Source organism: Oncorhynchus kisutch, unplaced genomic scaffold (genome assembly GCF_002021735.2).
Source record: "Oncorhynchus kisutch isolate 150728-3 unplaced genomic scaffold, Okis_V2 Okis05a-Okis16b_hom, whole genome shotgun sequence".
Taxonomy (NCBI): Eukaryota; Metazoa; Chordata; class Actinopteri; order Salmoniformes; family Salmonidae; genus Oncorhynchus; species Oncorhynchus kisutch.
The window spans coordinates 5885664-6016480 of record NW_022261982.1 but is presented as its reverse complement, the minus strand read 5'-3'; the positions used below and the strand labels follow the sequence as shown (position 1 = coordinate 6016480).

Genomic DNA, 130817 nt, shown 5'->3' with positions numbered 1-130817 from the left:
GGAGGGAGTTAGAGGAGAGGGTTAGAGTTAGAGGAGAGGAGAGGGTTAGAGGAGAGGAGAGGGTTAGAGGAGAGGAGATGGTTAGAGTTAGAGGAGAGTGTTAGAGTTAGAGGAGAGGGTTAGAGTTAGAGGAGAGGAGAGGGTTAGAGTTAGAGGAGAGGAGAGGAGAGGGGGGAGAGGGTTAGAATTAGAGGAGAGGAGAGGAGAGGGGGAGAGGGTTAGAGTTAGAGTTAGAGGAGAGGAGAGGAGAGGAGAGGAGAGGAGAGGAGAGGAGAGGAGAGGAGAGGAGAGGAGAGGAGAGGAGAGGAGAGGAGAGGAGAGGAGAGGAGAGGAGAGGAGAGGGTTAGAGTTAGAGGAGAGGAGAGGGTTAGAGGAGAGGAGAGGGTTAGAGTTAGAGGAGAGGGTTAGAGTTAGAGGAGAGGGGAGGAGAGGGTTAGAGGAGAGGAGAGGGTTAGAGTTAGAGGAGAGGGTTAGAGTTAGAGGAGAGGGGAGGAGAGGGTTAGAGGAGAGGAGAGAGTTAGAGGAGAGGAGAGGGTTAGAGGAGAGGAGAGGGTTAGAGGAGAGAGTTAGAAGAGAGTTAGAGGAGAGGAGAGGGTTAGAGGAGAGGAGAGGGTTAGAGTTAGAGGAGAGGGGAGGAGAGGGTTAGAGGAGAGGAGAGAGTTAGAGGAGAGGAGAGGGTTAGAGGAGAGGAGGGAGTTAGAGGAGAGGAGAGGGTTAGAGGAGAGGAGAGAGTTAGAGGAGAGGAGAGGGTTAGAGGAGAGGAGGGAGTTAGAGGAGAGGAGAGGGTTAGAGGAGAGGAGAGGGTTAGAGGAGAGGAGAGGGTTAGAGGAGAGGAGAGAGTTAGAGGAGAGGAGAGGGTTAGAGGAGAGGAGATGGTTAGAGTTAGAGGAGAGGAGAGGGTTAGAGGAGAGGACAGGGGAGGAGAGGTGAACACCTGGAGACAGTGTGAGGTGGGTTAACATGTCTCCAGGGCTTTACCATGATGGAGAACACCTGGAGACAGTGTGAGGTGGGTTAACATGTCTTCAGGGCTTTATCATGATGGAGAACACCTGGAGACAGGGCTTTCCCATGATGGAGAACACCTGGACACAGTGTGAGGTGGGTTAACATGTCTTCAGGGCTTTACCGTGATGGATAACACCTGGAGACAGTGTGAGGTGGGTTAACATGTCATCAGGGCTTTACCATGATGGAGAACACCTGGAGACAGGGCTTTCCCATGATGGAGAACACCTGGAGACAGTGTGAGGTGGGTTAATATGTCTTCAGGGCTTTACCATGATGGAGAACACCTGGAGACAGGGCTTTCCCATGATGGAGAACACCTGGAGACAGTGTGAGGTGGGTTAATATGTCTTCAGGGCTTTACCATGATGGAGAACACCTGGAGACAGTGTGAGGTGGGTTAATATGTCTTCAGGGCTTTACCATGATGGAGAACACCTGGAGACAGTGTGAGGTGGGTTAACATGTCTTCAGGGCTTTACCATGATGGAGAACACCTGGAGACAGGGCTTTCCCATGATGGAGAACACCTGGAGACAGTGTGGGGTGGGTTAACATGTCTTCAGGGCTTTACCATGATGGAGAACACCTGGAGACAGGGCTTTCCCATGATGGAGAACACCTGGAGACAGTGTGGGGTGGGTTAACATGTCTTCAGGGTGGTCGTCAGTAAAGGGCTCTTCATTTAATATAACAGGCTTGTAGAATAAATACACTTTTGACTTATCAAAGGGATGCAAAGGGCACTCATTTCCTGGAACAACCCAGGTGCAAGCAACCTCAGATCAGTGTAACTAACTACCTCTGTGAACACACAGAGCCCTGACTAACTACCTACCTTTGTGAACACACAGAGATCCCTGTGAACCCTGACTAACTACCTACCTTTGTGAACACACAGAGATCCCTGTGAACCCTGACTAACTACCTACCTCTGTGAACACACAGAGATCCCTGTGAACCCTGACTAACTACCTACCTTTGTGAACACACATACGTCCCTGTGAGCTCTGACCAAGTTCCTACCTCTGTGAACACACAGAGATCCCTGTGAGCCCTGACTAACTACCTCCATAAACAGATCCCTGACTGTTTCACATCAGTGTGTAGTCGTCACACAGCCTGCCTGTTTCCCCTGATTACAGTGGAGTTCAGCAAGGCCTGCTGCTGCCCCAGGAAGCTGCTGTAGCACGGCTCTTATTGTTTCACTGATGTTTTATAGCTGTTTCTGTGGAATAGTAAAGTCCTCTGGGAAACACACACACACACACAACAATGTCCTCTGGGAGACACACACACACACAACAATGTCCTCTGGGAGACACACACACACACAACCAAGTCCTCTGGGAGACACACACACACACACAACCAAGTCCTCTGGGAGACACACACACACACACAACCAAGTCCTCTGGGAGACACACACACACACAACCAAGTCCTCTGGGAGACACACACACACACACAACCAAGTCCTCTGGGAGACACACACACACACAACCAAGTCCTCTGGGAGACACACACACACACACACAACCAAGTCCTCTGGGAGACACACACACACAACCAAGTCCTCTGGGAGACACACACACACAACCAAGTCCTCTGGGAGACACACACACAACCACGTCCTCTGGGAGACACACACACACACAACCAAGTCCTCTGGGAGACACGCACACACAACAAAGTCCTCTGGGAGACACACACACACACACAACCAAGTCCTCTGGGAGACACACACACACAACCAAGTCCTCTGGGAGACACACACACACAACCAAGTCCTCTGGGAGACACACACACACACAACCAAGTCCTCTGGGAGACACACACACACACACAACCACGTCCTCTGGGAGACACACACACACAACAATGTCCTCTGGGAGACACACACACACAACAATGTCCTCTGGGAGACACACACACACAACAAAGTCCTCTGGGAGACACACACACACACAACAATGTCCTCTGGGAGACACACACACACACAACCAAGTCCTCTGGGAGACACACACACACAACAATGTCCTCTGGGAGACACACACACACAACAAAGTCCTCTGGGAGACACACACACACACAACAATGTCCTCTGGGAGACACACACACACACAACAAAGTCCTCTGGGAGACACACACACACAACCAAGTCCTCTGGGAGACACACACACACACACACACACACAACAAAGTCCTCTGGGAGACACACACACACACACACAACCACGTCCTCTGGGAGACACACACACACACACAACCACGTCCTCTGGGAGACACACACACACACACACACAACCAAGTCATCTGGGAGACACACACACACAACCACGTCCTCTGGGAGACACACACACACACACAACCACGTCCTCTGGGAGGTACACACATACACAACCACGTCCTCTGGGAGGTACACACACACAACCAAGTCCTCTGGGAGACACACACACACAACCAAGTCCTCTGGGAGACACACACACAACCAAGTCCTCTGGGAGACACACACACACACAACAAAGTCCTCTGGGAGACACACACACAACAAAGTCCTCTGGGAGACACACACACACACACACAACAATGTCCTCTGGGAGACACACACACACACACAACCAAGTCCTCTGGGAGACACACACACAACCAAGTCCTCTGGGAGGTACACACACACACACACACACACAACCAAGTCCTCTGGGGGGTACACACACACACACAACAAAGTCCTCTGGGAGGTACACACACACACACACACACACACACAACCAAGTCCTCTGGGAGACACACACACAACCAAGTCCTCTGGGAGGTACACACACACACACACACACACAACCAAGTCCTCTGGGGGGTACACACACACACACAACAAAGTCCTCTGGGAGGTACACACACACACACACAACCACGTCCTCTGGGAGGTACACACACACACAACCACGTCCTCTGGGAGGTACACACACACAACAAAGTCCTCTGGGAGACACACACACAACAAAGTCCTCTGGGAGACACACACACACACAACCAAGTCCTCTGGGAGACACACACACACACAACAAAGTCCTCTGGGAGACACACACACACACACACAACAAAGTCCTCTGGGAGGTACACACACACAACCAAGTCCTCTGGGAGACACACACACACACAACAAAGTCCTCTGGGAGACACACACACACACACACAACAATGTCCTCTGGGAGACACACACACAGACACAACAAAGTCCTCTGGGAGACACACACACACACAACAAAGTCCTCTGGGACACACACACACACACACACACACAACAATGTCCTCTGGGAGACACACACACACAACAAAGTCCTCTGGGAGACACACACACACACAACAAAGTCCTCTGGGAGGTACACACACACACAACCAAGTCCTCTGGGAGACACACACACAACCAAGTCCTCTGGGAGACACACACACAACCAAGTCCTCTGGGAGGTACACACACACACACACAACCAAGTCCTCTGGGAGGTACACACACACACACACACAACCACGTCCTCTGGGAGACACACACACACACACACACAACCACGTCCTCTGGGAGGTACACACACACACAACCACGTCCTCTGGGAGGTACACACACACAACCAAGTCCTCTGGGAGACACACACACACAACAAAGTCCTCTGGGAGACACACACACAACAAAGTCCTCTGGGAGACACACACACAACCAAGTCCTCTGGGAGACACACACACACAACAAAGTCCTCTGGGAGACACACACACACAACAAAGTCCTCTGGGACACACACACAACAAAGTCCTCTGGGAGACACACACACACAACAAAGTCCTCTGGGACACACACACAACAAAGTCCTCTGGGAGACACACAACAAAGTCCTCTGGGAGACACACACACACACAACAAAGTCCTCTGGGACACACACACAACAATGTCCTCTGGGAGACACACACACACAACAAAGTCCTCTGGGAGACACACAACAAAGTCCTCTGGGAGACACACACACACACAACAAAGTCCTCTGGGACACACACACAACAATGTCCTCTGGGAGACACACACACACAACAAAGTCCTCTGGGAGACACACACACAACCACGTCCTCTGGGAGGTACACATACACAACCAAGTCCTCTGGGAGACACACACACAACAAAGTCCTCTGGGAGACACACACACAACAAAGTCCTCTGGGAGACACACACACACACAACAATGTCCTCTGGGAGACACACACACACACAACAAAGTCCTCTGGGAGGTACACACACACACAACCAAGTCCTCTGGGAGACACACACACAACCAAGTCCTCTGGGAGACACACACACAACCAAGTCCTCTGGGAGGTACACACACACACACACAACCAAGTCCTCTGGGAGGTACACACACACACACACACACACACAACCACGTCCTCTGGGAGACACACACACACACACACAACCACGTCCTCTGGGAGGTACACACACACACAACCACGTCCTCTGGGAGGTACACACACACAACCAAGTCCTCTGGGAGACACACACACACAACAAAGTCCTCTGGGAGACACACACACAACAAAGTCCTCTGGGAGACACACACACAACCAAGTCCTCTGGGAGACACACACACACAACAAAGTCCTCTGGGAGACACACACACACAACAAAGTCCTCTGGGACACACACACAACAAAGTCCTCTGGGAGACACACACACACAACAAAGTCCTCTGGGACACACACACAACAAAGTCCTCTGGGAGACACACAACAAAGTCCTCTGGGAGACACACACACACACACAACAAAGTCCTCTGGGACACACACACAACAATGTCCTCTGGGAGACACACACACACAACAAAGTCCTCTGGGAGACACACAACAAAGTCCTCTGGGAGACACACACACACACAACAAAGTCCTCTGGGACACACACACAACAATGTCCTCTGGGAGACACACACACACAACAAAGTCCTCTGGGAGACACACACACAACCACGTCCTCTGGGAGGTACACATACACAACCAAGTCCTCTGGGAGACACACACACAACAAAGTCCTCTGGGAGACACACACACAACAAAGTCCTCTGGGAGACACACACACACACAACAATGTCCTCTGGGAGACACACACACACACAACAAAGTCCTCTGGGAGGTACACACACACACAACCAAGTCCTCTGGGAGACACACACACAACCAAGTCCTCTGGGAGACACACACACAACCAAGTCCTCTGGGAGGTACACACACACACACACAACCAAGTCCTCTGGGAGGTACACACACACACACACACACACACAACCACGTCCTCTGGGAGACACACACACACACACACAACCACGTCCTCTGGGAGGTACACACACACACAACCACGTCCTCTGGGAGGTACACACACACAACCAAGTCCTCTGGGAGACACACACACACACACAACAAAGTCCTCTGGGAGACACACACACAACAAAGTCCTCTGGGAGACACACACACAACCAAGTCCTCTGGGAGACACACACACACAACAAAGTCCTCTGGGAGACACACACACACAACAAAGTCCTCTGGGACACACACACAACAAAGTCCTCTGGGAGACACACACACACAACAAAGTCCTCTGGGACACACACACAACAAAGTCCTCTGGGAGACACACAACAAAGACCTCTGGGAGACACACACACACACAACAAAGTCCTCTGGGACACACACACAACAATGTCCTCTGGGAGACACACACACACAACAAAGTCCTCTGGGAGACACACACACAACAAAGTCCTCTGGGACACACACACAACAATGTCCTCTGGGAGACACACACACAACCACGTCCTCTGGGAGACACACACACACACACACACAACCACGTCCTCTGGGAGGTACACACACACACAACCACGTCCTCTGGGAGGTACACATACACAGCCAAGTCCTCTGGGAGACACACACACAACAAAGTCCTCTGGGAGACACACACACAACAAAGTCCTCTGGGAGACACACACACACACACAACAAAGTCCTCTGGGAGACACACACACACACACAACAAAGTCCTCTGGGACACACACACACACAACCACGTCCTCTGGGAGACACACACACAACCAAGTCCTCTGGGAGACACACACACACACAACAAAGTCCTCTGGGAGACACACACACAACAAAGTCCTCTGGGAGACACACACACACACAACAAAGTCCTCTGGGAGACACACACACACAACAAAGTCCTCTGGGAGACACACACAACAAAGTCCTCTGGGAGACACACACACACAACCACGTCCTCTGGGAGACACACACACAACAATGTCCTCTGGGAGACACACACACAACAATGTCCTCTGGTAGACACACACACAACAAAGTCCTCTGGGAGACACACACACAACAATGTCCTCTGGGAGACACACACACAACAAAGTCCTCTGGGAGGTACACACACACACACACACACACAACAAAGTCCTATGGGAGACACAAACACACACAACAAAGTCCTCTGGGACACACACAACAAAGTCCTCTGGGACACACACACACAACAATGTCCTCTGGGAGACACACACACACAACAATGTCCTCTGGGAGACACACACACACAACAAAGTCCTCTGGGAGGTACACACACACAACAAAGTCCTCTGGGAGGTATGGGTCTGACTGGGAGCCTTGTGACGGGGAAGGGGGAAGGTGTGTGTGTGTGTGTGTGTGTGTGTGTGTGTGTGTGTGTGTGTGTGTGTGTGTGTGTGTGTGTGTGTGTGTGTGTGTGTGTGTGTGTGTCCGCCACTGCCTCCTGATGCTGGTGTTTTATAGGAGAAACGTGGAAGCCATTAGGGAGAGGTATTTCTTAACAACATTCATTACCGGCAGAGAGACGGCAGCGTTTCTGTCTTCCACACTCAGATGCAGATTCAATGAGACGCCCGATCCAGGGTCCGACTGGGACCAGAAATCAGCCCAGATATTTATATCACACAGGTCCTAGTTATTCGTGCCCGGCCCGATGGCCAGTCCGTGCGCGGCCCGGTGGCCAGTCCGTGCCCTGCCCGGTGGCCAGTCCGTGCCCGGCCCGGTGGCCAGTCCGTGCCCGGCCCGGTGGCCAGTCCGTGCCCGGCCCGGTGGCCAGTCCGTGCCCGTCCCGGTGGCCTGTCCGTGCCCGGCCCGATTCCTACCAACTTCAGTTGTCATGTCTGGTGTTTATTTGTTTCTGGGGTGTCTTTATCACAATGTCTTTAAGGTTTTGGATAATCCCAAATGAAGACACGAAATCTGACCTGTGGATTACAAGTGTTCCTGGTGTCTCCTTTAAAGAATAAGAGGGTTGAGGGGTCAACTGGGACTGTTCCCACCATTGTTCCTACCATTGTTCCCACCATTGTTCCCACCATTGTTCCCACCATTGTTAACCCCTCTTTCTTTGTTTTCCTCTTCTCTCCATCTCTCTCTCTCTCTGGAGAGGGGGTCATGGTTGGCTTGACTCTGATGGAGGAGCTCTCCTGCTCTCCTCAATCTAAGTATTTCATTCTCCTCTGTGTCTCTCTCTGTGTCTCTCTCTCTGTGTCTCTGTCTCTCTGTGTCTCTGTCTCTCTCTCTCTGTGTCTCTCTCTCTCTGTCTCTCTGTGTCTCTCTCTCTGTCTCTGTGTCTCTGTCTCTCTCTCTCTCTTGTTTTACTGAAGGGTTTATTGACTGATAATAAGCATTAGTCAACCTCCAACACACCCCACCTTCTCCAAATTCTTGCTGAGCAAATCACACACACACACCCCTGAGAAATACTGTGACAGAGCATGAAACATGTCTCTCTCTGAGACGATCTTAGCAAGTTAGATAAACTCAACGTGGATTTATTTTTGATTTAAGTGCTTTCTTGATAATATTTTTGATGAACCTTTGTGATGTAATTAAATCCCAGGTCAGATCAGAGGTACCCAGCAGCACATATTGAAAGGTATTTAACTCCACCGATCCGGAATATCTGAGGCCCCATGGTAACAGGAGTATCTATGGTAACAGGAGTATCTATGGTAACAGGAGTATCTATGGTAACAGGAGAATCTGAGACCATATGGTAACAGGAGTATCTGAGACCCTATGGTAACAGGAGTATCTATGGTAACAGGGGTATCTATGGTAACAGGAGTATCTGAGACCCTATTGTAACAGGAGTATCTATGGTAACAGGAGTATCTATGGTAACAGGAGTATCTATTGTAACAGGAGTATCTGAGACTATGGTAAAATGAGTATCTATGGTAACAGGAATATCTGAGGCCCCATGGTAACAGGAGAATCTATGGTAACAAGAGTATCTGAGACCCTATGGTAACAGGAGTATCTATGGTAACATGAGTATCTTAGGCCCTATGGTAACATGCATATCTGAGGCCCGATTGTAACAGGAGAATCTGAGACCCCATGGCAACAGGAGTATCTGAGGCCCTATGGTAACAGTAGAATCTATGGTAACAGGAGTATCTGAGGCCCCATGGTAACAGGATATCTGAGGCCCCATAGTAACAGGAGTATCTGAGGCTCCATGGTAACAGGAGTATCTATGGTAACAGGAGTATCTGAGGCCCTATGCTAACAGGAGTATCTGATGCACTATGGTATCAGCGGAATCTATGGTAACAAGAGTATCTATGGCAAGAGGAGTATCTTAGGCCCTATGGTAACAGGAGAATCGATTTTGGATAGGGGACTAAAGGACATGCTATGGAGAATGGATAGGGGACTAAAGGACATGCTATGGAGAATGGATAGGGGACTAAAGGACATGCTATTTGATGGAGAATGGATAGGGGACTAAAGGACATGCTATGGAGAATGGATAGGGGACTATAGGACATGCTATTTGATGGAGAATGGATAGGGGACTAAAGGACATGCTATTTGATGGAGAATGGATAGGGGACTAAAGGACATGCTATGGAGAATGGATAGGGGACTAAAGGACATGCTATTTGATGGAGAATGGATAGGGGACTAAAGGTCATGCTATGGAGAATGGATAGGGGACTATAGGACATGCTATTTGATGGAGAATGGATAGGGGACTAAAGGACATGCTATGGAGAATGGATAGGGGACTAAAGGACATGCTATGGAGAATGGATAGGGGACTAAAGGACATGCTATTTGATGGAGAATGGATAGGGGACTAAAGGACATGCTATGGAGAATGGATAGGGGACTAAAGGACATGCTATTTGATGGAGAATGGATAGGGGACTAAAGGACATGCTATGGAGAATGGATAGGGGACTATAGGACATGCTATTTGATGGAGAATGGATAGGGGACTAAAGGACATGCTATTTGATGGAGAATGGATAGGGGACTAAAGGACATGCTATGGAGAATGGATAGGGGACTAAAGGACATGCTATTTGATGGAGAATGGATAGGGGACTAAAGGACATGCTATGGAGAATGGATAGGGGACTAAAGGACATGCTATTTGATGGAGAATGGATAGGGGACTAAAGGACATGCTATGGAGAATGGATAGGGGACTATAGGACATGCTATTTGATGGAGAATGGATAGGGGACTAAAGGACATGCTATTTGATGGAGAATGGATAGGGGACTAAAGGACATGCTATGGAGAATGGATAGGGGACTAAAGGACATGCTATTTGATGGAGAATGGATAGGGGACTAAAGGTCATGCTATGGAGAATGGATAGGGGACTATAGGACATGCTATTTGATGGAGAATGGATAGGGGACTAAAGGACATGCTATGGAGAATGGATAGGGGACTAAAGGACATGCTATGGAGAATGGATAGGGGACTAAAGGACATGCTATTTGATGGAGAATGGATAGGGGACTAAAGGACATGCTATGGAGAATGGATAGGGGACTAAAGGACATGCTATTTGATGGAGAATGGATAGGGGACTAAAGGACATGCTATGGAGAATGGATAGGGGACTATAGGACATGCTATTTGATGGAGAATGGATAGGGGACTAAAGGACATGCTATTTGATGGAGAATGGATAGGGGACTAAAGGACATGCTATGGAGAATGGATAGGGGACTAAAGGACATGCTATTTGATGGAGAATGGATAGGGGACTAAAGGTCATGCTATGGAGAATGGATAGGGGACTAAAGGACATGCTATTTGATGGAGAATGGATAGGGGACTAAAGGACATGCTATTTGATGGAGAATGGATAGGGGACTAAAGGACATGCTATGGAGAATGGATAGGGGACTAAAGGACATGCTATGGAGAATGGATAGGGGACTAAAGGACATGCTATTTGATGGAGAATGGATAGGGGACTAAAGGTCATGCTATGGAGAATGGATAGGGGACTAAAGGACATGCTATTTGATGGAGAATGGATAGGGGACTAAAGGTCATGCTATGGAGAATGGATAGGGGACTAAAGGACATGCTATTTGATGGAGAATGGATAGGGGACTAAAGGACATGCTATGGAGAATGGATAGGGGACTAAAGGACATGCTATGGAGAATGGATAGGGGACTAAAGGACATGCTATTTGATGGAGAATGGATAGGGGACTAAAGGTCATGCTATGGAGAATGGATAGGGGACTAAAGGACATGCTATTTGATGGAGAATGGATAGGGGACTAAAGGTCATGCTATGGAGAATGGATAGGGGACTAAAGGACATGCTATTTGATGGAGAATGGATAGGGGACTAAAGGTCATGCTATGGAGAATGGATAGGGGACTAAAGGACATGCTATGGAGAATGGATAGGGGACTAAAGGACATGCTATGGAGAATGGATAGGGGACTAAAGGACATGCTATTTGATGGAGAATGGATAGGGGACTAAAGGTCATGCTATGGAGAATGAATGCTATTTTTCTCTTTCCCACTTTGCAGGCTGTGGGCTCATCTCAGATGGCCCCCAATCTAGTACACTACTTTCAACCACTCCTATGGGCTGTACAGGGAAGGAGGTGTGATTCAGGATCCAGACTATGTCCACTGAGACAGAGTGGCGTCACCGGGTCTAAGAATGTCCCTTTATCTGCAGTCAGTGTCCCAATCAGCCACATAAGACAATGGGGAAGAAGTGTTGTTATGACAACGGAACGCTGTTCCCCCGGTAGGTTCCATGTTAAAAGCCCTCTCTTACTCATCTCAGCAGTGTTGTTAGGACAACAGAATGCTGTTCCCCCGGTAGGTTCCATGTTAAAAGCCCTCTCAGCAGTGTTGGGACAACAGAACGCTGTTCCCCCGGTAGGTTCCACGTTAAAAGCCCTCTCAGCAGTGTTGGGACAACAGAACGCTGTTCCCCCGGTAGGTTCCATGTTAAAAGCCCTCTCTTACTCATCTCAGCAGTGTTGTTAGGACAACAGAACGCTGTTCCCCCGGTAGGTTCCACGTTAAAAGCCCTCTCAGCAGTGTTGTTAGGACAACAGAACGGTGTTCCCCCGGTAGGTTCCACGTTAAAAGCCCTCTCTTACTCATCTCAGCAGTGTTGGGACAACAGAACGCTGTTCCCCCAGTAGGTTCCACATTAAAAGCCCTCTCTTACTCATCTCAGCAGTGTTGTTAGGACAACAGAACGGTGTTCCCCCGGTAGGTTCCACGTTAAAAGCCCTCTCTTACTCATCTCAGCAGTGTTGTTAGGACAACATCTGGTTGATTCCTACCATTCACAAAGGCACTTCCTGTATATAATGCCAACGAGAAAGTAGCATTTTCAACTTTCAAAGTGAATAGAAACAGAGAAAGACCATTCATGATGCTTCCTAGAACAAAAGAGGAGGCCCCTTATATAGTCAATATAATTCACTTACTGCTTAAAAACAAGCACACAACTTGTTACTTCTGGGGGAAATGATGATTATTTATTATTATTTATACACACAGTTTCTATTCACTTTGACCACATAGAAAACATATTTGTCTGACTGAAATCCGCTGTTATTAGCAGAGATAGAGGAGGAATCTGTTGTGTGGTAATTAACAGCTCACCAATAGACATATCAATGTGGGAATAGGGTTTAATGAGGCACTATGAAAGGCTGAGAAAATAGATTTTAAAACACAATAATAAACCTCGTCGCTGTAAGTCAACACAGCAACGACCACCACACTGATCAGCACAGTCACATGTAAACAGAGTGACTCATCATGAGGTTCTGGCAACATTTCTCACATTCAGAATTCAACGAAACCCCATCACGGTTTTACACCCAAGTCATTAAGTACATCATAACATGGCTTCTATAGGGCCGGAGCTGCTGTCAAGGGAACGTTCACCATTTCTTCCATTGGAAGTAGTCATTAGAGAGTCTATCTGACAGTTATTGAACAGAGCAAACCGTCTCAGAGGTACCTTAATGTTTACATTACTACACCAGACGCTCTGCTTTAGTAGCGTAGCTATACAACCAGACACTCTGCTTTAGTAGCGTAGCTATACAACCAGACGCTCTGCTTCAGTAGCGTAGCTATACAACCAGACGCTCTGCTTCAGTAGCGTAGCTATACAACCAGACACTGCTTTAGTAGCGTAGCTATACAACCAGACACTCTGCTTTAGTAGCGTAGCTATACAACCAGACACTCTGCTTCAGTAGCGTAGCTATACAACCAGACACTCTGCTTTAGTAGCGTAGCTATACAACCAGACACTCTGCTTTAGTAGCGTAGCTATACAACCAGACACTCTGCTTTAGTAGCGTAGCTATACAACCAGACACTCTGCTTCAGTAGCGTAGCTATACAACCAGACACTCTGCTTTAGTAGCGTAGCTATACAACCAGACACTCTGCTTCAGTAGCGTAGCTATACAACCAGACACTCTGCTTTAGTAGCGTAGCTATACAACCAGACACTCTGCTTCAGTAGCGTAGCTATACAACCAGACACTCTGCTTTAGTAGCGTAGCTATACAACCAGACACTCTGCTTTAGTAGCGTAGCTATACAACCAGACACTCTGCTTTAGTAGCGTAGCTATACAACCAGACACTCTGCTTTAGTAGCGTAGCTATACAACCAGACACTCTGCTTTAGTAGCGTAGCTATACAACCAGACACTCTGCTTCAGTAGCGTAGCTATACAACCAGACACTCTGCTTTAGTAGCGTAGCTATACAACCAGACACTCTGCTTTAGTAGCGTAGCTATACAACCAGACACTCTGCTTTAGTAGCGTAGCTATACAACCAGACACTCTGCTTTAGTAGCGTAGCTATACAACCAGACACTCTGCTTCAGTAGCGTAGCTATACAACCAGACACTCTGCTTCAGTAGCGTAGCTATACAACCAGACACTCTGCTTTAGTAGCGTAGCTATACAACCAGACACTCTGCTTTAGTAGCGTAGCTATACAACCAGACACTCTGCTTCAGTAGCGTAGCTATACAACCAGACACTCTGCTTCAGTAGCGTAGCTATACAACCAGACACTCTGCTTCAGTAGCGTAGCTATACAACCAGACACTCTGCTTTAGTAGCGTAGCTATACAACCAGACATGAGTCCATTACATTTGTCAAATACTTGAGATGCGCTTGATTTAGTTTGTCTGGTACCCAGGAACCAATGGACCGATCAGAAAAGTGCCAACTCCATAATTAAGTAAATCAAGCGCAGCTCAAATATCTTTAAGAATCTAACTCGGATCAGGCCCCGTATTTACAAAGCAGTTTTGTCTGTTAAATCCTAGATCATCTAGGATCATCTATCATTCCTACTCTGAGACGCTCTGTGAATACGGGCCCCCGGGTGTCAATCAGAGGGGTGTTGTCTTTAATCTCTTATGGCAATACATTTCATGGCTACGGCTTCTCATTAGATAACACACGGACATCAGGGCCTGTACTCATAAAGCGCCTCAGAGTGCTGATCCTGGATCAGGTCCTCCTTGTCTAATGCTATCTTTTTCAATATGATTTTTAAAAGGCTAAACTGATCCCAGATCAGCACTAGGATCTGGTCCTCTCACTCACTATGATCTAAAAGGCTAACCTGATCCCAGATCAGCACTAGGATCTGGTCCTCTCTAGTATTCATTATTATCTAAAAGGCTAACCTGATCCCAGATCAGCACTAGGATCTGGTCCTCTCTCTAGTATTCATTATGATCTAAAAGGCTAACCTGATCCCAGATCAGCACTCTTACATGGCGCTACATTATGAACACTGGCCCAGACATTCACACATACAGTAAGTCTCCATTACATCTGTCCTTCTCCATATTGACAGGGGAAGTGTGTTGTGCTCATCGCTCCCGAGTGGCGCAGCGGTCTAAGGCACTGCATCTCAGTGCATGGAGTTGTGTCACTACAGTCCCTGGTTCGAATCCAGGCTGTATCATATCCGCCCGTGATTGGGAGTCCCACAATTGTCCCAGTGTCGTCCGGGTTTGGCCGGGGGTAGGCCGTCATTGTAAATAAGAATTTGTCCTTAACTGACTAGCCTCGTTAAATAAAAGGTTAAAATAATAATAATAATAATAAGTGTTTTAAATAATCCCATGGCCATATTGATGTTCTTACAGCCTCTACCCCTGTATTTAGGATCCATTGTAGTGGACACAGTCCCTAATGCTACGTGGGGTTATAATACTCCTCATCAGCACCGCACGGTTCTGACTTGATCTGGTCTGCTGTGAGTTGGAGGTAGTTCTGTCCCTGACCTGTGGTCCTGGTACACACGTACCACTCCTTCATGTTGGACACCGTCGGAGCCAGCGAGAGCCTGGAGGACGAGCAGTTAGTCCGTGAAGCTACGTAATCCCGGGAACTACGTTTCCCAAGAATCCCTGTGAACGACAGGTCTATGGGTTCGGAGGTAGGAGAGGACTTGAGTGCGTTGAGGTGGATCTTCATGTGTTTTCTGAGGGAGCTGGGGTGTGTGTAGGATTTGAAGCAGCCGTGGGACTTGCAGTCGTACGGTTTGGCGCTGGTGTGAACCTGCGAGTGCTTCTTACGGTCACTACTGTTGGCAAATTTCCGCAGGCAGCCGGGGAACTCACACTGAAATGGCTTCTCACCTAGAAAGAGAGGTGAAAGGTGTTATGGGGGAGGAAATAGAATGATGACATCAGTCACAGGACTAAACATCTTCAACACAACATACAAGTTCTACCCTACTGTGTGTACCGTGCTCCATCCTACTGTGTGTACCGCGCTCCATCCTACTGTGTGCTCCATCCTACTGTGTGTACCGCGCTCCATCCTACTGTGTGTACCGCGCTCCATCCTACTGTGTGCTGTACCCTACTGTGTGCTCCATCCTACTGTGTGCTGTACCCTACTGTGTGCTCCATCCTACTGTGTGTACCACGCTCCATCCTACTGTGTGCTCCATCCTACTGTGTGTACCGCGCTCCATCCTACTGTGTGTACCGCGCTCCATCCTACTGTGTGTACCGCGCTCCACCCTACTGTGTGTACCGCGCTCCACCCTACTGTGTGTACCGCGCTCCACCCTACTGTGTGCTCCATCCTACTGTGTGTACCCTGCTCCACCCTACTGTGTGTACCGCGCTCCACCCTACTGTGTGCTCCATCCTACTGTGTGTACCGCGCTCCATCCTACTGTGTGTACCGTGCTCCACCCTACTGTGTGTACCGCGCTCCATCCTACTGTGTGCTCCATCCTACTGTGTGTACCGCGCTCCATCCTACTGTGTGCTCCATCCTACTGTGTGTACCGCGCTCCATCCTACTGTGTGTACCGTGCTCCACCCTACTGTGTGTACCCTACTGTGTGCTGCATCCTACTGTGTGTACCCTACTGTGTGTACCGCGCTCCATCCTACTGTGTGCTCCATCCTACTGTGTGTACCGTGCTCCACCCTACTGTGTGTACCGCGCTCCATCCTACTGTGTGCTCCATCCTACTGTGTGTACCGTGCTCCACCCTACTGTGTGTACCGCTCCATCCTACTGTGTGCTCCATCCTACTGTGTGTACCGCGCTCCATCCTACTGTGTGCTCCATCCTACTGTGTGTACCGTGCTCCATCCTACTGTGTGCTCCACCCTACTGTGTGTACCGCTCCATCCTACTGTGTGCTCCATCCTACTGTGTGTACCGCGCTCCATCTTGCTGTGTGTACCGCGCTCCACCCTACTGTGTGTACCGCGCTCCACCCTACTGTGTGTACCGCTCCATCCTACTGTGTGCTCCATCCTACTGTGTGTAACGCGCTCCACCCTACTGTGTGTACCGCGCTCCACCCTACTGTGTGTACCGCGCTCCACCCTACTGTGTGTACCGCGCTCCATCCTACTGTGTGTACCGCGCTCCACCCTACTGTGTGTACCGCGCTCCATCCTACTGTGTGTACCGCGCTCCACCCTACTGTGTGTACCGCGCTCCACCCTACTGTGTGTACCGCGCTCCATCCTACTGTGTGTACCCTGCTCCATCCTACTGTGTGTACCCTGCTCCATCCTACTGTGTGTACCGCGCTCCATCCTACTGTGTGCACCGCGCTCCATCTGTCAGCCTCGAGTTGATGTAGCTGCATGAAATATGTCAAACAGTGTCACTTCACTGACTGAGAACAATGTCCCTTTTCTACAGCTGGCTTCCCTGGACCTTCCCTTCTTGTCAATGGCCAAACCCCACCACACAGTGTAGTCTACTACTCCACAAACAGGCTACTTCCTGAATAGGACTGTGTGTGGAACATGTAAACATGATGACGTGCTCTGCCTGTCTGGCAAGCAGTGACTAACCTACTGTATATACATCTAGAATGTTGTCCCATTGTTTAGTTGTAGTATAGGCCCAATGACGCCATGTAGAATAACATAACCTTTCACTATGGAACGAAGGAGACGAAAGGGTAGGTTCTTTGTTGGCATTCCCAGTGTCCTTTATGGAACATAATCTACATACCTGTGTGCGTGCGCGTGTGAATCTTGAGGTTTTCCGACCGAGCAAACACTTTCCCGCAGTCTGGGAAAGTGCAGGAGAACGGTTTCTCCCCAGTGTGTACCCTGATGTGGTTTATCAGTTTATATTTGGCTTTAAACGCCTTTCCTTCTCTCAGGCATTCTTCCCACATACAAACATGGCTCAGGGGCTCGAGCCCAGCGACGTGCTCGGTGCTTACGTGGTCCACCAGCTCGTGCATGGAGCTAAAAGTTTGGTCGCATATCCTTTGTTTTGAAGTTCGGTCACGGTGATCGTGGTCCGTCCATTTGCAGACCAGCTCGGGCTTTATCGGCCTGTTGTTGTTGGTGGAGTATTCCGCATAGGCGCCCGTGGTGGAAGCGCGCGGTGAAGGAGAAGAGATGTATGAGATCATGGAATTGTTATTGCGGAGCAGAGAGTGGCCATTGTGGCGATGGCGACCACCCGGCCGCTGCATGGTAGTAGAGACGGGCCTCGGGCTGGCTGTCTCGCCTTTCTCTGTCCTTTATGCTTCCTGCAGCTGCAGATAGAAACCGCGCTGATTTGGGGAAACCACGTTGATCTTAACGCGGTCCGCCCAGGTTTTGGACTACCGAGGAGCATGAGGCATATTCTGTAAATTGGCCGTAAACCCGGTTAGAACCAGGTGGTCCGTCCCCACATAGTTGTAAGAAAAACTGGCAGATCTATGACTGTATCCCAATGGTGTAAAATGGCGTCCTCTCTTCATCACCTATTCCTTCAGCTCAGGCGGCACTGATTTGAAAAACAGAAGAAAGCAATATGGCGGATGAAGGTGATTTATTTCCTCACTCCAGTCTTTTCAGATCAGTGGATTCGAAGGAAAGGAGATGAGAATATACTCGGCATTAATTGAGATGCGCCCCCCAGTGGTAAGCACGAGGACGCTCGCCAAGTGAACATCTGTGGCATCTATAGGCCGGGCCCACATATGCATAATGTCAATGCCCTCTATAGCCTATCATGAGAAGCCAGATTTACTTCAAATTTAATCCATGTTGGCTGATGGGTTTTTTCCTCCCCCGATTAGCAAAAATAAACGTTGTTTTCTTTTGCCACGTTTGATTTTGTTATAAACTATATCATTTCTATCTAAATAATTTGATAGTTGTGGCCACAACCATATATTTACTAAATGTAAAACGTGGAATTGTAAGAAATTAAACTTTTCCTTGGGCATTTGTCACATAATTGAATTGGCAATAGAATATCAAATATTTCGTTTGCAGAATATCCACTTTTCATTCTATATATGGTTTAACACATTCCGTGGATAGTAAGGAACATGGGATGCCATGTCATTCTATATATGGATAGTAAGGAACATGGGATGCCATGTCATTCTATATATGGTTTAACACATTCCGTGGATAGTAAGGAACATGGGATGCCATGTCATTCTATATATGGTTTAACACATTCAGTGGATAGTAAGGAACATGGGATGCCATGTCATTCTATATATGTTTTGTTGCATCTTCCTCTGCGCCTCTAACAGGACAGGGTTAATGTTTTATGCTTCCACAGAGACACTTCATTCTCTCAGACTGAAAGGTTGTTTTTTCCCTCCAACCCCAGAGCTGCAGGGCTGCCTTTGAACTCGACTCACTCCTGTGGTGTTTCCAGCGGGACAAAAGAGGTAGGGCCGTGCGTAACTGTAACCATGGAGCAATGGAACTTTTTTTTTTTGGGGGGGGGGGGTCATTCTTCTCCTTGCTGTAAGTCCATCTTATTCACTTTAAACATAAATCTCCTTCGGGGGTTTATTTAGGCCTAATGAAATTGTATGGCTGAGGTGCATCAGTTAAATCAGATGCTAGCTTTGATCTGACAGCATATGGTTAGCTTGCAAAATCTATTATTAAACGCTTGTGTGTGTGTTGTGTGAGTGAAAATATATACTTTCCACACAACTGAATGTATTTTTTCCCTCCATCACTATTCAGCATTCAAGCAACATAAAGGAAGTGACTGGTTTCACTTTCAGGATTTCACCTAACATTTGTAATTTTCCCGTTAAGACTTTCCAGAGTAATAAAACATGGGCGGAGCAAGCATCGATTAGTCATGAGACGCTTGCCTGTAATTGGTGGAATGGCTGGGCTCGGGATGAGCTGCAGTGGCCAATTAGAGTGCGTTTGGTGAACACCCGGGGTTCTGTAAAAAGGGGAGGTAAGAAGTGCCCTTTGAAGACCCCGGGATAAGCATTTTCACGTTGTAGTGAACAGTCATACTTACAAACAGCATTCTGAACATTTACCACAAGACCTTTATTCATTCCCGGGTAAATGACCTGCCACATTCCTGTTGAGACTCCTGCAAAACTATTCATTCACAGCTTGGGGAAGTTTGGGGTGCTTAGGAATGATCTGTTTTGCGGCAAGATATTGAGTCCTCATTTGAGAAAGAAACATATTTTTATTTAGAGCTTTTGGACACTTTCTTCAACCGCTTTCTACGCACGCCTACAGTTCACATATTTACTTTGCGCGTCGTTCCATTCATCGAGCCCAGGCTCGTGCTGTGATGCTGTTGGAGGGAGGTCACCAGCAATCAGGCTCAGGGGTCAGTGCGAGCGCGTTCCAAAGGCACCACTCAGCGCATTCACCAGTCGAGATGCAGGAGAGAGACCCCAGCTTTATGGAGTCGGTCCACATCGCCAGCCAGGGACCCGGGTATGGCCCATCCTACGCCAACTCCACACGGGACTTTATCCTGCGTAACCGGGGATTCGGAGACTCTTCCCCTGCCAGCGATCAGCACTCTCTCCTCAGGACTATGGCTGGGTCTCTCCATCACTCACACGTAGAGGGCCAGGGCCATGGGCATGGACACCTCCTCTTTCCCGGGATGCACGACCAGCACCACGGCTCTGCTAACGTGCTGGGCGGCCGGTTGGGACTACCAGGGGAGGTATTCGGGAGAGCGGACCAGTATCACCATGTTTCCGGTCCAAGGAACGATCCTTACGGCCAATATGGGGCCATGGGTCACAACATGGGCATGGCAGCTCACCACCATCATCACCCAGCCGCGTTCTTCCGCTTCATGCGGCAGCAGTGCATCAAACAAGAGTTGATCTGCAAGTGGATAGACCCGGACCAGCCCGGTGGGGCGAGCCGGTGCTGTGGCAAGACCTACGGCACCATGCACGAGCTGGTTACGCACGTCTCCGTGGAGCACGTCGGTGGGCCCGAGCAGAGTAGCCACACCTGCTTCTGGGAAGAGTGCCCACGCGAGAACAAATCGTTCAAGGCCAAATACAAGCTGGTGAATCATATTCGGGTGCACACTGGAGAGAAGCCTTTCGCGTGTCCGTTCCCCGCGTGCAGCAAGGTCTTTGCGCGCTCTGAGAACTTGAAGATACACAAGAGAACTCACACAGGTAATTTAAAACGAAATATAGCCTCATTATTGTTATGTTGTGTTACTCTTTCTATATCTTTTTACTTTAGTTTATTTGGTAAATATATTCTTACCTCTTCTTGAACTGCTTGTAATTAAGCATTTCACGGTCAAGTCTACACTTGTTGTATGTGACAAATAAAGTTTGATTTAATTTTGATTTGATGTCTGCAGGTTGAATATCTCATGGATATAAACGTCAGTTTCAGATATCTGATTTGAGTTTTGTATGAAGTGAGGTTGTTTAGAAAGTGTAGAGGTAAGTGTCCCCAGGCTGGTGTACTGCCTGTATCCTAAAAATGATTCATAACTCTCCGGTGTTTTTATTTGTTGATGTGCTTTGGGTTCTATCGGCCTGTAACTAAATCGTATCAGATATTTGAAAACAACTGTGACTGTATTTAAACCTACAAACACATTTAAACTAATCCCCTCATTCTGTTCTCCTCCAGGGGAGAAACCGTTCATGTGTGATTTCTTCGGCTGCGACAGACGCTTCGCCAACAGCAGTGACCGCAAGAAACACCTGCACGTTCACACGTCTGACAAGCCCTATCTGTGCAAGAAGTGTGTCAAGTCCTACACACACCCCAGCTCTCTGAGAAAACATATGAAGGTCCGTTTTCTCTCTTTGCCAAAATATACTTGTCCTGGACAACTTTGTTCTGTGACAAAATTGTGGGGACTTTTGTGCCGAAATTGTGGTCATCTTTGAGGGAGTGTTTTTTGACAGTTGTTTTTATGTATTTTAGGTGCATGATTCTTTGTCAGTAGCAGACACTTCGCCCGGAGCCAGCAGCGGATATGAGTCCTCGACGCCCCCGAGTTTAGTGTCCCCTGCCTCGGAGACCCAGAGCATCATGTCCCCGGACTCTGCGGTCCTCGGTAGCGGACACAGCAACCTCTCGTCCAACTTCAGTGAGTGGTATGTCTGAGGACCACACACAAGACTAACGGGAAAACGACGGCAAAAAAATTAAGGAAAAACAGGCAACAAATACAATGAGCATCTGACTGGCCTAAATGGACGCTTTACGCGCGATTGAAATATGAATCAAGAACGTTGCACTAAAACATTGGAAGCCAAAGAAGAAAATGTCTTTATGTAAAAAACAAACGTTATTTTTCTTTCGATGGTTGTTTAATTATCAGTCTTTCGTTGTCATTTTGAGATCGGTTATTTTTATAGTTGATGGGGAGTTTGAGACTGAAAAGTATTTTAAATAAGTGCCAAAGTTAACCTTAGTTTAATTGTGCACATTTAAAAAAAAATGGAAACAAGTTTTTTGTTGAAGTTGAACAGGTTGAATATGCGTTGTCCTCCATGAACGACCTCTTGAGATGCCCAGTTGAGACATAATTTATATAAAAAGAAAGTTGCTGTGTTGTTTTTCTGTAAGTCTATTATGTTGACAAACGTGTTAGTAAAAATGAATCTGATGTTTAAAATGCCTGTCTTAATTCCTTTTTAAATTCGTGTCTCTCTGTAAATGTTTTGCATTAAAAGAACGTTCCGTTTGAAACACTCCCTGCACCAAGAAGTGTGATATGGAATGTATACACGTCTAAATGGTAATATGAACCCTACTGATGTGTAAGACAATAAGTTACATTTATGCATAAATTATCATGCGTCTATTGTTCAGAATCATCAATTCACATGATTGATTATTTATGTGGAGAAGGGATTACTTCATCCTTCATATGGCTGGACAACTTGGATTGATCGCCACCAAACTATTGTTTATGAGAAATACAACTTGGATTGATCGCCACCAAACTATTGTTTATGAGAAATACAACTTGGATTGATCGCCACCAAACTATTGTTTATGAGAAATACAACTTGGATTGATCGCCACCAAACTATTGTTTATGAGAAATACAACTTGGATTGATCGCCACCAAACTATTGTTTATGAGAAATACAACTTGGATTGATCGCCACCAAACTATTGTTTATGAGAAATACAACTTGGATTGATCGCCACCAAACTATTGTTTATGAGAAATACAACTTGGATTGATCGCCACCAAACTATTGTTTATGAGAAATACAACTTGGATTGATCGCCACCAAACTATTGTTTATGAGAAATACAACTTGGATTGATCGCCACCAAACTATTGTTTATGAGAAATACAACTTGGATTGATCGCCACCAAACTATTGTTTATGAGAAATACAACTTGGATTGTTATTTCAGGTTTGTTCGTTTAAATAAAAAAGGTCATTGAAATGACAACCCCTTTTAGTTTATTAATTCGACCATTTTAAAAACAAAACAAAAAATATTGTACATGACTGTATTTTACACGGGTAATAATCAGCGAGGATAACAAAGTCTGGAGTGGTGTTCGAATACCCACGCTAACATACCGTGTACCTGACACTCAATTTACATCGCAAATAGTATTTTAACACCGCGCCAGTCATTTCTTACAGGTTGGAGTTTACACGGCCTGCTGTGTTCTGTTTTTATTCCTGTCATTGCAGTGGACAATAACGAGAGACAGGAAAGAACGGTTAAAGAGTTGGGGAAAGAAGTCTATGGGCCAACCCAAATAAACCCAGATATAGACCTAATTCCATCATTTCAGTTTTTATAGATTTCTTCCCCATTTCCAGAGAATAATGAAGATACATTGATATTGTACATGACTGTATTCTACTGTGTGACACTAACATTACATTATGAAAATATAGGAATAATGGATTTCTTCTAGGCTTATCTCTGTAAAAGTCCACAAATTCCAAATGTCACTCGAAATGCCTACTATGTTGATAATATTCAACATCATTGTTGTTCATATCATTTGAAAAGGTAGGAAAACAGGCGAGAAGGTGAGAAAACAGATGGACAAAGAAGTAAGACGAGGCTTTGCATTATAAAAGTAGGTTACTGTATGGTCCATTCAATCTAAATACATTGAAACAACTCAAGCTCTACCGACGTACTTCTACGTACGTACTTCTACGTCCGGTTACTCGATTTGATTGGAAGACGGAGCACACTCCCCTGTCATACGTCACTACTACGATCCCCTCACCCGGACAGACATGGCGGCGTACATGATCACTTCAACCCTGCGAAGAGTTTTGCTTGTTGCTAAGGTGAGCTGTCAGTTATTGTAGACTTAATCTTGTAGCTAGTTATTTGACATTCATGAAGAGCTCTTGCAAAACCGAAACACCCGACAATCTATGCTTTTTAATGCAAGTTTCTAGCACCACACAATCGGACATCTGTTCGCTAGCCTGCCAAGCTAGCAAGTCTGTCTGTCACTCACACACCTCTCAAGCCGTCTCTCTTCTTTTGAAGTTTGTAAGATGTAAGCATTCTCTACACTATCTGACATTTAAATGTTTAATTTCGCGGTATAAATGTTTTAAGTTATTCGTATTAGAGAATGTACAGCTTCGTCCGTTCCTCCTCTGTCAATGTCAAAGCGTCCAAACCGTTAGCATTTTGCTAATAAGTTGTTACACTATATAACACAATCCTGAACTGGTTGAACCTTCACCACATGACTAAATGTAACTGTCTTTGAATGAAAAACTGTCCTTGAACGAAAAACTGTCCTTGAATGTAACGTTGTGACCTGAACAGCAATCGTATATCGGGATATGCCTTCGTTCCAGCTCAGCAATACTGGGCGCTGTTGGTGTAATAGAAACGACACAGCTGCCATCACGTTTAACCTTCACCTCTTTGTGATGTTCGGCATGTGTCCATTATAAAGAATAGCGAAGAGTGGTGTTTCTGATGTTTGCGTGTGGTACTATAACGTTCATGTTTCTGAAATGTTTCCCTGCAGCATGCCTCTTTCCAGTCCAGATGCTGTGTGGCGTCCAGTCGAGTCCAGTACTCCACTGTTTATGATTCCAATGAGAAGGTAACATATGATTCACAGGGTGCAGGGCTGTCACAATGATGCATGGAAGGGGGGGGGGGGGGGGGGCGCTATTGGAGCATAATGTAGGCCTACCGACAAAACCAATGGAGCAAATCCCATAACATTTAAACATGCAAATAGCTTTTGATATATATCCTACAGGGGATTGAAAGACAGCTCATGGGCCAATAGAATTCTACTCCTGTTGTGCTCCAGCTCTGCCTACAACATCACAGACTCAATCTTGCAAAGCTAGATTTGTTTTGGCTTGTTGCATTGAAGAGGGGCTGATATAATGTTGATTCCATCACAGAAAAAACCCTTTTTCCTTCGGAAAGTATTGAGACCCCTCGACTTTTTCCACATTTTGTTACATTACAACCATATTCTAAATTGATTAAATCATCACCACCCCCCCATCAATACACACACACAATACCCCATAATGACAAAGCAAAAACAGTATAATTTATTTTGCTAATTTAAAAAATATATAACAAACTGAAATCACATTTACATACACTACTGGTCAAAAGTTGGACAACACCGCCTCATTCAAGGGTTTTTCTTTATTTTTACATTGTAGAGTAATATTGAAGACATCAAAACTATGAAATAACACATATGGAATCATGTAGTAACCAACAAAGTGTTAAACAAATCTAAATATATTTTATATTTGAGATTCTTCAAAGTAGCCACCCTTTGCTTTGATGACAGCTTTGTACACTCTTGGCATTCTCTCAACCAGATTCATGAGGTAGTCACCTGGAATGCATTTCAATGAACAGGTTTGCCTTCTTAAAAGTTAATTTGTGGAATTTCTTTCCTTAATGCGTTTGAGCCAGTCAGTTGTGTTGTGATAAGGTATGGGTGGTATTGTCATTGAGGCAAAAAGGGGATATTTGAAGAATCTCTCAGTCCCTGCCACTGAAAAACATCCCCAAAGCATGATGCTGCCACCTCCATGCTTCACTGTAGGGATGGTGCCAGGTTTCCTCCAGAAGTGATGCTTGATATTCAGGCCAAATACTTCAATCTTGGTTTCATCAGACCAGAGAATCTTGTTTCTCAAAGTCTGAAAGTCTTTAGGTGCCTTTTGGCAAACTCCAAGCGGGCTGTCATGTGCCTTTTACTAAGGAGTAGCTTCTGTCTGGGCACTCTACCATTAAGGCCTGATTGGTGGAGTGCTGCAAAGATGGTTGTCTTTACAGAAGGTTCTCCCATCTCCACAGAGGATCTCTGGAGCTCTGTCAGAGTGACCATCGGGTTCTTGGTCACCTCCCCGACCAAGGCCCTTCTCCCCCGGTTGATCAGTTTGGCCGGGTGGCCAGATCTATGATGGAGGCTAAGAATGATAGAGGCCACTGTGTTCTTGGGGACCTTCAATGCTGCAGGAATGTTTTGGTTCCCTTCCCCAGATCTGTGCCTCGACACAATCCTGTCTCGGAGATCTACGGACAATTCCTTCGACCTCATGGCTTGGTTTTTGCTCTGACATGCACTGTCAACTGTGGGACCTTTATATAGACAGCTGTGTGCCTTTCCAAATCATGTCCAATGCATTGAATTTACCCCAGGTGGACTCTAATCAAGTTGTAGAAACATCTCAAGGATGATCAATGTTAACAGGATGCACCTGAGCTCAATTTCGAGTCTCATAACGAAGGATCTGAATACTACTAAGCTATTTGTTTTTGATTTTTTTAAATAAATTTGCAAACATTTCAAAAACTTTTTTCTCTGCTTCATTATGGGGCAATGCATGTAGATGCTGAGGATTCAAATAAAACATCGTATTTAATCCATTTTAGAATAAGGCTGTAACGTAACAAAATGTGGAAAAAGTGAAGGGGTCTGAATACTTTCCGAAGGCCCTGTAGTGCAAACTAATGGGGTGAACTCAGTGTAGTTAAGTCTCTAAAGGTGGAGTATAGAGGGAACATTGGATAGGAGTAGTATGGCTCACTGGGTGCAGGGTTGTCACATGATGCCAGGATGGATAGGAGTAGTATGGCTCACTGGGTGCAGGGTTGTCACATGATGCCAGGATTGATAGGAGTAGTATGGCTCACTGGGTGCAGGGTTGTCACATGATGCCAGGAAGGATAGGAGTAGTATGGCTCACTGGGTGCAGGGTTGTCACATGATGCCAGGAAGGATAGGAGTAGTATGGCTCACTGGGTGCAGGGTTGTCACATGATGCCAGGAAGGATAGGAGTAGTATGGCTCACTGGGTGCAGGGTTGTCACATGATGCAAGGAAGGATAGGAGTAGTATGGCTCACTGGGTGCAGGGTTGTCACATGATGCAAGGAAGGATAGGAGTAGTATGGCTCACTGGGTGCAGGGTCGTCACATGATGCCAGGAAGGATAGGAGTAGTATGGCTCACTGGGTGCAGGGTCGTCACATGATGCAAGGAAGGATAGGAGTAGTATGGCTCACTGGGTGCAGGGTTGTCACATGATGCCAGGAAGGATAGGAGTAGTATGGCTCACTGGGTGCAGGGTCGTCACATGATGCCAGGAAGGATAGGAGTAGTATGGCTCTCTGGGTGCAGGGTTGTCACATGATGCCAGGAAGGATAGGAGTAGTTCTGTATTGAAATTAAATACAGTACTTTGTGTTGACAGACCTCTGATTAAATACAGTACTTTGTGTTGACAGACCTCTGATTAAATACAGTACTTTGTGTTGACAGACCTGATTAAATACAGTACTTTGTGTTGACAGACCTCTGATTAAATACAGTACTTTGTGTTGACAGACCTGATTAAATACAGTACTTTGTGTTGACAGACCTCTGATTAAATACAGTACTTTGTGTTGACAGACCTCTGATTAAATACACTACTTTGTGTTGACAGACCTCTGATTAAAAACAGTACTTTGTCATGACTTGTGGAGGTTTGTCAACATGAACCTGAGTAACACAGAATGTATTTTATTTGTTGCTAGCAGATTATTATCTTTTCTCTCTAAATGTTACAAGGGGAAACCTTCATTTCCCTCCATCCCCCAATATAAACAACATGTCACATCCTCCTAGCTTTGTTCTTTCATCTTCAAACCGCCAACCTTGCCTCTGGCCATAGTGTTTAGCAGTAGGACAGGCAGGGGGTTGAGGTGTGTGTGTGTGTGTGTGTGGGACAGAGGAAAGACGTTTCATTTAATAAGGTGTTCGGACCAGAGGAACGGAAAGACTGACAGAACCAGACGCTTTCACTTACTGTGCTTGTGTTTACTGGTACACACACACACACACACACACACACAGGAGCAAATGATTTGTTGTGACAATGAGTTCCCACACTAATCTCTTTCTTCCCTTTCACCCTACTAGACCTTTGATAAGATCCTCATTGCAAACAGAGGAGAGATCGCCTGCAGGGTAAGACTGTGTGTTAACGAAGCCTCACTGGTACTCAGGTTAAAAGACAGAGACCGGATGAAAGCCCTCCTAAGCTACACCGTGTCTCATCTCTCTACTGCGCCTATAGCAGGTCTATAGCACCTAGTAAACATTATAGACTATTCTTATTATTGATGTATTGAATAAAAGCTGATCACACGTCTTCTTCATTGCCTTTGGCAGGTGATGAAAACATGTAAGAAGATGGGTATCAAAACAGTGGCGGTGCACAGTGATGTCGACGCCAGCGCGGTAAGTCTGTCTGGTCTGTAGAGGTGGTGTCAGCGCGGTAAGTCTGGTCTCTAGAGGTGGTGTGTAGCGGTAAGTCTGTCTGCTTTGTAGAGGTGGTGTGTAGCGGTAAGTCTGTCTGGTCTGTAGAGGTGGTGTGTAGCGGTAAGTCTGTCTGGTCTGTAGAGGTGGTGTCTAGCGGTAAGTCTGTCTGGTCTGTAGAGGTGGTGTCTAGGGGATGTTGATGTCAGTGGTAAGTCTGTCTGGTCTGTAGAGGTGGTGTCTAGGATATGTTGGTGTCTAGGGAATGTTGGTGTCTAGGGAATGTTGGTGTCTAGGGAATGTTGCTGTCAGTGGTATGTCTGTCTGCTCTAATGACCCCATACAGCCAGAGGTATTGAGGTGGTGTGTTATATTGACCCAATACAGCCAGAGGGATTGTGTTATATTGACCCCATACAGCCAGAGGTATTGTGGTGGTGTGTTATATTGACCCCATACAGCCAGAGGTATTGTGTTATAATGACCCCATACAGCCAGAGGTATTGTGTTATAATGACCCCATACAGCCAGAGGTATTGTGGTGGTGTGTTATGACCCCATACAGCCATAGGTATTGTGTTATATTGACCCCATACAGCCAGAGGTATTGTGTCATATTGACCCCATACAGCCAGAGGTATTGTGTCATATTGACCCCATACAGCCAGAGGTATTGTGTCATATTGACCCCATACAGCCAGAGGTATTGTGTCATATTGACCCCATACAGCCAGAGGTATTGTGTCATATTGACCCCATACAGCCAGAGGTATTGTGTCATATTGACCCCATACAGCCAGAGGTATTGTGTCATATTGACCCCATACAGCCAGAGGTATTGTGTCATATTGACCCCATACAGCCAGAGGTATTGTGTCATATTGACCCCATACAGCCAGAGGTATTGTGTCATATTGACCCCATACAGCCAGAGGTATTGTTTTATATTGACCCCATACAGCCAGAGGTATTGAGGTGGTGTGTTATGACCCCATACAGCCAGTGGTATTGAGTTATAATGACCCCATACAGCCAGAGGTATTGAGGTGTGTTATAATGACCCCATACAGCCAGGGGTATTGTGTTATAATGACCCCATACAGCCAGAGGTATTGAGGTGTGTTATAATGACCGCTACATGAGAAGGTTAGTTGTATTTACAGGCTGGTTTAATGACATAGTAGGCCTTTTACTGGGTGTGAAATTGGCTTTCCAGCACTGAGCTCCCCTATTGGTCAGACGGGTGGGTAGACACAGTTGTTTATTGGGCTCCTCTAGTTGCCAAGGTGACTAACATTCCAAAACGTTGACCATGACACAGGGGGTAGATGGGGGACTGTTGAGTACCCATCAAAATGTTCTCCGGAGGCTCTCCGGTTGATGTTAATATTGATGTCAATGGACCAGATGTAATGGACCAAGTACGGCCCAGATGGAGATGGACCAGGTAATAGTGAGGTCCCATTGACCTGTGGATGTGTTGGACAGGTTTTGAAGTGGTGTTTAGCTGTGGAGCAGACATGATGCCTCCCTTAGCACTTCTTTGTTAAGAGACGCAGGGAACCAACTGGCCTGTAACCCCCTACACACACACACACACACACACACTCCTTCTGCCACCTTGTTGATCCAGATGTTGATGTTAATCCTGTGGAATGTGTCCTGGTGACAGTGTCTGTCACTCAATCTGCTGAGGGTCTGGCTCCGTGGGGGGGGGTGTGAGGACGGGGGCTGGCTCCGTGGGGGGCGGGGAGGACGGGGGCTGGCTCCGTGGGGGGGGGTGAGGACGGGTGCTGGTGAGCCAAAACGTCATCCATTTTGTGTGATACGTTGGGTGCCTCCGGTGTCTGCGGTAGTAGCTGTGTCTGCGGTAGTAGCTGTGTCTGCGGTAGTAGCTGTGTGTCTGCGGTAGTGGCTGTGTCTGCGGTAGTGGCTGTGTCTGCGGTAGTGGCTGTGTCTGCGGTAGTAGCTGTGTGTGCGGTAGTGGCTGTGTCTGCGGTAGTGGCTGTGTCTGCGGTAGTGGCTGTGTCTGCGGTAGTGGCTGTGTCTGCGGTAGTGGCTGTGTCTGCGGTAGTGGCTGAGTCTGCGGTAGTGGCTGAGTCTGCGGTAGTGGCTGTGTCTGCGGTAGTGGCTGTGTCTGCGGTAGTGTCTGCGTCTGCGGTAGTGTCTGCGGTAGTGGCTGTGTCTGCGGTAGTGGCTGTGTCTGCGGTAGTTGCTGTGTCTGCGGTAGTGTCTGCGGTAGTGCCTGTGTCTGCGGTAGTGTCTGCGGTAGTGCCTGTGTCTGCGGTAGTGCCTGTGTCTGCGGTAGTGCCTGTGTCTGCGGTAATGGCTGCGTCTGCGGTGGTGGCTGCGTCTGCGGTGGTGGCTGCGTCTGCGGTGGTGGCTGCGTCTGCGGTGGTGGCTGCGTCTGCGGTGGTGGCTGCGTCTGCGGTGGTGGCTGCGTCTGCGGTAGTGGCTGCATCTGCGGTAGTGGCTGCGTCTGCGGTAGTGGCTGTGGTAGTGGCTGCGTCTGCGGTGGTGGCTGTGTCTGCGGTGGTGGCTGTGTCTGCGGTGGTGGCTGTGTCTGCGGTGGTGGCTGTGTCTGCGGTGGTGGCTGTGTCTGCGGTAGCTACTACCGCAGACACAGCTACTACCGCAGACACAGGCACTACCGCAGCCACTACCGCAGCCACTACCGCAGCCACTACCGCAGACGCAGCCACTAGTGGCTGCATCTGCGGTAGTGGCTGCGTCTGCGGTAGTGGCTGTGGTAGTGGCTGCGTCTGCGGTGGTGGCTGTGTCTGCGGTGGTGGCTGTGTCTGCGGTAGTGGCTGAGTCTGCGGTAGTGGCTGTGTCTGCGGTAGTGGCTGTGTCTGTGGCTGTGTCTGCGGTAGTGGCTGTGTCTGCGGTAGTGTCTGCGGTAGTGGCTGTGTCTGCGGTAGTGTCTGCGGTAGTGGCTGTGTCTGCGGTAGTGTCTGCGGTAGTGGCTGTGTCTGCGGTAGTGGCTGTGTCTGCGGTAGTTGCTGTGTCTGCGGTAGTGTCTGCGGTAGTGCCTGTGTCTGCGGTAGTGTCTGCGGTAGTGCCTGTGTCTGCGGTAGTGCCTGTGTCTGCGGTAGTGCCTGTGTCTGCGGTAATGGCTGCGTCTGCGGTGGTGGCTGCGTCTGCGGTGGTGGCTGCGTCTGCGGTGGTGGCTGCGTCTGCGGTGGTGGCTGCGTCTGCGGTGGTGGCTGCGTCTGCGGTGGTGGCTGCGTCTGCGGTGGTGGCTGCGTCTGCGGTGGTGGCTGCGTCTGCGGTAGTGGCTGCATCTGCGGTAGTGGCTGCGTCTGCGGTAGTGGCTGTGGTAGTGGCTGTGTCTGCGGTGGTGGCTGTGTCTGCGGTGGTGGCTGTGTCTGCGGTGGTGGCTGTGTCTGCGGTGGTGGCTGTGTCTGCGGTAGCTACTACCGCAGACACAGCTACTACCGCAGACACAGGCACTACCGCAGCCACTACCGCAGCCACTACCGCAGACGCAGCCACTAGTGGCTGCATCTGCGGTAGTGGCTGCGTCTGCGGTAGTGGCTGTGGTAGTGGCTGCGTCTGCGGTGGTGGCTGCGTCTGCGGTGGTGGCTGCGTCTGCGGTGGTGGCTGCGTCTGCGGTGGTGGCTGCGTCTGCGGTAGTGGCTGCATCTGCGGTAGTGGCTGCGTCTGCGGTAGTGGCTGTGGTAGTGGCTGTGTCTGCGGTGGTGGCTGTGTCTGCGGTGGTGGCTGTGTCTGCGGTGGTGGCTGTGTCTGCGGTGGTGGCTGTGTCTGCGGTAGCTACTACCGCAGACACAGCTACTACCGCAGACACAGGCACTACCGCAGCCACTACCGCAGCCACTACCGCAGACGCAGCCACTAGTGGCTGCATCTGCGGTAGTGGCTGCGTCTGCGGTAGTGGCTGTGGTAGTGGCTGCGTCTGCGGTGGTGGCTGTGTCTGCGGTGGTGGCTGTGTCTGCGGTAGTGGCTGTGTCTGCGGAAGTGGCTGCGTCTGCGGTAGTGGCTGCGTCTGCGGTAGTGGCTGCGTCTGCGGTAGTGGCTGCGTCTGCGGTAGTGGCTGCGTCTGCGGTAGTGGCTGCGGTAGTGGCTGCGGTAGTAGCTGTGTCTGCGGTAGTAGGTGTGTCTGCGGTAGTACCTGTGTCTGCGGTAGTACCTGTGTCTGCGGTAGTAGCTGTGTCTGCGGTAGTGTCTGCGGTAGTGGCTGTGTCTGCAGTAGTGTCTACGGTAGTGGCTGTGTCTGCGGTAGTACCTGTTGCGGTAGTGGCTGTGTCTGCGGTAGTGTCTGGGGTAGTGGCTGTGTCTGCGGTAGTAGCTGTGTCTGCGGTAGTAGCTGTGTCTGCGGTAGTAGCTGTGTCTGCGGTAGTAGCTGTGTCTGCGGTAGTGGCTGTGTCTGCGGTAGTACCTGTTGCGGTAGTAGCTGCGTCTGCGGTAGTGGCTGCGTCTGCGGTGTTGGCTGCGTCTGCGGTAGTGGCTGTGTCTGCGGTAGTGGCTGTGTCTGCGTTAGTGTCTGCGGTAGTGGCTGTGTCTGCGGTAGTGTCTGCGGTAGTGGCTGTGGCTGTGTCTGCGGTAGTGGCTGTGTTTGCGGTAGTACCTGTTGCGGTAGTAGCTGTGTCTGCGGTAGTGTCTGCGGTAGTGTCTGCGGTAGTGGCTGTGTCTGCGGTAGTGGCTGTGTCTGCGGTAGTACCTGTTGCGGTAGTGGCTGTGTCTGCGGTAGTGTCTGGGTAGTGGCTGTGTCTGCGGTAGTAGCTGTGTCTGCGGTAGTGGCTGTGTCTGCGGTAGTGGCTGTGTCTGCGGTAGTGGCTGCGTCTGCGTAGTGGCTGCGTCTGCGGTAGTGGCTGCGTCTGCGGTAGTGGCTGCGTCTGCGGTAGTGGCTGCGTCTGCGGTAGTGGCTGCGTCTGCGGTGGTGGCTGCGTCTGCGGTGGTGGCTGCGTCTGCGGTGGTGCTGCGTCTGCGGTGGTGGCTGCGTCTGCGGTAGTGGCTGCGTCTGCGGTAGTGGCTGCGTCTGCGGTAGTGGCTGCGTCTGCGGTAGTGGCTGCGTCTGCGGTAGTGGCTGCGTCTGCGGTAGTGGCTGCGTCTGCGGTAGTGGCTGCGTCTGCGGTAGTGGCTGCGTCTGCGGTAGTGGCTGCGGTAGTGGCTGCGGTAGTGGCTGCGGTAGTGCCTGTGTCTGCGGTAGTAGCTGTGTCTGCGGTAGTACCTGTGTCTGCGGTAGTACCTGTGTCTGCGGTAGTAGCTGTGTCTGCGGTAGTGTCTGCGGTAGTGGCTGTGTCTGCAGTAGTGTCTACGGTAGTGGCTGTGTCTGCGGTAGTACCTGTTGCGGTAGTGGCTGTGTCTGCGGTAGTGTCTGGGGTAGTGGCTGTGTCTGGGGTAGTGGCTGTGTCCTGCGGTAGTAGCTGTGTCTGCGGTAGTAGCTGTGTCTGCGGTAGTAGCTGTGTCTGCGGTAGTAGCTGTGTCTGCGGTAGTGGCTGTGTCTGCGGTAGTACCTGTTGCGGTAGTAGCTGCGTCTGCGGTAGTGGCTGCGTCTGCGGTGTTGGCTGCGTCTGCAGTAGTGGCTGTGTCTGCGGTAGTGGCTGTGTCTGCGGTAGTGGCTGTGTCTGCGGTAGTGGCTGTGTCTGCGTTAGTGTCTGCGTTAGTGTCTGCGGTAGTGGCTGTGTCTGCGGTAGTGTCTGCGGTAGTGGCTGTGGCTGTGTCTGCGGTAGTGGCTGTGTTTGCGGTAGTACCTGTTGCGGTAGTAGCTGTGTCTGCGGTAGTGTCTGCGGTAGTGTCTGCGGTAGTGGCTGTGTCTGCAGTAGTGTCTGCGGTAGTGGCTGTGTCTGCGGTAGTACCTGTTGCGGTAGTGGCTGTGTCTGCGGTAGTGTCTGGGGTAGTGGCTGTGTCTGCGGTAGTGGCTGCGTCTGCGGTAGTGGCTGTGTCTGCGGTAGTACCTGTGTCTGCGGTAGTACCTGTGTCTGCGGTAGTAGCTGTGTCTGCGGTAGTGTCTGCGGTAGTGGCTGTGTCTGCAGTAGTGTCTACGGTAGTGGCTGTGTCTGCGGTAGTACCTGTTGCGGTAGTGGCTGTGTCTGCGGTAGTGTCTGGGGTAGTGGCTGTGTCTGGGGTAGTGGCTGTGTCTGCGGTAGTAGCTGTGTCTGCGGTAGTAGCTGTGTCTGCGGTAGTAGCTGTGTCTGCGGTAGTAGCTGTGTCTGCGGTAGTGGCTGTGTCTGCGGTAGTACCTGTTGCGGTAGTAGCTGCGTCTGCGGTAGTGGCTGCGTCTGCGGTGTTGGCTGCGTCTGCAGTAGTGGCTGTGTCTGCGGTAGTGGCTGTGTCTGCGGTAGTGGCTGTGTCTGCGGTAGTGGCTGTGTCTGCGTTAGTGTCTGCGTTAGTGTCTGCGGTAGTGGCTGTGTCTGCGGTAGTGTCTGCGGTAGTGGCTGTGGCTGTGTCTGCGGTAGTGGCTGTGTTTGCGGTAGTACCTGTTGCGGTAGTAGCTGTGTCTGCGGTAGTGTCTGCGGTAGTGTCTGCGGTAGTGGCTGTGTCTGCAGTAGTGTCTGCGGTAGTGGCTGTGTCTGCGGTAGTACCTGTTGCGGTAGTGGCTGTGTCTGCGGTAGTGTCTGGGGTAGTGGCTGTGTCTGCGGTAGTGGCTGCGTCTGCGGTAGTGGCTGCGTCTGCGGTAGTGGCTGCGTCTGCGGTAGTGGCTGCGTCTGCGGTAGTGGCTGCGTCTGCGGTAGTGGCTGCGTCTGCGGTAGTGGCTGCGTCTGTGGTAGTGGCTGCGTCTGCGGTAGTGGCTGCGTCTGCGGTAGTGGCTGCGTCTGCGGTAGTGGCTGCGTCTGCGGTAGTGGCTGCGTCTGCGGTAGTGGCTGCGTCTGCGGTAGTGGCTGCGTCTGCGGTAGTGTCTGCGGTAGTGGCTGTGGTGGTGGCTGTGTCTGCGGTGGTGGCTGTGTCTGCGGTGGTGGCTGTGTCTGCGGTGGTGGCTGTGTCTGCGGTGGTGGCTGTGTCTGCGGTAGTGGCTGCGGTAGTGGCTGCGTCTGCGGTAGTGGCTGCGTCTGCGGTAGTAGCTGTTGTTGCGGTAGTAGCTGTGTCTGCGGTAGTAGCTGTGTCTGCGGTAGTGGCTGTGTCTGCGGTAGTAGCTGTTGCGGTAGTGGCTGCGTCTGCGGTAGTGGCTGCGTCTGCGGTAGTGGCTGCGTCTGCGGTGGTGGCTGTGTCTGCGGTAGTGGCTGTGTCTGCGATAGTAGCTGTTGCGGTAGTAGCTGTTGCGGTAGTAGCTGTTGCGGTAGTATCTGTGTCTGCGGTAGTATCTGTGTCTGCGGTAGTATCTGTGTCTGCGGTAGTATCTGTGTCTGCGGTAGTATCTGTGTCTGCGGTAGTATCTGTGTCTGCGGTAGTATCTGTGTCTGCGGTAGTAGCTGTGTCTGCGGTAGTATCTGTGTCTGCGGTAGTATCTGTGTCTGCGGTAGTATCTGTGTCTGCGGTAGTAGCTGTGTCTGCGGTAGTAGCTGTGTCTGCGGTAGTACCCGTGTCTGCGGTAGTAGCTGTTGTTGCGGTAGTAGCTGTTGTTGCGGTAGTAGCTGTTGTTGCGGTAGTAGCTGTTGTTGCGGTAGTAGCTGTTGTTGCGGTAGTAGCTGTTGTTGCGGTAGTACTTGTTGTTGCGGTAGTGGCTGTGTCTGCGGTAGTACCTGTTGTTGCGGTAGTACCTGTTGTTGCGGTAGTAGCTGTGTCTGCGGTAGTGGCTGTGTCTGCGGTAGTGGCTGTGTCTGCGGTAGTGGCTGTGTCTGCGGTAGTACCTGTTGTTGCGGTAGTACCTGTTGTTGCGGTAGTACCTGTTGTTGCGGTAGTGGCGGTAGTGGCTGTTGCGGTAGTGGCTGTTGCGGTAGTGGCTGTTGCGGTAGTGGCTGTTGCGGTAGTGGCTGTTGTTGCGGTAGTACCTGTTGTTGCGGTAGTAGCTGTTGTTGCGGTAGTACCTGCTGTTGCGGAAGTACCTGTTGCGGTAGTAGCTGTTGTTGCGGTAGTGGCTGTTGCGGTAGTGGCTGTTGCGGTAGTGGCTGTTGCGGTAGTAGCTGTGTCTGCGGTAGTGGCTGTGTCTGCGGTAGTACCTGTTGTTGCGGTAGTAGCTGTTGTTGCGGTAGTACCTGCTGTTGCGGAAGTACCTGTTGTTGCGGTAGTAGCTGTTGTTGCGGTAGTAGCTGCGTACCATATGATTGAGGCTTGACGCTTTGGCCGCATATGAATAAATACTTGTTTTTCTCTGTGCCACCTCAGGTCCATGTGAAGATGGCTGACGAGGCAGTGTGTGTAGGCCCCGCCCCCACCAACAAGAGCTACCTCAACATGGACGCCATCATGGACGCTATCAGGAAGACTGGATCCCAGGCCGTGAGATTTACGACACACACACACACACACACACACACACACATGAACTTTTAAACACACGCACTAACATTTGAACACACACACGGTTGTGTTTGCTGATGTGTTTTGAGGCCTTTTCTCCTCTGTCTCTGAAGGTGCATCCAGGCTACGGCTTTCTGTCTGAAAATAAAGAGTTTGCCAAGAGGCTGGTGAGTCGTGCTGGGATTTACAACTGTTGGGAACACACACACACACACCTCTCTGTATATCCCCCTCTGTTTCCCTTATCAACAGGCTTCGGAACCCCCGGAAGTTAATTTTATTAAGGGTGTGATTCTCCGGGTGAAAACCTGATATGAAAACTTAACACACAGATGCCAAAAGACTCACTTCATGATAAGAAAATGTAACGTCTTTCAAAATTATTTTAAGTCATTTACTTAAAAGGAAAATGTTTTCTCAGTTATACCTCCACATTACATGGCCCCAATGTCCTGCAGACAGACACAAGACTTGACAACTTAAATAAAAGGTCAAATTAAAAAATACAAGACCCCTCCGATGTTTAGCCGATGACACACTTCGAACCATGCCGTTATGCAAGGCTGTGTTGGTACGGCAAATCTATAACTCACCTAGTTCCACAGGTAAATAACACAACATATTTACCTCAAGGTTAACTAAGTACCTCTCCCACCATCATTCAATGTCCTAAAACAACACTGACATCTCTCCCTCCCGTTGAATACATTCAGTTGTACTGAACTTACTAGGGATTCCCCTTTTCCCTCTCTGTTGTGGCGTATCATGCAAGGCACCCGAAGGTGGGCCGTAGTACATTGAAGCTAATCCCACAGGTAAATGGCATATTTTCCTTCATTGGAACTAAAAGATGTCGTACCCACTCACAAATATTATTATTATTTTTTTTTTTTTTTACCTTTATTTAACTAGGCAAGTCAGTTAAGAACAAATTCTTATTTTCAATGACGGCCTAGGAACAGTGGGTTAACTGCCTGTTCAGGGGCAGAACGACTGATTTGAACCTTGTCAGCTCGGGGGTTTGAACTTGCAACCTTTCGGTTACTAGTCCAACGCTCTAAACACTAGGCTACCCTGCCGCCCCTGCCGTTGATCCCACGATTTGGATCAACCACAATGCCCAGTGTCCTATTGTGTTGCCCTGGAGCAAGGCTCTTGCTCGGTATGTGAGTGGGCTGTCCGCTGCCTTATGGGAGCCTGCTGTGGAAATGGAGATGTCATTACATTAGCAACTCAAAGGACCTCCCCCTCCTGTAACAGTGGGTGAATAGTTAGTGCCAGATTTACGCATTGCAAAACCCTCTGGGGGCGAGGGGGGGGGGCGAGGTCCGTATGCCTCTGGGCTTGGGGTAAAGCCGGGGGGGGGGGGGATTAGGGTAAGGGTCCTGTTAGCATGAGAAAGAACCTCAGGCTGAATAGAGCTGGAGGGATACGGGGGATGGATGGAGTATAGTAGAATGTATTGTCCCTCAATGTGTCGATGGACCCCCCCCCCCCCCCCCCCCCCATTTCAAAAAACATGTGTAATTATTTTGGGACTTTTGCAGACAAACACAAGCATTTCCCACTTGTGTTGAGCACTCTAGGACACATGCACCCACTTAACTCAGGGGTCCGATTATTCTTATTGTTGGAGACTCATTTGTTTGCACCTGGTAGAATGGCGTGTGGTGCTCCGCTCACCAGTGTGTTAAGAACAGCCGTTTAGACGTGAGAGGATGAGTCAGGTCTGAAAAGGCTCAGCCAGGTTTTTTGTGATGTAAATAGTGAGATGTCATAACATGGCACCGGAGGGAGGGAGGATCGATGTTTGTCATTGTGTCTTCATTTAGAGTAGGGTTTCCTCAACTCCGTCCTGCGTGAACGTTTGGTCATAATCAACGCTTGATGAGGAGTTGGTTATTGGAATCAGCGTAACAAACCAAAACGTGCACCCGGTGGAGGGGCCCCAGGACCGAGTTGGGGAAACACTGATTTAGAGGATGATAGGTTGTGTGTTTTTCATTGTGTCCTCGTCTGAAGGGCAGATGTCTGTTGTTGTTAAACTAAAAACCTTCGTTTAAAAGCTGACAGTGTTTTTTTATATCCATTTATTTTATTTTGGATCCTGCGGCTCTGTTGGGCTAAATTGCTGTGACGCTGCTATCGGTCTCAAGACACCAAAGCCCAGCTAGCCTCGCTGTCTTAGCGGTCTCAAGACACCAAAACCCAGCTAGCCTCGCTGTCTTGGCGGTCTCAAGACACCAAAGCCCAGCTAGCCCAGCTGTCTTGGCGGTCTCAAGACACCAAAGCCCAGCTAGCCTCGCTGTCTTGGCGGTCTCAAGACACCAAAGCCCAGCTAGCCCAGCTGTCTTGGCGGTCTCAAGACACCAAAACCCAGCTAGCCCAGCTGTCTTGGCGGTCTCAAGACACCAAAGCCCAGCTAGCCTCGCTGTCTTGGCGGTCTCAAGACACCAAAGCCCAGCTAGCCCAGCTGTCTTGGCGGTCTCAAGACACCAAAGCCCAGCTAGCCCAGCTGTCTTGGCGGTCTCAAGACACCAAAGCCCAGCTAGCCTCGCTGTCTTGGCGGTCTCAAGACACCAAAGCCCAGCTAGCCCAGCTAGCCCAGCTGTCTTGGCGGTCTCAAGACACCAAAGCCCAGCTAGCCCAGCTAGCCCAGCTGTCTTGGCGGTCTCAAGACACCAAAGCCCAGCTAGCCCAGCTGTCTTGGCGGTCTCAAGACACCAAAGCCCAGCTAGCCCAGCTGTCTTGGCGGTCTCAAGACACCAAAGCCCAGCTAGCCCAGCTAGCCCAGCTGTCTTGGCGGTCTCAAGACACCAAAGCCCAGCTAGCCTCGCTGTCTTGGCGGTCTCAAGACACCAAAGCCCAGCTAGCCTCGCTGTCTTGGCGGTCTCAAGACACCAAAGCCCAGCTAGCCCAGCTGTCTTGGCGGTCTCAAGACACCAAAGCCCAGCTAGCCCAGCTGTCTTGGCGGTCTCAAGACACCAAAGCCCAGCTAGCCCAGCTGTCTTGGCGGTCTCAAATGGAAGCCGCTATTGAAAGTTTCCAGCGCTGCAGGGAGTTGTGTTTACTTTGTTCCCGGGACGATGTGGACCAGGGTGACTTTCCATGGAGTAACTGCTTGTGGAAGACTACAGCAGCAAAGTAGCTACTTTAATCAAGTAGCAAACCAACACAAGCTACTGGGAAACCCATGCCCACCTACTTTTACCAAGTAGCAAACCAACACGAGCTACTTGGGAACCCACGCCCACCTACTTTTCCATTTTCTTCCACCCCATTAGCCGGACGCCGTTTTGTTCGAGTGGAAGTTTCGCCGCCGTGTCAGCTCTCCACAGCCGACAGGCCGGTGCTCCGCAGGGTTCTATCTCTGAAGGGTCTCCCCTTTCCCTGGAGAACGGAGTTGTTCTCGACCCAACCAACCAACCACGGAGGTACGTCACTCGCCGTGGAAGTCGAAGGAGGTGTCCTCTGGCAACTGGGGTCTCCATGGAGATGTTGAGCCCAGAACTGACACAGACCGGGAACAGCTTTGCCGCGCTGGATCCAGAGGTTCCGGCACCTTCTTCCTTGGGGGCTTCCCATTCGAGATCGGATCCGGAGGTACCTTCGTCCTCGGTCCCGTCTACCTCACGGTGGCTCCTATCTCGGGTTCAGATCCTCGGAGCTCCCACCCTCATCAGACCGTGAGGCTGCCTGAGAGACCGGTCCATTCAACATCACCAGCTGTCATCATAAGCAGCGCTATGGTGAGAAACATCTCAGTCCCCAAGGCAAAAACCCTGTGTTACCCAGGAGCACAAGTACAGGACATAACAAGGCTGATTCAGACTGTTCTACCCCAGGAGCACGAGTACAGGACATAACAAGGCTGATTCAGACTGTTCTACCCCAGGAGAACGAGTACAGGACATAACAAGGCTGCTTCAGACTGTTCTACCACAGGAGAACGAGTACAGGACATAACAAGGCTGATTCAGACTGTTCTACCACAGGAGAACGAGTACAGGACATAACAAGGCTGCTTCAGACTGTTCTACCCCAGGAGAACGAGTACAGGACATAACAAGGTTGATTCAGACTGTTCTACCACAGGAGAACGAGTACAGGACATAACAAGGCTGCTTCAGACTGTTCTACCACAGGAGAACGAGTACAGGACATAACAAGGTTGATTCAGACTGTTCTACCACAGGAGAACGAGTACAGGACATAACAAGGCTGATTCAGACTTCTACCACAGGAGAACGAGTACAGGACATAACAAGGTTGATTCAGACTGTTCTACCACAGGAGAACGAGTACAGGACATAAGGATTACACATCTGGCTAAAAGACTACTGTAGCTCTGTAGACTACTGGAGACTACTGTAGACTTCTGTAGACTACTGTAGCTCTGTATACTACTGTAGATTACTGTAGCTCTGTAGATTACTGTAGCTCTGTAGACTACTGTAGCTCTGTAGATTACTGTAGACTACTGTAGCTCTGTAGACTTCTGTAGCTCTGTAGACTACTGTAGCTCTGTAGATTACTGTAGACTACTGTAGACTACTGTAGCTCTGTAGACTTCTGTAGCTCTGTAGACTTCTGTAGCTCTGTAGACTACTGTAGATCTGTAGACTACTGTAGATCTGTAGACTACTGTAGCTCTGTAGACTACTGTAGATTACTGTAGCTCTGTAGCTCTGTAGACTACTGTAGCTCTGTAGACTACTGTAGCTCTGTAGACTACTGTAGATTACTGTAGCTCTGTAGATTACTGTAGCTCTGTAGACTACTGTAGCTCTGTAGACTACTGTAGCTCTGTAGACCACTGTAGATTACTGTAGCTCTGTAGATTACTGTAGCTCTGTAGATTACTGTAGCTCTGTAGACTACTGTAGATTACTGTAGCTCTGTAGATTACTGTAGCTCTGTAGATTACTGTAGCTCTGTAGACTACTGTAGCTCTGTAGATTACTGTAGACTACTGTAGCTCTGTAGATTACTGTAGCTCTGTAGACTACTGTAGATTACTGTAGCTCTGTAGACTACTGTAGCTCTGTAGACTACTGTAGCTCTGTAGATTACTGTAGCTCTGTAGACTTCTGTAGCTCTGTAGACTACTGTAGATCTGTAGACTACTGTAGCTCTGTAGACTACTGTAGCTCTGTAGACTACTGTAGATTACTGTAGCTCTGTAGATTACTGTAGCTCTGTAGATTACTGTAGCTCTGTAGACTACTGTAGATTACTGTAGCTCTGTAGATTACTGTAGCTCTGTAGATTACTGTAGCTCTGTAGACTACTGTAGCTCTGTAGATTACTGTAGCTCTGTAGATTACTGTAGCTCTGTAGACTACTGTAGCTCTGTAGACTACTGTAGCTCTGTAGATTACTGTAGCTCTGTAGATCTGTAGACTACTGTAGTACTGTAGCTCTGTAGACTACTGTAGATTACTGTAGCTCTGTAGATTACTGTAGCTCTGTAGACTACTGTAGCTCTGTAGACTACTGTAGCTCTGTAGACTACTGTAGCTCTGTAGACTACTGTAGCTCTGTAGACCACTGTAGATTACTGTAGCTCTGTAGATTACTGTAGCTCTGTAGATTACTGTAGCTCTGTAGACTACTGTAGATTACTGTAGCTCTGTAGACTACTGTAGCTCTGTAGATTACTGTAGCTCTGTAGACTACTGTAGCTCTGTAGATTACTGTAGCTCTGTAGACTACTGTAGATTACTGTAGCTCTGTAGACTACTGTAGCTCTGTAGACTACTGTAGCTCTGTAGATTACTGTAGCTCTGTAGATTACTGTAGCTCTGTAGATTACTGTAGCTCTGTAGACTACTGTAGATTACTGTAGCTCTGTAGATTACTGTAGATTACTGTAGCTCTGTAGATTACTGTAGCTCTGTAGATTACTGTAGCTCTGTAGATTACTGTAGCTCTGTAGACTACTGTAGCTCTGTAGATTACTGTAGCTCTGTAGATTACTGTAGCTCTGTAGACTACTGTAGCTCTGTAGACTACTGTAGCTCTGCTGGAGTCACTTGTATTGATAACTTTGACACCTTCTGGAAACAGAAGATACTCTACAGGAATGACAGAGTCCATCCAAATCATCTTGGCTCCTGGACTCTGTCCAGGAGTTTCAAGGCTGCGTTGAAACAATGACTGGTCAATGATCTAAGACCAGCTCAGTTAATCCCTACCGTTGTGACAATGAGTCGTCATAATGCTGCATCAAATGTACATGATCCAAGGGGCATTGGCAAACACAATGCAAGTCATTTAATGTATGTATCCCTAATTACCCTGAATACTTCTGTTAATCCTACAGCTATTGTAAGCAGTAATCATGAGCCTATGAACCAGAGTTACACTGTTATCACTGAGACGGTGTCCTAGTAGGAAGCCCACTTTATGCAGCTCACCCTGCACTATCAGCTCCAATGTAAATAACATGAGGACGTCTACTTCTGACAAACTTCCCAGTAAAGCGTTAAAAACAATCTAGCAACCCAGGAAAGTGCTAAGAAGTAGCCCATGTTAACATTAACATAAGAAACCAGGTCCATGAAGTCTAACAAATATAACATTTTATATTCTGACTCTGAAACTCACTTAGATAATACATTTGATAGAGTGGTAGCAATACATGGTTATTACATCTACCGAAAATATAGAAATTCCAACGGGTGCGATGATGCGGTCTATATTCAGAACCACATTCCTGTAAAGCTTAGAGACAATATAATGTTCTATACTATTGAAGTGATATGGCTGCAGGTTCATCTGCCTCACCTAAAGCCCATTCTGGTGGGAAGCTGCTATAGACCACCAAGTGGTAACAGTCAGTATCTGGATAATATGTGTGAACTGCTTGATAATGTGATATCAACAGAGAAGTATATTGTCTGGGTGATTTGTAAATATTGATTGGCTCTCATCAAGCTGCCCACTCAAGACAACACTTCAAACTGTAATCAGTGTCTGCAACCTGGTTCAGGTTGTCAGTCAACCTACCAGGGTTGTTCCAAACAGCACAGGAATTAAATCATCATGTATTGATCACATCTTTACTAACGCTGCAGAAATGAGCTTGAAAGCAGCATCCAAATCCATGGGATGTAGTGATCACAATGTAACAGCCATATCTGGGAAAAACAAGTTCCAAAGGCTGGGCCTAATATAGTGTATAAGAGGTCAGGCTGGGCCTAATATAGTGTATAAGAGGTCAGGCTGGGCCTAATATAGTGTATAAGAGGTCAGGCTGGGCCTAATATAGTGTATAAGAGGTCAGGCTGGGCCTAATATAGTGTATAAGAGGTCAGGCTGGGCCTAATATAGTGTATAAGAGGTCAGGCTGGGCCTAATATAGTGTATAAGAGGTCAGGCTGGGCCTAATATAGTGTATAAGAGGTCAGGCTGGCCTAATATAGTGTATAAGAGGTCAGGCTGGGCCTAATATAGTGTATAAGAGGTCAGGCTGGGCCTAATATAGTGTATAAGAGGTCAGGCTGGGCCTAATATAGTGTATAAGAGGTCAGGCTGGGCCTAATATAGTGTATAAGAGGTCAGGCTGGGCCTAATATAGTGTATAAGAGGTCAGGCTGGGCCTAATATAGTGTATAAGAGGTCAGGCTGGGCCTAATATAGTGTATAAGAGGTCAGGCTGGGCCTAATATAGTGTATAAGAGGTCAGGCTGGGCCTAATATAGTGTATAAGAGGTCAGGCTGGGCCTAATATAGTGTATAAGAGGTCAGGCTGGGCCTAATATAGTGTATAAGAGGTCAGGCTGGGCCTAATATAGTGTATAAGAGGTCAGGCGGGCCTAATATAGTGTATAAGAGGTCAGGCTGGGCCTAATATAGTGTATAAGAGGTCAGGCTGGGCCTAATATAGTGTATAAGAGGTCAGGCTGGGCCTAATATAGTGTATAAGAGGTCAGGCTGGGCCTAATATAGTGTATAAGAGGTCAGGCTGGGCCTAATATAGTGTATAAGAGGTCAGGCTGGGCCTAATATAGTGTATAAGAGGTCAGGCTGGGCCTAATATAGTGTATAAGAGGTCAGGCTGGGCCTAATATAGTGTATAAGAGGTCAGGCTGGGCCTAATATAGTGTATAAGAGGTCAGGCTGGGCCTAATATAGTGTATAAGAGGTCAGGCTGGGCCTAATATAGTGTATAAGAGGTCAGGCTGGGCCTAATATAGTGTATAAGAGGTCAGGCTGGGCCTAATATAGTGTATAAGAGGTCAGGCTGGGCCTAATATAGTGTATAAGAGGTCAGGCTGGGCCTAATATAGTGTATAAGAGGTCAGGCTGGGCCTAATATAGTGTATAAGAGGTCAGGCTGGGCCTAATATAGTGTATAAGAGGTCAGGCTGGGCCTAATATAGTGTATAAGAGGTCAGGCTGGGCCTAATATAGTGTATAAGAGGTCAGGCTGGGCCTAATATAGTGTATAAGAGGTCAGGCTGGGCCTAATATAGTGTATAAGAGGTCAGGCTGGGCCTAATATAGTGTATAAGAGGTCAGGCTGGGCCTAATATAGTGTATAAGAGGTCAGGCTGGGCCTAATATAGTGTATAAGAGGTCAGGCTGGGCCTAATATAGTGTATAAGAGGTCAGGCTGGGCCTAATATAGTGTATAAGAGGTCAGGCTGGGCCTAATATAGTGTATAAGAGGTCAGGCTGGGCCTAATATAGTGTATAGAGGTCAGGCTGGGCCTAATATAGTGTATAAGAGGTCAGGCTGGGCCTAATATAGTGTATAAGAGGTCAGGCTGGGCCTAATATAGTGTATAAGAGGTCAGGCTGGGCCTAATATAGTGTATAAGAGGTCAGGCTGGGCCTAATATAGTGTATAAGAGGTCAGGCTGGGCCTAATATAGTGTATAAGAGGTCAGGCTGGGCCTAATATAGTGTATAAGAGGTCAGGCTGGGCCTAATATAGTGTATAAGAGGTCAGGCTGGGCCTAATATAGTGTATAAGAGGTCAGGCTGGGCCTAATATAGTGTATAAGAGGTCAGGCTGGGCCTAATATAGTGTATAAGAGGTCAGGCTGGGCCTAATATAGTGTATACGAGGTCAGGCTGGGCCTAATATAGTGTATACGAGGTCAGGCTGGGCCTAATATAGTGTATACGAGGTCAGGCTGGGCCTAATATAGTGTATACGAGGTCAGGCTGGGCCTAATATAGTGTATAAGAGGTCAGGCTGGGTCTAATATAGTGTATACGAGGTCAGGCTGGGCCTAATATAGTGTATACGAGGTCAGGCTGGGCCTAATATAGTGTATACGAGGTCAGGCTGGGCCTAATATAGTGTATACGAGGTCAGGCTGGGCCTAATATAGTGTATAAGAGGTCAGGCTGGGCCTAATATAGTGTATAAGAGGTCAGGCTGGGCCTAATATAGTGTATAAGAGGTCAGGCTGGGCCTAATATAGTGTATACGAGGTCAGGCTGGGCCTAATATAGTGTATACGAGGTCAGGCTGGGCCTAATATAGTGTATACGAGGTCAGGCTGGGCCTAATATAGTGTATAAGAGGTCAGGCTGGGCCTAATATAGTGTATACGAGGTCAGGCTGGGCCTAATATAGTGTATACGAGGTCAGGCTGGGTCTAATATAGTGTATACGAGGTCAGGCTGGGCCTAATATAGTGTATAAGAGGTCAGGCTGGGCCTAATATAGTGTATAAGAGGTCATACAATAAGTTGTGTAGTGATTCATATGTTGGTGATGTAAAGAATATTTGCTGGTCTCTGGTAAGTAATGAGGAGCAACCAGATGCTGCTGGTCTGGTGTGTAATCAGAAGCTGCTGGTCTGGTGTGTAATGAGGAGCAACCAGACGCTGCTGGTCTGTTGTGTAATGAGGAGCAACCAGACGCTGCTGGTCTGGTGTGTAATGAGGAGCAACCAGATACTGCTGGTCTGGTGTGTAATGAGGAGCAACCAGACGCTGCTGGTCTGGTGTGTAATGAGGAGCAACCAGACGCTGCTGGTCTGGTGTGTAATGAGGAGCAACCAGACGCTGCTGGTCTGGTGTGTAATGAGGAGCAACCAGACGCTGCTGGTCTGGTGTGTAATGAGGAGCAACCAGATGCTGCACTTGACACCTTTATAAAACTACTTATTCCAGTTAGTAATAAGCAACGCACCCATTAAGAAATGACTGTAAAAACTGTTAAATCTCCTTGGATTGATGAGGAAATGAAAAAATGGTATGGGTTGAGAGGGATGAGGTGTAAGGTATGTCAAATAAGTCTGTCAGCCCAACTGACAGGTAACCGTACTGAAAGTTAAGAAATCATGTGACTAAACTAAATAAAAATAAACTACACTATGAAACAAAGATGAATTATATAAAGAATGACAGTAAGAAGCTTTGGGGCTCATTAAATTACAATTTGGGGGAAGCCAACTCGGCTCCATCATTCATTGAACCAGATGGCTCACTCATCATAAAGCCCACTGATATTGCAAACTACTTTAAGGATGTTTTTATTGACAAGATAAGCAACATTCGGGATGACATGCCAGCAACACTGGCTGACACATCTAAGTATATGTGACCAAATGATGAAAGACAAGAAATGTACTTTTGAATTCTGTAAATTCAGTGTGGAGGAGGTGAAAATTATTGTGGGGTCTGACAAATTATTGTGTGTTGCCAACGGGGTCTGACAATCTGGTTGGAAAATTACTGAGGGTAATTGCAGACGATATTGCCTCTCTTATTTGTCACATCTCCAATTTAATCCTACTAGAAAGTGTGTCCCCTCAGGCCTGGAGGGAAGCTAAAGTCATTCCGCTACCCAAGAATAGTAAAACCCCCTTTACAGGCTCAAATAGCTGAACAATCAGCCTGTTACCAACCTTTAGTAAACTTCTGGGGAAAATTGTTTGACCAGATATAATGCTATTTCATGGTAAACAAATTGACAACAGACTTTCAGCTTATAGGGAAGGACACTAAACAAGCACAGCACTTACACAACTGACTGATGATTGACTGAGAGAAATTTGTGATAAAATGATTGTGGGGGCTGTCTTGTTTGACTTCACTGCAGCTTTTAACATTATCGATCATAGTCTGCTGCTTGTAAAACATGTGTGTATTATGGCTTTACACCCCCTACTATAATGTGGATAAAGAGTTACCTGTCTAACAGAACACAGAGGGTGTTCTTTAATGGAAGCCTCTCAAACATAATCCAAATGGAATCAGGAATTCCCCAGGGAAGCTGTTTAGGCCGCTTGCTTTTTAATTTTTTTCACTTACTTTGAGTAAAGCCAGAGTTTCTATGTATGCGGGTGACTCGACACTATACACGTCAGCTACTACAGTGACTGAAACGACTGCAACACTTAGCAAAGAGCTGCAGTTAGTTTCGGAGTGGGTGTTCCTTGGCCGAGATGGGAGAACTTGCCAGAAGGACAATCGTCTTTACAGAACTTCACCGATCTGGGCTTTATGGGAGAGTGGTCGGACCGAAGCCACTTTTGAGAAAAAGGCACTTGACAGCAGGTATAAAGGCCTGTGAAAGACAGAGCATGAGGGAAAAGGTTAGGTGGTCTGATCAGACTAAAATGTAACTCTTTGGTCTGAATGCAAAGCGCTATGTCTGGAGAGAACCAGGCACAGCTCATCACCTGTCTAACACCATCCCTACCGTGAAGCATGGTGGTGGCAGCATCATACTATGGGGATGCTTTCAGCTGCAGGGACTGGGAGACTGGTAAGGATAGAGAAAACAATGAATGGAGCCAAATACAGGAAAACCCTTGATGAGAACCTGCTTCAGAGTGCAAACAACCTTAGACTGGGGCGATGACCCCAGACATACAGCCAAAGCAACGCTGGAATGGCTTCAGAACTAGAATATGAAAGTCCTTGAGTGGCCCAGCAGAAGCCCAGACTTAAATCCCATTGAAAATCTGTGGAAAGACTTGAAGATTGCTGTTCCCCGGCACTCCCCATTTAACTTAACAAAGCTTGAGAAAATCTGCAAGGAAGAAGCTGATCCAAATCTGCAAGGCAAAGCTGATCCAGACATCCCCCAAGACGACTTAAAGCTGTAATCCCAACCAAAGGTGCTTCTACAAAGTATTGACTCAGCTGTGAATACTTAGTGCCTTCAGAAATTATTCACACCCCTTGACTTTTTCCATGTTTTGTTGTTCCAGCCTGAATTTAAAATGGATTTTTACATTGAAAGTGTGTGTCACTGGCCTTCACACAATTCCCCATAATGTCAAAGTAGGTTGTAATTTTTAAAATTTTTAAAATTAAAAATTAAGATAATATCTTGACTCAATAAGTAATCAACCCCTTTGTTATGGCAAGCCTAAATGAGCACTGGAGTAAAAATGTGCTTAACCAGTCACATAATAAGTTACTTGGACTCGTGTTCAATACTAGTGTGTACCTCATCTCTGTATCCAACTCATACAGTTATCTGTAAGGTCCCTTCAGTCGAGGAAAAATTTTCAAACACAGATTCAACCACAAAGACCAGGGAGGTTTTCCAATGCCTCACAAAGAAGGGCACCTATTGGTAGATGGGTATAAAAAAAAGATACAATTAGACATGACATATTCCTTTGAGCATGGTGAAGTTGTTAGTTACACTTTAGATGGTGTCCCTTCAAAGATACAGACCTCCTTCCTAACTCAGTTGCTGGAGAGGAAGGAAACTGCTCAGGGATTTCACCATGAGGCCAATGGTGACTTTAAAACAGAGTTTAATGTTTGTGATAGGAGAACTGAGGACGGATCAACATTGTTAACCTAAATGACAGAGTGAAAAGAAAACCTGTACAAAATAGATATTCTGAAACATGTATCCTGTTTGCAATAAGTCACTAAAGTAAAACAGCAAAAAATGAATACAAAGTGTCATGTTTGGGACAAATCCAATACATTACTGAGTGCCTCTCTTCATATTTTCAAGCGTGGTGGTGGCTGCATCATGTTATGGGTATGCTTGTCATCGGCAAGGACTATAGAGTTTTTTGGGGGGGATAAAAATCAACAGAATACAGCTAAGCACAGTCACAGTAGAGGAAAACCTGGTTCAGTCTGCTTTCCACCAGACACTGGGAGACGAATTCACCTTTCAGCAGGACAATAACCCTAAACACAAGGCCAAATCTACACTGGAGTTGCTTACCAAGAAGACATTGAATGTTCCTGACTCACACCCCTTCAGTCAGCTTGAAAATCTATGGCTAGACTTGAAAATGGCTGCCTAGCAATGATCAACAACCAACTTGGCAGAGCTTGAAGAACTCAGAGCTCGTATAGACTTACCCAGAAAGACTCACAGCTGTAATCACTGCCAAAGGTGCTCCTACAAAGTATTGACTCAGGGGTGTGAGTCAATACTTGTGTGTTTTTGTATTTCAATAAATTAACAAAACATTTGAAAAACATGTTTTCACTTTGTCATTACAGGTTAATGTGTGTAGTAGATGTGTTAATCCATTTTGCATTCAGGCTGTAACACAAGAAAATGCAGAGGGGTATGAATACTTTCCTAAGGCGCTGTATATATTGTTCAAACAGTGATCTGGAGCCAAGATGGAGGAGTTGTTGTATATATTGTTCAAACAGTGATCTGGAGCCAAGATGGAGGAGTTGTTGTATATATTGTTCAAACAGTGATCTGGAGCCAAGATGGAGGAGTTGTTGTATATATTGTTCAAACAGTGATCTGGAGCCAAGATGGAGGAGTTGTTGTATATATTGTTCAAACAGTGATCTGGAGCCAAGATGGAGTTGTTGTATATTGTTCAAACAGTGATCTGGAGCCAAGATGGAGGAGTTGTGTATATTGTTCAAACAGTGATCTGGAGACAAGATGGAGGAGTTGTATATATTGTTCAAACAGTGATCTCTACAACCAAGTCAAAGTCTAACAAGGAAGCCTACTGATGAAATGAGAACGAAGGTACCTTTTTGTGTAAAACTTAAATCATTTCACTAAAGTAGGGGTTTTGTTCATCTGTTTTCTCTCTTCACCACTCTTCTCTTTGTCCCTCTCAGCTAAGCTTATTATTTACAAACAGCAGAATTATCTCTGGGTCGAGTCCCCCTCTTCTCCTTCTTTGCCTTTGTCCTGTGTGGCATGCTATGGGAACCAGGGCCCATTCATTTTAATGGTGCTGAATTGGCAGTCATTGAGGGTGAATCTCCATACTAATAACAGGCCCTTAAGCTACGACCCCAATGGAACCCAATTCCCTATATAGTGCACTATTTTTGACCAGAGCCCAGTCAAAGGTGATGCACTTCATAGGGGATAGGTTGCCATTTGGGCCACAACATTACTGCCCTGCTGTAGGCCTGACGATGGGCCCTGAGGCTCTGCCACTGTGTGTCAGGCAGGAAGCAATATCCAACAGGCTCTATACAACACAAAGACAACGGGAGAGAGAGAGAGAACAAGCGCCCCTCTTCCCGTCCCTCTTTCTTTCCCTGTTTATAAGCCTTAAGTACTGTCATGTTTCCAGGGCTAGTGGGTAATGTAGGAGGGGTAGATGTGACGACAGGAGACTAGGCCTCAACTATTACAGCCTGAAGGGGTTTGTGTTGAGTTCCCAAGACGGCACTGTTTTGACTGACAAGAAATGTCTGTGATGGAGTCTCTTCCTGTATCTTTTACCTATTTCACATGTTGTCCTCGCCAGCTTCGACTTTGACTTATAGCTGCTTTATTGAAGAAAAATGTACTCGCTGTGACTGAGATGTGGTTGTCCCACCTCGCTGTGACTGAGATGTGGTTGTCCCACCTCGCTGTGACTGAGATGTGGTTGTCCCACCTCGCTATGACTGAGTTGTGGTTGTCCCACCTCGCTGTGACTGAGATGTGGTTGTCCCACCTCGCTGTGACTGAGATGTGGTTGTCCCACCTCGCTATGACTGAGATGTGGTTGTCCCACCTCGCTGTGACTGAGATGTGGTTGTCCCACCTCGCTATGACTGAGATGTGGTTGTCCCACCTCGCTGTGACTGAGATGTGGTTGTCCCACCTCGCTATGACTGAGATGTGGTTGTCCCACCTCGCTGTGACTGAGATGTGGTTGTCCCACCTCGCTGTGACTGAGATGTGGTTGTCCCACCTCGCTGTGACTGAGATGTGGTTGTCCCACCTCGCTGTGACTGAGATGTGGTTGTCCCACCTCGCTGTGACTGAGATGTGGTTGTCCCACCTCGCTGTGACTGAGATGTGGTTGTCCCACCTCGCTGTGTTTAGGGGAGATAAACTGTAAGTCGCTCTGAATAAGAGTGTCTGCTAAATGACGGAAATAAATAAATACTGAAATTGGTGAAAAATATTGAACACGTTTAAATTGTTGATCCTGGAACCAATTCAACGACTATAATCATGTAGGTTGGTATAGGTAGCAGCTCTATACTGACCCAGGTCTGTTCATTATGTAGGTTGGTATAGGTAGCAGCTCTATACTGACCCAGGTCTGGTCATTATGTAGGTTGGTATAGGTAGCAGCTCTATACTGACCCAGGTCTGGTCATTATGTAGGTTGGTATAGGTAGCAGCTCTATACTGACCCAGGTCTGTTCATTATGTAGGTTGGTATAGGTAGCAGCTCTATACTGACCCAGGTCTGTTCATTATGTAGGTTGGTATAGGTAGCATCTCTATACTGACCCAGGTCTGTTCATTATGTAGGTTGGTATAGGTAGCAGCTCTATACTGACCCAGGTCTAGTCATTATGTAGGTTGGTATAGGTAGCATCTCTATACTGACCCAGGTCTGTTCATTATGTAGGTTGGTATAGGTAGCAGCTCTTACTGTCCCAGGTGTGATTGTCTGTCTGTGGTTCCAGTGAATGGTTGTTCTCTGATGTGGTGATGATGTTGTTGGTCTCCTGCAGGCTGCAGAAGACGTGGTGTTCATAGGACCGGACACCCACGCCATCCATGCCATGGGCGACAAGATCGAGAGCAAGCTCCTTGCCAAGGCAGCCAATGTCAACGTCATCCCTGGGTTCGACGGGGTCGTCGAGGTGAGCTATACTGTCAACATGGTTGTCCTTGCAACAACTTTCTGCAAGCATATGATCATCCTGGCAACAAATCAAACTGGATCTACATTTAACAGTACCACTCAGATCTGGTCTTCATTATCCCTCATTCTACAAACAGGCATTTGTTTTCCTCCATCTCTATTCTCCTCATCTCTCTCTCCTCTACCCTCTCTCTCCTCTACCCCTCTCTCTCCTCTACCCCCTCTCTCCTCTACCCCCTCTCTCCTCTACCCCCTCTCTCCTCTACCCCTCTCTCATCTACCCCCTCTCTCCTCTACCCCCTCTCTCCTCAGCTATTTGCCTTTCTCGGTCTCTCTCCTCAGCTATTTGCCTTTCTCGGTCTCTCTCAATCTTCCCTTCTTTCTCTCCTTTCTCCCCCCTCTCCTGCTCTTCCTCTCTCCTCTCTCTACTCTCTCTACTTAGCCTTTTGCCTTTCTCTCTTTCTATCTCCTCTCCCACCTCCCCTCTCTTCTCCTGCTCTTCCACTCTCCTCTCCCACCTCTCTCTTCTCTCTCTACTCTCTCTACTTAGCCTTTTGCCTTTCTCTCTTCTCTCTTTCTCTCTCCTCTCCCACCTCCCCCTCTCTTCTCCTGCTCTTCCACTCTCCTCTCCCCACTCTCTCCTCTCCTGCTCTTCCACTCTCCTCTCCCCACTCTCTCCTCTCCTGCTCTTCCACTCTCCTCTGTATACAGTGATGGTCCTAATAGAGCTGTGTGGGCCATGTTTAACACTTTGCCTGCAAATGGCTAGTAGTAAAATAGATAAAGATGGTTGTTGTCACGTAGCTGTCACAGGCCAGGGGGGCAACAACAGCTCTGATGGGGTGATCTCTTCTACCTATGCTGCCCCCATGGCATGATTGATGGGTAGACAGACAGACAGACCGGCAGGGAGACACAGGCAGAGAGGCAGGGAGACACAGGCAGAGAGGCAGGGAGACACCGGCAGAGAGGCAGGGAGACACCGGCAGAGAGGCAGGGAGACACCGGCAGAGAGGCAGGGAGACACCGGCAGAGAGGCAGGGAGACACCGGCAGAGAGGCAGGGAGACACCGGCAGAGAGGCAGGGAGACACCGGCAGAGAGGCAGGGAGACACCGGCAGAGAGGCAGGGAGACACCGGCAGAGAGGCAGGGAGACACCGGCAGAGAGGCAGGGAGACACCGGCAGAGAGGCAGGGAGACACCGGCAGAGAGGCAGGGAGACACCGGCAGAGAGGCAGGGAGACACCGGCAGAGAGGCAGGGAGACACCGGCAGAGAGGCAGGGAGACACCGGCAGAGAGGCAGGGAGACACCGGCAGAGAGCAGGGAGACACCGGCAGAGAGGCAGGGAGACACCGGCAGAGAGGCAGGGAGACACGGCAGAGAGGCAGGGAGACACAGGCAGAGAGGCAGGGAGACAGGCAGAGGCAGGAGACACAGGCAGAGAGGCAGGGAGACACAGGCAGAGAGGCAGGGAGACACAGGCAGAGAGGCAGGGAGACACAGGCAGAGAGGCAGGGAGACACAGGCAGAGAGGCAGGGAGACACAGGCAGAGAGGCAGGGAGACCAGGCAGAGAGGCAGGGAGACACAGGCAGAGAGGCAGGGAGACACAGGCAGAGAGGCAGGGAGACACAGGCAGAGAGGCAGGGAGACACAGGCAGAGAGGCAGGGAGACACAGGCAGAGAGGCAGGGAGACACAGGCAGAGAGGCAGGGAGACACAGGCAGAGAGGCAGGGAGACACAGGCAGAGAGGCAGGGAGACACAGGCAGAGAGGCAGGGAGACACAGGCAGAGAGGCAGGGAGACACAGGCAGAGAGGCAGGGAGACACAGGCAGAGGCAGGGAGACACAGGCAGAGGCAGGGAGACACAGGCAGAGAGGCAGGGAGACACAGGCAGAGAGGCAGGGAGACACAGGCAGAGAGGCAGGGAGACACAGGCAGAGAGGCAGGGAGACACAGGCAGAGAGGCAGGGAGACACAGGCAGAGAGGCAGGGAGACACAGGCAGAGAGGCAGGGAGACACAGGCAGAGAGGCAGGGAGACACAGGCAGAGAGGCAGGGAGACACAGGCAGAGAGGCAGGGAGACACAGGCAGAGAGACACAGGCAGAGAGGCAGGGAGACACAGGCAGAGAGACACAGGCAGAGAGGCAGGGAGACACAGGCAGAGAGGCAGGGACACACAGGCAGAGAGACACAGGCAGAGAGGCAGGGAGACACAGGCAGAGAGGCAGGGAGACACAGGCAGAGAGGCAGGGAGACACAGGCAGAGAGGCAGGGAGACACCGGCAGAGAGGCAGGGAGACACAGGCAGAGAGACACAGGCAGAGAGGCAGGGAGACACAGGCAGAGAGGCAGGGGACACACAGGCAGAGAGACACAGGCAGAGAGGCAGGGAGACACAGGCAGAGAGGCAGGGACACACAGGCAGAGAGACACAGGCAGAGAGGCAGGGAGACACAGGCAGAGAGGCAGGGAGACACAGGCAGAGAGGCAGCAGAGAGGCAGGGAGACACCGGCAGAGAGGCAGGGAGACACCCGGCAGAGAGGCAGGGAGACACCGGCAGAGAGGCAGGGAGACACCGGCAGAGAGGCAGGGAGACACCGGCAGAGAGGCAGGGAGACACCGCAGAGAGGCAGGGAGACACAGGCAGAGAGGCAGGGAGACACAGGCAGAGAGGCAGGGAGACACAGGCAGAGAGGCAGGGAGACACAGGCAGAGAGGCAGGGAGACACAGGCAGAGAGAGGCAGGGAGACACAGGCAGAGAGGCAGGGAGACACAGGCAGAGAGGCAGGGAGACACAGGCAGAGAGGCAGGGAGACACAGGCAGAGAGGCAGGGAGACACAGGCGAGAGGCAGGGAGACACAGGCAGAGAGGCAGGGAGACACAGGCAGAGAGGCAGGGAGACACAGGCAGAGAGGCAGGGAGACACAGGCAGAGAGGCAGGGAGACACAGGCAGAGAGGCAGGGAGACACAGGCAGAGAGGCAGGGAGACACAGGCAGAGAGGCAGGGAGAACAGGCAGAGAGGCAGGGAGACCACAGGCAGGGAGACACAGGCAGAGAGGCAGGGAGACACAGGCAGAGAGGCAGGGAGACACAGGCAGAGAGGCAGGGAGACACAGGCAGAGAGGCAGGGAGACACAGGCAGAGAGGCAGGGAGACACAGGCAGAGAGGCAGGGAGACACAGGCAGAGAGGCAGGGAGACACAGGCAGAGAGGCAGGGAGACACAGGCAGAGAGGCAGGGAGACACAGGCAGAGAGAGGCAGGGAGACACAGGCAGAGAGAGGCAGGGAGACACAGGCAGAGAGGCAGGGAGACACAGGCAGAGAGGCAGGGAGACAGGCAGAGAGGCAGGGAGACACAGGCAGAGAGGCAGGGAGACACAGGCAGAGAGGCAGGGGAGACACAGGCAGAGAGGCAGGGAGACACAGGCAGAGAGGCAGGGAGACACGGCAGAGAGGCAGGGAGACACAGGCAGAGAGGCAGGGAGACACAGGCAGAGAGGCAGGGAGACACAGGCAGAGAGGCAGGGAGACACAGGCAGAGAGGCAGGGAGACACAGGCAGAGAGGCAGGGAGACACAGGCAGAGAGGCAGGGAGACACAGGCAGAGAGGCAGGGAGACACAGGCAGAGAGGCAGGGAGACACAGGCAGAGAGGCAGGGAGACACAGGCAGAGAGGCAGGGAGACACAGGCAGAGAGAGGCAGGGAGACACAGGCAGAGAGGCAGGGAGACACAGGCAGAGAGGCAGGGAGACACAGGCAGAGAGGCAGGGAGACACAGGCAGAGAGGCAGGGAGACACAGGCAGAGAGGCAGGGAGACACAGGCAGAGAGGCAGGGAGACACAGGCAGAGAGGCAGGGAGACACAGGCAGAGAGGCAGGGAGACACAGGCAGAGAGGCAGGGAGACACAGGCAGAGAGGCAGGGAGACACAGGCAGAGAGGCAGGGAGACACAGGCAGAGAGGCAGGGAGACACAGGCAGAGAGGCAGGGAGACACAGGCAGAGAGGCAGGGAGACACAGGCAGAGAGGCAGGGAGACACAGGCAGAGAGGCAGGGAGACACAGGCAGAGAGGCAGGGAGACACAGGCAGAGAGGCAGGGAGACACAGGCAGATAGGCAGGGAGACACAGGCAGGGAGACACAGGCAGAGAGGCAGGGAGACACAGGCAGAGAGGCAGGGAGACACAGGCAGAGAGGCAGGGAGACACAGGCAGAGAGGCAGGGAGACACAGGCAGAGAGGCAGGGAGACACAGGCAGAGAGGCAGGGAGACACAGGCAGAGAGGCAGGGAGACACAGGCAGAGAGGCAGGGAGACACAGGCAGAGAGGCAGGGAGACACAGGCAGAGAGAGGCAGGGAGACACAGGCAGAGAGAGGCAGGGAGACACAGGCAGAGAGGCAGGGAGACACAGGCAGAGAGGCAGGGAGACACAGGCAGAGAGGCAGGGAGACACAGGCAGAGAGGCAGGGAGACACAGGCAGAGAGGCAGGGAGACACAGGCAGAGAGGCAGGGAGACACAGGCAGAGAGGCAGGGAGACACAGGCAGAGAGGCAGGGAGACACAGGCAGAGAGGCAGGGAGACACAGGCAGAGAGGCAGGGAGACACAGGCAGAGAGGCAGGGAGACACAGGCAGAGAGGCAGGGAGACACAGGCAGAGAGGCAGGGAGACACAGGCAGAGAGGCAGGGAGACACAGGCAGAGAGGCAGGGAGACACAGGCAGAGAGGCAGGGAGACACAGGCAGAGAGGCAGGGAGACACAGGCAGAGAGGCAGGGAGACACAGGCAGAGAGGCAGGGAGACACAGGCAGAGAGGCAGGGAGACACAGGCAGAGAGAGGCAGGGAGACACAGGCAGAGAGGCAGGGAGACACAGGCAGAGAGGCAGGGAGACACAGGCAGAGAGGCAGGGAGACACAGGCAGAGAGGCAGGGAGACACAGGCAGAGAGAGGCAGGGAGACACAGGCAGAGAGGCAGGGAGACACAGGCAGAGAGGCAGGGAGACACAGGCAGAGAGGCAGGGAGACACAGGCAGAGAGGCAGGGAGACACAGGCAGAGAGGCAGGGAGACACAGGCAGAGAGGCAGGGAGACACAGGCAGAGAGGCAGGGAGACACAGGCAGAGAGGCAGGGAGACACAGGCAGAGAGGCAGGGAGACACAGGCAGAGAGGCAGGGAGACACAGGCAGAGAGGCAGGGAGACACAGGCAGAGAGGCAGGGAGACACAGGCAGAGAGGCAGGGAGACACAGGCAGAGAGGCAGGGAGACACAGGCAGAGAGGCAGGGAGACACAGGCAGAGAGGCAGGGAGACACAGGCAGAGAGGCAGGGAGACACAGGCAGATAGGCAGGGAGACACAGGCAGAGAGGCAGGGAGACACAGGCAGGGAGACACAGGCAGAGAGGCAGGGAGACACAGGCAGAGAGGCAGGGAGACACAGGCAGAGAGGCAGGGAGACACAGGCAGAGAGCAGGGAGACACAGGCAGAGAGGCAGGGAGACACAGGCAGAGAGGCAGGGAGACACAGGCAAGAGGCAGGGAGACACAGGCAGAGAGAGGCAGGGAGACACAGGCAGAGAGAGGCAGGGAGACACAGGCAGAGAGGCAGGGAGACACAGGCAGAGAGGCAGGGAGACACAGGCAGAGAGGCAGGGAGACACAGGCAAGAAGGCAGGGAGACACAGGCAGAGAGGCAGGGAGACACAGGCAGAGAGGCAGGGAGACACAGGCAGAGAGGCAGGGAGACACAGGCAGAGAGGCAGGGAGACACAGGCAGAGAGGCAGGGAGACACAGGCAGAGAGGCAGGGAGACACAGGCAGAGAGGCAGGGAGACACAGGCAGAGAGGCAGGGAGACACAGGCAGAGAGGCAGGGAGACACAGGCAGAGAGGCGGGAGACACAGGCAGAGAGGCAGGGAGACACAGGCAGAGAGGCAGGGAGACACAGGCAGAGGAGGCAGGGAGCACAGGCAGAGAGGCAGGGAGACACAGGCAGAGAGGCAGGGAGACACAGGCAGAGAGAGGCAGGGAGACCCAGGCAGAGAGGCAGGGAGACACAGGCAGAGAGGCAGGGAGACACAGGCAGAGAGGCAGGGAGACACAGGCAGAGAGGCAGGGAGACACAGGCAGAGAGGCAGGGAGACACAGGCAGAGAGGCAGGGAGACAGGCAGAGAGGCAGAGAGGCAGGGAGACACAGGCAGAGAGGCAGGGAGACACAGGCAGAGACACAGGCAGAGAGGCAGGGAGACACAGGCAGAGAGGCAGGGAGACACAGGCAGAGAGGCAGGGAGACACAGGCAGGGAGACACAGGCAGAGAGGCAGGGAGACACAGGCAGAGAGGCAGGGAGACACAGGCAGAGAGAGGCAGGGAGACACAGGCAGAGAGAGGCAGGGAGACACAGGCAGAGAGGCAGGGAGACACAGGCAGGGAGACACAGGCAGAGAGGCAGGGAGACACAGGCAGAGAGGCAGGGAGACACAGGCAGAGAGAGGCAGGGAGACACAGGCAGAGAGAGGCAGGGAGACACAGGCAGAGAGGCAGGGAGACACAGGCAGAGAGGCAGGGAGACACAGGCAGGGAGACACAGGCAGAGAGGCAGGGAGACACAGGCAGAGAGGCAGGGAGACACAGGCAGAGAGGCAGGGAGACACAGGCAGAGAGGCAGGGAGACACAGGCAGAGAGGCAGGGAGACACAGGCAGAGAGGCAGGGAGACACAGGCAGAGAGGCAGGGAGACACAGGCAGAGAGGCAGGGAGACACAGGCAGAGAGGCAGGGAGACACAGGCAGAGAGGCAGGGAGACACAGGCAGAGAGGCAGGGAGACACAGGCAGAGAGGCAGGGAGACACAGGCAGAGAGGCAGGGAGACACAGGCAGAGAGGCAGGGAGACACAGGCAGAGAGGCAGGGAGACACAGGCAGAGAGGCAGGGAGACACAGGCAGAGAGGCAGGGAGACACAGGCAGAGAGGCAGGGAGACACAGGCAGAGAGGCAGGGAGACACAGGCAGAGAGGCAGGGAGACACAGGCAGAGAGGCAGAGAGACACAGGCAGAGAGGCAGGGACACACAGGCAGAGAGGCAGGGAGACACAGGCAGAGAGGCAGGGAGACACAGGCAGAGAGGCAGGGAGACACAGGCAGAGAGGCAGGGAGACACAGGCAGAGAGGCAGGGAGACACAGGCAGAGACACAGGCAGGGAGACACAGGCAGAGACACAGGCAGGGAGACACAGGCAGAGACACAGGCAGGGAGACACAGGCAGAGACACAGGCAGGGAGACACAGGCAGAGACACAGGCAGGGAGACACAGGCAGAGACACAGGCAGGGAGACACAGGCAGATACACAGGCAGGGAGACACAGGCAGAGACACAGGCAGGGAGACACAGGCAGAGACACAGGCAGGGAGACACAGGCAGAGACACAGGCAGGGAGACACAGGCAGAGACACAGGCAGGGAGACACAGGCAGAGACACAGGCAGGGAGACACAGGCAGAGACACAGGCAGGGAGACACAGGCAGAGAGGCAGGCAGGCAGGGAGACACAGGCAGGCAGGGAGACACAGGCAGAGAGGCAGGCAGGCAGGGAGACACAGGCAGAGAGGCAGGCAGGCAGGGAGACACAGGCAGAGAGGCAGGCAGGCAGGGAGACACAGGCAGGCAGGGAGACACAGAGGAACAAAGGGATGGTTGAGGAGATGAGGGTGAGCCTCCCTCTGTTGGTGGTTGGTGGAACTTACAACTCTGTCTCCTGTCTCAGAACGTGGAGGACGCTGTGAAAATTGCAGGAGACATCGGTAAGTGAATCAAAATTCCATTCATTATTTAAAAAAGATTTGCCTGGGCTCCATGCAGAATTTTCATATTGTGTTGTTGATCAGGCTACCCGGGTCATATTGTGTTGTTGATCAGGCTACCCGGGTCATATTGTGTTGTTGATCAGGATACCCGGTCATATTGTGTTGTTGATCAGGATACCCGGTCATATTGTGTTGTTGATCAGGCTACCCGGGTCATATTGTGTTGTTGATCAGGCTACCCGGGTCATATTGTGTTGTTGATCAGGCTACCCGGGTCATATTGTGTTGTTGATCAGGCTACCCGGGTCATATTGTGTTGTTGATCAGGCTACCCGGGTCATATTGTGTTGTTGATCAGGATACCCGGGTCATATTGTGTTGTTGATCAGGCTACCCGGGTCATATTGTGTTGTTGATCAGGATACCCGGTCATATTGTGTTGTTGATCAGGCTACCCGGGTCATATGTGTTGCTGATCAGGCTACCCAGTCATACTGTGTTGTTGATCAGGCTACCTGGGTCATATTGTGTTGTTGATCAGGCTACCCGGGTCATATTGTGTTGTTGATCAGGCTACCCGGGTCATATTGTGTTGTTGATCAGGCTACCCGGTCATATTGTGTTGTTGATCAGGCTACCTGGGTCATATTGTGGTGTTGATCAGGCTACCCGGGTCATATTGTGGTGTGATCAGGCTACCCGGGTCATATTGTGTTGTTGATCAGGCTACCCGGGTCATATTGTGGTGTTGATCAGGCTACCCGGGTCATATTGTGGTGTTGATCAGGCTACCTGGGTCATATTGTGGTGTTGATCAGGCTACCCGGGTCATATTGTGGTGTTGATCAGGCTACCCGGGTCATATTGTGGTGTTGATCAGGCTACCCGGGTCATATTGTGTTGCTGATCAGGCTACCCGGTCATATTGTGTTGCTGATCAGGCTACCCGGGTCATATTGTGTTGCTGATCAGGCTACCCGGGTCATATTGTGTTGTTGATCAGGCTACCTGGGTCATATTGTGTTGCTGATCAGGCTACCCGGGTCATATTGTGTTGTTGATCAGGCTACCCGGGTCATATTGTGTTGCTGATCAGGCTACCCGGGTCATATTGTGTTGTTGATCAGGCTACCCGGTGATGATCAAGGCCTCGGCAGGAGGAGGGGGGAAAGGCATGAGGATCGCCTGGAACGATGATGAGACCAGGTGAGATTCGTTATTACTGTAATAAATGCAATTCAAATCTAATAAAAGCATTTAAATGAAACAATCATTTATACGTCTCTACACTGTGTAGTAAGATATTTATAGACTTTATTAAGACATTTCATTAGACTTGAATAAACCGCTTCCATTCTGTCTTTCCCAGGGAAGGTTTCCGTTTGTCCTCACAGGAGGCTGCGTCTAGTTTCGGAGACGACCGTCTGCTGATAGAGAAGTTTGTAGACAACCCCAGACACATTGAGATCCAGGTCCTGGCTGATAAGCATGGTAATGCTCTGTGGCTGAACGAGAGGGAGTGTTCTATCCAGAGGAGGAACCAGAAGGTGGTGGAGGAGGCTCCAAGGTCAGGGGTCAATGTTTTCACCTTTTAAATTATTCATTGGTGTAAGTCCCAGGTGGGCTCCCGAGTGGCGCAGCGGCACTGCATCTCAGTGCATGAAGTGTCACTACAGTACCTGGTTCGAATCCAGGCTGCATCACACCCGGCCGTGATTGGGAGTCCCATAAGGTGGCGCACAATTGTCCCAGCGTCGTCTGGGTTTGGCCGGTATAGGTGGTCATCGTAAATAAGACTTTGTTCTCAACTGACTAGTTAAATAAAGGTTCCATTAAATAAATGTCTTGGGTTGTAAGTGATTTCTGTCCTCCTCTCTGCAGTACGTTCCTGGACCCAGAGACACGTCGTGCGATGGGGGAGCAAGCGGTACAGCTGGCTAAAGCAGTCCAGTACTCCTCTGCCGGGACCGTAGAGTTCTTGGTGGACTCCAACAAGAACTTCTACTTCCTGGAGATGAACACTCGCCTTCAGGTGGGGCGATGGGAAGAAAGCCGTACTTTAGTCTCTGTGTGTGTTTTTCTGTGACATGACAAGTCCAGACACTTGAGCCAAGTGACTTCCTGTAACCAACCCAGTCCTCCCTTCTGAGTGGTTGACCCGACCGCTGACCTTTTCCCCCTTCAGGTGGAGCACCCAATCACAGAGTGCATCACTGGTCTGGACCTGGTGCAGCAGATGATCCGTGTGGCCAAGGGTTTCCCTCTGCTACATAAACAGGAAGACATCCCCATCAACGGCTGGGCTATAGAGAGCAGAGTCTACGCTGAGGTGGGCTTCACTGAACACTTGTTCTGCTCTGTACCGTAGAGTGAAGCCGGTCATGTTCTGCTCTGTACCGTAGAGTGAAGGTCAGCCCTTCTGCTGCCTTGTGAATGTGTCACCTCTCTCTACGAAGAGCTTTCTGGGTCCCCACTGTCTGCTGGACACTTCCTGTGTGTTATAGAGGCTATGGAGAGTTTATTAGGCAGTTATAACCTGTTATAAAGCATGTTTCTCCTTCTCCAGGACCCCTACAAGTCCTTTGGTCTGCCCTCCATTGGACGCCTGTCACAGTACCAGGAACCCATCAACCTCCCAAAGGTGAGTCACATGCTTGTGTGCATATGCTATGAGTTGACCTCTCTGTTATTTCTACTGAAGACGTGATGTGTGTTGACCTCTCTGTTATTTCTACTGAAGACGTGATGTGTGTTGACCTCTCTGTTATTTCTGCTGAAGACGTGTGTTGACCTCTCTGTTATTTCTGCTGAAGACGTGTGTTGACCTCTCTGTTATTTCTGCTGAAGACGTGTGTTGACCTCTCTGTTATTTCTGCTGAAGACGTGTGTTGACCTCTCTGTTATTTCTGCTGAAGACGTGATGTGTGTTGACCTCTCTGTTATTGTCATACTGACATGTAGTCATATACTGACATGTAGTCATATACTGACATGTAGTCATATACTGACATGTAGTCATATACTGACATGTAGTCATATACTGACATGTAGTCATATACTGACATGTAGTCATAGTGACATGTAGTCATATACTGACATGTAGTCTTATTGACATGTAGTCTTACTGACATGTAGTCATAGTGACATGTAGTCATACACTGACATGTAGTCTTATTGACATGTAGTCATAGTGACGTTGTCTCCTCTCTGTCAGGTGCGTGTGGACAGTGGCATCCAAGAAGGAAGTGACATCAGTATCTACTATGACCCAATGATCTCCAAGGTCAGCTACTGTGTTCTCCTCAAACTGCCCAACACAATCACATTGCCCTTTCCAGTATGTTTTACTGATCTGTAATGTGAATGTCCCTCTGTGCTCGCCGTAGCTGGTGACCTATGGCGCCACGCGCGCTGAAGCCCTGCAGAGGATGGAGGCGGCTCTCGATAACTACGTCATCAGAGGTAAGGCACTCACTCACACTCACTCACTCACTCACTCACTCACTCACTCACTCACTCACACACACACACACTCTCACACACACACACACTCACTCACACACTCACTCACTCACTGTGTGTTGGGTGTTAGAGCTTTCTGGAAGCATCTTCAGTACCTCAAGACTCTGACATTTTCTGTATAGCTACACACATGTAGAGGTTCTGATCTCTACCTGTCTCTGTCTGTTGTTCCTGTGTGTGTGACTGTCCAGGGGTCTGATCTCTACCTGTCTCTGTCTGTGTGACTGTCCAGGGGTCTGATCTCTACTGGTCTCTGTCTGTTGTTCCTGTGTGTGACTGTCCAGGGGTCTGATCTCTACCTGTCTCTGTCTGTTGTTCCTGTGTGTGTGACTGTCCAGGGGTCTGATCTCAACCTGTCTCTGTCTGTGTGACTGTCCAGGGGTCTGATCTCTACTGGTCTCTGTGTGACTGTCCAGGGGTCTGATCTCTACCTGTTTCTGTCTGTTGTTCCTGTGTGTGTGACTGTCCAGGGGTCTGATCTCTACCTGTTTCTGTCTGTGTGACTGTCCAGGGGTCTGATCTCTACCTGTCTCTGTCTGTGTGACTGTCCAGGGGTCTGATCTCTACCTGTTTCTGTCTGTTCCTGTGTGTGTGACTGTCCAGGGGTCTGATCTCTGTCTGTTGTTCCTGTGTGTGTGACTGTCCAGGGGTCTGATCTCTACCTGTCTCTGTCTGTGTGACTGTCCAGGGTCTGATCTCTACCTGTCTCTGTCTGTTGTTCCTGTCTGTGTGACTGTCCAGGGGTCTGATCTCTACCTGTCTCTGTGTGTGTGACTGTCCAGGTGTCTGATCTCTACCTGTGTGTGTGACTGTCCAGGTGTCTGATCTCTACCTGTGTGTGTGACTGTCCAGGGGTCTGATCTCTACCTGTCTCTGTGTGTGTGACTGTCCAGGTGTCTGATCTCTACCTGTCTCTGTGTGTGTGACTGTCCAGGTGTCTGATCTCTACCTGTCTCTGTGTGTGTGACTGTCCAGGGGTCTGATCTCTACCTGTCTCTGTCTGTTGTTCCTGTGTGGGTGACTGTCCAGGTGTCTGATCTCTACCTGTCTCTGTCTGTTGTTCCTGTATGTGTAACTGTCTAGGTGTGACCCACAACATCCCCCTGCTCAGAGAGATCATCACCCACCCTCGCTTCATCTCTGGTGACATCACCACTAACTTCCTGCCAGAGGAATACCCAGAGGGGTTCAAAGGTCACCAGCTGACCTCCGAGGGTCGCAGGGAGCTCGTCGCCACCGCAGCCGCTCTCTACGTCTCCGCACAGCTCCGCTCCCAGAGGTTCCTGGGTAATCTCAGGTAAATTAAAACCAATTCAAATAACTGTGGGAACTAATTGTAGGAGTTGGTGCTGGAACAGCACATAGATGAAGCACCATCTTGGTCAGGTTGATACTGTAAAATATGTTTTTAAAAGATTTAACCTGGTTAAATCAAACAGAGAGGAGGTAAAAACACCAAGAGGTTCTAGTTGACATCAGAAAGAGCTAGAGCTCTCATTGTTCCTCGTGTTAATTATTGTGCTGTTTCACTGTGTCTGAATGTCCATTGTCTGTTTTTACAGAGGTTATTATTGTGTTGTGTGTTTAAACCAGTGTTTTACATGTTCCATTGTTTGTAGCACCGGCTCAGTCCTGCAATATGTCACCAGTTAACAGAGCTGTATCCTAGCGTGGTGTAGCAGTCTGCTGGTCAAACTGTTAGACTTGATTCTCTCTGTCAGCCCTGCCATCTGTCTAAACATCTGGCCACATTTTCTTCTTTCTTTTTCGGATCGTTTCCTTTCGTTGTTCATTAACCGCTGGGGGTCGGTCTTTGTAGTTGCAGTCAGTGGTAGAGGCCCCCTCCCTCCCTCCCTTCTCTCACCCCTCCCTCCCTCCCTTCTCTCACCCCTCCCTCCCTCCCTTCTCTCACCCCTCCCTCCCTCCCTTCTCTCACCCCTCCCTCCCTCCCTTCTCTCACCCCTCCCTCCCTCCCTTCTCTCACCCCTCCCTCCCTCCCTTCTCTCACCCCTCCCTCCCTCCCTTCTCTCACCCCTCCCTCCCTCCCTTCTCTCACCCCTCCCTCCCTCCCTTCTCTCACCCCTCCCTCCCTCCCTTCTCTCACCCCTCCCTCCCTCCCTTCTCTCACCCCTCCCTCCCTCCCTTCTCTCACCCCTCCCTCCCTCCCTCCCCTCTCTCCCTCCCTCCCTTCCCTTCTCTCCCTCCCTCCCTCCCTTCCCTTCTCTCACCCCTCTCTCCCTCCCTCCCTTCCCTTCTCTCACCCCTCCCTCCCCCCCTTCCCTTCTCTCACCCCTCCCTCCTTCCCTTCCCTCCCCTCCCTCCCTCCCTCCCTCCCTGTCTCCCTCCCTCCCTGTCTCCCTCCCTCCCTGTCTCCCTCCCTCCCTGTCTCCCTCCCTCCCTGTCTCCCTCCTGTCTCCTCCCTCCCCCTTCCTCTCTCTCAGAGCAGGGATACACCAGACAGATCCTTCTACAGTGGAGTGTTCCAGAGAGCATGATCAGTAAAGCCTCAACACTATAATTAGCCATCAACATTTTATAAACATTTATATCTTTTGAATTTCTGGTTCAAAATCTAAACTTGTATGTTTTGGAGCTGTTGATTATGTTAATTTATACCATGCTCATTTCAAGTGTCTTTGTTAATAGAAGTTGTATTAGGAAGATTGGCTGAGAGGTCAGCTGGCTGTGAGCTCCTTGGTTCAGCTTTGTAACAGAGCAGCAGACTGGTCTCTGGTGTCGGGAGAGAGAGGAGGCAGCTGTCAGTCAGTGGAGGAGCTGACTCTGTTTATACAGCTTCCTCTGACCCTCAGAGAATAGCTCTCTGAGACTGATACTAATGGGAAAGTGGTGTGTGTGTGTGTGTTTCAGGGTGTCCACCACCCCCCAGGAGCAGAGACAGTGGGAGCTGTGTGTGGAGTTGGAGAAGGGAAGCCACACAGTCGCTGTGTCACGCTCTGGATCCACGTTCACTGTGAGCGACACACACACACACACACACACTGGGGTCTGAAATTATTGACACCCTTGATAAAGATGAGCAAAAAACTGTAAAAGTGAAATTATTTAAATACTGAGATCTAATTTATGCAACAAAAAGGGGATATTATATTATTATTCAAAGAAAGACATTTTGTTTAACAAGTTATTTTAGTTTCTCTCAAAGGTAGGGATCAACATTATCATCCCTGTTTTTAATACATTTTAATACCGTTCCTCCCATTGAAAACCTGTGGTTTGAATTGTTGAGGGCAGTTGCCCAGACGAAGGAAAGATCTGGAAGGATTCTGTATGGAGGAACGGTCCAAGATCCCTCCTAATGTGTTCTCCTCGTTACTGTTATTCTCGCAAGGTGAAGTATTGAAAACAGAGGTGTCAATCATCTTGACCCCTACCTTTTTAGAGATTAAAAAAAGACTAATAATAAAACTATTGTATTAGTATATAAAATAACATACTTTTCCCATTTATTTGAGCAAACAATATAGCTCAGTATTTGAGTTATATGCTTTATACAGTCACCCTGCTGATCATTTATCATGGTGTCAATCATTTGGGACCCCACTCTATATCCCTGTGGTTTGGTAGAGTGAATGAAGGCAGTCGGCCCTTCTCTCTGTGAGGGGGCTTGAATGGAGCTGAGGTCCAGGTGGTGAGGGGGAGGAGGGGTTGTCCTGGCCGACAGACATCACTCGGTGGCTGGGTGTTTAGACACCTGCAGTCCCTGGTCTGGTGGGTTGTTTTCCTTGAACCAGGATGACATGTGCTCCTAATCAGCCTCTCCTGGTCACCCTGAACCACTGAACCACACATCAAACTAGGGGCCAGTACCCCCCAGGAGAGGAACGACTGGTGCTGGGTACTGGGTCTCTCGCTGGTCCTCTAGTAGTGGATACTGGGTCTCTCCCTGGTCCTATAGTAGTGGATACTGGGTCTCTCCCTGGTCCTCTGGTAGTGGATACTGGGTCTCTCCCTGGTCCTCTAGTAGTGGATACTGGGTCTCTCCCTGGTCCTCTCCTATAGTAGTGGATACTGGGTCTCTCCCTGGTCCTCTAGTAGTGGATACTGGGTCTCTCCCTGGTCCTCTCCTATAGTAGTGGATACTGGGTCTCTCCCTGGTCCTCTAGTAGTGGATACTGGGTCTCTCCCTGGTCCTCTGGTAGTTGATACTGGATCTCTCCCTGGTCCTATAGTAGTGGATACTGGGTCTCTCCCTGGTCCTCTAGCAGTGGATACTGGGTCTCTCCCTGGTCCTATAGTAGTGGATACTGGGTCTCTCCCTGGTCCTATAGTAGTGGATACTGGGTCTCTCCCTGGTCCTATAGTAGTGGATACTGGGTCTCTCCCTGGTCCTCTCCTCTGGTAGTGGATACTGGGTCTCTCCCTGGTCCTCTCCTATAGTAGTGGATACTGGGTCTCTCCCTGGTCCTCTCCTATAGTAGTGGATACTGGGTCTCTCCTTGGTCCTCTAGTAGTGGATACTGGGTCTCTCCCTGGTCCTATAGTAGTGGATACTGGGTCTCTCCCTGGTCCTCTCCTCTGGTAGTGGATACTGGGTCTCTCCCTGGTCCTCTCCTATAGTAGTGGATACTGGGTCTCTCCCTGGTCCTCTCCTATAGTAGTGGATACTGGGTCTCTCCTTGGTCCTCTAGTAGTGGATACTGGGTCTCTCCCTGGTCCTATAGTAGTGGATACTGGGTCTCTCCCTGGTCCTCTCCTCTGGTAGTGGATACTGGGTCTCTCCCTGGTCCTCTAGTAGTGGATACTGGGTCTCTCCCTGGTCCTCTAGTAGTGGATACTGGGTCTCTCCCTGGTCCTCTAGTAGTGGATACTGGGTCTCTCCCTGGTCCTATAGTAGTGGATACTGGGTCTCTCCCTGGTCCTATAGTAGTGGATACTGGGTCTCTCCCTGGTCCTCTAGTAGTGGATACTGGGTCTCTCCCTGGTCCTATAGTAGTGGATACTGGGTCTCTCCCTGGTCCTCTCCTCTAGTGGTGGATACTGGGTCTCTCCCTGGTCCTCTCCTCTAGTAGTGGATACTGGGTCTCTCCCTGGTCCTCTGGTAGTGGATACTGGGTCTCTCCCTGGTCCTATAGTAGTGGATACTGGGTCTCTCCCTGGTCCTCTCCTCTAGTAGTGGATACTGGGTCTCTCCCTGGTCCTCTCCTCTCTAGTAGTGGATACTGGGTCTTTCCCTGGTCCTCTGGTAGTGGATACTGGGTCTCTCCCTGGTCCTCTAGTAGTGGATACTGGGTCTCTCCCTGGTCCTCTAGTAGTGGATACTGGGTCTCTCCCTGGTCCTCTGGTAGTGGATACTGGGTCTCTCCCTGGTCCTCTAGTATTGGATACTGGGTCTCTCCCTGGTCCTCTAGTAGTGGATACTGGGTCTCTCCCTGGTCCTCTAGTAGTGGATACTGGGTCTCTCCCTGGTCCTATAGTAGTGGATACTGGGTCTCTCCCTGGTCCTATAGTAGTGGATACTGGGTCTCTCCCTGGTCCTCTAGTAGTGGATACTGGGTCTCTCCCTGGTCCTATAGTAGTGGATACTGGGTCTCTCCCTGGTCCTCTCCTCTAGTGGTGGATACTGGGTCTCTCCCTGGTCCTCTCCTCTAGTAGTGGATACTGGGTCTCTCCCTGGTCCTCTGGTAGTGGATACTGGGTCTCTCCCTGGTCCTCTGGTAGTGGATACTGGGTCTCTCCCTGGTCCTATAGTAGTGGATACTGAGTCTCTCCCTGGTCCTCTCCTCTAGTAGTGGATACTGGGTCTTTCCCTGGTCCTCTGGTAGTGGATACTGGGTCTCTCCCTGGTCCTCTAGTAGTGGATACTGGGTCTCTCCCTGGTCCTCTAGTAGTGGATACTGGGTCTCTCCCTGGTCCTCTGGTAGTGGATACTGGGTCTCTCCCTGGTCCTCTGGTAGTGGATACTGGGTCTCTCCCTGGTCCTCTAGTAGTGGATACTGGGTCTCTCCCTGGTCCTCTGGTAGTGGATACTGGGTCTCTCCCTGGTCCTCTCCTCTGGTAGTGGATACTGGGTCTCTCCCTGGTCCTCTCCTCTGGTAGTGGATACTGGGTCTCTCCCTGGTCCTCTGGTAGTGGATACTGGGTCTCTCCCTGGTCCTCTAGTAGTGGATACTGGGTCTCTCCCTGGTCCTCTAGTAGTGGATACTGGGTCTCTCCCTGGTCCTCTGGTAGTGGATACTGGGTCTCTCCCTGGTCCTATAGTAGTGGATACTGGGTCTCTCCCTGGTCCTCTAGTAGTGGATACTGGGTCTCTCCCTGGTCCTCTCCTCTAGTAGTGGATACTGGGTCTCTCCCTGGTCCTCTGGTAGTGGATACTGGGTCTCTCCCTGGTCCTCTGGTAGTGGATACTGGGTCTCTCCCTGGTCCTATAGTAGTGGATACTGGGTCTCTCCCTGGTCCTCTCCTCTAGTAGTGGATACTGGGTCTCTCCCTGGTCCTCTCCTCTCTAGTAGTGGATACTGGGTCTTTCCCTGGTCCTCTGGTAGTGGATACTGGGTCTCTCCCTGGTCCTCTAGTAGTGGATACTGGGTCTCTCCCTGGTCCTCTAGTAGTGGATACTGGGTCTCTCCCTGGTCCTCTCCTCTAGTAGTGGATACTGGGTCTCTCCCTGGTCCTCTCCTCTCTAGTAGTGGATACTGGGTCTTTCCCTGGTCCTCTGGTAGTGGATACTGGGTCTCTCCCTGGTCCTCTAGTAGTGGATACTGGGTCTCTCCCTGGTCCTCTAGTAGTGGATACTGGGTCTCTCCCTGGTCCTCTAGTAGTGGATACTGGGTCTCTCCCTGGTCCTCTAGTAGTGGATACTGGGTCTCTCCCTGGTCCTCTAGTAGTGGATACTGGGTCTCTCCCTGGTCCTCTGGTAGTGGATACTGGGTCTCTCCCTGGTCCTCTGGTAGTGGATACTGGGTCTCTCCCTGGTCCTCTAGTAGTGGATACTGGGTCTCTCCCTGGTCCTCTGGTAGTGGATACTGGGTCTCTCCCTGGTCCTCTCCTCTGGTAGTGGATACTGGGTCTCTCCCTGGTCCTCTCCTCTGGTAGTGGATACTGGGTCTCTCCCTGGTCCTCTGGTAGTGGATACTGGGTCTCTCCCTGGTCCTCTAGTAGTGGATACTGGGTCTCTCCCTGGTCCTCTAGTAGTGGATACTGGGTCTCTCCCTGGTCCTCTAGTAGTGGATACTGGGTCTCTCCCTGGTCCTCTGGTAGTGGATACTGGGTCTCTCCCTGGTCCTATAGTAGTGGATACTGGGTCTCTCCCTGGTCCTCTAGTAGTGGATACTGGGTCTCTCCCTGGTCCTCTAGTAGTGGATACTGGGTCTCTCCCTGGTCCTCTAGTAGTGGATACTGGGTCTCTCCCTGGTCCTCTGGTAGTGGATACTGGGTCTCTCCCTGGTCCTCTCCTCTGGTAGTGGATACTGGGTCTCTCCCTGGTCCTCTGGTAGTGGATACTGGGTCTCTCCCTGGTCCTCTAGTAGTGGATACTGGGTCTCTCCCTGGTCCTCTAGTAGTGGATACTGGGTCTCTCCCTGGTCCTCTGGTAGTGGATACTGGGTCTCTCCCTGGTCCTATAGTAGTGGATACTGGGTCTCTCCCTGGTCCTATAGTAGTGGATACTGGGTCTCTCCCTGGTCCTCTAGTAGTGGATACTGGGTCTCTCCCTGGTCCTCTAGTAGTGGATACTGGGTCTCTCCCTGGTCCTCTCCTATAGTAGTGGATACTGGGTCTCTCCCTGGTCCTCTGGTAGTGGATGCTGGGTCTCTCCCTGGTCCTCTAGTAGTGGATACTGGGTCTCTCCCTGGTCCTCTGGTAGTGGATACTGGGTCTCTCCCTGGTCCTCTGGTAGTGGATAGTGGTCTCTCCCTGGTCCTCTAGTAGTGGATACTGGGTCTCTCCCTGGTCCTCTGGTAGTGGATACTGGGTCTCTCCCTGGTCCTCTGGTAGTTGGATACTGGTCTCTCCCTGGTCCTCTAGTAGTGGATACTGGGTCTCTCCCTGGTCCTCTGGTAGTGGATACTGGGTCTCTCCCTGGTCCTCTGGTATTGGATACTGGGTCTCTCCCTGGTCCTCTAGTAATGGATACTGGGTCTCTCCCTGGTCCTCTGGTAGTGGATACTGGGTCTCTCCCTGGTCCTCTCCTCTAGTAGTGGATACTGGGTCTCTCCCTGGTCCTCTAGTAGTGGATATTGGGTCTCTCCCTGGTCCTCTGGTAGTGGATACTGGTCTCTCCCTGGTCCTCTAGTAGTGGAGACTGGGTCTCTCCCTGGTCCTCTGGTAGTGGATACTGGGTCTCTCCCTGGTCCTCTGGTAGTGGATACTGGGTCTCTCCCTGGTCCTATAGTAGTGAATACTGGGTCTCTCCCTGGTCCTCTAGTAGTGGATACTGGGTCTCTCCCTGGTCCTCTAGTAGTGGATACTGGGTCTCTCCCTGGTCCTCTGGTAGTGGATACTGGGTCTCTCCCTGGTCCTCTGGTAGTGGATACTGGGTCTCTCCCTGGTCCTCTCCTCTGGTAGTGGATACTGGGTCTCTCCCTGGTCCTCTGGTAGTGGATACTGGGTCTCTCCCTGGTCCTCTAGTAGTGGATACTGGGTCTCTCCCTGGTCCTCTAGTAGTGGATACTGGGTCTCTCCCTGGTCCTCTGGTAGTGGATACTGGGTCTCTCCCTGGTCCTATAGTAGTGGATACTGGGTCTCTCCCTGGTCCTATAGTAGTGGATACTGGGTCTCTCCCTGGTCCTCTAGTAGTGGATACTGGGTCTCTCCCTGGTCCTCTAGTAGTGGATACTGGGTCTCTCCCTGGTCCTCTCCTATAGTAGTGGATACTGGGTCTCTCCCTGGTCCTCTGGTAGTGGATACTGGGTCTCTCCCTGGTCCTCTGGTAGTGGATGCTGGGTCTCTCCCTGGTCCTCTAGTAGTGGATACTGGGTCTCTCCCTGGTCCTCTGGTAGTGGATACTGGGTCTCTCCCTGGTCCTCTGGTAGTGGATACTGGTCTCTCCCTGGTCCTCTGGTAGTGGATACTGGTCTCTCCCTGGTCCTCTAGTAGTGGATACTGGGTCTCTCCCTGGTCCTCTGGTAGTGGATACTGGGTCTCTCCCTGGTCCTCTGGTAGTGGATACTGGGTCTCTCCCTGGTCCTCTAGTAATGGATACTGGGTCTCTCCCTGGTCCTCTGGTAGTGGATACTGGGTCTCTCCCTGGTCCTCTCCTCTAGTAGTGGATACTGGGTCTCTCCCTGGTCCTCTAGTAGTGGATATTGGGTCTCTCCCTGGTCCTCTAGTTGTGGATACTGGGTCTCTCCCTGGTCCTCTGGTAGTGGATACTGGTCTCTCCCTGGTCCTCTAGTAGTGGATACTGGGTCTCTCCCTGGTCCTCTGGTAGTGGATACTGGGTCTCTCCCTGGTCCTCTGGTAGTGGATACTGGGTCTCTCCCTGGTCCTCTGGTAGTGGATACTGGGTCTCTCCCTGGTCCTCTGGTAGTGGATACTGGGTCTCTCCCTGGTCCTCTGGTAGTGGATACTGGGTCTCTCCCTGGTCCTCTCCTCTAGTAGTGGATACTGGGTCTCTCCCTGGTCCTCTCCTATAGTAGTGGATACTGGGTCTCTCCCTGGTCCTCTCCTATAGTAGTGGATACTGGGTCTCTCCCTGGTCCTCTGGTAGTGGATACTGGGTCTCTCCCTGGTCCTCTCCTCTGGTAGTGGATACTGGGTCTCTCCCTGGTCCTCTGGTAGTGGATACTGGGTCTCTCCCTGGTCCTCTGGTAGTGGATACTGGGTCTCTCCCTGGTCCTCTGGTAGTGGATACTGGGTCTTTCCCTGGTCCTCTGGTAGTGGATACTGGGTCTCTCCCTGGTCCTCTGGTAGTGGATACTGGGTCTCTCCCTGGTCCTCTCCTCTAGTAGTGGATACTGGGTCTCTCCCTGGTCCTCTGGTAGTGGATACTGGGTCTCTCCCTGGTCCTATAGTAGTGGATACTGGGTCTCTCCCTGGTCCTATAGTAGTGGATACTGGGTCTCTCCCTGGTCCTCTAGTAGTGGATACTGGGTCTCTCCCTGGTCCTCTGGTAGTGGATACTGGGTCTCTCCCTGGTCCTATAGTAGTGGATACTGGGTCTCTCCCTGGTCCTCTCCTCTAGTAGTGGATACTGGGTCTCTCCCTGGTCCTCTCCTCTAGTAGTGGATACTGGGTCTCTCCCTGGTCCTCTCCTCTAGTGGTGGATACTGGGTCTCTCCCTGGTCCTCTAGTAGTGGATACTGGGTCTCTCCCTGGTCCTCTCCTCTGGTAGTGGATACTGGGTCTCTCCCTGGTCCTCTCCTCTAGTGGTGGATACTGGGTCTCTCCCTGGTCCCCTAGTAGTGGATACTGGGTCTCTCCCTGGCCCTCTGGTAGTGGATACTGGGTCTCTCCCTGGTCCTCTAGTAGTGGATACTGGGTCTCTCCCTGGTCCTCTGGTAGTGGATACTGGGTCTCTCCCTGGTCCTATAGTAGTGGATACTGGGTCTCTCCCTGGTCCTCTCCTCTAGTAGTGGATACTGGGTCTCTCCCTGGTCCTCTCCTCTGGTAGTGGATACTGGGTCTCTCCCTGGTCCTCTCCTCTAGTGGTGGATACTGGGTCTCTCCCTGGTCCCCTAGTAGTGGATACTGGGTCTCTCCCTGGCCCTCTGGTAGTGGATACTGGGTCTCTCCCTGGTCCTATAGTAGTGGATACTGGGTCTCTCCCTGGTCCTCTCCTCTGGTAGTGGATACTGGGTCTCTCCCTGGTCCTCTAGTAGTGGATACTGGGTCTCTCCCTGGTCCTCTCCTCTGGTAGTGGATACTGGGTCTCTCCCTGGTCCTCTCCTCTAGTAGTGGATACTGTGTCTCTCCCTGGTCCTCTGGTAGTGGGTACTGGGTCTCTCCCTGGTCCTCTGGTAGTGGATACTGGGTCTCTCCCTGGTCCTCTGGTAGTGGATACTGGGTCTCTCCCTGGTCCTCTGGTAGTGGATACTGGGTCTCTCCCTGGTCCTCTGGTAGTGGATACTGGGTCTCTCCCTGGTCCTCTGGTAGTGGATACTGGGTCTCTCCCTGGTCCTCTAGTAGTGGATACTGGGTCTCTCCCTGGTCCTCTAGTAGTGGATACTGGGTCTTTCCCTGGTCCTCTAGTAGTGGATACTGGGTCTTTCCCTGGTCCTATAGTAGTGGATACTGGGTCTTTCCCTGGTCCTCTAGTAGTGGATACTGGGTCTTTCCCTGGTCCTCTAGTAGTGGATACTGGGTGTCTCCTCTGCCCAACAGTTCTATCTGATGCTGTTATTTTCCCAAGTTGTTTAACATAGCTGCTCCTCCTGCTGTCAGGCGGCAGACTGTCTCTTCCAGCATATCAAGCTGCAGTCTCTCCACATGGGAAGCACATGTCTTGTATCAGAATAATAGGTAGAGTGTAGTAATGAAATGACCCTCTGGCCCCCTGGCAGGTGGAGGTGGATGGAGTTAAGGTGGAGGTTAGTGGAGAGTGGAACCTGGCCTCAGCCCTGCTGCCTGTCACCATCAACAGAACCCCCAGGGTTCTACAGTGTCTGTCTAGAGACGCAGGAGGAGACATTACTCTACAGTACCTGGGCACACAGGTGAGTCACCTCTCCTTCCTTCTGGTGAATGTATGAATCTTGTGTCTTAGTGGTCGTCTGTATGTTTTTCGTGTATGTACACACATTTAGTGACGTTCCTCTTATCTGTCGATCCAAGTCCCGCCTACACATCCCCATCCAGCCTAGTCCCAGACCCCCAATACCCCCCCAGACCCCCACACTATACAGAATGTCAGGAAGAGAAGACCATCCGTTATGTATCAGAGGCTTTGAAAGGAGCCAGCTATAAACAGCTCTGTGCTGCTCACACCCTGGGGGGGGGGGCTTTGAACGCAGGCTCCACAGGAACTTGTCACGGGGCGACATCACTTCCCTTTCCTCCTTTAGGGACCTGGGGCTGGGCCGTGGGGGTCTGATCGGGCATGGGGGGGTTGGGAGGAGGTTGATGAGGGGCTCAGTAAGTACCTCTGTCCTGTCCCCTGCTGCGTCAGCTGGAGGATTCTGTCTTTGTGTTGGAGAGGAGGAGACACCCCTGCTGAGCTGCTTCCAGGCTTCCTCTCCTGAGGACATGGAAGACCACTGTGTCCCCCTGTATCCCTTAGCTCTCACTCCTCCTGGGTATGTTCTAGTCTAGCTCATCCTGGGTATGTTCTAGTCCAGCTCATCCTGGGTATGTTCCAATCTAGCTCATCCTGGGTATGTTCCAGTCTAGCTCATCCTGGGTATGTTCCAGTCTAGCTCATCCTGGGTATGTTCCAGTCTAGCTCATCCTGGGTATGTTCTAGTCCAGCTCATCCTGGGTATGTTCTAGTCCAGCTCATCCAGGCCCTCCAGGCCTGGAGTTGAATAGACCTGTAGTACGGCTGGTTTCAGAACAACACCTAGTTACCAGGCTGGTTACAGAACAACACCTAGTTGCCAGGCTGGTTACAGAACAACACCTAGTTACCAGGCTGGTTACAGAACAACACCTAGATACCAGGCTGGTTACAGAACAACACCTAGTTACCAGACTGGAGTTCAATAGACCTTTAGTACAGCTGGTTACAGACCAACAACTAGTTACCAGGCTGGTTACAGAACAACACCTAGTTACCAGGCTGGAGTTGAATAGACCTGTAGTACGGCTGGTACAGAACAACACCTAGTTACCAGGCTGGTTACAGAACAACACCTAGTTACCAGGCTGGAGTTGAATAGACATTTTAGTACGGCTGGTTACAGAACAACACCTAGTTACCAGGCTGGTTACAGACCAACACCTAGTTACCAGGCTGGTAACAGACCAACACCTAGTAACCAGGCTGGTAACAGACCAACACCTAGTTACCAGGCTGGTTACAGACCAACACCTAGTTACCAGGCTGGTTACAGACCAACACCTAGTTACCAGGCTGGTTACAGACCAACACCTAGTTACCAGGCTGGAGTTGAATAGACCTTTAGTACGGCTGGTTACAGAACAACACCTAGTTACCAGGCTGGTAACAGACCAACACCTAGTTACCAGGCTGGAGTTGAATAGACCTTTAGTACGGTTGGTTACAGAACAACACCTAGTTACCAGGCTGGTTACAGAACAACACCTAGTTACCAGGCTGGAGTTGAATAGACCTTTAGTACGGTTGGTTACAGAACAACACCTAATTACCAGGCTGGTTACAGACCAACACCTAGTTACCAGGCTGGTTACAGACCAACACCTAGTTACCAGGCTGGTTACAGACCAACACCTAGTTACCAGGCTGGTTACAGACCAACACCTAGTTACCAGGCTGGAGTTGAATAGACCTTTAGTACGGCTGGTTACAGAACAACACCTCGTTAACCTGGTTGGTTGACCTGTATCTGAACTGGGGTGACAGTCAACGGGGGCAATATGATGGCTGTTAGTTACTGCTGTTTCCTGGGCAGAAATCCTGTCGAAGCCTGCATTTCCCCAGGCCATCCCAACGCTCCCATTCCCCACACTCCTGACGCTCCGGATTACAGTCCTGATTTACGAGTCCAGCTTGGGTTTCCCTCCCCGCTCCTGGTTTTCCAACAAGGGATTGTCGGCCTTGGGAATCAATGGCTGTTTGTTTGGGGGTGTCCTTTGGGGGTACCCCGGCCAGGGGTTATTTTAGTCACTTTGATGGTGTTGTGAAGAGGATGACCTGTCGTGTGTGTGTGTGTGTCCGCTAAATACAGTCTTATGAGGGCAGGGCAGGGTTCCAGGGGTGAGGAAGGTAAACAAACAAGGATGCATGAGGTCATTAACATGGTGGGTGGCTTCCTAATGTTATTGTACTGTGACCTTCATATACAGGTCAGTGACTGGGACCGGCTACTAGTAGTGTGACTGGGACCGGCTACTAGTAGTGTGACTGGGACCGGCTACTAGTAGTGTGACTGGGACCGGCTACTAGTAGTGTGACCGGCTACTAGTAGTGTGACTGGGACCGGCTACTAGTAGTGTGACTGGACCGGCTACTAGTAGTGTGACTGGGACCGGCTACTAGTAGTGTGACTGGGACCGGCTACTAGTGGTGTGACTGGGACCGGCTACTAGTGGTGTGACTGGGACCGGCTACTGGTGGTGTGACTGGGACCGGCTACTGGTGGTGTGACTGGGACCGGCTACTGGTGGTGTGACTGGGACCGGCTACTGGTGGTGTGACTGGGACCGGCTACTGGTGGTGTGACTGGGACCGGCTACTGGTGGTGTGACTGGGACCGGCTACTGGTGGTGTGACTGGGACCGGCTACTGGTGGTGTGACTGGGACCGGCTACTGGTGGTGTGACTGGGACCGGCTACTGGTGGTGTGACTGGGACCGGCTACTGGTGGTGTGACTGGGACCGGCTACTGGTGGTGTGACTGGGACCGGCTACTGGTGGTGTGACTGGGACCGGCTACTGGTGGTGTGACTGGGACAATGCTCCCGCCAGCCTAGACCAGTGTTAAGCCAGGACAATGCACCTCCTAGCCTAGACCAGTGTTAAGCCAGGACAATGCCCCTCCTAGCCTAGACCAGTGTTAAGCCAGGACAATGCCCCCCCTAGCCTAGACCAGTGTTAAGCCTGGACAATGCCCCCCCTAGCCTAGACCAGTGATAAACCAGGACAATGCTCCACCTAGTCTAGACCAGTGATAAACCAGGATAATGCTGGGACATTTTCAGCTTCCAGGAATTGTGTACGGATCCTTGCGACATGGAGTGTGCATTATCATGCTGAAACATGAGGTGATGGTGGTGGATGAATGGCAGGGCAATGGGCCTCAGGACCTCCTGGCAGTATCATTCAAATTGCCATCAATAAAATGCAATTGTGTTGCATTTTGTTGCAATTGTGTTCTTTGTCCGTAGCTTAAACCTGTCCGTACCATAACCCCCGTACCATAACCCCCCGTACCATAACCCCCCGTACCATAACCCCCCGTACCATAACCCCCCCGTACCATAACCCCCCGTACCATAACCCCCCGTACCATAACCCCCCCCGTACCATAACCCCCCGTACCATAACCCCCCGTACCATAACCCCCCGTACCATAACCCCCCGTACCATAACCCTCCCGTACCCATAACCCCCCGTACCATAACCCCCCCGTACCATAACCCCCCGTACCATAACCCCCCGTACCATAACCCCCCGTACCATAACCCCCCGTACCATAACCCCCACCGTACCATAACCCCCCGTACCATAACCCCACCGTACCATAACCCTCCGTACCATAACCCCCCGTACCATAACCCTCCGTACCATAACCCCCCCGTACCATAACCCCCCCGTACCATAACCCCCCGTACCATAACCCCCCCGTACCATAACCCCCCGTACCATAACCCCTGTACCATAACCCCCCGTACCATAACCCTCAGTACCATAACCCCCCCGTACCATAACCCCCCCGTACCATAACCCTCCGTACCATAACCCCCCCGTACAATAACCCCCGTACCATAACCCCCGTACCATAACCCCCCCGTACCATAACCCCCCGTACAATAACCCCCCGTACCATAACCCCACCGCCACCATGGTGCACTCTGTTCACAATGTTCAGCAAACTGCTCACCCACACGACGCCATACACCCTGTCTGCCGTCTGCCGTCTGCCGTCTGCCCGGTACAATTGAAACCGGGATTCATCCAGCCATACACCCTGTCTGCCGTCTGCCCGGTACAATTGAAACCGGGATTCATCCAGCCATACACCCTGTCTGCCGTCTGCCCGGTACAATTGAAACCGGGATTCATCCAGCCATACACCCTGTCTGCCGTCTGCCCGGTACAATTGAAACCGGGATTCATCCAGCCATACACCCTGTCTGCCGTCTGCCCGGTACAATTGAAACCGGGATTCATCCAGCCATACACCCTGTCTGCCGTCTGCCCGGTACAATTGAAACCGGGATTCATCCAGCCATACACCCTGTCTGCCGTCTGCCCGGTACAATTGAAACCGGGATTCATCCAGCCATACACCCTGTCTGCCGTCTGCCCGGTACAGTTGAAACCGGGATTCATCCAGCCATACACCCTGTCTGCCGTCTGCCCGGTACAGTTGAAACCGGGATTCATCCAGCCATACACCCTGTCTGCCGTCTGCCCGGTACAATTGAAACCGGGATTCATCCAGCCATACACCCTGTCTGCCGTCTGCCCGGTACAATTGAAACCGGGATTCATCCAGCCATACACCCTGTCTGCCGTCTGCCCGGTACAATTGAAACCGGGATTCATCCAGCCATACACCCTGTCTGCCGTCTGCCCGGTACAATTGAAACCGGGATTCATCCAGCCATACACCCTGTCTGCCGTCTGCCCGGTACAATTGAAACCGGGATTCATCCAGCCATACACCCTGTCTGCCGTCTGCCCGGTACAATTGAAACCGGGATTCATCCAGCCATACACCCTGTCTGCCGTCTGCCCGGTACAATTGAAACCGGGATTCATCCAGCCATACACCCTGTCTGCCGTCTGCCCGGTACAATTGAAACCGGGATTCATCCAGCCATACACCCTGTCTGCCGTCTGCCCGGTACAATTGAAACCGGGATTCATCCAGCCATACACCCTGTCTGCCGTCTGCCCGGTACAATTGAAACCGGGATTCATCCAGCCATACACCCTGTCTGCCGTCTGCCCGGTACAATTGAAACCGGGATTCATCCAGCCATACACCCTGTCTGCCGTCTGCCCGGTACAATTGAAACCGGGATTCATCCAGCCATACACCCTGTCTGCCGTCTGCCCGGTACAATTGCCCGGTACAATTGAAACTGGGATTCATCCAGAATGCCAGTGGTCATCGAAGGTGAGCGTTTTACAAACTGCAGTCAGGCCAAGACCCTGGTGAGGATGACGAGCACACAGATGAGCTTCCCTGAGACCGTTTCTGACAGTTTGAGCAGAAATTCTTTGGTTGTGCAAAACCCACATTTTCATCAGCTGTCCGGGTGGCTGGTCTCCGATGATCTCGCAGGGGAAGAAGCAGGGGTCGTGGGCTGGCGTGGTTACACGTGGTCTGCGGTTGTGAGGCAGGTTGGACGTACTGCTGTGTCCCGTGTGGCTCATTTGATAATGACGCTTGCAACGTCAGGGTTGTGGGTTCAATTCCCACGGGGAATATGGAAATGTATACACTCACTGTAAGTCGCTCTGATAAGACCATCTGCTAAATTACTCCAAAGTAAAACATGTAGAATGTACTGCCAAATTCTCTAAAATGACGGTGGAGGCGGCTTATGGTAGAGAAATGAACACTCTGGCAACAGTTCTGGGATCTTTTATTTCAGCGTATGAAACATGGGACCAACACTTTACATGTTGTGTTTTATATTTTTGTTCTGTATAAAAGGACTGAGTTAGGAAGGCATTTTGTTATCAAGCTGTTATCAAACTTCAGTATCCAGCCGCTCATTGAATCGCACCACAGATATCTGCCAGCAAATATGTATTGTACCCCTCCCTCCCTCCCTCATCTCACTCTCCGGTCTCACCTCTCCCTCCCTCATCTCACTCTCCGGTCTCACCTCTCCCTCCCTCATCTCACTCTCCCGGTCTCACCTCTCCCTCCCCCCTCATCTCACTCTCCGGTCTCACCTCTCCCTCCCCCCTCATCTCACTCTCCGGTCTCACCTCTCCCTCCCTCCTCATCTCACTCTCCGGTCTCACCTCTCCCTCCCTCCTCATCTCACTCTCCGGTCTCACCTCTCCCTCCCTCCTCATCTCACTCTCCGGTCTCACCTCTCCCTCCCTCCTCATCTCACTCTCCGGTCTCACCTCTCCCTCCCTCCTCATCTCACTCTCCGGTCTCACCTCTCCCTCCCTCCTCATCTCACTCTCCGGTCTCACCTCTCCCTCCCCCCTCATCTCACTCTCCGGTCTCACCTCTCCCTCCCTCCTCATCTCACTCTCCGGTCTCACCTCTCCCTCCCTCATCATCTCACTCTCCGGTCTCACCTCGTTGCCCGGCGCCAAGCGACCGTTGGCTGCTATATTTATTAGGCCTGCTGCTTCGTGAAGTTTCAACTCTTAACGAGGGAGAAACCAGCCACTCAGTGCTAGCTATGTGTAAGACATAAATTAGCCTAATGAGCTAATTAAAGGATTGGCATGAAATAGCCTGATGAATGAACCCACTGGCAGTAATGCAGTAGTATTGATTCACTAAGCCAAGGACAGGGATATAGACCGACACGAATGATGTTGGGTGCTGCCACCCGGTGGACCCAAGGAGAACAGCATCAACACAATAGGAGTTTCAGAATAATGAATGTGGAGTGTTGTTCATCTTTATTTTTCTTTCATTAGTGTTACAACATGGGCCTACTTTGTGGACTTGTATATGTAATGAATTGATAACTGTGAATTGACCCCCGACCTCTGTCTCATGTGTGTTCAGTTTAAGGTCCGTGTTCTCAGTCAGCTGGTATCCACGCTGAGCGCTCACATGCCTGAGAAGGTTCCAGAAGACACCAGCAGCATCCTGCGTTCTCCCATGCCTGGCTCCGTGGTCGCCGTGTCTGTCAAACCTGGAGACGTGGTAAGAACGTACATGTTACATAGAATCCACATAGATCCGAGACACTGGTACCTAGAGCATCCTGAACAGAGCAGTAGCATCATGCCTGAACAGAGCATCCTGAACAGAGCATCCTGAACAGAGAATCCTGAACAGAGCGGAAGCGTCATGCCTGGTACGTAGAGCATCCTGGAGAGAGCATCCTGAACAGAGCGGTAGCGTCATGCCTGGTACGTAGAGCATCCTGAACAGAGCGGTAGAATCATGCCTGGTACGTAGAGCATCCTGAACAGAGCGGTAGCGTCATGCCTGGTACGTAGAGCATCCTGAACAGAGCGATAGCGTCATGCCTGGTACGTAGAGCATCCTGAACAGAGCGGTAGCGGCATGCCTGGTACGTAGAGCATCCTGAACAGAGCATCCTGAACAGAGCGGTAGCGTCATGCCTGGTACGTAGAGCATCCTGAACAGAGCATCCTGAACAGAGCGGTAGCATCATGCCTGGTACGTAGAGCATCCTGAACAGAGCGGTAGCGTCATGCCTGGTACGTAGAGCATCCTGGACAGAGCGGTAGCATCATGCCTGGTACGTAGAGCATCCTGAACAGAGCGGTACCGTCATGCCTGGTACGTAGAGCATCCTAAACAGAGCGGTAGCGTCATGCCTGGTACGTAGAGCATCCTGAACAGAGCGGTAGCGTCATGCCTGGTACGTAGAGCAACCTGAACAGAGCATCCTGAACAGAGCAGTAGCGTCATGCCTGGTACGTAGAGCATCCTGAACAGAGCATCCTGAACAGAGCGGTAGCGTCATGCCTGGTACGTAGAGCATCCTGAACAGAGCGGTAGCGTCATGCCTGGTACGTAGAGCATCCTGAACAGAGCAGTAGCGTCATGCCTGGTACGTAGAGCATCCTGAACAGAGCAGTAGCGTCATGCCTGGTACGTAGAGCATCCTGAACAGAGCAGTAGCGTCATGCCTGGTACGTAGAGCATCCTGAACAGAGCAGTAGCGTCATGCCTGGTACGTAGAGCATCCTGAACAGAGCAGTAGCGTCATGCCTGGTACGTAGAGCATCCTGAACAGAGCGGTAGCGTCATGCCTGGTACGTAGAGCATCCTGAACAGAGCGGTAGCGTCATGCCTGGTACGTAGAGCATCCTGAACAGAGCGGTAGCGTCATGCCTGGTACGTAGAGCATCCTGAACAGAGCGTAGCGTCATGCCTGGTACGTAGAGCATCCTGAACAGAGTGGTAGCGTCATGCCTGGTACGTAGAGCATCCTGAACAGAGCGGTAGCGTCATGCCTGGTACGTAGAGCATCCTGAACAGAGTGGGTAGCGTCATGCCTGGTATGTAGAGCATCCTGAAACAGAGCATCCTGAACAGAGAGGTAGCGTCATGCCTGGTATGTAGAGCATCCTGAACAGAGCATCCTGAACAGAGCAGTAGCGTCATGCCTGGTACGTAGAGCATCCTGAACAGAGCATCCTGAACAGAGCGGTAGCGTCATGCCTGGTACGTAGAGCATCCTGAACAGAGCATCCTGAACAGAGCGGTAGCGTCATGCCTGGTACGTAGAGCATCCTGAACAGAGCGGTAGCGTCATGCCTGGTACGTAGAGCATCCTGAACAGAGCGGTAGCGTCATGCCTGGTATGTAGAGCATCCTGAACAGAGCATCCTGAACAGAGCAGTAGCGTCATGCCTGGTACGTAGAGCATCCTGAACAGAGCATCCTGAACAGAGCGGTAGCGTCATGCCTGGTACGTAGAGCATCCTGAACAGAGCATCCTGAACAGAGTGGTAGCGTCATGCCTGGTACGTAGAGCATCCTGAACAGAGCATCCTGAACAGAGCGGTAGAGTCATGCATGGTACGTAGAGCATCCTGAACAGAGCGGTAGCGTCATGCCTGGTACGTAGAGAATCCTGAACAGAGCGGTAGCGTCATGCCTGGTACGTAGAGCATCCTGAACAGAGCGGTAGCGTCATGCCTGGTACGTAGAGCATCCTGAACAGAGCGGTAGCGTCATGCCTGGTACGTAGAGCATCCTGAACAGAGCAGTAGCATCATGCCTGGATATGTGGTGACTTTGTCTGTCAAGCCTGGAGATGATGTGGGACATGTTACATGTTAAACACATACATGTTGCTGCTGGATATTAGTTTCGCCACCTCATCCATCAATGATTTAACCTTGTAAATCAGCACTCAATGATGGAGATGGAATGCTGGTTTATCAATATTGCATGTGGCGTCTGGCGCCAGTTAATGCATATGTCTGTCTGTCTGTCTGTCTCTGTCTGTCTCTGTCTGTCTGTCTGTCTGTCTGTGTGGAGTGAGTTAATGCATCTGTCTGTCTGTCTGTCTGTGTGGAGTGAGTCAATGCATCTGTCTGTCTGTTTGTCGTGAGTCATGCTATAGACGCTACATCATTGTATGTAGTAATGATGTATTGTTATTGTTCCCCAGGTGGCTGAAGGCCAGGAGATCTGTGTGATCGAGGCCATGAAGATGCAGAACAGCTTGATTGCTGCTAAAGCTGCCAAGGTAAGGCCAATGGACACCCCCCCATTACACTAACCTACACTACATTACCACCCCCCCCATTACACTAACCTACACTAGAACACATTACCACCCCCCCATTACACTAACCTACACTACAACACATTACCACCCCCCATAACACTAACCTACACTACAACACATTACCACACCCCCCCATTACACTAACCTACACTACAACACATTACCACACCCCCATTACACTAACCTACACTAGAACACATTACCACCCCCCCATTACACTAACCTACACTACAACACATTACCACCCCCCATAACACTAACCTACACTACAACACATTACCACACCCCCCCATTACACTAACCTACACTACAACACATTACCACCCCCCATAACACTAACCTACACTACAACACATTACCACCCCCCCCCATTACACTAACCTACACTACAACACATTACCACACCCCCATTATACCAAACTACGCTACAACACATTACCACCCCCCCATTACACTAACCTACACTACAACACATTACCACACCCCCATTACACTAACCTACACTACAACACATTACCACACCCCCCCCATTACACTAACCTACACTACAACACATTACCACCCCCCCCCATTACACTAACCTACACTACAACACATTATCACCCCCCCATTACACTAACCTACAACACATTACCACACCCCCATTACACTAACCTACACTACAACACATTACCACACCCCATTACACTAACCTACACTACAACACATTACCACACCACCCATTACACTAACCTACACTACAACACATTACCCCCCCATTACACTAACCTACACTACAACACATTACCCCACCCCCCCATTACACTAACCTACACTACAACACATTACTACACCCCCATTACACTAACCTACACTACAACACATTACCACACCCCCATTACACTAACCTACACTACAACACATTACCACCCCCATTACACTAACCTACACTACAACACATTACCACACCCCCCCATTACACTAACCTACACTACAACACATTACCACACCCCCCCATTACACTAACCTACACTACAACACATTACCACACCCCCATTACACTAACCTACACTACAACACATTACCACACCCCCCATTACACTAACCTACACTACAACACATTACCACCCCCCCATTACACTAACCTACACTACAATGCATTACCACCCCCCATTACACTAACCTACACTATAACACATTACCATACCCCCCAATACACTAACCTACACCACAACACATTACCACCCCCCCATTACACTAACCTACAACACATTACCACACCCCCCCATTACACTAACCTACACTACAACACATTACCACACCCCCATTACACTAACCTACACTACAACACATTACCACACCCCCCATTACACTAACCTACACTACAACACATTACCACCCCCCCATTACACTAACCTACACTACAATGCATTACCACCCCCCATTACACTAACCTACACTATAACACATTACCATACCCCCCAATACACTAACCTACACCACAACACATTACCACCCCCCATTACACTAACCTACAACACATTACCACACCCCCCCATTACACTAACCTACACTACAACACATTACCCCCCCATTACACTAACCTACACTACAACACATTACCACCCCCCCATTACACTAACCTACACTACAATGCATTACCACCCCCCATTACACTAACCTACACTATAACACATTACCATACCCCCCAATACACTAACCTACACTACAACACATAACCCCCCCCCCCCATTACACTAACCTACACAACACATTACCACCCCCCCATTACACTAACCTACAACACATTACCACACCCCCCCATTACACTAACCTACACGACAACACATTACCACCCCCCCCATTACACTAACCTACACGACATTACATTACCACCCCCCATTACACTAACCTACACTACAACACATTACCACCCCCCCCATTACACTAACCTACACTACAACACATTACCACCCCCCCATTACACTAACCTACACTACCACACATTACCTACACACTACTGCATTACCACACACACAACTCCATTAATACACACACACACTTCTACATTACTACACACACACTAGTACATTGCTACACACACATTACTGCACACACACTACACATTACTATATTACCACACACACTCTACTACATTACCACACTCTACTGCATTACCACACACTGCTGCATTGCCAAACACTCCTGCATTACCACACGCACACGATACTGCATTACCACACACACGATACTGCATTACCACACACTACTGCATTACACACACACACACACACACACACACACACTACTGCATTAGCACACACACACTACTGCATTAGCACACACACACTTCTACATTACCACACACTACTGCATTACCACGCACTGAATTACTTTCCTCTACACATCACCACAGTCAGACGGCTAGTTTCTATGACAACAGACCTCTATGTTCTTCCCTCCCAGGTGAAGAGTGTCCACTGTAAAGCAGGAGAGACGGTTGGAGAGGGAGACCTTCTGGTCCAACTGGAGTAGGATCTAACCTACGACCTCTAACCTCTGCCCTCCCACCTCTGACTTCGCTCCACCAGGGATTGGCTTCGAAGTCCGGTTGAAGGAATTCTGGGACAAAGGAATGAACAGGATACTAGTAGACTAGATGGACCGTTCCCCAGTCTGTCCTTGTTGTTTTGTTCTGATGTTTTGGTCTTCCTGTGGTACTAGTAGGCTACACTCTCCAGTATTGACTTCTGGGATTTGCTCGTTCTAGGAATTTTCCACTGAAAAAACTGAAAAACAAGATGGACGCTGTGGACCTGTTTTAGTGCCTTCGACCTCTGAAAGGAGGATTGTCCTGTTAAATATGATGAATACTGTATATATCACTTATCTACATGTCACTAATCATGTGTAATGTACTTCCTCACTAGCCTGGTCTCAGATCTGTTTGTGCCATTTTGCCAGGACGTCTGGGACCAGGCAGGCGCCTCTCATTTCAACGTAATGAAACACTTGTGTATCAGAGTTTAGAAACCTGGTTATAGTAAAACGCTGCTCTCTTAGGTGGAGTTATGTTTGCCTTTTTAAAGGATATGTCTCAACCCCAATTTCAGCCTTTGTCCAACCCCTTGACATTGTAAAGACAAAAATGCATTCAGGTGAGAAGTTGTGGATGGGGGGACTTGCTCATAAATATAGATTTTGGGGGCGGGTAAATGTAGTTGTACCTGATCCCAACACTCTCTCACTGGGGGGCACTTGCTCATAAATATTCATTTTGGGGGTGGGTAAATCACGCTCTCACTGGGGGGGACTTGCTCATAAATATTGATTTTGGGTGCGGGTAAATGTAGTTGTACCTGATCCCAACACTCTCTCACTGGGGGGGGGACTTGCTCATAAATATTCATTTTGGGGGCGGGTAAATGTAGTTGTACCTGATCCCAACACTCTCTCACTGGGGAGGACTTGCTCATAAATATTCATTTTGGGGGTGGGTAAATGTAGTTGTACCTGATCCCAACACTCTCTCACTGGGGGGGGGGGGGGACTTGCTCATAAATATTCATTTTGGGGGTGGGTTAATGTAGTTGTACCTGATCCCAACACTCTCTCACTGGGGGGGACTTGCTCATAAATCTTCATTTTGGGGGCGGGTAAATGTAGTTGTACCTGATTCCAACACTCTCTCACTGGGGGGGGACTTGCTCATAAATATTCATTTTGGGGGCGGGTAAATGTAGTTGTACCTGATCCCAACAATCTCACTGGGGGGGACTTGCTCATAAATATTCATTTTGGGGGCGGGTAAATCACTCTCTCACTGGGGGGGACTTGCTCATAAATATTCATTTTGGGGGCGGGTAAATGTAGTTGTACCTGATCCCAACACTCTCTCACTGGGGGGGGACTTGCTCATAAATATTCATTTTGGGGGTGGGTAAATGTAGTTGTACCTGATCCCAACACTCTCTCACTGGGGGGGACTTGCTCATAAATATTATTTTTGGGGGCGGGTAAATGTAGTTGTACCTGATCCCAACACTCTCTCACTGGGGGGGACTTGCTCAAAAATATTCATTTTGGGGGTGGGTAAATGTAGTTGTACCTGATCCCAACACTCTCTCACTGGGGGGGACTTGCTCATAAATATTCTTTTTGGGGGCGGGTAAATGTAGTTGTACCTGATCCCAACACTCTCTCACTGGGGAGGACTTGCTCATAAATATTCATTTTGGGGGCGGGTAAATGTAGTTGTACCTGATCCCAACACTCTCTCACTGGGGGGGACTTGCTCATAAATATTCATTTTGGGGGCGGGTAAATGTAGTTGTACCTGATCCCAACAATCTCACTGGGGGGGACTTGCTCATAAATATTCATTTTGGGGGCGGGTAAATCACTCTCTCACTGGGGGGGACTTGCTCATAAATATTCATTTTGGGGGCGGGTAAATGTAGTTGTACCTGATCCCAACACTCTCTCACTGGGGGGGGACTTGCTCATAAATATTCATTTTGGGGGCGGGTAAATGTAGTTGTACCTGATCCCAACACTCTCTCACTGGGGGGGACTTGCTCAAAAATATTCATTTTGGGGGTGGGTAAATGTAGTTGTACCTGATCCCAACACTCTCTCACTGGGGGGGACTTGCTCATAAATATTATTTTTGGGGGCGGGTAAATGTAGTTGTACCTGATCCCAACACTCTCTCACTGGGGGGGACTTGCTCAAAAATATTCATTTTGGGGGTGGGTAAATGTAGTTGTACCTGATCCCAACACTCTCTCACTGGGGGGGACTTGCTCATAAATATTCTTTTTGGGGGCGGGTAAATGTAGTTGTACCTGATCCCAACACTCTCTCACTGGGGAGGACTTGCTCATAAATATTCATTTTGGGGGCGGGTAAATGTAGTTGTACCTGATCCCAACACTCTCTCACTGGGGGGGACTTGCTCATAAATATTCATTTTGGGGGCGGGTAAATGTAGTTGTACCTGATCCCAACAATCTCACTGGGGGGGACTTGCTCATAAATATTCATTTTGGGGGCGGGTAAATCACTCTCTCACTGGGGGGGGACTTGCTCATAAATATTCATTTTGGGGGCGGGTAAATGTAGTTGTACCTGATCCCAACACTCTCTCACTGGGGGGGGACTTGCTCATAAATATTCATTTTGGGGGCGGGTAAATGTAGTTGTACCTGATCCCAACACTCTCTCACTGGGGGGGACTTGCTCAAAAATATTCATTTTGGGGGTGGGTAAATGTAGTTGTACCTGATCCCAACACTCTCTCACTGGGGGGGACTTGCTCATAAATATTATTTTTGGGGGCGGGTAAATGTAGTTGTACCTGATCCCAACACTCTCTCACTGGGGGGGACTTGCTCAAAAATATTCATTTTGGGGGTGGGTAAATGTAGTTGTACCTGATCCCAACAATCTCACTGGGGGGGACTTGCTCATAAATATTCATTTTGGGGGCGGGTAAATCACTCTCTCACTGGGGGGGACTTGCTCATAAATATTCATTTTGGGGGCGGGTAAATGTAGTTGTACCTGATCCCAACACTCTCTCACTGGGGGGGGACTTGCTCATAAATATTCATTTTGAGGGCGGGTAAATGTAGTTGTACCTGATTCCAACACTCTCTCACTGGGGGGGGACTTGCTCAAAAATATTCATTTTGGGGGTGGGTAAATGTAGTTGTACCTGATCCCAACACTCTCTCACTGGGGGGGACTTGCTCATAAATATTATTTTTGGGGGCGGGTAAATGTAGTTGTACCTGATCCCAACACTCTCTCACTGGGGGGGACTTGCTCAAAAATATTCATTTTGGGGGTGGGTAAATGTAGTTGTACCTGATCCCAACACTCTCTCACTGGGGGGGACTTGCTCATAAATATTCTTTTTGGGGGCGGGTAAATGTAGTTGTACCTGATCCCAACACTCTCTCACTGGGGAGGACTTGCTCATAAATATTCATTTTGGGGGCGGGTAAATGTAGTTGTACCTGATCCCAACACTCTCTCACTGGGGGGGACTTGCTCATAAATATTCATTTTGGGGGCGGGTAAATGTAGTTGTACCTGATCCCAACAATCTCACTGGGGGGGACTTGCTCATAAATATTCATTTTGGGGGCGGGTAAATCACTCTCTCACTGGGGGGGACTTGCTCATAAATATTCATTTTGGGGGCGGGTAAATGTAGTTGTACCTGATCCCAACACTCTCTCACTGGGGGGGACTTGCTCAAAAATATTCATTTTGGGGGTGGGTAAATGTAGTTGTACCTGATCCCAACACTCTCTCACTGGGGGGGACTTGCTCATAAATATTATTTTTGGGGGCGGGTAAATGTAGTTGTACCTGATCCCAACACTCTCTCACTGGGGGGGACTTGCTCAAAAATATTCATTTTGGGGGTGGGTAAATGTAGTTGTACCTGATCCCAACACTCTCTCACTGGGGAGGACTTGCTCATAAATATTCATTTTGGGGGCGGGTAAATGTAGTTGTACCTGATCCCAACACTCTCTCACTGGGGGGGACTTGCTCATAAATATTCATTTTGGGGGCGGGTAAATGTAGTTGTACCTGATCCCAACAATCTCACTGGGGGGGACTTGCTCATAAATATTCATTTTGGGGGCGGGTAAATCACTCTCTCACTGGGGGGGACTTGCTCATAAATATTCATTTTGGGGGCGGGTAAATGTAGTTGTACCTGATCCCAACACTCTCTCACTGGGGGGGGACTTGCTCATAAATATTCATTTTGGGGGCGGGTAAATGTAGTTGTACCTGATCCCAACACTCTTTCACTGGGGGGGACTTGCTCAAAAATATTCATTTTGGGGGTGGGTAAATGTAGTTGTACCTGATCCCAACACTCTCTCACTGGGGGGGACTTGCTCAAAAATATTCATTTTGGGGGTGGGTAAATGTAGTTGTACCTGATCCCAACACTCTCTCACTGGGGGGGACTTGCTCATAAATATTATTTTTGGGGGCGGGTAAATGTAGTTGTACCTGATCCCAACACTCTCTCACTGGGGGGGACTTGCTCAAAAATATTCATTTTGGGGGTGGGTAAATGTAGTTGTACCTGATCCCAACACTCTCTCACTGGGGAGGACTTGCTCATAAATATTCATTTTGGGGGCGGGTAAATGTAGTTGTACCTGATCCCAACACTCTCTCACTGGGGGGGACTTGCTCATAAATATTCATTTTGGGGGCGGGTAAATGTAGTTGTACCTGATCCCAACAATCTCACTGGGGGGGACTTGCTCATAAATATTCATTTTGGGGGCGGGTAAATCACTCTCTCACTGGGGGGGACTTGCTCATAAATATTCATTTTGGGGGCGGGTAAATGTAGTTGTACCTGATCCCAACACTCTCTCACTGGGGGGGGACTTGCTCATAAATATTCATTTTGGGGGCGGGTAAATGTAGTTGTACCTGATCCCAACACTCTTTCACTGGGGGGGACTTGCTCAAAAATATTCATTTTGGGGGTGGGTAAATGTAGTTGTACCTGATCCCAACACTCTCTCACTGGGGGGGACTTGCTCAAAAATATTCATTTTGGGGGTGGGTAAATGTAGTTGTACCTGATCCCAACACTCTCTCACTGGGGGGGACTTGCTCATAAATATTCATTTTGGGGGCGGGTAAATCACTCTCTCACTGGGGGGGACTTGCTCATAAATATTCATTTTGGGGGCGGGTAAATGTAGTTGTACCTGATCCCAACACTCTCTCACTGGGGGGGGACTTGCTCATAAATATTCATTTTGGGGGCGGGTAAATGTAGTTGTACCTGATCCCAACACTCTCTCACTGGGGGGGACTTGCTCAAAAATATTCATTTTGGGGGTGGGTAAATGTAGTTGTACCTGATCCCAACACTCTCTCACTGGGGAGGACTTGCTCATAAATATTCATTTTGGGGGTGGGTAAATGTAGTTGTACCTGATCCCAACACTCTCTCACTGGGGGGGGGACTTGCTCATAAATATTCATTTTGGGGGTGGGTTAATGTAGTTGTACCTGATCCCAACACTCTCTCACTGGGGGGGACTTGCTCATAAATATTCATTTTGGGGGTGGGTAAATGTAGTTGTACCTGATCCCAACACTCTCTCACTGGGGGGGACTTGCTCATAAATATTCTTTTTGGGGGCGGGTAAATGTAGTTGTACCTGATCCCAACACTCTCTCACTGGGGAGGACTTGCTCATAAATATTCTTTTTGGGGGCGGGTAAATGTAGTTGTACCTGATCCCAACACTCTCTCACTGGGGAGGACTTGCTCATAAATATTCATTTTGGGGGTGGGTAAATGTAGTTGTACCTGATCCCAACACTCTCTCACTGGGGGGGGACTTGCTCATAAATATTCATTTTGGGGGTGGGTTAATGTAGTTGTACCTGATCCCAACACTCTCTCACTGGGGGGGACTTGCTCATAAATATTCATTTTGGGGGCGGGTAAATGTAGTTGTACCTGATCCCAACACTCTCTCACTGGGGGGGACTTGCTCATAAATATGCATTTTGGGGGCGGGTAAATCACTCTCTCACTGGGGGGGACTTGCTCATAAATATTCATTTTGGGGGCGGGTAAATGTAGTTGTACCTGATCCCAACACTCTCTCACTGGGGGGGACTTGCTCAAAAATATTCATTTTGGGGGTGGGTAAATGTAGTTGTACCTGATCCCAACACTCTCTCACTGGGGGGGACTTGCTCAAAAATATTCATTTTGGGGGTGGGTAAATGTAGTTGTACCTGATCCCAACACTCTCTCACTGGGGGGGACTTGCTCAAAAATATTCTTTTTGGGGGCGGGTAAATGTAGTTGTACCTGATCCCAACACTCTCTCACTGGGGAGGACTTGCTCATAAATATTCATTTTGGGGGCGGGTAAATGTAGTTGTACCTGATCCCAACACTCTCTCACTGGGGAGGACTTGCTCATAAATATTCATTTTGGGGGTGGGTTAATGTAGTTGTACCTGATCCCAACACTCTCTCACTGGGGGGGGGACTTGCTCATAAATATTTATTTTGGGGGCGGGTAAATGTAGTTGTACCTGATTCCAACACTCTCTCACTGGGGGGGACTTGCTCATAAATATTCTTTTTGGGGGCGGGTAAATGTAGTTGTACCTGATCCCAACACTCTCTCACTGGGGAGGACTTGCTCATAAATATTCATTTTGGGGGCGGGTAAATGTAGTTGTACCTGATCCCAACACTCTCTCACTGAAGTATACTTACCAGGAGTCCACTGACACGCTCTGATAATAAAATGATGTGCATCGCGAGCAAATACGTCTCTGGAAAGTTAACTCACAGTTGTTATGTGCTGACTTCCTGACATCTATTGCCACTTGCAGTGTAAGTTCGAATCCCTTATTGGGGGGGGGGGGGGGGGTATTTGTGCAGTATCTCTTTTTTCCAATGTTCAAATTAACACAGACTGGTCTTGGGTACTGTATGAAAACCTACAACTACTACCAGGGCGACCCCTCTCACAGGTATGCTTTCACTTTTCAGAATTAGAAGTGTGTGTGTGGTCACGGGATGAGTATATGAAATAAAGGATTTGAAGAAAAAAATCTATCTTCCCCAGTTGGGATTAGAACTCACAACCATTGAACTATAAGCCAACTGTAGCAGACTGCTCCACCAATCAGTCAAGTTAACATGACCACTGTCATCTATTTCTTGTTACGATGGATGTAGCTACGAATACAGTTGAAGTCGGAAGTTTACACACACCTTAGCCAAATACATTATAACTCAGTTTTTCACAATTCTTGACATTTAATCCTAGTAAAAATTCCCTGTTTTTGGTCAGTTAGGATCCCCACTTTATTTTAAGAATGTGAAATGTCAGAATAATAGTAGAGTGATTTATTTCAGCTTTTATTTCTTTCATCACATTCCCAGTGGGTCAGAAGTTTACATACACTCAATTAGTATTTGGTAGCATTGCCTTTAAATTGTTTAACTTTGGTCAAACGTTTCGGGTAGCCTTAAATAAGTTGGGTGCATATTGGCCCATTCCCCCTGACAGAGCTGGTGTAACTGAGTCAGGTTTGTAGGCCTCCTTGCTCGCATACGCTTTTTCAGTTCTGCCCACAAATGTTCTATAGGATTGAGGTAAGGGCTTTGTGATGGCCACTCCAATACCTTGACTTTGTTGTCCTTAAGCCATTTCCCCACAACTTTGGAAGTATGCTTGGGGTCATTGTCCATTTGGAAGACCCATTTGCATCCTCATGATGCTATCTATTTTGTGAAGTGCAACAGTCCGTCCCGCAGCAAAGCACCCCCACAACATGATGCTGACACCCCCACAACATGATGCTGCCTCCCCCGTGCTTCATGGTTGCGGTGATGTTCTTCAGCTTGCAAGCCTCCCCCTTTTTCCTCCAAACATAACGATGCTCATTATGTGCAAACAGTTCTATTGTTGTTTCATCAGACCACAGGACATTTCTCCAAAAAGTACAATCTTTGTCCCCATGTGAAGTTGCAAACCGTAATCTGGCATTTTTTATGTAGGTTTTGGAGCAGTGGCTTCTTCCTTGCTGAGCGACCTTTCAGGTTATGTCGTGGACTCGTTTTACTGTGGATATAGATACTTTTCCTCCAGCATCTTCACAAGGTCCTTTGCTGTTGTTCTGGGGTTGATTTGCACTTTTCGCACTAAAGTACGTTCATCTCTAGGAGACAGAACATGTCTCCTTCCTGAGCGGTATGATGACTACATTGTCCCATGGTGTTTATACTTGCGTACTATTGTTTGTACAGATGAATGTGGTACCTTCAGGCGTTTGGAAATTGCTCCCAAGGATGAACCAGACTTGTGGAGGTCTACAATTTTTTTTTCTGAGGTCTTGGCTCAGACATCATGATTTCCCCATGATGTCAAGCAAAGAGGCACTGAGTTTGAAGGTAGGCCTTGAAATACATCCACAGGTACACCAATTAGCCTATCAGAAGCTTCTAAAGCCATGACATCATTTTCTGGAATGTTCCAAGCTGTTTAAAGGCACAGTCAACTTAGTGTATGTAAACTTCTGACCCACTGGAATTGTAATACAGTGAATTATAAGTGAAATAATCTGTCTGTAAACAATTGTTGGAAAAATGACTTGTGCCATGCACAAAGTAGATGTCCTAACCGACTTGCCAAAACTATAGTTTGTTAACAAGACATTTGTGGAGTGGTTGAAAAATGACTTTTAATGGCTCCAACCTAATTGTATGTAAACTTCTGACTTCAACTGTATATACGTATCATTTGTATTTTTTTCTTGGTGTACCAGATTGATGTGTATGAAACGGTAAGCTAAAACGTTGAATTTGGTCATGTGCGGGTATGTGCCTTCACTGCCTTTTGTATGTTATGTAACGTCAGTATTCAAGGAAGCATCATGCTAAATATATTGGCCCACTCCACAACCTGCATCTAGAAGGGAGTGGATTTCATACTGAACCCCTCCCTTTGATGACATAGGGGCACCTCTACATCACCATGTCAATGGTAGAGTTGAACCACTAGGGACAAGGAGCTAGATTTAATACTAAAAGGCCTGAATATATCACTTTTGCAACAAACTGTCAAAATGAAGACCAGGGTTGATGTGTTTCACTATAACTAAGCCTAAAACATCCAGTTTTTTTGTCTTGAAAGTTACTCTTTAAATACTGTGGGGACTGGTAGAGGGACTGGTCATACTGTAGGGACTGGTAGAGGGACTGGACGTACTGTCGGGACTGGTAGAGGGACTGGACGTACTGTAGGGACTGGTAGAGGGACTGGACGTACTGTAGGGACTGGTAGAGGGACTGGACGTACTGTAGGGACTGGTAGAGGGACTGGACGTACTGTAGGGACTGGTAGAGGGACTGGACGTACTGTAGGGACTGGTAGAGGGACTGGGCATACTGTAGGGACTGGTAGAGGGGCTGGGCGTACTGTAGGGACTGGTAGAGGGGCTGGATGTACTGTGGGGACTGGTAGAGGGGCTGGACGTACTGTGGGAACTGGTAGAGGGGTTGGGCGTACTGTGGGGACTGGTAGAGGGACTGGACGTATTGTGGGGACTGGTAGAGGGGCTGGACGTACTGTAGGGACTGGTAGAGGGGTTGGACGTACTGTAGGGACTGGTAGAGGGGCTGGACGTATTGTAGGGACTGGTAGAGGGGCTGGGCGTACTGTAGGGACTGGTAGAGGGGTTCGGCGTACTGTAGGGACTGGTAGAGGGACTGGGCGTACAGTAGGGACTGGTAGAGGGGCTGGGCGTACTGTAGGGACTGGTAGAGGGGTTCGGCGTACTGTAGGGACTGGTAGAGGGACTGGGCGTACAGTAGGGACTGGTAGAGGGGTTGGCCGTACTGTGGGGACTGGTAGAGGGGTTGGGTGTACTGTAGGGACTGGTAGAGGGGCTGGACGTATCGATCTCTCTCCCCACACACTCGCTCTCCCTCATACACCCCATAAGCCTGTGCTTATGATCCAAATGGCACTCTATGGGCCCTGGTCAAAAGTAGTGCACTTCATAGGATGCTGCTTGTCAGCGTGTGGTGCTTCCATCCCATACTGAGGATGCTACATGTACTGTAATGGTGAAACCCCCGACCAGAACAGCACCTATGGTTCTGTGACATAATCATTACCCAGTGTTCCTCTAGAGGAAAGCCTACCTATTATATATCGTGTGCATTGTGTCACCTGTAGAGACTTGATCGCTTTAGAGTGTAAAATGTGTATTTTATCTGATTCACCTAGCCTGAGTCCCAGATCTGTTTTGTGCTGTAAAGCCAACTCCTATTGGCATCATGTCATGTGTAGTTGACTAAACAGATCTAGGACTCAGTCTACTGATGACCTCCTGTTGAAGGCAGAACAGCTTGAGACGGCCTTGGCCCAAAGTAGTCCACTATATAAGGAGTAGATTGGCTGCTTGGTGTCAAAGTTCAAAGATCAGGACTCGCAGTACAGCAGAGCTCTGAATGAGACGCCAGGCTTTAAGGAATGTGGACCAACACCTCTAAATCATGATGTTTCTACTTGTTGTTCAGAGCTCATTTTGTAATAAAAGAGAGATGATTGGAACGATGTTGAACGACACGGTCTGACTCAGATGTACCCAAGCTGAACCACAGAATAAAATGCCTTGTTTTACATTTCAACAGTTTTCTTTAACATATTTATACTAATCATAAACAAAATATGTCCCTGTGGAACAATGTATTCAGTGACTGAAGGCATGTGGTGTCCTTTTCACAGAGCACTGTGGTTGGCTTAACTCAGGGGTCAGGTAGGTGCTGGGGGGGTCATCGTCATGGTTACCAGATGCACACTGTTTTGATTGGAGGTACTTCACTCAGAACGTCGGGAAGCGTCTGAAAAGCTCGTTATGTTCCATTGAAACAACACCCTCTGCTGCTCCTCAGTTTTCACTCCAACAACACCCTCTGCTGCTCTTCAGTTTTCACTCCAACAACACCCTCTGCTGCTCCTCAGTTTTCACTCCAACAACACCCTCTGCTGCTCTTCAGTTTTCACTCCAACAACACCCTCTGCTGCTCCTCAGTTTTCACTCCAACAACACCCTCTGCTGCTCCTCAGTTTTCACTCCAACAACACCCTCTGCTGCTCCTCAGTTTTCACTCCAACAACACCCTCTGCTGCTCTTCAGTTTTCACTCCAACAACACCCTCTGCTGCTCTTCAGTTTTCACTCCAACAACACCCTCTTCTGCTCTTCAGTTTTCACTCCAACAACACCCTCTGCTGCTCTTCAGTTTTCACTCCAACAACACCCTCTGCTGCTCTTCAGTTTTCACTCCAACAACACCCTCTGCTGCTCTTCAGTTTTCACTCCAACAACACCCTCTGCTGCTCTTCAGTTTTCACTCCAACAACACCCTCTGCTGCTCTTCAGTTTTCACTCCAACACCCTCTGCTGCTCTTCAGTTTTCACTCCAACAACACCCTCTGCTGCTCTTCAGTTTTCACTCCAACAACACCCTCTGCTGCTCTTCAGTTTTCACTCCAACAACACCCTCTGCTGCTCTTCAGTTTTCAGATGTAAAACTGTTTATAAATGACTCTGGGAAGATGTAAAACTGTTTATAAATGACTCTGGGAAGATGTAAAACTGTTTATAAATGACTCTGGGAAGATGTACTGTTTATAAATGACTCTGGGAAGATGTAAAGCTGTTTATAAATGACTCTGGGAAGATGTACTGTTTATAAATGACTCTGGGAAGATGTACTGTTTATAAATGACTCTGGGAAGATGTAAAGCTGTTTATAAATGACTCTGGGAAGATGTAAAGCTGTTTATAAATGACTCTGGGAAGATGTACTGTTTATAAATGACTCTGGGAAGATGTAAAGCTGTTTATAAATGACTCTGGGAAGATGTAAAGCTGTTTATAAATGACTCTGGGAAGATGTACTGTTTATAAATGACTCTGGGAAGATGTAAAGCTGTTTATAAATGACTCTGGGAAGATGTAAAGCTGTTTATAAATGACTCTGGGAAGATGTACTGTTTATAAATGACTCTGGGAAGACAAAAGCTGTCTGTGATGCCTCTGCCATGTCTCAGAGTTGACAGGAAGGAATTATATTCCAATATGAATAATTCAACTGTTAATGCATTACCACATACTTTAGGCTACTCCAAACTAACCTCGGGTCAGTGGCGTACTATTCAAGCTCTTCAGAAGGAGACGGCTTGAGTTTTGTATTGAAACTTGATCTCAGTCTGCATCCCAAATAGCAACCTGTTCCCTGTGCAGTCCACTAGTTTTGACCAGGGCCCATCAGGTTCTGGTATAAAGTAGTGCACTATGTAGGGAATAGGGTGCCATTTGGGATTCAGCCTGAATTGTCATTGTGAACAGCTAATGTAAGAAGGTACTGGTGTTATGGACTGTCACTGTACTGAACTGTGCTCCTGTCTGTCATCATAGTAATTAGAAAGGTCTATTTATCCTGACTGTGAGGACTGCAGCTTCCTGACAGGAGTGTTGCTCCAGGCTACATAGTAGATCACATCAGATCAGTGCCATCTATCACAGCTCCCTGTAAGCAGAGTCCTATATATATATATAGAGAGAGAGAGAAATGGCTCTGCCTCACACATCCTTCCTGCTACATCAGACCACAACACACAGATCTGGAAATCTCGTTTTATTACATCAAGGCTGTCAAAACACAGGAAACTGGCAAATCTCTCCCTCTCTCTTGCCCTCCACCTCTCCATACTCTCCCCCTCACCCACACTCTCCCCCTCACCCATACTCTCACCCACACTCTACTCCTCACCCACACTCTACTCCTCACCCACACTCTAACCCTCACCCACACTCTAACCCTCACCCACACTCTACCCCTCACCCACACTCTACACCTCACCCACACTCTACCCCTAACCCACACTCTAACCCTCACCCACACTCTACCCCTCACCCACACTCTACTCCTCACCCACAATCGAACCCTCACCCACACTCTACTCCTCACCCACACTCTAACCCTCACCCACACTCTCCCCTCACCCACACTCTCCCCCTCACCCACACACTACTCCTCACCACACACTACTCCTCACCACACACTACTCCTCACCCACACTCTACTCCTCACCCACACTCTACTCCTCACCCACACTCTAACCCTCACCACACTCTAACCCTCACCCACACTCTAACCCTCACCCACACTCTAACCCTCACCCACACTCTAACCCTCACCCACACTCTACCCCTCACCCACACTCTACCCCTCACTCACACTCTACCCCTCACCCACACTCTACTCCTCACTCACACTCTAACCCTCACCCACACTCTAACCCTCACCCACACTCCCCCCTTACCCACACTCTACCCCTCTCCCACACTCTACCCCTCTCCCACACTCTCCCCTCACCCACACTCTCCCCCTCACCCACACACTACTCCTCACCACACACTACTCCTCACCCACACTCTACTCCTCACCCACACTCTACTCCTCACCCACACTCTAACCCTCACCACACTCTAACCCTCACCCACACTCTAACCCTCACCCACACTCTAACCCTCACCCACACTCTAACCCTCACCCACACTCTACCCCTCACCCACACTCTACCCCTCACTCACACTCTACCCCTCACCCACACTCTACTCCTCACTCACACTCTAACCCTCACCCACACTCTAACCCTCACCCACACTCCCCCCTTACCCACACTCTACCCCTCTCCCACACTCTACCCCTCTCCCACACTCTAACCCTCACCCACACTCTACCCCTCACCCACACTCTATCCCTCACCCACACTCTATCCCTCACCCACACTCTACCCCTCACCCACACTCTACCCCTCACCCACACTCTACCCCTCACCCACACTCTACCCCTCACCCACACTCTATCCCTCACCCACACTCTACCCCTCACCCACACTCTATCCCTCACCCACACTCTATCCCTCACCCACACTCTATCCCTCACCCACACTCTATCCCTCACCCACACTCTATCCTTCACCCACACTCTATCCCTCACCCACACTCTATCCCTCACCCACACTCTATCCCTCGCTCCTTCATCTTTCTGTCCCAGGCAGCATTGAGTAACTTCATGTAAATCTCTGTGAAGCAGCAGCAACGTCTCCCAGTCCTCCATTCAAACTCCCAAAACGAGGCCACACACCCCTCTCTCTCTTATGTCGGTCTCTCTCGTTGTTGTAACATAACAAAGTTAGGCCTCAGTTGAAGCCTCAGACCGTAGTGACTCTCATGACCAGCTCCCGGCTGCTGTTGCTGGGCTGCGGAGGCTGGGGATGGACTTGAGTGGGGCGGTGCTCCTGCTGCGTTGTCCAGAGGTGCTGGGTGAGCAGGTGGAGGATGTTGTACGCACAGTGGTGGTCTGGCAGGGATGGTGGCCCCTGCTCCGACATTGAGTCCTGCGTTGTCACCGTCGTCAGGCTGGCGGTTGCGGCTGTGGTCACGGTGTAGCCAGGCGCGGAGGCGGCCACCGCGGCCATGAGGGAGGAGGTGGAGGGGGAGACCATTTCATCCCCCGGCTCTGCCCCGGGAGGAGCACTCGTCCTGGGGTTGGGCAGGGCCAGGTGCCTGGGCGTCAGCCTGGATCTCTGGTGGTCCTCAGTGTCTCTGATCTTGTCGTAGTTGAGCACCTTCCACTGCTGGTTCACTGCCTGCCAGCGGTTAAAGATCCGGAACACTGAGGGGCCTTCATGGACGATCAGCGCTTGAACGAGAGAGAAGAAGAGGGGGAGGTTGTCAGTTACACATGAATACATCCTGAATCCAAAATGTGTTGGTAGTGTTGGTTAATCACACAGTGTGTCCTCCAGAGCTCTGTCTGGGGAGTCATATATGTCCCACCTCAAGTGTCCTGATTGGAGAAGAGGGAATGAAGGAAGAGGAGAGGAGGAGGGAGGTGTATTCCATAGGGGACCACGTTGCAAACAAGTAGAATCCCCTGGGTTGTGTATCTTTTCCCCCCAATAAATCAACCAAGGAAGAAGGAGGAGGAGGAGTTCCTCTGTGTGCCGGCCTCACCGATGCAGACGAGGTCCATGAATCCGTACATGGCGTAGCAGATCTGGAAGAGCAGGTCCTGGCGCTGCCACTTGGCCGAGGGGCTGAGGGACGACCACACCAGCCAGGAGATAGAGGACATGAGGAACAGGCTGCCCAACACGGCCGCTGCTATCTGGACCTTCTCTATCACTGTCAGAGAGATGGCCTGCCACTGGGGGGAGGGAGAGAGCGGGAGGAGGATGAGAGGGGGGAGGGAGAGAGGGGGGGGGGGGGGAAGGGAGGGGGGAGAGAGAAGGAGGGGGAGAGAAGGAGGGAGGGAGAAAGAAAGGAGGGGGGAGGGAGGGAGGGGGAGAGAAGGAGGGAGGGAGGGAGGGAGGGAGGGAGGGAGGAAGGGAGGGAGGGGGAGAGGAGGGGGGGGAGGAGGGGGGAGAGAAGGAGGGAGGGAGAAAGAAAGAAAGGAGGGGGGAGGGAGGGGGAGAGGAGGGGGAGAGAGAAGGAGGGAGGGAGGGGGAGAGGAGGGGGGGAGAGAGAAGGAGGGAGGGAGGGGGGGAGAGAGAGAAGGAGGGGGGAGAGAAGGAGGGAGGGAGTGGGAGAGGAGGGGGGGAGAGAGAAGGAGGGGGGAGAGAAGGAGGGAGGGAGAAAGAAAGGAGGGAGGGAGGGAGGGGGAGAGAAGGAGGGAGGGAGAGAGAGAGAGAGAGGGAGGGAGGGAGAAAGAAAGGAGGGAGGGAGGGGGAGAGAAGGAGGGAGTGGGGAGAGAAGGAGGGGGGAGAGAAGGGGGAGAGAAGGAGGGAGGGAGAAAGGAGGGAGGGAGGGGGAGGGAGAAAGAAAGGAGGGAGGGAGGGGGAGAGAAGGAGGGAGGGGGAGAGGAGGGGGGGAGAGAAGGAGGGGGGAGAGAAGGAGGGATGGAGAAAGAAAGGAGGGGGGGAGAGAGAAGGAGGGAGGGGGGGAGAGAGAAGGAGGGAGGGAGAGAGAAGGAGGGAGGGAGAGAGAGAGGGAGGGAGGGAGAAAGAAAGGAGGGAGGGAGGGGGAGAGAAGGAGGGAGGGAGAGAGAGAGGGAGGAAGAGAGAGTACATCATCATCCCATACTATTCATACACACTATACACTAGTATTACCCCCCTCTCTCTTTCTGCAGTGCTGTGTGATATACACCCAATTAGAGCTCTCCTCTTCATCCCCTAAAACCCTCCCCCCTGACTCAAGTCCAAGAGCTGGCGAGTCCCATCACAGCTGTCCCTACCTGGAGCGGGTTATTGGTGCTGATGGCTACCACGTGGTACTTGTAGTAGCAGAGCTCACAGCTCCAGGAGCCCCTCTCACTGATCCACTTGATGAGGCAGGGCTCATGGGTGCAGCGGACAGACCCACTGCAGCGACACGGGCTCAGCAGCTCCCCCTGTGGGACACAAAGGAAAATGCTGCTATTGGTTTGTCTTACAGTGAGCCAGCTGAGTGTCGGTCAGGATGCTGACCAGTGATTTACATACACACTGGATGACTGACAGGGGGCTCTGTATTGAAGCCATCGCCCCTCCATCTTGACACTCTGACACCGGTGTCAAAAATATTTTGGAAGCTAAAGAAATGCATGTATTAATGTCTCCATTAGTTTTAGCCATGTTTATTCTACTACAGCCTTAATGCAGACTTTTAAATGATATTATGTGAGATAAACATATCATATATGAAAACATTTCCTTAAAGTATATATTAGTTACATTACTAATGTTACTGTCCACACTCAAACAAAAAGTACTTCTATACATGTCATTTTGTCCTTGAAACATTTCATTGAAATACTGTAGACTTCCATTCATTCTTATGGACGTTCCTACTGGGGAGCACCAATATGGCCGACACATGGCTTCAAAGCCTCTCATTGGCCAATACGTAGCATCAGCAATGCAGGGTTTATATACATAATTGGCGCTGCCACAGGGTTAATCTGGCACCATATTCTCTATATAGTGCATCACTTTTAGCCAGAGCAGGAGTAGTGCAAAATGTAGGGAATAGGGAGCCATTTTGGACGGAGCCACGTTATCTCTACATGTCCTGTGCACCCACAGCTCTGGAGAACGGTCGATCTGAAGCCTTGTCTCTAGAGTTACCAGTAACGCGCCCTTCAGTTCTGCACCTACATGTCTCCACTGACTCTGTATCTGTCACAGTGTGGATTCTACAGCGTGTTTCCTCCAGACAGATAGACAGGGCTGTGGTTTCTGCTTTCTTACCTCCCAACGCTCATGTAATCTGTTTGAACAGAGACCTCCTCAGAGATGAATCCTTAACGCTCTTATCTTGTTATGTGTGAAAGTTTGTGTGTGTAGTGCGTGTGTGTAGTGCGTGTGTGTGAGCGTGTGTGTAGTGCGTGTGTGTAGTGCGTGTGTGTGAGCGTGTGTGTGAGCGTGTGTGTAGTGCGTGTGTGTAGTGCGTGTGTGTGAGCGTGTGTGTGAGCGTGTGTGTAGTGCGTGTGTGTGAGCGTGTGTGTAGTGCGTGTGTGATTCTCACATCAGTGCGTTCTACCGTGAACTTGTCATTTATAATCCTCTCAGAGAGAGTGATAGAGATTTATCAGCTCAGTGAGAGAAAGTGAGAGAGAGTGAGATGACACGTTGGTGTGTGACACTCATTAAAAAGCGTATTTTTATCATCAGTATTACCAATATAATGTATTTATTCTGGTTCCAGACATCTCACAGCTACCATGGTTATCATGACCAGGCCACATCCTCTCTGGTTCCAGACATCTCACAGCTACCATGGTTATCATGACCAGGCCACATCCTCTCTGGTTCCAGACATCTCACAGCTACCATGGTTATCATGACCAGGCCACATCCTCTCTGGTTCCAGACATCTCACAGCTACCATGGTTATCATGACCAGGCCACATCCTCTCTGGTTCCAGACATCTCACAGTTACCATGGTTATCATGACCAGGCCACATCCTCTCTGGTTCCAGACATCTCACAGTTACCATGGTTATCATGACCAGGCCACATCCTCTCTGGTTCCAGACATCTCACAGTTACCATGGTTATCATGACCAGGCCACATCCTCTCTGGTTCCAGACATCTCACAGTTACCATGGTTATCATGACCAGGCCACATCCTCTCTGGTTCCAGACATCTCACAGTTACCATGGTTATCATGACCAGGCCACATCCTCTCTGGTTCCAGACATCTCACAGTTACCATGGTTATCATGACCAGGCCACATCCTCTCTGGTTCCAGACATCTCACAGTTACCATGGTTATCATGACCAGGTCACATCCTCTCTGGTTCCAGACATCTCACAGTTACCATGGTTATCATGACCAGGCCACATCCTCTCTGGCTCCAGACATCTCACAGTTACCATGGTTATCATGACCAGGCCACATCCTCTCTGGCTCCAGACATCTCACAGTTACCATGGTTATCATGACCAGGTCACATCCTCTCTGGTTCCAGACATCTCACAGTTACCATGGTTATCATGACCAGGCCAAATCCTCTCTGGTCAGATGAATCCTTTACCAGGATCTTCTCTAATAAGAAGCAGGATCAACTATTTAAAGGGTCAGCAGTGATGGTGGGTAGTCTTGAATCTGCCAGTCATACCATATCCAGGCTCAAATGTTGTTTTTCCTAAGGACCATGCAACCTCTTTTATTAGAGAGTGATACAGACACACGGAGAGAGACACAGAGAGAGAGACACAGAGAGAGAGACACAGAGAGAGAGACACAGGGAGAGAGACACAGAGAGAGAAACACAGAGAGAGAGACACGGAGAGAGACACAGAGAGAGACACAGAGAGAGAAACACAGAGAGAGAGAGACACAGAGAGAGACACAGAGAGAGAGAGACACACAGAGACACACAGAGAGAGATATGCAGAGAGAGAGACACAGAGCGAGACACAGAGAGACACAGAGAGAGAGAGACAGAGCGAGACACAGAGAGAGAGACACAGAGCGAGACACAGAGATACGCAGAGAGAGAGACACAGAGCGAGACACAGACACAGAGAGACACAGAGAGCGAGACAGAGAGACACAGAGGCACGCAGAGAGAGAGACACAGAGAGAGAGACAGAGCGAGACACAGAGAGACACAAATAGAGACACACAGAGAGACATAGAGAGACACAGAGCGAGACACACAGAGAAACACAGAGAGACATAGAGAGACACACAGAGAGACACATACAGAGAAACACAGAGAGACACAGAGAGACACATACAGAGAAACACAGAGAGACACAGAGAGACACAGAGAGACACAGAGAAACACAGAGAGACACAGAGAGACACATAGAGAAACACAGAGAGACACACAGAGAGACACAGAGAGACACACAGAGAGACACACAGAGAGACACAGAGAGACACAGAGAGACACAGAGAAACACAGAGAGACACAGAGAGACACAGAGAAACACAGAGAAACACAGAGCGAGACACAGAGACACACAGAGAGACATAGAGAGACACAGAGAAACACAGAGAGACACAGAGAGACACAGAGAAACACAGAGAGACACAGAGAAACACAGAGAAACACAGAGAAACACAGAGAGACACATAGAGGGCGGAAGCAGCCTTTCAAGAAGGTCATTCTCTTGCTTTCATGTTTCAGTTGTTAACACAAACACCCAGAAGAGCACTTTTCTAAAGCCAAACATCTATAATGACATCTCTCCTGTTCCTTTCTCCAGAGAAAGACAGGCAATTATCTAGACTCAATTTCACACTGTCTATGTAATACAAACAGGTGGATACTACACAATAAAGACATAGAAAAGCTGGCCCTGGCTGGCAGATAAATGTATGTGTACCCAGTGCAGCCTGTTGTCTGGTAGTTAGGCTACAACAACGTGAGTTGAAAAGAGGTCTGAACTGGTACGTTGGTTATCCAACCTAATTCAACCTAAACCGCCCGGGGAACCAACTGTCCTGTACTGTCTGTGACAGGAATCAGACTAGCAGAGTAGGTTCAACAAGTGTCTGAAACAGGGTTTACATTCAATAACATATTAGACTAGGCTGAGTGAGAGAGGGGGGAGGAGGAGAGAGAGGGGGGGGAAGAGAGAGGGGGGAGGAGAGAGAGAGGGGGGAGAGAGAGAGAGAGTGGAGGAGAGAGAGAGAGGGCGAAGAGAGAGAGAGAGAGAGAGAGAGAGGGGGGGGGGAGGAGGAGAGAGAGAGGGGGGAGAGAGGGGGGGGGGGAGAGAGAGGGAGGGGGGAGGAGAGAGAGGGGGGGGAGAAAGAGGGGGGGAAGGAGAGAGAGAGTGGGGGAGAGAGAGAGGAGGGGAGAGAGGAGGGAGGAGAGAGAGAGGAGGGAGGAGAGAGAGAGGAGGGAGGAGAGAGAAGGGGTGGAGGAGAGAGAGGAGGGAGGAGAGAGAGAGGAGGGAGGAGAGAGAGAGGAGGGAGGAGAGAGGAGGGGGGAAGGAGAGAGGAGAGAGAGGAGGGAGGAGAGAGAGAGGAGGGAGGAGAGAGGAGGGGGGAAGGAGGAGAGGAGGGAGGAGAGAGGAGGGGGGAAGGAGAGAGGAGGGAGGAGAGAGAGAGGGGGGAGAGAGAGGAGGGAGGAGAGAGGAGGGGGGAAGGAGAGAGGAGGGAGGAGAGAGAGAGGGGGGAGAGAGAGGAGGGAGGAGAGAGAGAGGAGGGAGGAGAGAGGAGGGGGGAAGGAGAGAGGGGGGGAGGAGAGAGTATGAATGAATAGGAGACCTTTCAGATTGACAGACAGCATCACTGGTTCTCCTGAATGTGTTTTATTTCCTCCTCCTGCTCCCAGACTGAGCCAAAGCTTTAACACACTCTTTATACTGAGGATGCAGCTCAAATGGCACCCTAGGGGCCACCTTATGGGCCCTGGTCTAAAGTAGTGCACTAGATAGCAACTAGGGTGCCATTTGGGACACATTAATTTATCCTCAGCGCCAAAAAGCTTTCAGCAGCCTGCCACCCAGAGACAGGCTGACTGCAACTACCACTCCAGGCAGTAGTGTTCTATAATGTGATGTCATTTAGAGCAGAGAGAGAGAGAGATACTCTCTAATGTTCTCCACCGGCATCATCAGACACTAGACTAGTGTCTCCCTAAATGTCAACACAGGGACAGACCATGAGGATATGTCTTCATCACTGAGAGACTGGATGAAGATGGGGCAAATTCAGGGGTCTTCAACTTTTTGTTACGCAAGGACCCCCGCCCAGGCAAACTGGCGACCCAGAGACCACCGCCCAGGCAAACTGGCGACCCAGGAACCCCCACCCAGGCAAACTGGTGACCCAGAGACCCCCGCCCAGGCAAACTGGCGACCCAGAGACCCCCGCCCAGGCAAACCGGCGACCCAGGAACCCCCATCCAGGCAAACCGGTGAACCATGGACCTCCACCCAGGCAAACCGGCGACCCAGGAACCCCCGCCCAGGCAAACCGGCGACCCAGGAACCCCCACCCAGGCAAACCGGCGACCCAGGAACCCCCATCCAGGCAAACCGGTGAACCATGGACCTCCGCCCAGGCAAACCGGCGACCCAGGAACCCCCACCCAGGCAAACCCGGCAACCCAGGAACCCCCACCCAGGCAAACCGGTGAACCATGGACCTCCGCCCAGGCAAACCGGCGACCCAGGAACCCCCACCCAGGCAAACTGGCGACCCAGGAACCCCCACCCAGGCAACCCGGTGAACCATGGACCTCCGCCCAGCCAAACCGGTGACCCAGGAACCCCCGCCCAGGCAAACCGGTGAACCATGGATCCCCGCCCAGGCAAACCGGTGAACCATGGACCCCCGCCCAGGCAAACCGGTGAACCATGGACCTCCGCCCAGACAAACCGGTGAACCATGGACCTCCGCCCAGGCAAACCGGTGAACCATGGACCTCCGCCCAGACAAACCGGTGAACCATGGACCTCCGCCCAGACAAACCGGTGAACCATGGACCTCCGCCCAGACAAACCGGTGAACCAGCACCCCCATCATATATTAGCAAAAAATATATATGTTAACGACTTCTCTTATCATCAGGTGAACGACAAGGTTCAGTCATCAACATTTTGAAATGAATAGATTTGGTAGATGGTTTTATATGATTTTGACCTCCCACATTATAACAGGAAGAGGAAGTGGAACTCTACCTATTAGCTAGGCAGGTCACTCCAAACACGAATAGCTAATAGCAGCTGTTTCGCTGGTTAAACAAAGGTGAGCCATGTGTTGGCCAAAATCTGTCAAGAAAGCTTACCAGCAGCCAGTGGCACCGTGGTGCTTTTTCAAAGCTTATGGCCTCGCTGCTCTGCCCAGGCGTTGCTGACGCATGTCGGCTCTAACAACGCCTGGATAGATATTTAACTAGCAGCTAATCGCATCATATGTTACAGCAACATGTGCCCTACAGCACTGTTGATGACGTGGCACGCAGCCATTGGTTGATGCATGTAAAGTCTGAGCAGGGGAGCGCGACCATTGGTTGATACTTCAGTGAATGTCATTTGCTCAATATTATGAGTTGAGAAATAAATTTGACATCATTATATTATATTATCATCTTTTCTACTGTAGGTATGTAATTCAAAAGGTGTTTATCTTGTTGTTGTTAGCGATATTCATAACAACTATTAAATAGCAAAAATGTTATATTAAAATATATATTTTCACGGACCCCCTGCAGAACCACGGACCCTGGGTTGAATACCCCTGGGCTAGTTGATGCACAGGACTAGGCCACAAATTAAAGGAGGAGGAGCAGGAGGGGAGGAGGAGGAGCAGGAGGGGGAGGAGGAGGAGCAGGAGAATTAGGAGGAGGAGGAGGAGCAGGAGGATTAGGAGGAGGAGCAGGAGGAGGAGGAGGGGGAGGAGGAGGATTAGGAGGAGGAGGAGGATTAGGATGAGGAGCAGGAGGAGGAGGATTAGGAGGATTAGGAGGAGGAGCAGGAGGAGGAGGAGCAGGAGGAGGAGGATTAGGAGGATTAGGAGGAGGAGCAGGAGGAGGAGGAGCAGGAGGAGGAGGAGCAACCCCATTGACTTCCTTAGAGGTGAGAGGATCAGGATATGAAAGGTTGGCCCTGATGCACCAGCACCTATTCAATCATCAACCCACCTTCACACTGAATTGTCTACGTGGGTCGGATACTTTGCAGATGGGAGTTCTTCTGAGTCAGGTAATCCAAGGCCATGTGGCCCTAGCTACACTCCCTGGTCGGATCTCAATATTCTAAAGTGGTGTCCTTTCCTTTCCCTCTCCTTGGCTCCATCTGATGATATCAAAGACCAGGACAGGTGTAAAGCATTGATTGTAGGAGAGGAATCCCCTTTAGACTATTGAGATGTACCCTGTGTTACTTGAATCCACTACTTCCCCAGGTCTTCCTCTGTCATGTTCTGTCCCTGTCTCTTCTGTCTAAGACAGGGCTTCCTCTGTCATGTTCTGTTCCTGTCTCTTCTGTCTAAGACATGTCTTCCTCTGTCATGTTCTGTCCCTATCTCTTCTGTCTACGACAGGGCTTCCTCTGTCATGTTCTGTTCCTGTCTCTTCTAAGACATGTCTTCCTCTGTCATGTTCTGTCCCTATCTCTTCTGTCTAAGACAGGTCTTCCTCTGTCATGTTCTGTTCCTGTCTCTTCTGTCTAAGACAGGTCTTCCTCTGTCATGTTCTGTCCCTGTCTCTTCTGTCTAAGACAGGTCTTCCTCTGTCATGTTCTGTCCCTATCTCTTCTGTCTAAGACAGGTCTTCCTCTGTCATGTTCTGTTCCTGTCTCTTCTGTCTAAGACAGGTCTTCCTCTGTCATGTTCTGATCCTATCTCTTCTGTCTAAGACAGGGCTTCCTCTGTCATGTTCTGTTCCTGTCTCTTCTGTCTAAGACAGGGCTTCCTCTGTCATGTTCTGTTCCTGTCTCTTCTGTCTAAGGCAGGGCTTCCTCTGTCATGTTCTGTTCCTGTCTCTTCTGTCTAAGGCAGGGCTTCCTCTGTCATGTTCTGTTCCTGTCTCTTCTGTCTAAGACAGGGCTTCCTCTGTCATGTTCTGTTCCTATCTCTTCTAAGACAGGTATTCCTCTGTTATGTTCTGTCCCTATCTCTTCTAAGACAGGTCTTCCTCTGTTCTGTTCTGTTCCTATCTCTTCTAAGACAGGTCTTCCTCTGTTATGTTCTGTCCCTATCTCTTCTAAGACAGGTCTTCCTCTGTTATGTTCTGTCCCTATCTCTTCTAAGACAGGTCTTCCTCTGTTATGTTCTGTTCCTATCTCTTCTAAGACAGGTCTTCCTCTGTTATGTTCTGTTCCTATCTCTTCTAAGACAGGTCTTCCTCTGTTATGTTCTGTTCCTATCTCTTCTAAGACAGGGCTTGCTCTGTGAATTCTAGTACTCCTACCTTTTACATAGCCATGGGAAGTGAGTAAGTTAGAAAATCATTATTTCTGTTCTCAAGCATATAATTGCTCCTGCGTGCTTGGGATCCACAACATGCACAGTGTTGAGAGGAAAGGAGAAAGAAAGAGAGACAGAGAGAGAGAGAATTTTCCAGCCTTTCAGCTCCATTGTTTTTGAAACACTTTGAAAAACATCCTTGTTAGCAACAATTAGTCCTATACAGTCAATGTCTGACTATAGGTCTACCTATATGTCTATAGTCTATTGTCTACCTGTAAGGCCACTCACCTGTTCTGGACCTTGGAAACATATCCTGCACTGGGGAGTCCTAACACCACTGTCTGTGCGACTGTTCTGGGAGAATCTCTCCTCCCACTTCTCTTTGGAGCAGTCCTCCTCTGAGCTGCCATAGTCCAGGGGTCCAGTCTGTCCCGTAGCATGCTGCCATTCCTCTGTCGCTTTAGGCTCGTTTGTCCCTGCAGAAGGAGGCTCTCCTGTCGGGGGGCCAGGGGTAGCATAACCATCCGCCTCTGGTGAAGGTGCACTCGCTGCAGAGTTGCTGTTGTCGATGGCAACATCAATGCCGATGCCGGACCCATTGCTGTCCGTATATTGTCCGTTCATGGGGATGATCACCGGTGGCGGAGCCGGGACCGGCGGTCTGAGTAAGAAAACCTTCAGGTCACTGAACAAAACGCAACAGCGGCCTTTGGACATGCCCTGGCGGCGGAGCAGCATCGGTCTCCGGCTCAACAATCCCCAGCACCATACAACCACCCCGAGAGACAACAACATGTGTCTGTTTCTATAGGAGGATACAGATGTAGATTTCTATTCAGAAACGTGCAGAGCACATGAAGAGAAAAGGAAAAGCTTACTGTTATTTCGTTGAGGATGATCGGAAAGAGGAGTCTCCTCTGTTGTGTCTTTTCCAGTTGGGTTGAATGACATTCTTTCTCTCAACAGCTATTTTCAATTTAGCTCTGAATTCTAAACTCGAATCAGCCGGAATAAATCGAATGAGTTGGTGTGCGCGCACCACCACACATCATTTCTCAGCCTTGTCAGATAACCCTATCGTGCACTAGCCTTGTCTGTAACTAAGTAATTGCTCAGGTTACAGGAAAACCCTGACTACATATTAAACAAATAGACTTACATGTCTCATATACCTTAGAGAAAACGGGCAGGCACATAGCTGGGCATCTTCCCATTTCATTCCAACGGCATCACAAACCGAATCTTGGGAACAAGACTATACTATTGCGATCTTTTCATTCTTATTATCTAGCCTACTCTCCCGTTGCCCTTTATCAATCCTGTGTTGTAGCCTATCTGGTTCCATTAATCCAACAGTTTTGTTTCTTTACGGGCCTTCTACCAACAATGTCCCATTACATGTTGTAATAACAGTCGCTATGTGGCCAGTGGTCCTTGATATAACCGCCACCCCCCACCCCGTTGACCAGTCGAGCCCTGTTTAAATCGTCCTTTCTCTATACTCTATCCTGATGGATGCTTTAAAGGTTATGTCCTCGGCTGCAGTCGAATATAGTTTCCACGGTAGTTTGCGTTCGTCGCCTGTCAATTCAACGGTCTGTCTGAGGAGGTTGAGGCTATTCCCACAACAAAAGCCTACAAGATCATTTAGGGATGTCACGAACATGCCCTAGGCTTCGCTTCCACAGAGCCTAGCCTCCTACCGTCATTTTCTCTCACACGGAGCATCCTCTTTACAAGCGGGTAATCCACATATTTTAACGACATAACAGTGCTTTAATTCACCCCAAAACGGTTGTTGTCATGCCTTTGGGTCGACAGGAGCAGCGAAACCAGAGGGAAGTGGTTGATGTGGCCGTTGTCTCTGTGCTTTTGAAATCCATTCGACTCGATGGTTCTTTTCTCGCGGCGGGTTCAGCACCATTAAGGATGGGACAGCTCCCAGGCGCGGGCCCGTCTGAAACACCAGCGTGATGCAAGAAAGGGGGCGAGCATGGGCTGGCTCGTCTCATCTCGGATAGCAACAAGATAACATTTGGGATGAATGAGATGAAATAATAGATTAAACAAGAATCCCAAACAGATATAGTATTTGACAAAAACAGAATAATGTCAAACCTTGATTACATTGGGATAAGATCACACATCCCATTATTTGCGTGTGGGAAGACTTGGGAACAGATTTCATAAATAAAATAAAAAATACTTTGAGATGATTTTCAACAAAGAAAATGTTATATCTAAAAACAATCATCTATTGGGGAACGTAGGCTGTTCACATTTAGCAAACAAGTTGCTTAAACAAATACAAAAGATTTATGTATAGGTCTCAATTGGAGGTGCCGTATCATGCTATATGGGCTGTGGCTGTTGAATAATGCACAGCAGACTATCCCCTATACACTAGGTATTTATATATTCTGGTCTGCCTAGTGTGCTTAGTGCCACACTACAGCCTTCCCTGAACCTGCTGAACCCTGGCAGTAAGCGACAGTACACACACACACACACACACCAGTAGAGTTGAATTCTCTCCATCTCCTTTCTCTTCAACATGCGTCTGAAGAGACAAGCGAGCCAGTCTGAGTGAGCGTGGCCCAAATGACACCCTATTCCCTACATAGTGCCATTTGGAAAGGTGCCATTTGGGATGCAATCAGAGGAGTGGCCCACTCGCTGCTGCAGTTTCCCCCAGGCCCAGGGAAATATGTCACACTGTTGTAGGACTTCCCACCACCACTAGCATTAACCCCAAACAATTTACACTGTTCAAGAAACTTCTCTTAATCGCCCGTGTTCTCTCATCTCTCTCTCTCTCTTTCTCTCTCTCTCTCTCTCTCTCTCTCTCTCTCTCTCTCTCTCTCTCTCTCTCTCTCTCTCTCGCTCTCTCTCTCTCTCATCTCTCTCTTTCTCTCATCTCTCTCTTTCTCTCTCTCTCTGTCTCTCTCGACAATGCAGAACAATTATGATTCTTTATCAATACTGTATGTTTGACACTGCTTGCAATGGCCAGTGAGGTGTGAGGGTCATCCTATCTGTCATATGACATAAGTCATTGTTACATCACACAATCTGACCTCGGGGTGTAGGCTACTGTCAGTGTGATGTCCTGCTCTGTGATGGAATATGAGTGTCCCTCACCTACTGTAATGTAGCCTGTCAGTATCTCTATCTTTCTGATAATAAAAACAAGGACTTTTAAAGGGGAAATCTGTGATTGGTACATGTATTTTTAGACTTCTAAATTAATGACATATTATACACCCATTGATTCTTGAAGAATGTAACTTTTAATTGAGCTTAGTTCAACTGTCGTACCCCATCATAACCCAAAATATAAGCTTGTTTTACTCCATTGTTTGTAAACAATGTACTTTTAATCAATGTCAGACTAATGTGCCATCTCCTTTTCTCTCTCTGAGCTGTCTGTGGTGCTGAATGCTGAATCTCTCTCTCCCCCACTGATGCGTGGTTTATGTATATATTTCGGAGGATTCTGTGGTAACAATTGGGGCTTTAGAGAAAGAAACACATTATTCTCAAGGAAAGGTATCTTAAAAAGGGGATTATCCCATATTTACTGCAGATCCTCTGCTAAAACACACACACACACACTATACACACACACACACACACAAACACACACACACACACACACACACACACACACACACACACACACACACACACACACACTATACACACACACACACACACACACACACACACACACACACACACACACACACACACACACACACACACACACACACACACACACACACACACACACACACGGTACATCCTCTCAGTAAAGCTTACACTGCTAGAGAGACCACTGTTTTCTGTCTGATGTCTTGTCTTACAGTGGGGCTTAAGTCTAGAGAAGTGACAGGCTGGCAGGCACAATATCCTAGATTACCAAAACTATACTGTACTGTACTGTACTTAGAGGCCTATGCGAAGGAAATTGATGCAGTATAAGACAACAGTAGTACAGTAGCATTTTGCCTGTGTGTATGTGTGTGTGTGAGTGCGTGTCTGTGTGCCTGCCTCTGTGCATGTGTGCACACAGCACCCGTCTGTATGACCCCTACATAAGCCCCTCTTCGTGCTGGGAACTAGGAGATGAATCAGGCCCCTGAGGAATTCCATCTCTGCCAATTAGTGTTGCTGGTATCACAGCGTCTAGCATGAAACACTAGCTTGCAGCCAGAGCCTAATGACCAGGGTTGGTATAAAAAGAGCACATGAATGATAGTGATCAGGCCTCTTTACTTGTGAAAAGCATTATAATTGTTTATGTAGTAACCATAATTACAGTACTAACTTTTCCTGTATTCCTTTTCCTTGGGGCAACTGAATATGAGCTTAGGTTAGAGCAATTAAATATTGGATAACTTTTCAGTTAGTTAAAAACTATTTCACTTGCTCACCCCAACATTTCTACCACAAGCCTGTAGGTCTACCATCTCGAATTTCCTCATGCATATTTAAAAGTAACTCAACGAATAGTTATAAAGTAGGCTAGCTAACATTAGGAAGAAGATACATGCTCTCTACATAGAATTCCTAGGTGCTTGGCTTGGAGCAATTTCATGTAACACGCGGCGAACGTTGATGACGACGTTACCATGGTTACCAAGAATTTCCGATGTGACCGCTGATCCTCTGGTTCAAATAAAAGCCATATAGTTTGCCAACGTCCTACTAACAATTTTGGTAAGTCGAAGTAACGCTCTCACGAAGGAATTTTATGATAATGAAAGTTGCCTAAGTTAACACACTTCGTCATGGCTCAATTATTGCAACTTGACAGTAGTAGCTAACAAGCTAACTAAAGCTAGCTGGCTAGCTAGCTGAGGTCCTCTGTCCAGTTTGTTCATTGGTACTGACAGTGGCACTTGACTTCGTTATGATGGAAGCTATTATTCGTTTTCTGGGTGGAAATAATAAAGAATTACTGTTCATTAAAAGATTACATGTCCGTGCAACAATATCTTCTTCTTATTTCTGAATGAATACAGATAAAGTGGATCTGAAATGGACGTCAATGATGTAGTGTTCCAGAAGCTTCACACATAGTATAGAACTGTGTTCTTCTCTATCAGAGTAATAGCTGGTGATCAAGAGGTAAGTGTCATTTATGTTTTACAGAATGGTATCTTCCACATTGCTATGGTTATTAGAGAATTGACATTGACCTCAATGACCGTACAGGTGAATGAAGACACTGGAGCCAGAGCCAAGATGGCTGCCATGGCAAGAAACATCTCCAAGGACTGGTCCTACCTCTATGAGAGGCTCTTCTCCAAGCTGTCCGATGAGGGCTTCCACGACATGTGGAGCATTGGTGGCTTCCTCGTCGTATTCATCTTCTGCACCATCGTCATCACCCTGACTCTAGCTGTCATATTCAGCTGGTGCTGTGGCTGGTGCTTCGAACAGCCGATCCTGGGGTCCAGCAAGATCAGCGTGCTGCTCTCGCCACCAGAACTGTCCAGACAGAAGTCTATGCAGACACAGGCACCCAGTTTATCGAAACAGAGCCTGTCCAGACAGAAGTCTATGCAGACACAGACACCCAGTTTATCGAAACAGAGCCTGTCCAGACAGAAGTCTATGCAGAAACAGACACCCAGTTTATCGAAACAGAGCCTGTCCAGACAGATATACACCTCGAGGTCTGTGATGGATCCAAAGCATCCCATAGAGTCCGTTTGGAGTCCTGAGTCTGTGCCCGATGTGCAAAAGACTGAGAAAAGCAGCAAGAACAAGAAGTTTAAAGCTGGATCTGTGAAAGTAAAGCGTAAAATCCAACCTGCATCCAGGATTGTGAGGAACAGAGATGTACCAGTATAGCTTCGGGCTACCAGACCAAATCTGCTTTTGTACCTATGTGTCTGACGGACCTCTGTGACAGCCTCATTAGATGTTTCAAGTAAAGCCTTTCAATTTCAAGTTGTATTAGTCATCTGTGCAGGATACACATGGTATACACTGTCCAATGAAACGCTTTCCTTACCAAAACGATCAGTGTTTTGGAAAAGTGTAAGGTTAGGCTTATATGTAGTTGTTGTCGACATTTAGAGTCAAACACAACATTATTTGCAGGGGCCTGTCATTGATTTGTGCAAAAGACACATTTAAATGAAAAGGAGTCTCCGCACACTCAGGATCAATGCACAACTTTCTATTGATTTAGGCTGAGCATCAGTGCACAAGACACAGGCATCATCAACAACCAGGGTTGTGTAGGTTCCTTTCTAAATGTAATCTATTACAGTTACTAGTCACCTGTCCAACACTGTAATTAGTAATGTAACTTTTGGATTACCAAAACTCAGTCATGTAATCTGATTACTTTCAGATACTTTTGGATTCATTTCCCCATTAGAAGAAGACTTAAAAAGATCCCTCAAATGCATTTGGTGTGTCGTCAGAGTGGTCTCTGATTGGTGGTCATCATTTGGTGTGTCATCATAGTGGTCTCTGATTGGTGGTCATCATAGTGGTCTCTGATTGGTGATCGTCATGTGGTGTGTCATAGTGGTCTCTGACTGGTGATCGTCATGTGGTGTGTCATCATAGTGGTCTCTGATTGGTGATCGTCATGTGGTGTGTCATAGTGGTCTCTGACTGGTGATCGTCATGTGGTGTGTCATCATAGTGGTCTCTGATTGGTGATCGTCATGTGGTGTGTCATAGTGGTCTCTGATTGGTGATCGTCATGTCGTGTGTCATAGTGGTCTCTGACTGGTGATCGTCATGTGGTGTGTCATCATAGTGGTCTCTGATTGGTGATCGTCATGTGGTGTGTCATAGTGGTCTCTGATTGGTGATCGTCATGTGGTGTGTCATAGTGGTCTCTGATTGGTGATCGTCATGTGGTGTGTCATAGTGGTCTCTGATTGGTGATCGTCATGTGGTGTGTCATAGTGGTCTCTGATTGGTGATCGTCATGTGGTGTGTCATAGTGGTCTCTGATTGGTGATCGTCATGTGGTGTGTCATAGTGGTCTCTGACTGGTGATCGTCATGTGGTGTGTCATCATAGTAGTCTCTGATTGGTGATCGTCATGTGGTGTGTCATAGTGGTCTCTGATTGGTGATCGTCATGTGGTGTGTCATAGTGGTCTCTGATTGGTGATCGTCATGTGGTGTGTCATAGTGGTCTCTGATTGGTGATCGTCATGTGGTGTGTCATAGTGGTCTCTGATTGGTGATCGTCACGTGGTGTTTCATAGTGGTCTCTGACTGGTGATCGTCATGTGGTGTGTCATCATAGTGGTCTCTGACTGGTGATCGTCATGTGGTGTGTCATCATAGTGGTCTCTGATTGGTGATCGTCATGTGGTGTGTCATCATCGTGGTCTCTGATTGGTGGTCATCATGTGGTGTGTCATAGTGGTCTCTGATTGGTGGTCATCATAGTGGTCTCTGACTTGTCATCAGACTCACTCAGGTGGAATAAACTTAAACTTGCTCCTTTTTTTCGATGCTGAATTGAATGACCTTGAGAAAACAGAAAGCTGTATCTAAAGTATCTAATCTCATTACAATATTTTAGCTGGTTACGGAACTGATTACAGTTGCAGTTTTTTGTAATCATTTACTCCCCAACTCTGTCAACAACAATGAGAATGTCATCATTTTGCGGACTACTTCTAGAACATTTGAAGATGATAAGATGTTTTTTATCAAAGAAAATCTTGTTCAAACCACAGACTTTTATTTGGGATCACACTCAGAAGATTGGTCACACTCGTCACTTTCGCCTGTATTACTGAAATAGGACACAACGAGGCAGCATTTAGCTACTCTTGATAATTTCAACACCATGTTGTAGTTAGTCGGCCTATGTTGGCTGTGTTTCGGACTCCCCCTGCTGGTTAAAAGCTGCAATTGCACTTCACAGAATCTTCATCCCTCCACCGCACATTAACCTCTTCCAAAGAGCCCATATTCCTAAATGGTTTCAGATTCGGAGTGCTGATCGAGGATCAGTTTTGACCTGATCCTAGATTTGAGATTATGAATACGGGCCGAGGACTCCTGGAATACCAGAGAGAGTGAAACATATCTGGGAAATAGAGATGGGAAGCTAGCTGGCAATATTGAACTAATTCATTTCACTCTAAAAAATTGTGAACTATTATACAAAATTCACACTTTTTGTTGGTATTATTCGCTCAAGACAAAATGTTTCCGAACCTTGCCAAACGTTCCATACACTGAACACACCCCTCGAGCCGTGACGTAATCACGTGACACACCATTCTTCCGGTACAACAAGGAAGAGTGGAATCGGAGAGATGTGATACCGCTAACTTGCTAATAATGTAGCTATTGTTTCGTTGTGTATCTATATTAATATATTTGGCCTCTTACAATGTCAGAATCACCAGATACACGCAGTTTGGTTTCTGCGTCATCCCAGCTCAATTTAATGGAAATAGATACGGTGAGTGGGACTGTCGCGCTTATGGGTGTTTCTCAACAGTTTTTGGTTTTCTTGATAGATAGCTAAACCTAGCATTTTTGGGGGGATAGATGTGCTAAATATGAGAATTTGTTTGTGCAATTAAAGCTGTAGCTAACATTAGTCTTATTTTGCTCGTTGTCAAATGTGTAGCTTGCTAGTGGGCTACTTTGTTGTCTTTTCTTTGGCTTAGCACAGCCATGTCTCTGCTATACGTTTAATATCCGATTAAAGATCGCTAGAACCATAGAATTAGGTAGAATAGTAATATAATGAGATGTCTGACTAGAGCGACCACGGAGCTCGATATACTTCATTGTGCTGAACACATATTCCATACCGTATCTATTCTCCTCAGATCGACGATAAAGAGTTTGACATTCCCCAAGTTGACACCCCGCCTACATTGGAGAGCATCCTGAATGAGGTAACTGGCTCTCATCTTTCAATAACTATACATATTCCATTTCAAATGCTGCAGGAATCTGACAGCTTCTAGCTCCCTGACTTCTTACAGAACAATACAATGTTGTGTGAGGAAGTCAACACATTGGGGTAGCCAGCCCTACATCATATCTGGGCTAACAGTTGTGATTCTTCCATCTCCTGTTTTAGCCTGAGGATGAGGACGAGCCCTTCATCCTGGAGGACACGTGTCTGCTGAACACAGAGAACATCGACGCCCACTCCTGTGAGACCTCCTCACTGGCCAGCTCCGACAGCGGTGACCGCACACACCTCAAACGGTAACACACACACACACACACTCTCAGCTATGTCTTACTATACTTGTGAGGGCTTTATGGGGACCATCAATTGATTCCCATTGAAAATTATATTTTCCCTAAACCTAACCCTTAATTCTAATCCTAACCTTATACCTAACCCCTAAACCTAACCCTTAATTCTAATCCTAACCTTATACCTAACCCCTAAACCTAACCCTTAATTCTAATCCTAACCTTATACCTAACCCCTAAACCTAACCCTTAATTCTAATCCTAACCTTATACCTAACCCCTAAACCTAACCCTTAATTCTAATCCTAACCTTATACCTAACCCCTAAACCTAACCCTTAATTCTAATCCTAACCTTATACCTAACCCCTAAACCTAACCCTTAATTCTAATCCTAACCTTATACCTAACCCCTAAACCTAACCCTTAATTCTAATCCTAACCTTATACCTAACCCCTAAACCTAACCCTTAATTCTAATCCTAACCTTATACCTAACCCCTAAACCTAACCCTTAATTCTAATCCTAACCTTATACCTAACCCCTAAACCTAACCCTTAATTCTAATCCTAACCTTATACCTAACCCCTAAACCTAACCCTTAATTCTAATCCTAACCTTATACCTAACCCCTAAACCTAACCCTTAATTCTAATCCTAACCTTATACCTAACCCCTAAACCTAACCCTTAATTCTAATCCTAACCTTATACCTAACCCCTAAACCTAACCCTTAATTCTAATCCTAACCTTAAACCTAACCCCTAAACCTAACCCTTAATTCTAATCCTAACCTTAAACCTAACCCCTAAACCTAACCCTTAATTCTAATCCTAACCTTAAACCTAACCCCTAAACCTAACCCTTAATTCTAATCCTAACCTTAAACCTAACCCCTAAACCTAACCCTTAATTCTAATCCTAACCTTAAACCTAACCACTAAGCCTAAAATAACCTTCTTATACAAGTGAGGACTGGCAAAATGTCCTCCCTTCTCTGAATTGTAGTTGGTTTGCTATTCTAGTGAGGACTTCTTGTAAAATGTGTACACACACAGTCTTGTATCACTATACTTGCGGGGACCAAAGAATTGGTTCCCAATCCAACATCCTATTTTCCCTAAAGCTAAATGTAACCTTAACCCTTAACCTAACTCCCAATGGGCAGGTTTTGAGACCCTTCTGTGATGGGCTGTATTCAGCAGGTTACATTATGCATTACGGATACAGTTAACTGATATTTGTCATCACAACTGAGATTCTAACTTAACAGTCTATCCGTGTGGTGTTGGTGTGGTGTGGTGTGTGTGTGTGTGTGTGTGTGTGTGTGTGTGGTGTGTGTGTAGGAAGAGGAAGACAGTGGAACTCAGCACTACAGTCCATGGCTCTGTGCTCCGGCACAGCATCCTGAAAGGCATCTCTGCTCAGATAGTCTCAGCCGCTGTGAGTCACACACACACACCCACCACACTCACAACCAACACCACACACACAACCGACACCACACACACACACACCACACACACACACACACACAACCAACACCACACACACATACCACACACACACAACCAACACCACACACACATACCACACACACACAACCAACACCACATACCACACACACACAACCAACACCACACACACACACCACACACAACACAACACCACACACACATACCACACACACACAACCAACACCACACACACATACCACACACACATACCACACACACATACCACACACACATACCACAACCAACACCACACACAACACAACACCACACACACACACCACACACACACAACACAACACCACACAGCTTTCAATTTGTACATTTTGTCATGCATCACTGAAATGTACTTTTTCCTTCCTTGTTCTTCAGGACAAAGTAGATGCTGGACTGCCAACTGCAGTAGTAAGTACAGTCATCACATACTATACTGTAGTGCTGCTTTCACCCTTTCTACACGGTCTTCTCTCTGTTTCTACACGGTCTTCTCTCTGTTTCTACACGGTCTTCTCTCTGTTTCTACACGGTCTTCTCTCTGTTTCTACACGGTCTTCTCTCTGTTTCTACACGGTCTTCTCTCTGTTTCTACACGGTCTTCTCTCTGTTTCTACACGGTCTTCTCTCTGTTTCTACACGGTCTTCTCTCTGTTTCTAGACTGTCTTCTCTCTGTTTCTAGACTGTCTTCTCTCTGTTTCTACACGGTCTTCTCTCTGTTTCTAGACTGGTCCTCTTCTCTAGTTAAATGTCTTCTCTCTGTTGCTAGACTGGTCCTCTTCTCTCTGTTTCTAGACTGGTCCTCTTCTCTAGTTAAATGTCTTCTCTCTGTTTCTAGACTGGTCCTCTTCTCTAGTTAAATGTCTTCTCTCTGTTTCTAGACTGGTCCTCTTCTCTAGTTAAATGTCTTCTCTCTGTTTCTAGACTGGTCCTCTTCTCTAGTTAAATGTCTTCTCTCTGTTTCTAGACTGGTCCTCTTCTCTCTGTTTCTAGACTGGTCCTCTTCTCTCTGTTTCTAGACTGGTCCTCTTCTCTAGTTAAATGTCTTCTCTCTGTTTCTAGACTGGTCCTCTTCTCTCTGTTTCTAGACTGGTCCTCTTCTCTAGTTAAATGTCTTCTCTCTGTTTCTAGACTGGTCCTCTTCTCTCTGTTTCTAGACTGGTCCTCTTCTCTCTGTTTCTAGACTGGTCCTCTTCTCTCTGTTTCTAGACTGGTCCTCTTCTCTCTGTTTCTAGACTGGTCCTCTTCTCTAGTTAAATATCTTCTTTGTTTCTAGACTGTGTCTGGTGTGATCGTAGTGGGAACGTCTCATGGCCTGGCTCTAGTGTTTGGTAAGTCCTTAACATATCAGTGATTAGTACTGCAGTCATATAATCATTGACATGAGCCAGTGCAATGAATGGTTAAGGACAAGGTAGTAACTAACTAACTAAGTTGAGGTTGTGTGAACTCTGAATTCAACTGAAGATTGTTATATATTTAGTTGGTTGTTGTCTCTCTGTCTGTCTGGGCTAACTCTGAATGGACAGGAAAAGGTACATTCTTCCAATAGCTCTGTCTCTCTCTCTCTCTCTCTCTGTCTCTGTCTCTCTGTCTCTCTCTCTCTCTCTGTCTCTGTCTCTCTCTCTCTCTCTCTGTCTCTGTCTCTCTCTCTCTCTCATTGGGCTCAACATCGGCATGTTATCATATTGTCTGCACGTGCTATTTCATTTCTCCGGGTGGTTTTTGAATAAGGTGGTTTGTCTGTGTCGTTCATCCGGCTGGTCCAGACATGTGTTGTTGTATGCAGTGTGGTTGTCATTCATCCGGCTGGTCCAGACATGTGTTGTTGTATGTAGTGTGGTTGTCATTCATCCGGCTGGTCCAGACATGTGTTGTTGTATGTAGTGTGGTTGTCATTCATCCGGCTGGTCCAGACATGTGTTGTTGTATGCAGTGTGGTTGTCATTCATCCGGCTGGTCCAGACATGTGTTGTTGTATGCAGTGTGGTTGTCATTCATCCGGCTGGTCCAGACATGTGTTGTTGTATGCAGTGTGGTTGTCATTCATCCGGCTGGTCCAGACATGTGTTGTTGTATGCAGTGTGGTTGTCATTCATCCGGCTGGTCCAGACATGTGTTGTTGTATGCAGTGTGGTTGTCATTCATCCGGCTGGTCCAGACATGTGTTGTTGTATGCAGTGTGGTTGTCATTCATCCGGCTGGTCCAGACATGTGTTGTTGTATGCAGTGTGGTTGTCGTTCATCCGGCTGGTCCAGACATGTGTTGTTGTATGCAGTGTGGTTGTCGTTCATCCGGCTGGTCCAGACATGTGTTGTTGTATGTAGTGTGGTTGTCATTCATCCGGCTGGTCCAGACATGTGTTGTTGTATGCAGTGTGGTTGTCATTCATCCGGCTGGTCCAGACATGTGTTGTTGTATGCAGTGTGGTTGTCATTCATCCGGCTGGTCCAGACATGTGTTGTTGTATGCAGTGTGGTTGTCATTCATCCGGCTGGTCCAGACATGTGTTGTTGTATGCAGTGTGGTTGTCATTCATCCGGCTGGTCCAGACATGTGTTGTTGTATGTGGTGTGGTTGTCATTCATCCGGCTGGTCCAGACATGTGTTGTTGTATGTAGTGTGGTTGTCATTCATCCGGCTGGTCCAGACATGTGTTGTTGTATGTAGTGTGGTTGTCATTCATCCGGCTGTTCCAGACATGTGTTGTTGTATGTAGTGTGGTTGTCATTCACTACCGTGTGCAGCATGTTTGTGATTGATGTTGTCAGCAGAACATGTGTTTTGACTGATCCCCATATGTTTATAAAGACGGACTGTCCCAGTGTCTGTTGTTGTTCTATGACAGTATAAGAGTTAAGAGCGACCTCTCCCATAGTGCTTGGCTCCACAGTGCGTTGCCTGATGGGTAATGCGTTTTTTTTTCTCCTTCAGATCTGAACCAGGCTCTCCGTTTGTGCTTGGGAAGCACGGCGACAGGGGCGGAGTACGGAGCCGTCTCCGCCCTCAGCATCAACCACGACTGCACCCGCCTGCTCTGTGGCTTTGCCAAGGGACATATCACCATGTGGGATCTGGCCAATGGGAAGCTTCTGCGAACCATTACCGACGCCCACCCACCCGGCACCGCCATCTTACATGTCAAGGTAGTCTGTCTGTGTAAAAGTCAAGTTGAATTGAAACGCGTCTTCTGCTCAGGTCGTCTCTATTGAACTCCTCGGTTGTCCCTCTCTCTCTCTCTCAGTTCACCGATGACCCTACGCTGGCAGTGTGCAACGACAGCGGTGGCTCTGTGTTTGAGCTGGCTTTCAGGTAATACTCATTTGTCTCCTCAGAGATTGTGTGTGTGTGTGAAGTTACCTGCAGTGACTGACAGGGGGCAGTATTGCTCTGCAGACACTAGGAGTGATGTGCTGGTTGACTCAACATGCAGTCCCCGCGGACACTGTGGGCGGGTGGGTTTAGGGCCATGTAATATTGTGTGGATGAAGGGCGGGTGGGTGGCGTGCGGGTTGAATAAAGGGAAAACAATGCATAAAAAAATCCATAAATGTATAATTAGTTTGCATATCTATCGGCTACATTGAGTTTTATCTTTCCTTGTGTCTATCTGGCATTAGTGTGTAAGCATCACTTTTAGGGCCAAATACATTACAACAACATGAAGGTTTTATCTACAACTGCACTCTGGTGAACATAGTGTAGGTGGATATTTAAACCAATGGGTGGAAACAGAGGCAAACAGGACATTCTGTAGCCTTTTGCCGTCCACAAAAGACAAACAGGACATTCTGTAGCCTGTTGCCGTCCACAAAAGACAAACAGGACATTCTGTAGCCTGTTGCCGTCCACAAAAGACAAACAGGACATTCTGTAGCCTGTTGCCGTCCACAAAAGACAAACAGGACATTCTGTAGCCTGTTGCCGTCCACAAAAGACAAACAGGACATTCTGTAGCCTGTTGCCGTCCACAAAAGACAAACAGGACAAAACATCAAAATAAAGAACAATAGTAGCAACCAAACGTCTACCAAATACAAACACATCAAGACTATAACAGGCCCAGACTATAACAGGCCCAGACTATAACAGGCCCAGACTATAACAGGCCCAGACTATAACAGGCCCAGACTATAACAGGCCCAGACTATAACAGGCCCAGACTATAACAGGCCCAGACTATAACAGACTATAACAGGCCCAGACTATAACAGGCCCAGACTATAACAGGCCCAGACTATAACAGACTATAACAGGCCCAGACTATAACAGGCCCAGACTATAACAGGCCCAGACTATAACAGGCCCAGACTATAACAGGCCCAGACTATAACAGGCCCAGACTATAACAGGCCCAGACTATAACAGGCCCAGACTATAGCAGGCCCAGACTATAACAGACAATAGCAGGCCCAGACTATAACAGACAATAGCAGGCCCAGACTATAACAGACAATAGCAGGCCCAGACTGTAACAGGCCCAGACTATAACAGACAATAGCAGGCCCAGACTATAACAGACAATAAACAGGCCCAGACTATAACAGACAATAGCAGGCCCAGACAATAGCAGGCCCAGACTATAACAGACAATAGCAGGCCCAGACTATAACAGACAATAGCAGGCCCAGACTGTAACAGGCCCAGACTATAACAGGCCCAGACTATAACAGACAATAGCAGGCCCAGACTATAACAGGCCCAGACTATAACAGACTATAACAGGCCCAGACTATAACAGACAATAGCAGGCCCAGACTATAACAGACAATAGCAGGCCCAGACAATAACAGACATTAGCAGGCCCAGACTATAACAGGCCCAGACTATAGCAGGCCCAGACTATAACAGACAATAGCAGGCCCAGACTATAACAGACAATAGCAGGACCAGACTGTAACAGTCCCAGACTATAACAGACTATAACAGGCCCAGATTATAACAGGCCCAGACTATAGCACACTGTAACATGCCCAAACTATAACAGACTATATCAGGCCCAGACTATAACAGGTCCAGACTACAACAGACTATATCAGGCCCAGACTAAAACAGGCCCAGACTACAACAGACTATATCAGGCCCAGACTAAAACAGGCCCAGACTATAACAGACTGTAACAGGCCCACCCCTGTCACTATCTGTAACCACAGTCTAACAGTACATTATTTTAATGAGGTATTACAGCGAGACAGGGAGTGTGTGTGTGTGTGTAATGAGGTATTACAGTGAGACAGAATGACCCCTGCTCTGTTTGACATTATTATACAAAGCTGTCTCTCTTATTCAGGTCAGATGAATGGAAATAGGGGCAGAAGTACTTTTTGGGTTTTCTGGCTCCTCTAAGGGTTGTGTCCCAAATGGCTCCCTATAAAGTGCACTACATCTGACCAGGGCCCATAGGGTGCCGTTTGGGACTCATACACTCTGTTCTGTACGGCGTGTGTGTGTCAGAATGTGAGGGCTTTAGGGGAAATAGGATATTCAATATTGTTCTAATGAACCACAGTTCTACTTTGGGACTGGAGATATGTTTATTTTGTTAGTCTGTGAGGGGCTTGTTTTATATCTTTACTTGTTTTGTTCTCTCTCCTTTCCCTCCTCCCTCTTCTCTCTCCCCTCCTCCCTCTTCTCTCTCGCTCTTCTCTCTCCTCTCCTCCCTCTTCTCTCTCGCTCTTCTCTCTCCCCTCCTCCCTCTTCTCTCTCGCTCTTCTCTCTCCCCTCCTCCCTCTTCTCTCTCGCTCTTCTCTCTCCCCCTCCTCCCTCTTCTCTCTCGCTCTTCTCTCTCCCCTCCTCCCTCTTCTTCTCTCGCTCTTCTCTCTCCCCTCCTCCCTCTTCTCTCTCGCTCTTCTCTCTCCCCTCCTCCCTCTTCTCTCTCGCTCCTTCTCTCTCCCCCTCCTCCCTCTTCTCTCTCGCTCTTCTCTCTCCCCTCCTCCCTCTTCTCTCTCGCTCTTCTCTTTCTCTCTCCCCCTCCTCTCTTCTCTCTCGCTCGTTCTCTCTCCCCTCCTCCCTCTTCTCTCTCGCTCTTCTCTCTCCCCTCCTCCCTCTTCTCTCTCGCTCCTTCTCTCTCCCCTCCTCCCTCTTCTCTCTCGCTCTTCTCTCTCCCCTCCTCCCTCTTCTCTCTCGCTCTTCTCTCTCCCCTCCTCCCTCTTCCTCTCGCTCTTCTCTCTCCCCTCCTCCTCTTCATCGCTCTTCTTCTCTCTCCCTCCTCCCTCTCTCGTCTCTCGCCCTCTCTCTCCCCTCCCTCTTCTCCTCTTCCTCTCTTCGGCTCTTCTCTCTCCCCTCCCTCCTTCTCTCTCGCTCGGCTCTCTCCCCTCCTCCCTCTTCTCTCTCGCTCTTCTCTCTCCTCCCCGTCCTCCTCTTCTCTCTCGCTCTTCTCTCTCCTTCTCTCCTCTTCTTCTCTCGCTCTTCTCTCTCCCTCTGTCCTTCTCTCTTCTCCTCTCCTCTCTTCTCTCCCCTCCTCCCTCTTCTTCCTCTCTCTCTGCTCTTCTCTCTCTCCCCTCCTCCCTCTTCTCTCTCTCTTCTCTCTCCCGTCTCCTCTTCTCTCATCGCTCTTCTCTCTCCCTCCTCCTCTTCTCTCCTCGCTCGTTTCTCTCTCCCCTCCTCCTCTTCTCTCTCCGCTCTTCTCTCTCCACCGCTCCTCCTCTTCTCTCCGCGCTACTTCTCATCTTCTCCTCCTCACTCCCTCCCTCTTCTCTCTCGCTCTTCTCTCTCTCCCCTCCTCCCTCTTCTCTCTCGCTCTTCTCTCTCCCCTCCCTCTTCTCTCTCGCTCTTCTCTCTCCCCTCCCTCTTCTCTCTCGCTCTTCTCTCTCCCCTCCCTCTTCTCTCTCGCTCTTCTCTCTCCCCTCCCTCTTCTCTCTCGCTCTTCTCTCTCCCCCTCCCTCTTCTCTCTCGCTCTTCTCTCTCCCCTCCCTCTTCTCTCTCGCTCTTCTCTCTCCCCTCCCTCTTCTCTCTCGCTCTTCTCTCTCCCCTCCCTCTTCTCTCTCGCTCTTCTCTCTCCCCTCCCTCTTCTCTCTCGCTCTTCTCTCTCCCCTCCCTCTTCTCTCTCGCTCTTCTCTCTCCCCTCCTCCCTCTTCTCTCTCGCTCTTCTCTCTCCCCTCCTCCCTCTTCTCTCTCGCTCTCTCTCTCCCTCTTCTCCCCTCCTCCCTCTTCTCTCTCTTCTCTCTCGCTCTTCTCTCTCGCTCTTCCTCCCTCTTCTCATCTCGCTCTTCTCTCTCCCCTCCTCCCTCTTCTCTCTCGCTCTTCTCTCTCCCCTCCTCCCTCTTCTC

At 49.4% G+C, this 130817-nt stretch overlaps 7 protein-coding genes across 7 annotated transcripts in view; 4 read left to right on the top strand and 3 right to left on the bottom strand.

The window, feature by feature from the left end:
• Positions 1-13033: 13033 nt before the first annotated feature.
• Positions 13034-18810, bottom strand: LOC109879474 (zinc finger protein ZIC 5). The gene is made up of 2 exons (XM_031813368.1): positions 17913-18810; positions 13034-16054 (listed from the first exon to the last, which is right to left on the bottom strand). The coding sequence occupies exons 1-2, from the start codon at positions 18385-18387 to the stop codon at positions 15609-15611; spliced, it is 921 nt and encodes a 306-aa protein (XP_031669228.1). The 5' UTR covers positions 18388-18810; the 3' UTR covers positions 13034-15608.
• Positions 18811-19280: 470 nt separating this feature from the next.
• On the top strand, positions 19281-23546 carry LOC116359786 (zinc finger protein ZIC 2-like). Its single transcript, XM_031813367.1, has 3 exons — positions 19281-21336; positions 21809-21972; positions 22109-23546. The coding sequence occupies exons 1-3, from the start codon at positions 20478-20480 to the stop codon at positions 22289-22291; spliced, it is 1206 nt and encodes a 401-aa protein (XP_031669227.1). The 5' UTR covers positions 19281-20477; the 3' UTR covers positions 22292-23546.
• A 794-nt stretch (positions 23547-24340) lies between these two features.
• LOC109879479 (propionyl-CoA carboxylase alpha chain, mitochondrial) lies at positions 24341-88904 on the top strand. The gene is made up of 21 exons (XM_031813356.1): positions 24341-24471; positions 25176-25253; positions 28598-28645; positions 28850-28918; positions 37160-37273; positions 37408-37461; positions 53195-53326; positions 61110-61146; positions 62277-62355; positions 62519-62716; positions 63031-63181; positions 63335-63478; positions 63716-63790; positions 64364-64432; positions 64536-64611; positions 65755-65968; positions 67540-67642; positions 76131-76283; positions 83145-83285; positions 85738-85815; positions 88303-88904. The coding sequence occupies exons 1-21, from the start codon at positions 24418-24420 to the stop codon at positions 88369-88371; spliced, it is 2136 nt and encodes a 711-aa protein (XP_031669216.1). The 5' UTR covers positions 24341-24417; the 3' UTR covers positions 88372-88904.
• An 8486-nt stretch (positions 88905-97390) lies between these two features.
• On the bottom strand, positions 97391-99064 carry LOC116359787 (putative protein TPRXL). Its single transcript, XM_031813369.1, has one exon. It carries the CDS (start codon positions 98374-98376, stop codon positions 97576-97578), a length of 801 nt encoding a protein of 266 aa, XP_031669229.1. The 5' UTR covers positions 98377-99064; the 3' UTR covers positions 97391-97575.
• A 3317-nt stretch (positions 99065-102381) lies between these two features.
• Positions 102382-114753, bottom strand: LOC116359763 (E3 ubiquitin-protein ligase MARCH4-like). Its single transcript, XM_031813307.1, has 4 exons — positions 113107-114753; positions 104695-104850; positions 103473-103665; positions 102382-103158 (listed from the first exon to the last, which is right to left on the bottom strand). Exons 1-4 carry the CDS (start codon positions 113611-113613, stop codon positions 102668-102670), a joined length of 1347 nt encoding a protein of 448 aa, XP_031669167.1. The 5' UTR covers positions 113614-114753; the 3' UTR covers positions 102382-102667.
• A 2701-nt stretch (positions 114754-117454) lies between these two features.
• LOC109878473 (uncharacterized) lies at positions 117455-118771 on the top strand. The gene is made up of 3 exons (XM_020470692.2): positions 117455-117540; positions 117846-117951; positions 118039-118771. The coding sequence occupies exon 3, from the start codon at positions 118069-118071 to the stop codon at positions 118678-118680; it is 612 nt and encodes a 203-aa protein (XP_020326281.2). The 5' UTR covers positions 117455-117540; positions 117846-117951; positions 118039-118068; the 3' UTR covers positions 118681-118771.
• Positions 118772-121084: 2313 nt separating this feature from the next.
• Positions 121085-130817, top strand: part of LOC109878476 (vacuolar protein sorting-associated protein 8 homolog) — a 93244-nt gene continuing 83511 nt past the window's right edge. Inside the window, 9 exon segments of the mRNA XM_031813331.1 lie at positions 121085-121281; positions 121658-121726; positions 121915-122045; positions 123386-123482; positions 123926-123958; positions 124825-124879; positions 125078-125083; positions 126484-126695; positions 126794-126861. Coding sequence (XP_031669191.1) covers positions 121210-121281; positions 121658-121726; positions 121915-122045; positions 123386-123482; positions 123926-123958; positions 124825-124879; positions 125078-125083; positions 126484-126695; positions 126794-126861 — 743 coding nt within the window. The 5' untranslated portion in view covers positions 121085-121209.

Bases quoted from the DNA above. Each gene is read 5' to 3' on its own strand.
- LOC116359763 (XM_031813307.1), bottom strand. From the start codon at position 113,613: ATGTTGTTGTCTCTCGGGGTGGTTGTATGGTGCTGGGGATTGTTGAGC. The intron at 103,666-104,694 runs GTAGGGACAGCT...CCCTCCCCCCAG, and splicing joins GCACCAATAACCCGCTCCAG to TGGCAGGCCATCTCTCTGAC. The intron at 103,159-103,472 runs GTGAGGCCGGCA...CTCTCGTTCAAG, and splicing joins CATGGACCTCGTCTGCATCG to CGCTGATCGTCCATGAAGGC.
- LOC109879474 (XM_031813368.1), bottom strand. From the start codon at position 18,387: ATGCAGCGGCCGGGTGGTCGCCATCGCCACAATGGCCACTCTCTGCTC. The intron at 16,055-17,912 runs GTATGTAGATTA...CTCTCTTTCTAG, and splicing joins TCACACGCGCACGCACACAG to GTGAGAAGCCATTTCAGTGT.
- LOC116359787 (XM_031813369.1), bottom strand. From the start codon at position 98,376: ATGGGGTGTATGAGGGAGAGCGAGTGTGTGGGGAGAGAGATCGATACG.
- LOC109878473 (XM_020470692.2), top strand. From the start codon at position 118,069: ATGGCTGCCATGGCAAGAAACATCTCCAAGGACTGGTCCTACCTCTAT.
- LOC116359786 (XM_031813367.1), top strand. From the start codon at position 20,478: ATGCTGTTGGAGGGAGGTCACCAGCAATCAGGCTCAGGGGTCAGTGCG. The intron at 21,337-21,808 runs GTAATTTAAAAC...GTTCTCCTCCAG, and splicing joins ACACAAGAGAACTCACACAG to GGGAGAAACCGTTCATGTGT. The intron at 21,973-22,108 runs GTCCGTTTTCTC...TATGTATTTTAG, and splicing joins CTCTGAGAAAACATATGAAG to GTGCATGATTCTTTGTCAGT.
- LOC109879479 (XM_031813356.1), top strand. From the start codon at position 24,418: ATGGCGGCGTACATGATCACTTCAACCCTGCGAAGAGTTTTGCTTGTT. The intron at 28,919-37,159 runs GTAAGTCTGTCT...GTGCCACCTCAG, and splicing joins GTGATGTCGACGCCAGCGCG to GTCCATGTGAAGATGGCTGA. The intron at 37,462-53,194 runs GTGAGTCGTGCT...GGTCTCCTGCAG, and splicing joins AAGAGTTTGCCAAGAGGCTG to GCTGCAGAAGACGTGGTGTT.